The sequence below is a fragment of the Carassius auratus genome, chromosome 28 (genome assembly GCF_003368295.1).
Source record: "Carassius auratus strain Wakin chromosome 28, ASM336829v1, whole genome shotgun sequence".
NCBI classification, from domain to species: domain Eukaryota; kingdom Metazoa; phylum Chordata; class Actinopteri; order Cypriniformes; family Cyprinidae; genus Carassius; species Carassius auratus.
The window spans coordinates 3,890,498-4,018,103 of record NC_039270.1 but is presented as its reverse complement, the minus strand read 5'-3'; the positions used below and the strand labels follow the sequence as shown (position 1 = coordinate 4,018,103).

General features: G+C 39.2%; 2 protein-coding genes and 1 long non-coding RNA gene across 10 annotated transcripts; 2 read left to right on the top strand and 1 right to left on the bottom strand.

The window, feature by feature from the left end:
- Window positions 1–37,633: 37,633 nt before the first annotated feature.
- LOC113047445 (zinc finger protein 658B-like) lies at window positions 37,634–55,847 on the top strand. The gene is made up of 2 exons (XM_026208817.1): window positions 37,634–37,689; window positions 53,101–55,847. Exon 2 carries the CDS (start codon window positions 53,295–53,297, stop codon window positions 54,870–54,872), a length of 1,578 nt encoding a protein of 525 aa, XP_026064602.1. The 5' UTR covers window positions 37,634–37,689; window positions 53,101–53,294; the 3' UTR covers window positions 54,873–55,847.
- A 14,657-nt stretch (window positions 55,848–70,504) lies between these two features.
- On the top strand, window positions 70,505–127,250 carry LOC113047434 (zinc finger protein 271-like). Of its 6 annotated transcripts, none has more exons than XM_026208797.1 (3): window positions 70,633–71,419; window positions 102,200–102,210; window positions 125,443–127,250. In XM_026208797.1, the coding sequence occupies exons 1-3, from the start codon at window positions 70,695–70,697 to the stop codon at window positions 126,771–126,773; spliced, it is 2,067 nt and encodes a 688-aa protein (XP_026064582.1). In that variant the 5' UTR covers window positions 70,633–70,694; the 3' UTR covers window positions 126,774–127,250. The 6 variants fall into 6 exon arrangements, with proteins under 6 accessions (XP_026064585.1, XP_026064582.1, XP_026064583.1 ...); XM_026208798.1 differs by lacking the exon at window positions 102,200–102,210 and adding an exon at window positions 108,237–108,250 and having other exon boundaries at window positions 70,633–71,423; window positions 125,450–127,250; XM_026208800.1 differs by lacking the exon at window positions 102,200–102,210 and having other exon boundaries at window positions 70,505–71,448; window positions 125,458–127,250.
- Window positions 98,968–101,375, bottom strand: LOC113047518 (uncharacterized). 3 transcript variants are annotated; one of them, XR_003276275.1, is made up of 5 exons: window positions 100,941–101,375; window positions 100,486–100,855; window positions 100,029–100,307; window positions 99,753–99,825; window positions 98,968–99,494 (listed from the first exon to the last, which is right to left on the bottom strand). It is a non-coding gene; the product is annotated as an uncharacterized LOC113047518 (long non-coding RNA). The 3 variants fall into 3 exon arrangements; XR_003276276.1 differs by lacking the exon at window positions 98,968–99,494 and adding an exon at window positions 99,504–99,639; XR_003276274.1 differs by lacking the exon at window positions 98,968–99,494 and having other exon boundaries at window positions 99,659–99,825.
- Window positions 127,251–127,606: the final 356 nt, after the last annotated feature.

Here is a 127,606-nt window from a genome sequence, read left to right as displayed (position 1 = left end):
ATAGTATGATGATACTAACTCTAGTTTCTCCAGCTTGAATTGTGTGTTCATCAGTAGATCACTGAGGTTTTTCACTCCAGAGTCTATTAGTAGTTTATTCCCACTCAGGTTCAGTTCTCTCAGGTGTAATGGGTTTGATTTCAGAGCTGAAGTCACAGCAGAACAACCATCATCTGTTATACAACAGCTGCTTAACCTACATTGAGAGAAAGAGAGAAGACAGAAAAAAACTATTTAATAGAGTCACAGTCTCAATAAAACAAAAACAGAGAAAGAGTGTCTGAATACCTTTGGATAATTTTCTCAAATTGGTCTTCAAAACAGAAAAGAAAATAAATTGTTCATTTAATCAAATTATTTACACTTTTCATGATTTATTTACAATTTGTCCTGATTCTTGATAGAAATACAACAACCTTTTAATTCTTAACAACGTTCTTTTTTTTATTCCTAAAAACGTTCTGATTGCTGTTTATTTCTGTTTAAATTGATTCTAAGCAAGCCAGAGGTGACAGCGGCAAGGAACCGAAACTCCATCGGTGACAGAATGGAGAAAAAAACCTTGGGAGAAACCAGGCTCAGTTGGGGGGCCAGTTTCCTCTGACCAGATGAAACCAGCAGTTCAATTCCAGGGTGCAGCAAAGTCAGATTGTGCTAAGAATCATCTGTTTCCTGTGGTCTTGTCCTGGTGGTCGTCTGAGACAAGGTCTTTACAGGGGATCTGTATCTGGGGCTCTAGTTGTCCTGGTCTCCGCTGTCTTTCATAATAATAATAATAATTCCTTACATTTATATAGCACTTTTCTAGACACTCAAAGCGCTTACATAGTCAGGGGGTATCTCCTCATCCACCACCAGTGTGCAGCATCCACATGGATGATGCGACGGCAGCCATATTGCGCCAGAACGCTCACCACACACCAGCTTACTGGTGGAGAGGAGACAGAGTGATGAAGCCAATCAGCAGATATGGGGATTTTTAGGAGGCCATGATGGTCAGAGGCCAATGGGCAAATTGAGCCAGGATGCTGAGGTCACACCTCTACTCTTTTCGAAAGACATCCTGGGATTTTTAATGACGACAGAGTATCAGGACCTCGGTTTACCATCTCATCTGAAGGATGGTGCTTGTTGACAGTATAGTGTCCCCATCACTACACTGGGGTGCTAGGACCCACACAGACCACAGGGTGAGCACCTCTTCCAGCAGCAACCTAGTTTTCTCAGGAGGTCTCCCATCCAGGTACTGACCAGGCTCAGCCCTGCTTAGCTTCAGTGGGCAAACGGTCTTGGGCTCCAGGGTGATATGGCTGCCGGCAGGGCAGAAGCGGCCTGACCCGCAGCTCTGTAAGCCTTGGCTACAAGCGTGGCCACAAGCTCTATGAGCAGCTTGGCCTTGTAGACTTGAAGGGGGCCATGGCGTGCAGGGCAGAAGCAGCCCGACCCACAGCTCTGTAAGCCTTGGCCACAAGCGTGGATGAGAACTTACAGGCCTTGGAGGGAAGCTTAGGACCACCATGCCATGCGGAGGTTCTCTGAGGACACAGTTGCATCGCAACAGAACACTCCACTGGGGGAATCCCAGCATACCCCTTGGCCACTCCGCCATCAAGGGCAGTGGATGTAGAGGTCCTTTCTAGGAGAGTGAGCTAGAATCAGCCAGTCATCGAGGTAGTTGAGGATACAGACACCTAGTTCCCTGAGAGGAGCCAGGGCTCCCTCCATGACTTTCATAAAGACACGAATGGGAGAACCCAATTAGGAGAACCCAGGTGGGAGAACCTTCACAACGAAAAGGCTGAGGAGACTGCTTCAGTGGGCAGCAGCAGGCTGCCAGGGCAGGATGGGTCCAATCAGACTCCCTCATGTCTGCCAGGGTCAGCCATAGGTGGCACTCTTGGACCACCAAAGTGGACATCACCTGACCCAAGGAGCATGCAGTAACCTTCATTGCCCGGAGAGCCAGGGCGGTAGTGGTGCACGCCTCCTGCAAATCCCCTTGTATCCCGTGCAGATCTTTGAGCAGCTTGGCCTGTTAGACTTGAAGGGGGGCCATGGCATGCAGGGCAGAAGCGGCCTGACCCACAGCTCTGTAAGCCTTGGCTACAAGCGTGGCCACAAGCTCTTTGAGCAGCTTGACCTTGTAGACTTGAAGGGGGTCATGGCGTGCAGGGTAGAAGCGTGGATGAGAACTTACAGGCCTTGGAGGGAAGCTTAGGACCACCATGCCATGCGGATGTGCTCTGAGGACACAGTTGCATCGCAACAGAACACTCCACTGGGGGAATCCCAGCATACCCCTTGGCCACTCCGCCATCGAGGGCAGTGAAGACAGAGGAAGCACCAGACGATTTCGGGCAGTAAAAGGTGCCCTCCATGCAGTGTTAATTTCGTTGACTAAATATTTTCGTCATTATTTTCGTCACGAATATATTTTTGCGGACGAAAACTAAACGAAAACTAAAAAAGAAGGCACTGATGGAGACTAAATCTATGACTAAATTGATTGACATTATCATCAACGAATAAAGGACGATAATATACTGTGAAAATATACTGAATATAAATATAGGAAATATAGGAAAATATATTGTGACGAAAATCAAATCAGCAGGAGAGATGCGAGGAATGAACAAAAGAACCGGCAAAACGGAACAGGCGAGACTGCATGAGAGAAGAGAACCAATCCGAGCCTGACTTATTGAGACGTGAAGCGTAGGTTTTCAGTTTTTAAATGAGCTCCCGGGAAGTCGGCATTCGAAGAGGTGATGTCTAAAAGAGCGACAAAATGTCCACAGCTCACAACGATGTTCTTTTGTTTATTGAGCTAAGCAAAATTGGAAGACTGCAGTGCGTAGATGTTGTAGCATTAAATATTATGAACTGAAAAGTACTGTAAAATAGCCCCTTCTTCAAGTTAGATGAGAGCACAATACTAATACGTAATATTATGATACATACATTTGATTAATACTTATTAATGTTTAGTATATTTTATAATGTTCTACTTGTTGACAATATCACAAATATTTCTATATTAGTCATGTGAAACGTGAATGTTCACATCCTATCATTATACATACTAATCTAGCAATATTGTAGTATTTAAAACATACAATATTGCTAGACAAATGAATACCTTAAATCTTGTTACTTTTTTTAAGATACTCACATCAGCGTGTTGAGTGTACAGTGTTTATCCTGCAGTAGAGCAGAGATCTGATTCACTCGTGTGTCTCCTAGTTCATGTCCACTCAGATTCAGCTCACTCAGGAGTAACGGGTTTTTATTCACAATTCCAGACACATACTGACAGCCTTCGTCTGCAGCAGGACCCAAAAAACTGCAGAAGAGAAGATGATGCTGGAATCAGTTTAATGTGCATTGCATCACAGAACATTTAAATATTATCAAACTTCAAAAGAGATAACTAGCCTGTGACAGCTAAGCATTCATAGCAAGAACTTCAGTTGGTCTTTTGATGCGACTCTTCCTATTATTATGTAGCAGAATTCACCTAACACTGGATTGCTGATCCACTAACAGAGAACATGATCTGGGTTCAGACCATCTCTAGAATTTTTTTTAACTGATGTCTGTGTTGATGCAACAGTAATTCTGCTCATTATGAGAGGAACTGCAGGTTCAGACATTTGTGTGTGTGCTCTATTATCACTGATCATCTCCTGACATACATCACATGTTTGTGGCCTGTGATAGATCTGCTGTAGTAGATCTACAGTGCTGTGAATCTGAGCTTGATAGAAATTAATGTACAGTGCATTCAATAACATTTAAATAATCAGGATGATTAGTCATATTGAATATTTTTCATTAGATATGTCTTCAATAACACAATTATAAATGTTAACTATTGAAGCACCAAACTACTGAACACAAGCACATCTAATGTCCCAAAATACCTGATTAACCTGTTAACTTTTAAAACAACTAAACTGTGGTGACATTTATCAAAAAAAAAAAAAAAAAAAACCAGCAACTGCAGCATCTGATCTTTCATGTTGGATAATTTTCAACAAAAAAATTGTGTGCCTTACTGAATTAGTGCATTAAAATATTAATATAATATAATTCACATCACATGCATATAATTTATTTTGCATTTTTTCACCTCAGTGTCTTGAGTTGACAGTCTGGATCCTGTAGTACAGTAGGTGGCCAGCCTTTCTGGGGCTTACGGCCGCGCGTACCGCGGTGGTAACTGTAATTCAGTCGCGTGTTAAAATCATTCGCAAAACTACCGCCAGGTGGCGCAAAGGGACGCATTGCGAAATGAATGTAATTGTAAAATGAGATAAAAGAAGGAAGTAAAACAACAATAACATTGATATAACATTGTAACATTTAAAAAAAAAAATGTTTTTTTTTTACAATTTGTTAATTTTTAAAATGTAGGATAGTCTTAGACCATAGTCTACTAAACAAAAATTAAAAGAAGACCTTAACACAAAGGATCATATGCATGCTATTTTTATTAAACAGTAAATAAATATAAGGCCTATATATAAGCTAAATGTTTTAATTTCATTTTCATTTCGATTCATTCAGACATTCGGCGTGAGCACTTTGACATTTTGTTAATTATGATTTTTTTTTTCATCAATACTGAAACGCACACAGCCTATTTACCTCATTAATAATAGCCTAGTTAAGCTTCAAATGGGCAACATCACAAATATGGAAACGTTTGATTTCTCCCGATTGAGCCTATAGCCTATTTTTTTCCTCTCACAAACTCTGGTTTATTTTTTTGCGTGTTTAAAAAATTTAAAATAAAGAAAACATTCAGCAAATGAAAATAGATTAATCCGTTAAAATGTGTTACTCTTGGTTAACAGTACTAATTATAATTATTTTGCACTAATCTAGGTTATCCATGTGTTTGTTTTTTTGTTTTTTCTTTCTTTGCATCTGAAAACGACTTTGTTCATTACATTCACTTCACGTGATCTGGCGCAGATCAGCCTCCCGCAAAGCTCAGCTGTGGACGATTTAAAAATGTTTGAAAGCAGTGGTTCTCAATCCGCGCCCCGTCACGAATTCTAATGCGGTCTGCACAACATGCTGAAAAAAAAACATTTATCAGTTTGTACAATTTTATTGTTTACATCATTTAAAAAAAAATGCTACTAATGAAATATAAGCTATATCCTAATGTTTTTAAGTGTTTTTTTCTTCTTCATATATTATTTTCAGACATGAGCACTGGCATAAGCATTTAACGAACACATACAAGCGCGCACTTTGGCAGAATTCAATTCAAATAGTCATCAACAGCCATTAGGTAAATTGCCTGTAAGGTAAAATTGTGCATCAGAATGGATGGACACATTTGTTTTTTAAGGGAGAAAAAAAAAAGAAATTCAAAAAATGCCAGCGAATGAACATGTACAAACTGTCAACAGTCGCAGTATCAGTATTGAAGGAGAAGTGCTGGATTTTCGTTGTTTTTTGTGTGTTTTTTTTTTTTTTGTTTTTTTTTTTTTTGCCCTGCAACTCACTTGAAGAAGTTCAGATAAATGGAAACACCATACACTATATAACAATCCTTAATTGAAGAAATGTGGCAAATATCTCAAGAGAGAACCTCATATTATTAAATTCAATAGTGCTTTCCATATTTGAGTCAAAATAGGCTACATTTGTGAACGCACATTTTCTGAAATGTTGCGCGTCAGGCCATGCAAGCCTGCATCTTAAACCCGCTGTCAAACTTTCTACGTCTGCGAGTCTTTTTTTTTTTTTTTTTTTTTTTTTTTCCATTATTATACATCAAGTAGTACAATGAATACAAATATTTAACAAATAATATTCTATATGATTACAAAGCATCATAGGACAAAAACAAAAAACAAAAAAAGACAACAAACATATACAAAAACATAACGAAAAAGGGGTGTACATATATAATTAAAATAAAGAAGAGAAATGTAATTCTTTGATAATGTCCATAGTTCTTATTGCTTTGCGGTTTGAAAGTCCTTTCAGTGTTTCAAAGTAAATCTTCATGTCAGCCTTAAAATGGTAGATGTTGGGTATCCTTTCAGACCATTTACATTTATGTATGTAAAACTTACCAAGTAATAAAATAAGATTTAACACAAAACTGTGATTTTTATCTGTCTCTTTTTTGTCATAATAAAAAAAAACATCCTTTTTCTCTATGTAAATTTTAATTCCACTCAACATATTAAATAAATATTCCACATCAATCCAAAAAAACTTCACATACAAGCATTCAAAGAAAAGATGTAAGACAGTTTCAGTATCCTTTTTACAAAATGTACAGGATTCAGAAAGGTCATTTTTATATCGTTTTAGGAACTCATTTGTTGGGTAAATTTTATGTATAATTTTAAAGTATATTTCAAAAACTTTATTATTAATACAGTATTTATTATTATAAGTCCAAATCAATCTCCAATTAATATTTCCAAAGTGTTCATTCCAAAAATATTTATTTCGGGGCGTAGCAGGGAAGTGAACCAAGCATCTAAAGAACTTATTATTACATTTACTATCTTTTATATCAACTCCGTTTAACAAGACCTGTTTTTTATTTATTGATTGCTTATGAGGTTCACTACTACCTCTCAAGAGTCTCAATAAACCTTCTGGAATTGCATCAAAGACAATACTATACTCCCTTGGAGTTATTGGAATCCTAAATATGTTTAAAAATTCAGTATATGTTAGTAAGTAACCCTCATTATTCATCAGTTGTGAGACCATTAGAATATCGTTTTTAATCCAATTGTCATAGAAGATTGATTTATTCTTATATTTAACAATTTTATTATTCCAAATTAACTGTTTGTGAGGGGAGAAGTTATGTTTGTATATAAGAAGCCAACATAAAAGAGCCTGTCTATGAAAATTGGATAGCTGAATGGGGAGCTTGTTAACCTCAAAGTCGCATTTTAAGAGGAACTCTATACCACCAACTTTTTCAAAAATAAGATTCGGAATGATATACCATAGTTTATCAGTATGCTTAATATAGTGTTTAATCCAGTTCAATTTGAAGATTGTATTAGAAGTATCAAAATCAAGCACATTTAAACCTCCTTGATTATAAGAATTACATAAAATATTTTTATTTAAATAGTGTGACTTGTTTTTCCATATAAAGTTGAATAATGTTGAATCAATTTTTTTTAATACAAGATTTTGGTACATCTAACACCTTTGCAGGATAGACTAAACGAGACAGCCCCTCAGTTTTGGACAGAAGAACTCTACCTTTGAGTGATAAATCCCTCATGAGCCACATATCAAATCTCTTTTTGGTTTTCACTATAAGGGGTTGGAAATTAGATTGCACTCTGTCTGATTGATTTTTACAGATATTAATACCAAGGTACGTAACTTCTCTAACTGGAATACCTTCAAATTCAGTTAAAGGAGTATCATTGTCTTTAAGTGGAAAAAGAGTACATTTTTTTACATTTAAAGATAATCCTGAAGCTTTAGAAAATATATTGAGACACTCTATAACTTTTTTAACCTGTGAAATGTCTTTTAAAAACATAGCAGTATCATCAGCTAGCTGACAACATTTAATTTCTTTTTCCATAATTTTGATACCTTGAAACGAGTCATTATTTATATATAAAGCCATAGTTTGCATGACCAGAAGAAACAAGAAAGGAGCCGCCGGATCTCCTTGTTTTATGCCCCGGGAGATGCTAAATCTACGAGTAGTTCCCCATGGAAGTTTAACTGAACTATTGCAGTCACTATATAAAGTTAGTATTGCCCTTTTAAAGTATTGACCAAAACCAAAAAAATCTAAAACATCAAATAAAAAATCATGTGTCACAGTATCAAAGGCTTTGTATATATCTATAAATAGAATGTAACTATTATCAGTTATTAAATCCTTATAATCGATTAGATCTAAGATTAATCGAATATTGTTACTAATATGCCGTCCTTGCATAAAACCAGACTGACTGTCATCTATTATTGTATCTAAGCATAACTTTATTCTTTGCGCGAAAATATGAGCCAGCAATTTTGCATCATTATTAATTAAAGTTATAGGCCTCCAATTGTCAAGAAGCAAACGATCCTTATTGGGTTTAGGTAACAATGTAATTAAGCCTTGACACATAGTTGGGGGAAGTCTACAGGTTTCTATAGCCTCCTTAAAAACTAATAATAAGAATTCAGAGATGTAATCTTGAAATGCTTTATAAAATTCACCTGTTAGGCCATCATTCCCTGGGGATTTATTCTCTTTTAATTTACTAATGTTCTTTTTAAGTTCTTCTAGGGATATGTCTTGATCACAAATGTCCTTCTGAGTTTTATCAATACCTTGAGCCACACTTTTTATACATGAGAGGAAATATGAGCTCTGACAACTGTTATGTTTGGAATATAGTTTTACATAAAAATCTTCCACAAAATTAGAAATTTTTGAGGGGTCTTCAGAGATCTGATCATTAATTTTAAGTTTATATATACTGTTAACACTAACATTTCTTTTTTCTAAATTATGAAAATACTTTGTATTCCTTTCACCATGCTCTATCCATTTCCGCCTAGATCGAATAAAGGCTCCCTGTGCCAAATTTTGATAGATACTGTCCAATTCAGCTTGTAATTCAAATAAAATATTAATGTCAGCTTGTGATTGCTCGTTTTTTTCAAAAATAGAAATGATTCCCTTGAGTATTCTATCTTCCTTAGATAATTCTTTTGCCCTTTCAATGGCCATAATGCTCGTTTTTTTCAAAAATAGAAATGATTCCCTTGAGTATTCTTTTTTCCTTAGATAATTCTTTTGCCCTTTCAATGGCCATATTACGAATTTGAAATTTTGTATACTCCCAATATTTTCCATATATTCTGTATTTTTTTGCTTCTATCAAATTTTCATTTATGATTGTTTTGGCTTTTTCAATGAAGCTTTTATCACTCAAAAGTATATTATTTAATTTCCAATAGTTTGGTTTATATTTTATTGATTGACCCCTTATACATATTACTAAAGTGATCATATTATGATCCGAAAATACTGAGGGCTGTATTTTGGTTTCTTCCACATTGTCTGACAACTCATTTGAAATAAGCCAGAAGTCAATCCTGGATCTCTTAGATAAATCTTTGTTAGTCCAAGTGAACTGGATTTGCTGTGGATATTTTAGTCTCCATATGTCACAACAGTTTAAATGCATGCATAGATTACTAAACTCTCCATAATTGCCTCTTAAGGATCTTTGAGGTTGGCAGTCTTTGATGGGGTCACTTATGCAGTTCCAGTCACCCCCCAAAATTAATTTAGCGTTGCTGAAAGAAATCAATAAGTCATTTATTTGTTCATCAAATTCTGCAAAAAGATGTGTATTTCTAAGACTATTATTATGACCATATATATTACCCAAAATGAAAATATTTTCCATAAATTCGATAACTAAAATAACCCATCTTCCTAAATCATGAACAACATTTTTAAGGATTTCTACTTCTGCGAGTCCGCTATGGACCGTTAGGTAGGCGTGAAGTAAAAATCGTCATTGGAGAGTGTGTGCAGAGGCTCAGACGACCTCGCGGACAGGTGCGCCTGGTCAGTTGGCTTCAAAAGCAAAATTGCACATGTGCAGCCAGGCAGAGTGAAGAAGCTCATTGCTACTCAAACCTGTGCAATCCGTCAGTAAAAGAATATAAAGACAGTGAGATGTGCAATAATTCTGGGCAGTTGCAGAGCTGGCCATCAGCCTGCGCATTCAGAAGTATACATATTGAAGAAGTCTGCGTCCGCGCTGGCCGTGTCCGCGTCTGGATTGCTCATGCGGAAAGTAGAACACAGGCGTTACAATCGCAACTTCTTTGTGTTACTCCTTTCAAGCTGAATCTCACAAAATTGGTCAGCTCCCGACAGCATCAGGTGTTTTATTTATGGTGAGTAGAATTGTTTATTTCAATGAATGTAATAGATTATATCATAATAGTTAGGCTATAATATTATAAATCAGGTTGGTTTGTATTGCTGACGTAATATTGCGTAAACTTGCACTTAGACCATAGTGCGGCTCGCTGGAAAAAAAGGTCGAGAACCACTGATATAAAGGTTGCTGTCCCGTTTTATACAGGAATTGTTCATTTAAAAAAATCGAATTATATTGTTAGTTCTAATTATATTGTTAACACAAGTTCATTTAGAACTTTTTTTACTTATAAACTCTTTGAGAATTTAAAGTTAGTTTAATAGTATTTAAATTCAAGTTTTAAAAAAAGGTTTTAATTGCTTAAATGATTTTTATTAATTAATAATATGTTATCATGTTTATTCTTGTAAAAAATACGTGTTTATTCTTTAGGAAAACAAGGGGGAAAATAAGGGACAATCCGAATATTTGTTTTGCTTTACCTATTTATGTAAGCTACAATTATATAATAATAATAGTAATAAAATAATGTCATTAAAAAATACCATTGGCCTGAGTAATTTTGACCATTATAGAATTGTGACTTTAAAGATTAGTCAGTTTCTGCTGTTTGGATATTTACTTCAATATAATGAGCTCCAAGATTAGGGAATAGTCCTAGACTTCTCTCTCTCTTTAACAGCATTAGCTCAATGATATATGATGAATGATTTGACAGCGAATAACTTTACATCTGAGGCGTTTAAAGACTCCGTTTGTCCATTATTTATTTCTAAAGATACACAACAATGTATAAAGGGCTCCATTACCTTTTATGTTACATTATGGCCCTGTATAAACAGTTTTTGTAAAAAACAGGCTAACGATTGCGTCATAACCACTCGTCTCTCTGTCGTATTACCGTACAGAAAGGAGGAGAAGCTCGCAGGCAATTAACTTAATATGGCGTACTGGCGTTACATTTTAAAATACTATACAAAATAATTATTCAGAATACTTACTCCTGCTCACTCACGACAAAGAACTCCCCGCTCAAGCTCGCCGTCTCTGCAAGATTAACATGGCAGTTTGCTAAAACTGGGCTTCACTTGTCTCAATTGAGTTCCAATGGGGTCGCTGTGTCCATTTCTTTTACTGTCTATGCTCGCTGCAGCCTGCGGTTGGCATCCAACCCCGCCCACATCCAAGCGTGACGTCAGAAACCACACCCACATCCAAAGACGTCACACATCCAACCCTGCCCACCCGGATGTATCATCATAAGCCGCGCCTATATCCGTCTACGTCACGTTCTCATTAAATTTCAAACAGGAAGAAGCGTCAAGGAGACTGAAGTGAAGAAGTTTGTGTTGTTTTTAAATTGGTAAAAGAAGGAAATATTGTTTTGCGATCGCCAGAAAGAAGAAGAAGTTGTTTTTTGTATTTGCCAGTTGCCCAGAAGAGGAAGAAGTTATCTGCCATGGCTGTAAGTAATTTAAAATTCAGTTCTTAGCCCAAATGTGGCGTGGCACAAAGGGGGATGGTTCAAGGGCTGTTCTTATAATACTTACTAGCACCAACACTGTTGGTATTAAACCCCACTTACATAAGTAGCCGACTACGCCACCTAGGTTGTTTACAAAAACCTAGGACCCAATTCAAGCTCACCTAATTCAATTATTGACTGAGGGCTGGGCACGATTGACACTAAACAGTAGTAGATTGAATAACAAATTTTATTACCATAAAATCAGGATGAGAGAGATATTAAAACAAATATTAAAAAGATGCAGTCCTCAGTACAGTCCGATATGATGTCCTTATGGTCAACCAAATGAATGTTCTGGGTTGGTCCCACCACGCATAGGTCTCCACAGATCCAGCCAGTTGTATACTAAAGAGAAATAAGAAACAACTACCAGTATCTCCAGTCCAATGTTAGCAAAAGCTAACGTAGCCTACTACCACTCTCACTTGTGCACACACAAATACCCACACCAACCAATATACACTGCAACCAAATAAGTCACACAACTACAAAAAGAGGAAAACTAAGAGCTATGGCTAGTACACTGGCAATTAGTTCTTAGTCTCTATTAATTAGGAATTAGATGCCGGAAATGGTCACCATAACATCCATCAAACGATCTTCAAACTGGGGTTGTACTCACAGTATGACTGGGTAGCAGTGCCCACTACCCAGTCTAGTCAATTTCCAGCGTTGCACAAGCCCTCCATCACAGTCTCACTCGTCTCCAACGCGGTTGTCCAAACGTGGTTACTCTGCTAGTCAACTGCTGATACACTCGACTCCAAACACACGCCGACTCACTTGTCTCCAAAAGCTGCATCTGTGATTGCTCTTAGTCTTCACAACACTTCAAATCACCGTTTTCTGCACAGCCGTAAAATGTTCAGTTATCACTGCTCTTGTGTTCCTTCTCAGATAACAGCAACGAACCCTTCATCTATACCGCAGAGGACGTTGCCCTAAATTCGGACGTACAGAACGTCTAACTTGATTCTCTGCATCCACATGATCAGGCTCTGAGGCAACCCACATGCTATAAGGCATGGGATCCAACTGTTGCCTTGTCTCTTCAGGCACTACAGGTTGCGGGTATCTTATTTCCGGAGCAGAACACAGCTTAAGGGCATTTCGATGCAAACTTCTCGCTTTTCCCCCTTGTTCTGGTCTCACCTGATACACCAGTCCCGTATTTCCCAGAGTCCCTAGTACAACATAAGGTGTAGGATCCCACCAACTGCACAACTTCCCACGTCCCTGTCTATTTCGGTCCCGAACCCAAACACGCTGACCTGCCAACAATGGGGTAGCTTTGGCACCACGATCATAGATCCGTTTTGATATTTTTGCAGTCTTATCCATGGCTCTTTTTGCTACTGCATAAGCCCAACTCATTTTTTCATGGTGCTCTTCTACCCACCCAGTCAAATCCTTTCTAGTTTGTCCTACTCCCACTCCTAGGGTCATATCTACAGGGGTCCGCAAGGAACGACCAAACATCAAATACGAAGGTGTAAACCCCGTAGCCCCATGTATGGTATTATTATACGCCTGCATCAACTCTGGGAGAAATTCTGGCCAACTTTCCTGCTTATCTCTTTAACGTACGCAGCATTCCCAACAATGTCTCGTTCACCCTCTCTACTCTTCCATTCCCAGCCGGGTGGTAAGGAGTTGTTCGGCTCTTAACTGTACCATACAGATAGCAAAATTCTTTCATCAATGCGGATTCAAAATTTGGGCCCATATCAGAATGGAATCTTAAGGGACACCCGAAAGTCTGGACAACCTGTTCCCACAAAGCCCTGACTGTCACCTTAGCAGTTTGATTGCTCGTAGGGATAGCCCATGCATAACGAGTAAACAAATCAACAATGACTAAAATGTTTTGACATGAATCTGCTGAAGAAGTCTAATGACACCACAGCTAGGCCCAAGAATGCCCTCACCTCTCGAATGGTGGTTGGAACAGGCCACTCTTGTACCGCCACGGTTTTACCAGGATCTGGGCTGATGCCGGTCTTGTCTACTACATGCCCTAAGAATTTCACTTGTTGCTGAAGGAACTGACACTTGTCCAGCCTCAGCTTCAGTCCATACTGTGCCAGCCGCTGGAATACCCGCTCCAAATGATGAAGATGGGTGTCAAAATCTATGGAATATACAATGACATCATCCAAATAGACCAACAGAAAGTCTACAATATAGTCACTCAAACAATGCTGCATTAATCGCTGGAACGTAGCTGGTCCATTGCAAAGGCCAAACGGCATACGTTGGAATTCAAAAAGCCCCAGCGGAGTTGTAAAAGCGGTCTTTTGGCGATCGTCCACATGCACCCCCACTTGCCAATAGCCACTCGCCAAGTCAATCAATCAATCACCTTTATTTATATAGTGCTTTAAACAAAATACATTGGGCCAAAGCACTGAACAACATTCATTTGGAAAACAGTGTCTCAATAATGCAAAATGATAGTTAAAGGCAGTTCATCATTGAATTCAGTTATGTCATCTCTGTTCAGTTGAAATAGTGTCTGTTTTAATTTGAAATCAAGTCAATGATATCGCTGTAGATGGAATGACCCCAACTAAGCAAGCCAGAGGCGACAGCGGCAAGGAACCGAAACTCCATCGGTGACAGAATGGAGAAAAAAACCTTGGGAGAAACCAGGCTCAGTTGGGGGGTCAGTTCTCCTCTGACCAGACGAAACCAGTAGTTCAATTCCAGGCTGCTGCAAAGTCAGATTGTGCAGAAGAATCATCTGTTTCCTGTGGTCTTGTCCTGGTGCTCCTCTGAGACAAGGTCTTTACAGGGGATCTGTATCTGGGGCTCTAGTTGTCCTGGTCTCCGCTGTCTTTCAGGGCAGTAGAGGTCCTTTCTAGGTGCTGATCCACCATCTGGTCTGGATACGTACTGTATCCGGGTGACTGCAGTGACCCTCTGATCTGGACACAGACTGGATCTGGTGGCCACGGTGACCTCGGAACAAGAGAGAAACAGACAAATATTAGCGTAGATGCCATTCTTCTAATGATGTAGAAAGTACGGTGTTATGTGAAGTGTTCCGGTTCCAGTTTACCTAATTAATGCAGCCTAAAAATCCATTAACGGATTTGGATATTAAAAGCATATTAGTATGTTATGTGTATGCCAGGTTAAAGAGATGGGTCTTTAATCTAGATTTAAACTGCAAGAGTGTGTCTGCCTCCCGAACAATGTTAGGTAGGTTATTCCAGAGTTTAGGCGCCAAATAGGAAAAGGATCTGCCGCCCGCAGTTGATTTTGATATTCTAGGTATTATCAAATTGCCTGAGTTTTGAGAACGTAGCGGACGTAGAGGAGTATAATGTAAAAGGAGCTCATTCAAATACTGAGGTGCTAAACCATTCAGGGCTTTATAAGTAATAAGCAATATTTTAAAATCTATACGATGTTTGATAGGGAGCCAGTGCAGTGTGGACAGGACCGGGCTAATATGGTCATACTTCCTGGTTCTAGTAAGAACTCTTGCTGCTGCATTTTGGACTAGCTGTAGTTTGTTTACCAAGCATGCAGAACAACCACCCAATAAAGCATTACAATAGTCTAACCTTGAAGTCATAAATGCATGGATTAACATTTCTGCATTTGACATTGAGAGCATAGGCCGTAATTTAGATATATTTTTGAGATGGAAAAATGCAGTTTTACAAATGCTAGAAACGTGGCTTTCTAAGGAAAGTCAAGTCAAGGGTACTAAACCATTCAGCTTGAGTTAAGGTGGTCTAGGTTTCTTCTATCCGGGGAAGAGGGAATGCATCCTTATGGGTAATGGCATTCAACTTTCTATAGTCAACACAGAGCTAACTTCCATCCTTCTTCTTGACCATAACTATTGGGGCTGCCCATGGACTCTTACTCTCAGAAATTACACCTCTTTCCAACATACCTGCCAGCAGTAGTTTCATCTCCTTATACATCATTGGGGGAAGAGGGCGAAACTTTTCTCAGACAGGAGGTGCAGTGCCAGTATAGATCCTATGCTGGACAGTCTCATTAAACCCCAGATCATACTCATTCTTAGAAAACCCTCCACTCCACTTCCTCACAAGTGCATCAAAAACTTGACGCTGTTGATCAGTTAATTCAGATCCAAGCATCAATGGACTCACCCCATCAACAGTTACCTCCTCTTCCGGGATTCCAGCTTCCACCACACGAACATCGACGACCCCAGCTGTGCTCGAAGTCAACTCAAGATCTCTTTGGCCATAAATGTCCACGCCAGACGTTTCATACAGCCGACCAAGCTTCTGGTACCGGCCTACGGACACTTTATAAGGCTGCAAATTACACAATCTGATAGGAATCCTACCATCCTTAACGATAGCCACAGTCCGGGCAGCAGCCAACCCGTCCAGCTCTAACAGGGGCTCCACCAATCCACAGTAACTACGGTTCTGTCGGCCCATCCGGACTCGGCCCCACACAATGACCTCGCTCTGGGGTGGGATCCATCTTCGGCGACGACTAGCTGGCCACACATAGCCCAGGAACCCATCATCTTGAGCCCAAGCAGCAACACGTTGACATGTTGCCATGGCCTGTTTCCACACCTGCTGTTCTGTAGGGTTCTGAAGTGACAAAGACTGGGCAGAGCCCTGGAAAAGAGCATTCCAACATGAGGAGATAACATTCATTCCAATAATTAAGGGATTAGTGGAAAATTCGTCCTTCACAATCACAACACCCCTTCCCTGAAGTTGGATGCCTGCCACTTCGAAGTCCAATAATGCGTACCCCACATAAGGTATTTCTAGACCATTTGCCGCTCTCAGTGTCAACAGAGGGGTATCACCCAATCTATAGTTAGGAAAAGTCTCTTCTAGCATGCTCTGCCGCATTAAAGTTACCTGCGACCCAGTGTCTAACAGGCCTTTACAAGGAACGTTCTGAATCACAACATTCACTATAGGACAATTAACAATAAAGGAGTGGTTATCAATTAAGGAATAGGCCTCTTGATTGTCGATTGGAGCACGTAACCCTGTTGTCTGGACCTCTACAACAGGGCATTCTCGTTTAAAGCTTGTCTGGGCTCTCTGTTCTCTCTGCAATGACGGGCCACATGGCCTGGTTGCTGGCAGCGTCGACAAATGGGTCTACCATCAGGGTCCCATCGGTTAAGCGACTGATATTCTCTCCTTCTAGGCACAGAAAAAGCCGGCTGTTGCACGGATGCAGGATTTACAGGGGCTGCACGATTAGAAGTCCTCAACTCTCTTACCACCTCCTGAGTCAACTCTTGAATCTGGCCCTTGACTTCCTCCAAAATTTCCCTCTTTAACTCCGCTTTCCAGTCAGGCCTATATGGACGTGGATTCGGTTTATCAAGCTGACTTATGGCAGCACATGCAGTCTCATACCTCCCATGGCCATACTCAACCTCCAGCAATAACGCCTCTTGGTGCAGCTCAGCAAAGGTCCCTTCTGCGTAATGGCGGGCATACGTCTTCAAGGCTCTCTGCATTGGCCCGTCCTCCATCCCCAGCAATACCGGTTCCTTCAGCTGGTCTTCCACCAGGGCTCCCTCTGGGCTGCGTCGCTGTAACCTCCGAAAGAGTTCTCGCAATCTTAAAACAAAAGCTTTAAAAGGCTCATCTGACTTCTGTCTGCAGCTAAAAAATTGTGACCGAAGAACAGGTAAGGGGGTTTCTTCAACATACAGAGCATCTAACTGGTCAAAAACCTTGGTCAACTTATCACGTTCTTCCTCTGCTAAAACGCTTCTCTCGTTTTGCATTCCCACCCAAAGCACCTAATAAAATCTTTACTTTCTTCGCTTCGTTCATTTCTTGAGCCTCTAAAAGTCCTTGCATTTGTTCCTTCCAATCCCCGTAACTCAAACCATCACCTGTCCCACTAAATTTGGGAACCCAAGGAGCCCCAGGGAAAACGGGCATCAACATTTTTACCCTAGTTCAATCTACCACGTGAGTGTCAAAACGTCCTCAGTCCCTCACACAGGTTCACAGATAACCATGCCGACTACGCCAGATGTGGCGTGGCACAAAGGGGGATGGTTCAAGGGCTGTTCTTATAATACTTACTAGCACCAACACTGTTGGTATTAAACCCCACTTACATAAGTAGCCGACTACGCCACCTAGGTTGTTTACAAAAACCTAGGACCCAATTCAAGCTCACCTAATTCAATTATTGACTGAGGCCTGGACACGATTGACACTCAACAGTAGTAGATTGAATAACAAATTTTATTACCATAAAATCAGGATGAGAGATATTAAAACAAATATTAAAAAGATGCAGTCCTCAGTACAGTCCGATATGATGTCCTTATGGTCAACCAAATGAATGTTCTGGGTTGGTCCCACCACGCATAGGTCTCTACAGATCCAGCCAGTTGTATATTAAAGAGAAATAAGAAACAACTACCAGTATCTCCAGTCCAATGTTAGCAAAAGCTAACGTAGCCTACTACCACTCTCACTTGTGCACACACAAATACCCACACCAACCAATATACACTGCAACCAAATAAGTCACACAACTACACAGAGGTGTAGTAGCTATGGCTAGTACACTGGCAATTAGTTCTTAGTCTCTATTAATTAGGAATTAAATGCCGGAAATGCCCTTACGAAAAATAACCATGGTTTTATTATAGTAAAACTGTAGTAACCGATGGTTTTTTGGCGTATTGACTGCCATTTGTAAAACCACAGATTTACTACAAATACCATGGTTAAACTATGGTTAATATAGCAAAACCATGGTTAATTTGTGGTTACCATAGTTTAACTACAGTAACCATGGTTTTTTGGTTTTATTTGTAGTAAAACCATGGTTAATTTTCGTAAGGGTGGTCACCATAACATCCATCAAACGATCTTCAAACTGGGGTTGTACTCACAGTATGACTGGGTAGCAGTGCCCACTACCCAGTCTAGTCAATTTCCAGCGTTGCACAAGCCCTCCGTCACAGTCTCACTCGTCTCCAACGCGGTTGTCCAAACGTGGTTACTCTGCTAGTCAACTGCTGATACACTTGACTCCAAACACACGCCGACTCACTTGTCTCCAAAAGCTGCATCTGTGATTGCTCTAAGTCTTCACAACACTTCAAATCACCGTTTTCTGCACAGCCGTAAAATGTTCAGTTATCACTGCTCTTGTGTTCCTTCTCAGATAACAGCAACGGCACACACCACTTGACAGGGCGTTGTCTTCCACATAGTGAAGCAATCCAAACGAGACACCTGTCAATCTCTCAAGCACAGTCTGAAAGGGCAACAGTCTCCACCTCTTTTTGTAACCAACCTATGACACTAGGTCACTGATTAGTCTATCAACAGACGTGTTAAAAGAACAAGGAGAATACAAAAATCACATGATCAAATGGACCAATCATATACATTAAAATGTAGATCAAAAGTGCATTAATCTCAATAGTTCACTCCCATCACACAAAAGTGTTTGTCACACTCACTGTATGTCTCTGCTTAACGTTAATAGTTAAAATGGTAAAATGTACACGTTAAATTATCAATGAATATTTTGTTAGACATGAAGTGAAACGATAGCACAACGATAACTGTTTTGTTATGAGCCTTAGTAAAGTTACAAAGACACGATGCTGACTTCACACAGGCACGTTATAAGGCTACCAACACTGCTGTGTTTACTTTCATAATGTCTATAATGCTCCTAACTGTATCCTGATAAAACGTATGTGCATTGATTCATCCTTCATGGTTTTTTTATATCCCTGACACACAATACTGATCTCTCTCTCTCTCTCTCACACACACACATTCACACTTCTCCTCTCTCACATACATGTACTCCACTGGCCCCACACAAAACACATGGAATATACTTTTAATAAACTTAGGACCGGTAGCTTGCACAGTCAGAAGGGTCTTTGTCAGTTTGGGGATAACTGAAATAAGAGCAGTGTTAAGGTCATTGTGGAAATGCCATTGTTCAATAGCAAAGTTTATAGAATCCAGCCAGGACCTAAAGTCTCCCACAAAACTGAATAAAGCTCAACCGGCAAACCATCTAGGCCTGGGGATCGCCCTCTCTTCATACTTTTTAGCGCTAGTTGTAATTCCTCCAGTGAGATAGGCAAGTCAAGATGTTCTGCATCCTCTATGGAGAGAGTAGGAAGATTCAGGTTGTTGCTAGTGTAAAATATTGAGATAAACTTTATAAAGTATCATCTATTTATATTAAATTGGTATCTTCTCCGATATCCATTTTGTGACCATTGAGCCGATTGTCTTCAATCAGCTGGAATGATTCGGGACATTCTACATTTAATGTGGCATTAAAACTGTGTTTTTAAAAGACCAAACTCAGTAAACAAATTAATAATAAAGCATTCTATTCACTGACAGTTCGATGAGTCCAGAATAAGAATGTAATGTGTTTAATTACGTGTTAAGCGTTTTCCTCCCATTAGACTAAAAGCAAAATGCGTAACATGGCGTAATGCATTAAAACGTGTTTTAAAAAGACCAAACTCAGTAAACATTTTTAATAACACATTTTATTTACAGACAAGCAGGTTATGGGTGGAAATTAAATGCTTTGTGTTTGTATTCTGCTTGTCTGTGAATAGAATGCTTTATTAATAATTTGTTAACTGAGTTTGGTCTTTTTAAAACACTGTTTTAATGCTTAAAGCCACGTACTTTCACGTTAAGCGTGCTTTTATAATGACCCAATTATTCATTTGTGAATTAATCTGGTCAAGAAGAGTAAACTTGCAGCAGCTAACATCTCTTGATTCAATAAATCAGACATAGTAAATCGTTAACAATAAAAAAAACTGCATTATAGTAAAGGCTTTGTAAAACTGTACAGCGTTTTTAGCTTTTTAAACAGCATTCTCCATCCTACACCAACTACGCACACAATTCCTATCATGTGTGTCTTTGAAAGACGATCGAACCAATCAGAGGAGGTATGGGGCGGGGCTCGATCTGCAGGCTGCAGCCGGGTGTACTTGGATGTGTTAGATTTGATGGCTTCAGTAAGGGAAAATTAAAGAAAAACACTGTAGTTAAAATATTTAATATTTAATATCCACAGACAAAAGTTTGCTACTTATGAAGTTATGTGCATTTCTTAGAACGAATTCAAGTAGGATAAATGTCAAGCCTGTGCCTGAACCTGTGATTATATTTTCTCTAATCTACATGGTATTAAACCATATGTTAGATTTGACATATTTAAAATGTGTGCAGTTATTATTTATATTATATTAATTATGCGTTATATTATTCAAAAGAAATTGTGGTTTACTTTGCATCGGAGCATTAAAAGTGGTAGCCTATTTTAGGGGGGTAGGCTACATGGATTAATATGCAAAATGTCAATATTTTCATATATTATGCCTATATTTTAAATTTTATTTTCAATATAAATATATATTTTTCCTTTAATAAAACAACATGCATTTTTGTTATTCATTACCTGTCCTTTAACTTACTGGGGAAAGACATTTGTCTGTAAACTGATTAAGAAATTGTTGCATGTTTAAACATGAAGCGCTGTATAATTTCGTCCGTGAGGGAGCGGAGGAGTCGGCGCCGTTCGCCAGGGGGCCGGAGCCTGCTGGCTCCGTGAAGGAATCCGGAGAGGCATGGGAACGAGGAGTGAGGCCAGGTGTAGTGATTGGAGATGAGCTGCACATGCGCCCCACCGCCGGTCTCGAGTCCCACGTAGGAGATGGAAGAGTATAAAACTGGAGCGATGATAGTGAAGGACGAGAGAGGACCAGGCCTGGGATCTTAGTTTATGTTTTGGTTTTTATTTATGCACACCAGTCGTCCGTGAGGGGCTGGTGTGCTGTTTTGTGTTTATTTTGAATATTAAAGTGATGTTTGATTGTGCGCCGGTTCCCCCTCCTTCTTCCGGATGAATATGAAGGTTATATCATTAAACAAGCTTCAGTGGATATTGTGCATGTTCATATCTCTGTGCAGTAAGTGAAACAGGGCAGGTCAGTTGCTCACTCATTATGGGGAAAGCGAGAGTAGCCCCTACCAAGTTAACGACTATCCCAAGGCTTGAACTGTCATCAGCTGTGACTTCGGTCCGTAATGGTGATTTCATCAGAAGGAAACTTGAAGTTGAAAACCTGCAAGAATATTACTGGACTGATTCGATGGTGGTTCTTGGCTATGTGAATAACGATGCCAAGAGACTTCACACATTTGTAGCCAACCGAATGCTGACCATGCCTAACGAGGGCTAAGTGCCATTCAGCTAAAAGAGTCTAACTGGCTAAAGGGAACCGATTTTCTGTGGCAGAGAAATCTCCCACACAAAGAGGAAACGGTGGGAGAAATAGAAACCAGAGCTTAGGAAAGTACACGTTTGCATAGTTAAGACGAAGGAGGTGAATTCAATGGTGAACCACTTTACAAAATTTTCAGATTGGTCCAGGGCAGTGAAGGCTGTCGCCAGGCTTAAGAGATTCATCAGAGAATTCAAGAAATTTCAGCCAAGAACGAATGAAGCAACTAGTCTTGAAGAAATAAAAGAATCTGAAATAGGCATTATCAAACTGGTGCAAGAAGACGCCTTTGCTGAAGATATCCAAAAGATCAAACTCCAGAAAGAAGGTATTCTGAACAAGCACAACAGTTTGCGTAAGTTAAATGCCTTCTTGGACAAGAATAATGTCCTCAGGGTGGGAGGACGACTATCTCAATCAACATTGCATCATGATGTTAAGCATCCCATAATGCTTCCAAAGAAATCTCATGTGTCAGCCTTGCTCGTTAAACATCATCATGAACGTGTACATCACCAAGGAAGAGGCATAACCATGAATGAGTTGCGTGCAAATGGGGTATGGATCTTGGGATGTGGAAACGTGGTCTCTTCACACATCTACAAGTGTGTAAAATGTAGAAGATACAGAAGAGCTACTGAGGTTCAGCGGATGACAATGCTCGAAGAAATGAATGGAAGCTTGCAAGAGTGATCGAAGCTTACCCTAGTTCGGATGGCATTGTGCGAAAGGTGAAGCTACTAGTCAGTGACACTACATTTGTTAAGGGAAAACCACAAACTAGATCAGTTTACCTAGAAAGGCCTATTCACAAGGTAGTTACTTTACTTGAAGCCAATTAAGTCACATACACATCACAACTAAACTCATTTAGGACTAAAGGGCATGAATCTAATTCTTTTCATATACTGTATTCTAAGAAAATTCTCACATTTCGAGTAAATTAGTGCTTTTGGTGGGAGTGTAATTGCTGTTAAGCAGATTTTCTGTGCAGTTGTTTAATAATTCATTTATAATTAAATCCATGATTTCATACATTCATCTGTTAGAGGTACCATGTGGTAAAATGTGTATTTGATGTAATTTTATGTAAATTCATTTATGTATCTTTAAATGTAAGGCGCCCTGTAATGGTCCCTGACACTTCACTTACCCCTCCACATGTCATCTTTCGACGTAACCTACGCACACTTTCACCCTCACGGCTTTCTTCACTTCCTTCCCCTAAACTGTTTACATCTTTGGATGTTAACAGTGCTACTGATACTTTCTGCTCCACTCTTACATCTTGTTTAGACACTGTTTGCCCCTTATCTTCCAGGCCAGCCCGTAACACCCCTTCTGCCCCTTGGTTATCTGATGTTCTATGCGAACACCGTTCTAAGCTTAGAGCTGTTGAAAGGGTGTGGCGCGAATCCAGAAATTCTACTGACCTTAATATGTATCAGTCACTCCTATCTTCTTTCTCTGCTAATGTCTCCACTGCTAAAATTACATACTACCATAACAAAATTAACAATTTGTCTAACTCTCACATGCTTTTTAAAACATTTTCCTCACTTCTTTGTCCTCCTCCTCCCCCTCCTGCTTCATCTCTAATAGCTGACAAATTTGCAACGTTTTTCATTAATGAAATTAAACACATTAGTGCACAACTTTCCACACCACAATCAGTCAAGCTCATATCACCAGCAAACTTACACTCATTTACATCCTTCTCTTCACTCTCTGAGGCAGAAGTCTCAAAACTCATCCTTTCTAATCACCCTACAACTTGCCCGTTTGATCCTATTCCATCTCATCTCCTTCAAGCCATTTCTCCTGCAGTTGTACCTGCACTCACTCACATCATCAACACATCCCTCCACACTGGTCTTTTTCCCTCATCATTTAGTCAGGTACGTATAACTCCACTACTTAAAAACCCAACCTCAATCCATCTCTTTTAGAGAACTACAGCCCAGTTTCCCTTCTTCCTTTCATTGCAACTGTGTTGTTTCATTGCAACCAAGTCTCTACATTTCTCACACACAACAACCTCTTTGACAACAACCAATCTGGCTTCAGAAGTGGACATTCAACTGAGACTGCCTTGCTCTCAGTTGTTGAAGCTCTAAGACTAGCAAGAGCGGAATCCAAATCTTCAGTACTTATCCTGCTTGATCTGTCCACTGCTTTTGACACGGTTAACCACCAGATCAACCCTACTGGCAAAAGGCATCTCAGGAACCACACTTCAATTGTTTGAGTCTTACCTATCAGATAGTTCCTTCAAAGTATCTTGGAGAGGTGAGGTGTCCAATTCACAACATCTAACTACTGAGGTGCCTCAGGGCTCAGTTCTTGGACCACTCCTCTTCTCTGTCTACATGGCATCATTAGGTTCTGTCATTCAGAAACATGGCTTTTCATACCACTGCTATGCTGATGACACTCAACTCTACCTCTCATTCCATCCTGACGATCCGACGGTAGCTATTCACATCTCAGCTTGTCTAACAGACATTTCTTCCTGGATGATGGACCTTCAACTCAACCTTGCCAAGACAGAACTGCTTGTGATTCCAGCAAACCCATCGTTTCATCACAATTTCACCATCAAGTTAGGCACATCAACCATAACTCCTTCAAAAACAGCCAGAAGCCTTGGAGTTATGATTGATGATCAGCTGACTTTCGCAGACCACATTGCTAAAACTGTCCGATCCTGCAGATTTGCTTTATTCAACATCAAGAAGATCAAGCCCTTTCTTTTGGAACATGCTGCACAACTCCTTGTTCAAGCTCTTGTTCTGTCCAGGCTGGACTATTGCAATGCCCTCTTGGCAGGTGTTCCAGCCAATTCTATCAAACCTTTACAATTAATTCAGAACGCGGCAGTAAGATTAATTTTTAATGAGCCAAAAAGAATACATGTCACACCTCTGTTTATCAATTTGCACTGGCTTCCAATAGCTGCTCGTATAAAATCAAGGCATTGATTTTTGCCTACAAACTACCACTGGCTCTGCACCCATTTACCTAAATTTGTTACTTCAGACTTATGTGCACTCTAGAAGCTTGTGTTCTGCAAGTGAACGTCGCTTGATTGTGCCATCCCAAAGAAGCACAAAGTCACTTTTACAGACTTTTAAATTAAATGTTCCCTCCTGGTGGAATGACCTCCCCAACTCAATGTCACGGGCCGGGCTAGAACTTGGGTCTCTGGTGAGGTGGGTGAGAGATCTGCCACTAGGCCACAGAGGCTGAGGTGTTGGACCCAATTGAAATACTCAAGGCAGTACTCCAAGCAATTTTGGTTTATATAAAAAAAAGGACTTTGCAAGCCAAAAAATCCAACAAAAGTTCTTCTCAGACAGAGGAATTAATAACAAGAGAGATAATGGGGAAACAAAACCACAAGGGAAAATAAAAACTCCACAAGGGGAGAAAACAGATCAAGAGCGTGTGAACAAACAAATAACTAGGAACACCTTACTTGAGGTAGCATGGGAGGACTTGGAAGAACTAGTAAATACAGAGCTGGTATCATGCAGCCTGAACTCAAAAACCAAGTGTCAAACAAGGGAAAGACTCAGCTAAAATACTCTAACAGAAACAAGGCACAGGTGACCTGGATAACGCTAACAAGAGTAGACAAAGAAGAACAAAGACAGAAGGGAACACAGGGGACCTCTATGAGGCACGGAGACAAACTACAGGAGGTCAAATGCTGACAGGACCCCCTCCTCTAGGAACGGCTCCTGACGTTCCTTCCAGAACACCCAGGCCTCCGGGTGTGAAACTCCCGGATTAAACTTGGGTCAAGGATGTCTTTGGCTGGAACCCAGGGGCGCTCCTCTGGCCCATAGCCCTCCCAGTCCACCAGATATTGTAATGAGTTCTGGACCCTCTGGGAGTCCAGTATCCGGCGCACTGTGTAGGCTGGCTGGCCGCTGATGATCCTGGGAGGTGGAGGGGGCCTGTGCGGGGGAGCAAACGGAGAAGACAAGACAGGTTTTAGTAAAGAGATATGAAATGTGGGGTTAATTGTAAGGGAACGAGGGAGAAATAAACGATAAGAAACAGGGTTAACTTTCCTTGCTATGCGAAAAGGGCCGATGTATTTCTGGGAGAGTTTCTTGGATTCGACCCGGAGGGGCAGGTGCTTAGTAGATAGCCAAACACTTTGACCAGCTCAAAAGTTGGGGGCTGTCCGACGGCGACGATTAGCCTGAACCTGGTACCTCTGGGAAGTCCGAAGGAGGGTACGTCTGGCCTTCCTCCATGTAAGCCGACAGCGTTGGACAAAGCGTTGGGCCGAGGGAACACCAACTTGTGCCTCTTCCTCTGGGAATAATGGAGGGGTATATCCAAACTGGCATTCAAAGGGGGATAGTCCAGTGGCCGAGGACTGGAGGGTGTTATGGGCATATTCAGCCCAAATAATATAGGTGGCCCAAGACGTGGGATTGTTAGCCGCCATACACCGTAGGGTGGTCTCCAGGTCCTGATAAATACGTTCCGTCTGGCCTTTAGACTCCGGATGGAACCCAGACGATAGGCTGGCCGTTGCCCCAATAAGCCTGCAGAAGGCTCCCCAGGACCGTGGCGAGAACTGGGGACCTCGGTCAGAGACAATGTCCAGGGGAATACCAAATATGCGGAAGACATGGTTCATGAGGAGCTCCGCAGTCTCCTTGGCTGAAGGCAGCTTGGGCAGGGGAATGAACCGGGCCGCTTTGGAGAACCGGTCTACAACCACCAGGATGACTGTATTGCCCTTGGATGGCGGAAGCCCGGTAACAAAGTCCAGAGAGAGATGGGACCATGGCCTGCGGGGAATAGGTAAGGGACGGAGCAGTCCCTGAGGTCGCTGATGTGCAGACTTCCCTTGGTTGCATACGGAGCAGGCCTCCACATAGACTTTAACGTCCCACTTGATGGATGGCCACCAAAACCGCCGCTGGAGAAAGTCAAGGGTGCGGGCACTTCCTGGATGGCAAGTCAAGGGAGACTCATGAGCCCACTGCAAGACCCGGGATCGGGCCGCTAGAGGAACGAACAGGCGTCCAGGGGGACCACCACCTGGATCAGGCTCATGGGCAAGGGCCTCTCGCACCATTCTTTCCAGTTCCCACTGAAGGGGCGCGACAATACTAGACCTCTGAATTATTGGGGTCAAAGGCTTCTCTTGTGTCTCAGGGGAGTAGGCTCGAGACAGGGCATCTGGCTTGACGTTCTTGGTGCCAGGTCTGTAAGATAGGAGAAACTGGAATCGATTAAAAAACAGTGACCACCTAGCTTGCCGAGGATTCAACCACTTAGCCTGCTGGAGATACTCCAGGTTTTTGTGGTCCGTGAGAACCTGGAAAGGGTGCTGGGCCCCCTCGAGCCAGTGGCGCCACTCCTCCAAGGCCAGTTTAACTGCGAGCAACTCACGATCCCCCATGTGGTAGTTGCGCTCGGCATCCGACAGGCGACGAGACATGAAGGCGCAAGGGTGTAACTTTCCATCTGTACCTCTCTGCGACAGGATGGCCCCCACCCCCACCTCTGAGGCATCCACCTCCACCACAAAAGGTCTGTCTGGGTCAGGAATCAGAAGAATAGGAGCGGAAGTGAAACGGCGCTTGAGATCTTCGAAGGCCCCCGCTGCCTCCGGACTCCACTGAACCTTGGTACCTCCTCCCTTAGTAAGTGCTGTCAAAGGGGCAACAACAGAGCTGAAATTCTTAATGAACTTCCTGTAGAAGTTTGCAAAGCAAATGAAACGTTGTACCTCCTTCACATTAGTAGGTATGGGCCAGTTGTGGATCGCCTCTACCTTCTTAGGGTCCATCTCCAGGTGGCCAGGAGTGACAATGAATCTGAGAAACTGAGCCTGGGTAACATGAAATTCACACTTCTCTGGCTTTACGTAGAGGTGATTATCAAGGAGTCTCTGGAGAACCCTGCTTACATGCCCCTCATGCTCCTCCAGTGACTTTGAGAAAATGAGAATATCGTTAAGGTATACAAAGACGAATTGATTAAGAAGGTCCCGGAGGACATCATTAATTAGTGCTTGGAACACTGCGGGGGCATTGGTGAGTCCGAACGGCATTACGAGATACTCATAGTGGCCTGTGGGGGTGTTGAAGGCAGTCTTCCATTCGTCTCCCTGCCGGATCCGCACAAGATGGTAAGCATTGCGGAGATCCAGTTTAGTGAAAACAGAGGCTCCTTGAAGCAGTTCAAAGGCAGTGGCCATGAGCGGTAGAGGGTATCGATTACGAACCGTGATCTTGTTGAGGCCCCGGTAATCAATACAAGGCCTAAGACCCCCGTCTTTCTTCTGAACAAAGAAGAAACCTGCCCCAGCTGGGGAGGTTGAGGCACGGATGATACCGGCTGCCAAGGACTCCTTAGCTGAGCGCTCTGGGGGAGACATGGAGAAGATCTGACCCCTGGGAGGGCAAGCCAGGGAGTAATTCAATAGCACAGTCATAAGCGCGGTGAGGTGGTAAGGAGGTGGCCCGGGACTTGCTGAACACTGCCTTAAACTTATGATAAACTCTGGGGACTCGAGACAGGTCGATAGACTCTTGAAACTCCAAACAAGGGGCTGGGGAACTCTGAAGTTGGCAGGAGAGTTGGCAAGTAGAGCCCCAGCTTAGGATAGTGCCAGTGGGCCAGTCGATATGGGGATTGTGTCTGCACAGCCAAGGGTGACCCAGGATAACAGGGTACTCAGGGGAGTCAATAAGATAGAGGGTCTATCTTATTGACCCAATTTCAATTGGACCCAATTGAAATACTCAAGGCAGTACTCCAAGCAATTTTGGTTTATTAAAAAAAGGACTTTGCAAGCCAAAAACTCCAACAAAAGTTATTCTCAGACAGAGGAATTAATAACAAGAGAGATAATGGGAAAACAAAACCACAAGGGAAAATAAAAACTCCACAAGGGGAGAAAACAGATCAAGAGCGTGTGAACAAACAAATAACTAGGAACACCTTACTTGAGGTAGCATGGGAGGACTTGGAAGAAATAGTAAATACAGAGCTGGTATCATGCAGCCTGAACTCAAAAACCAGGTGTCAAACAAGGGAAAGACTCAGCTAAAATACTCTAACAGAAACAAGGCACAGGTGACCTGGATAACGCTAACAAGAGTAGACAAAGAAGAACAAAGACAGAAGGGAACACAGGGGACCTCTAGAGGCACGGAGACAAACTACAGGAGGTCAAATGCTGACACTCAATCCAGACAGCTTAGTCTCTTCCATCTTTATTTGACCCTCTAACTTTAACACTCACTATTCTAATTCTATGCTTTAAAAAAATTCTAACTACCTTTCTAATCTTTTTATATTCTATTTTCTTTCATTAATTATGCAATTGTATTTGTGTGTGTGTATGTGTACAGACCTCTAACACTAGCTTGCACTTTTTAACACTTTTTTTTTTGTTTAAATTAGATTAAAATACATAGTTTAGTATTCACACAACACATGTAATGACCATCCACTCCAGTTATATGTGATGAAATAAATAATCTTTTGTCTGAAATAATATGAACAGCAGCAGCTATGCTAAACTTTCTTCTTTTGATTTCCCTGTCATCTCAGGATGGCCATCCCAAGGTTTCTAGAGATTACAGCAGCTCCAGACTGAATCCAAACTCACTTGTGAAGACTTCAGATGATGCCAACGCTCACAAAGACTACAGACGACAACAACTGTACATGAACACACAAAATATTGAACAAACAAAACAGATATTTTCCTTATTTTGCCTATAAGAGTAAATTTAATGATTTTCAACCTGCTTTATTGCAACATCTCTAATATCTGTAAATGAACAGTATTTACGCTCTCTGAGTTATGTGAACCTACATGTCCAATTTTATTTGTAAGCAGCACTCTACAGGATGAGGAGTTTTAACAAAATGACACAATGCAGCATCTAAATGAAAACATGTTGTTTTGCATCAGTTTTGCTGACAAATAAACGGTATCTTGGAGAAAGAATAAACATTGTTCTTTTACAAATGTTACCAACAATATAACAATACAAAATGGATTGAACATTTTTTAACTTACCCTTTAAAAATGTTGAAAGATAATGTTAATGTGAACTGAACACAAAAAAAGAGACTTGTTTAGTAAGATTTTATCAGAAAATATTTTAGAATTTGTATCATGCAATTTAAAACATTTTAATTACTTATTTATAATATATATATATGTGTGTGTAAATAAATATGTATAAACTATGTATATATTTTAATTGCTTTAATTATTATTTATGTGTTTATGTAACTCTTTATAAAAAGTTTTTGCCATAAAGTTAGCCTGCGATGTTGACAGCACTGAACACATGACTTTTTATTATGAACTAGTAGATGGTCTTTCCCAATGAGTCTGTCACCTCTGGCTTTTTAAACTGCAACCTTGAAACATGCATTTTATGTAAACCTACTTTCATACCACTGCTATGCTGATGACACTCAACTCTACCTCTCATTCCATCCTGACGATCCGACGGTAGCTATTCACATCTCAGCTTGTCTAACAGACATTTCTTCCTGGATGATGGACCTTCAACTCAACCTTGCCAAGACAGAACTGCTTGTGATTCCAGCAAACCCATCGTTTCATCACAATTTCACCATCAAGTTAGGCACATCAACCATAACTCCTTCAAAAACAGCCAGAAGCCTTGGAGTTATGATTGATGATCAGCTGACTTTCGCAGACCACATTGCTAAAACTGTCCGATCCTGCAGATTTGCTTTATTCAACATCAAGAAGATCAAGCCCTTTCTTTTGGAACATGCTGCACAACTCCTTGTTCAAGCTCTTGTTCTGTCCAGGCTGGACTATTGCAATGCCCTCTTGGCAGGTGTTCCAGCCAATTCTATCAAACCTTTACAATTAATTCAGAACGCGGCAGTAAGATTAATTTTTAATGAGCCAAAAAGAATACATGTCACACCTCTGTTTATCAATTTGCACTGGCTTCCAATAGCTGCTCGTATAAAATCAAGGCATTGATTTTTGCCTACAAACTACCACTGGCTCTGCACCCATTTACCTAAATTTGTTACTTCAGACTTATGTGCACTCTAGAAGCTTGTGTTCTGCAAGTGAACGTCGCTTGATTGTGCCATCCCAAAGAAGCACAAAGTCACTTTTACAGACTTTTAAATTAAATGTTCCCTCCTGGTGGAATGACCTCCCCAACTCAATGTCACGGGCCGGGCTAGAACTTGGGTCTCTGGTGAGGTGGGTGAGAGATCTGCCACTAGGCCACAGAGGCTGAGGTGTTGGACCCAATTGAAATACTCAAGGCAGTACTCCAAGCAATTTTGGTTTATATAAAAAAAAGGACTTTGCAAGCCAAAAAATCCAACAAAAGTTCTTCTCAGACAGAGGAATTAATAACAAGAGAGATAATGGGGAAACAAAACCACAAGGGAAAATAAAAACTCCACAAGGGGAGAAAACAGATCAAGAGCGTGTGAACAAACAAATAACTAGGAACACCTTACTTGAGGTAGCATGGGAGGACTTGGAAGAACTAGTAAATACAGAGCTGGTATCATGCAGCCTGAACTCAAAAACCAAGTGTCAAACAAGGGAAAGACTCAGCTAAAATACTCTAACAGAAACAAGGCACAGGTGACCTGGATAACGCTAACAAGAGTAGACAAAGAAGAACAAAGACAGAAGGGAACACAGGGGACCTCTATGAGGCACGGAGACAAACTACAGGAGGTCAAATGCTGACAGGACCCCCTCCTCTAGGAACGGCTCCTGACGTTCCTTCCAGAACACCCAGGCCTCCGGGTGTGAAACTCCCGGATTAAACTTGGGTCAAGGATGTCTTTGGCTGGAACCCAGGGGCGCTCCTCTGGCCCATAGCCCTCCCAGTCCACCAGATATTGTAATGAGTTCTGGACCCTCTGGGAGTCCAGTATCCGGCGCACTGTGTAGGCTGGCTGGCCGCTGATGATCCTGGGAGGTGGAGGGGGCCTGTGCGGGGGAGCAAACGGAGAAGACAAGACAGGTTTTAGTAAAGAGATATGAAATGTGGGGTTAATTGTAAGGGAACGAGGGAGAAATAAACGATAAGAAACAGGGTTAACTTTCCTTGCTATGCGAAAAGGGCCGATGTATTTCTGGGAGAGTTTCTTGGATTCGACCCGGAGGGGCAGGTGCTTAGTAGATAGCCAAACACTTTGACCAGCTCAAAAGTTGGGGGCTGTCCGACGGCGACGATTAGCCTGAACCTGGTACCTCTGGGAAGTCCGAAGGAGGGTACGTCTGGCCTTCCTCCATGTAAGCCGACAGCGTTGGACAAAGCGTTGGGCCGAGGGAACACCAACTTGTGCCTCTTCCTCTGGGAATAATGGAGGGGTATATCCAAACTGGCATTCAAAGGGGGATAGTCCAGTGGCCGAGGACTGGAGGGTGTTATGGGCATATTCAGCCCAAATAATATAGGTGGCCCAAGACGTGGGATTGTTAGCCGCCATACACCGTAGGGTGGTCTCCAGGTCCTGATAAATACGTTCCGTCTGGCCTTTAGACTCCGGATGGAACCCAGACGATAGGCTGGCCGTTGCCCCAATAAGCCTGCAGAAGGCTCCCCAGGACCGTGGCGAGAACTGGGGACCTCGGTCAGAGACAATGTCCAGGGGAATACCAAATATGCGGAAGACATGGTTCATGAGGAGCTCCGCAGTCTCCTTGGCTGAAGGCAGCTTGGGCAGGGGAATGAACCGGGCCGCTTTGGAGAACCGGTCTACAACCACCAGGATGACTGTATTGCCCTTGGATGGCGGAAGCCCGGTAACAAAGTCCAGAGAGAGATGGGACCATGGCCTGCGGGGAATAGGTAAGGGACGGAGCAGTCCCTGAGGTCGCTGATGTGCAGACTTCCCTTGGTTGCATACGGAGCAGGCCTCCACATAGACTTTAACGTCCCACTTGATGGATGGCCACCAAAACCGCCGCTGGAGAAAGTCAAGGGTGCGGGCACTTCCTGGATGGCAAGTCAAGGGAGACTCATGAGCCCACTGCAAGACCCGGGATCGGGCCGCTAGAGGAACGAACAGGCGTCCAGGGGGACCACCACCTGGATCAGGCTCATGGGCAAGGGCCTCTCGCACCATTCTTTCCAGTTCCCACTGAAGGGGCGCGACAATACTAGACCTCTGAATTATTGGGGTCAAAGGCTTCTCTTGTGTCTCAGGGGAGTAGGCTCGAGACAGGGCATCTGGCTTGACGTTCTTGGTGCCAGGTCTGTAAGATAGGAGAAACTGGAATCGATTAAAAAACAGTGACCACCTAGCTTGCCGAGGATTCAACCACTTAGCCTGCTGGAGATACTCCAGGTTTTTGTGGTCCGTGAGAACCTGGAAAGGGTGCTGGGCCCCCTCGAGCCAGTGGCGCCACTCCTCCAAGGCCAGTTTAACTGCGAGCAACTCACGATCCCCCATGTGGTAGTTGCGCTCGGCATCCGACAGGCGACGAGACATGAAGGCGCAAGGGTGTAACTTTCCATCTGTACCTCTCTGCGACAGGATGGCCCCCACCCCCACCTCTGAGGCATCCACCTCCACCACAAAAGGTCTGTCTGGGTCAGGAATCAGAAGAATAGGAGCGGAAGTGAAACGGCGCTTGAGATCTTCGAAGGCCCCCGCTGCCTCCGGACTCCACTGAACCTTGGTACCTCCTCCCTTAGTAAGTGCTGTCAAAGGGGCAACAACAGAGCTGAAATTCTTAATGAACTTCCTGTAGAAGTTTGCAAAGCAAATGAAACGTTGTACCTCCTTCACATTAGTAGGTATGGGCCAGTTGTGGATCGCCTCTACCTTCTTAGGGTCCATCTCCAGGTGGCCAGGAGTGACAATGAATCTGAGAAACTGAGCCTGGGTAACATGAAATTCACACTTCTCTGGCTTTACGTAGAGGTGATTATCAAGGAGTCTCTGGAGAACCCTGCTTACATGCCCCTCATGCTCCTCCAGTGACTTTGAGAAAATGAGAATATCGTTAAGGTATACAAAGACGAATTGATTAAGAAGGTCCCGGAGGACATCATTAATTAGTGCTTGGAACACTGCGGGGGCATTGGTGAGTCCGAACGGCATTACGAGATACTCATAGTGGCCTGTGGGGGTGTTGAAGGCAGTCTTCCATTCGTCTCCCTGCCGGATCCGCACAAGATGGTAAGCATTGCGGAGATCCAGTTTAGTGAAAACAGAGGCTCCTTGAAGCAGTTCAAAGGCAGTGGCCATGAGCGGTAGAGGGTATCGATTACGAACCGTGATCTTGTTGAGGCCCCGGTAATCAATACAAGGCCTAAGACCCCCGTCTTTCTTCTGAACAAAGAAGAAACCTGCCCCAGCTGGGGAGGTTGAGGCACGGATGATACCGGCTGCCAAGGACTCCTTAGCTGAGCGCTCTGGGGGAGACATGGAGAAGATCTGACCCCTGGGAGGGCAAGCCAGGGAGTAATTCAATAGCACAGTCATAAGCGCGGTGAGGTGGTAAGGAGGTGGCCCGGGACTTGCTGAACACTGCCTTAAACTTATGATAAACTCTGGGGACTCGAGACAGGTCGATAGACTCTTGAAACTCCAAACAAGGGGCTGGGGAACTCTGAAGTTGGCAGGAGAGTTGGCAAGTAGAGCCCCAGCTTAGGATAGTGCCAGTGGGCCAGTCGATATGGGGATTGTGTCTGCACAGCCAAGGGTGACCCAGGATAACAGGGTACTCAGGGGAGTCAATAAGATAGAGGGTCTATCTTATTGACCCAATTTCAATTGGACCCAATTGAAATACTCAAGGCAGTACTCCAAGCAATTTTGGTTTATTAAAAAAAGGACTTTGCAAGCCAAAAACTCCAACAAAAGTTATTCTCAGACAGAGGAATTAATAACAAGAGAGATAATGGGAAAACAAAACCACAAGGGAAAATAAAAACTCCACAAGGGGAGAAAACAGATCAAGAGCGTGTGAACAAACAAATAACTAGGAACACCTTACTTGAGGTAGCATGGGAGGACTTGGAAGAAATAGTAAATACAGAGCTGGTATCATGCAGCCTGAACTCAAAAACCAGGTGTCAAACAAGGGAAAGACTCAGCTAAAATACTCTAACAGAAACAAGGCACAGGTGACCTGGATAACGCTAACAAGAGTAGACAAAGAAGAACAAAGACAGAAGGGAACACAGGGGACCTCTAGAGGCACGGAGACAAACTACAGGAGGTCAAATGCTGACACTCAATCCAGACAGCTTAGTCTCTTCCATCTTTATTTGACCCTCTAACTTTAACACTCACTATTCTAATTCTATGCTTTAAAAAAATTCTAACTACCTTTCTAATCTTTTTATATTCTATTTTCTTTCATTAATTATGCAATTGTATTTGTGTGTGTGTATGTGTACAGACCTCTAACACTAGCTTGCACTTTTTAACACTTTTTTTTTTGTTTAAATTAGATTAAAATACATAGTTTAGTATTCACACAACACATGTAATGACCATCCACTCCAGTTATATGTGATGAAATAAATAATCTTTTGTCTGAAATAATATGAACAGCAGCAGCTATGCTAAACTTTCTTCTTTTGATTTCCCTGTCATCTCAGGATGGCCATCCCAAGGTTTCTAGAGATTACAGCAGCTCCAGACTGAATCCAAACTCACTTGTGAAGACTTCAGATGATGCCAACGCTCACAAAGACTACAGACGACAACAACTGTACATGAACACACAAAATATTGAACAAACAAAACAGATATTTTCCTTATTTTGCCTATAAGAGTAAATTTAATGATTTTCAACCTGCTTTATTGCAACATCTCTAATATCTGTAAATGAACAGTATTTACGCTCTCTGAGTTATGTGAACCTACATGTCCAATTTTATTTGTAAGCAGCACTCTACAGGATGAGGAGTTTTAACAAAATGACACAATGCAGCATCTAAATGAAAACATGTTGTTTTGCATCAGTTTTGCTGACAAATAAACGGTATCTTGGAGAAAGAATAAACATTGTTCTTTTACAAATGTTACCAACAATATAACAATACAAAATGGATTGAACATTTTTTAACTTACCCTTTAAAAATGTTGAAAGATAATGTTAATGTGAACTGAACACAAAAAAAGAGACTTGTTTAGTAAGATTTTATCAGAAAATATTTTAGAATTTGTATCATGCAATTTAAAACATTTTAATTACTTATTTATAATATATATATATGTGTGTGTAAATAAATATGTATAAACTATGTATATATTTTAATTGCTTTAATTATTATTTATGTGTTTATGTAACTCTTTATAAAAAGTTTTTGCCATAAAGTTAGCCTGCGATGTTGACAGCACTGAACACATGACTTTTTATTATGAACTAGTAGATGGTCTTTCCCAATGAGTCTGTCACCTCTGGCTTTTTAAACTGCAACCTTGAAACATGCATTTTATGTAAACCTACTTTTAAATAAGTATTGTAAAAAAGTGCTATACTCATACAACATATAACCATGCAAGTAATCTAGTCGTGGTTATTTTGGTAGATACTAATGTTTTACTGCAACAGTCATAGTTAAACCATGGTGATTGTAGTAAAACTATGGTTGATTTTGTTTTTACTATGGTTTTACTGCAAAAGCTGTAGTAAAATCATGGTTGAATTTCAAAAGACTACAAATAATCCCGAATTATCCACTTTTGATCAAAGCATCGGGTAAATGTTAATGTATTTGTACATGTAATATGAAATAAATGAAAATATTAATAAAGTTGCATCTGTTCTTGAAAGAGGTGTGTATTGTTTTGTTATATATGGTCCATAACGATGATCAAAACGCCGGTGAACCGCATCCACGCAGAGCGGCCGGGATGCATCGTCCCATCATCGGCCGGAGAGCATTTCCGATCAGAGGCCGACCTTGCGGCGAAATCTTTCCTATCAAACGCTCCCTGACCGATACCGTGCCGACATCAGCACAACGTATGTGTGCTGTCTGGGGTGTTTTTGTTCTGCACCTCGCACTCTCCAGTCCAGCGGGAGGCGCTACACACATTCGTTTGTTTTACAAACACCAGTAAACCTCAGAGGAGGAAGAATTATTTTCGCCGTGCTCTCTGTTGTTGTTTTGTCGGCATGCTCCCTTAATACAAACAGTTAGAAACGTTTCTTTTAAGATAAAAATACAGTTTCTTGATCAGTTCAGTAAATAGGCGTACCTGTAATATTTTCATCTTCACAGTCGTCTAAGTTTTGAAACATGCAGGAATATCTGGAGGAGTATCAGCTGAACTAAGATCTGCTGCTGTGAAAATGATGTTTGTTAAAGAGGAGAGTGAACACGAGGAACCAGAAACCTGGAGAATAAAACACGAGGATCAAGAAACATGGGGAATAAAATATGAGGAACCAGAAAAATGCGGAATAAAACACGAGGAACCAGAAACCTGGAGAATAAATCAAGAGGAACCAGAAACCTGGAGAATAAAACATGAGGAACTAGATACCTGGAGAATAAAACACATGGAACCAGAAACCTGTAGAATAAAACACGAGGAGCCAGAAACCTGGATAATAGAACACAAGGAACCAGAAACCTGGAGAATAAAACACGAGGAACCAGAAACCTGGAGAATAAAACAGGAGGAACTAGAAACCGTGAGAATAAAACAGGAGGAACCAGAAACCTGGATAATAGAACACAAGGAACCAGAAACCTGGAGAATAAAACACGAGGAACCAGAAACCTTGAGAATAAAACAAGAGGAACCAGAAACCTGGAGAATAAAACAAGAGGAACCAGAAACCTGGAGAATAAAACACGAGGAACTGGAAACCGTGAGAATAAAACACGAGGAACCAGAATCCTGCAGAATAAAACACGAGGAATCAGAAAACGGGAGAATAAAACATGAGGAACCAGAAAGAGGTTGGTGTGTATTCTTCATTTATCTTTAATGTCTGTTTGTGGTAATGTTACATTTAGGCTCACAAAGTTTTACTTATCTGGTGTTTTGGGGCCCTGCCGTGTGTGTGTGTGTGTGTGTGTGTCTGTCTATCTATCTATCTATCTATATATGAAGAGTTTGGTTCCAAAACGCTATAAATCCAAAATTGTTAAATTGAGAAAAAAGGCATTTTCTTTCCCAAAAGACTGTTTGTATGAAAACTGTTATTTTCTGTTTCCAACTGTAATATATCATTATGAGTTTGTAATAACATAGAAAAATCAAATCCATATTTTGATTTTAAACATTTATTAAACAAATAAATTTTTTTCTCTCCAAAATCCAATATATCCATGACACGTTTTTCCCCAAAATGCTACAAATCCATTTCATCAACAAAAACTCACTTTCTGTATGAAATTGAGCAAAGACATAACAATGAATAACAAGGAAAGGTTGTCTATACATATGACAAACCCCAAAACTTGAACAACATCACTTATATTAAACCATTAAACCAATTTTTAAAAGTACATTCATCTCGCTGCCTTTTTCAGATTGCATTCATTTCAGTCTGATATTAATGCTGTTAATAGCAACATTTCAAATTCATCCTGAACTCATACGTAACATTAGAGCAAAATTTTGTTTCTGTTGCATTCATCTTGTTATTCTGTTCACTACATTCATAAAATTTTCAAAACAATGTACAAAACTGTGCAATTATTAAGTTAAATAGTATTAAATAGTAAGTTATCTATACAAATCCCAAACGTGGACAACAGATTTTCTAAAAAATACATCCATCACAATGCTTCATAAAAACATGTTCATAAAAACAATATTTCTGTGTCATTAAAACATAACTGTGCAAAATATAACTTTAAATAAACAATACATCTGTGTGAGATTGTGCAACATAACTAGGCTATAAGCAACCATGACAGTCGATTTACATAACAATGCCAACTTGAACAAATTTCTTATAGTGGAACACAGATATATGAAATACATTAATCATGTTGTAGTGCATGTTATTTATCTATCTATCTATCTATGTATTTATTTATCTATCTATCTATTTATTATGGACAACTACAATTCAGTGCCATTGTGAAGTGCCATTATCTAGACACACCCAACTACACACAGACTTTCTCCGCACTCACTTAACTCCTCCTCCTGTTTGCTGAGGTATTTCTCACACACACGTGTTCACACACACTTATTATGCACTGAAACCATGAACTCAAAAGGCACAATCGGCAGAATTATTCTTCGGGGCTGTCACGGTCGGCATCATTTACAATGAGTGCTCCATCATAGAAGGCACGCACAGTGTCACTGGCACCAATTTCAGCAAGCAAGTTAAGCACATCCTTTCTTTTTGCATCCTTCACTGTGCTTACATTTGGGAGCTGACTCGGCTTGAAGTTTGCCCAGTTCTGTCGTCGCTTCAAAACCGAGTGATAGCAGAAGTCACTGTTGTACACAGTCTTGAATCCAAGTTTGTCATTCCTAAGTTCCAGCATTCTAGCATCACTGAGCTTGAATGACTTCTGTGGCTTTACAAAAACCTGTGTTGCCTTCTTGAAATCATAAGCTTGTCAGTCCTGGCCGTAGACATGGACATGTCCATGGTTCCTCAAAATGTCATAGTACTCTTCTGGCATGAGGTTGGTATTGTGCTTTCGAATCTGCTGCTCAATCCTCTCAAAAACGCGGTCAACAGGAAGGAAACTGTGTCCCCTGATGGGAAACACATATTCCGTGATCATATTAGGACAATTCTGCTTTGTTAAAGCAAACAGCATTGACAGAACATTCACATTTTTGTTTTGTCCAAAACAGGAATCACTGAATAATCTCAACTTCTGAACATTGCAAAGTGCAACATTCAATGGCTGTCGAAAACAAAACAGTGGTTCAGAGCAGAAGCAGTCAAATTACTGTCTTTTCTGTTCTTGTGTACCATCCATGTGTAAAGATGGATGTCATCCTTGCTTTGCTTGCTGCCTTTCCCAGCATGGACAACAACACCAAAGATGTACATGTAGAGCTGGCGGGAGTAGTACGCCTGACCAATGGGGGTTTTTGGGAGTACCAGATTCTCCATCATGTTGAAGCAGACTGTCAATGCTGCATTGTCACTTTGCCCAAGGAAATCATAAAACACCCTTGCTCGTCTGGGATGCAAAATGAAAGATGCTGATGCTGTACGCTTCTCCTCTTCGGGCAAGCTGGGGTTCTTTACTGTGAGATGAAACTTTGCACATGTAGAACACGCGTCGGTGGCTGGATGTCCAAATGCAAGGTTGAAATTGTATCGGAAAACACTGTAATAGAGAGAGTAGCTAACAGCATCATTATTTTGCTGCTTGAACAAATTATGCATTTTTTTTACGCTGAGGTCACTGGAAAGGTATTTTCCGCCCAGGTGCTCCTCTTCTGCCATAGTGGCTTGCCCTACAAGTGAATGTTTGAATGTGATCCATCACAAGTTTCTTCTTATTCTTTTCTTCATTTTCTGTAACTTTGCAAGCACCACCCCTATGTTCTGGTCTGGCCTCAGCATTCTCTGCATAATATCTTGCCACTCGAGCTACTCTATCTTTGCCAATACCTGCAATGACAAGTTAAACTAACAATTTATTTCTTTGTTAAGAGGAAACTGAGATAGCATAGGCTAGTGGCTCATCAGAATATACAGTGGCAGTCAACCACAAACCCATTTCAGCCTGAATTGGGGTTGGCCTACAAACCAATAACTTGAATAACTTTTTACATAATATCTCACTTTTAGCATGTTATTTATTTATATATTTGTGTATTTATCTATCTGTTTATTAATTTATCTATCTATTTATTTATTTATGAAATAAAACAAATAAACTCACCCAGCACTGCACAGAAAGTTGCCTTGCAGACAGGAACCTTCGTGGGATGATCCTTGGAGAGCAAGTAGAACTTGTTCGTGATCTCCCTCTCCTTCTGTGCATCTTCAATTGCCACCTTGGGACGTCTTCGCTGTACCCGTTTTACTGTTATCAGGCGTAAAATTGCTTGGTCTTGTTCGGCCTTTGTGGTATGACAGTAGAGAGTGTCGAAGTTTTTTACAAGATCGTCAGCTGTCAGTTTGTCGGCATGACAAAAGTTTTTTGATTCACTGTGAGAACAAGCAATCGTCGGTATTTTGCCACCGCCTGACTTTCTTTCTGACTTCCCTTGCATGGTTGTCTTTTGACCGCTTCCGCTTCTTTCCCACAGACGACACAACCATTGGCTCCTCAATACCATCAAAGTTATTCATTTTAGTAGCCTATATAAAAACTTAAAAGTCTGAGGCGAGTGTTTACCGGCGTCTACTGACAGGGTGCCGCCATGACAGTTTGCGTCATGGAATGGTGCACGGTGATTGGTCGAATGGAACTGTAGGGCTTTTTTCGGAAAAACAGGACTGGCGTTTGTCTCTGTTTGAGAAAAAAGGGAATAAACAGGGCAGCGAAACACGGCGGATATCGCGTTTTGTTAAAAACTGATTATCAAACTTTGAATAGAGAGTCAATGGGGAGCTTGTTTTGGCGGTAACTCGTTTTTTTCTAAATTGCCGTTTATCGCGTTTTGGAACCAAATTCTTCATATATATATATATATATATATATATATATATATATATATATACACACACACACACACACACACACGGCAAATGTTGGGTTTAAACTAACCCAACCTGTAACCCAACTATATAGCACCTTCCCATATGTGGGTTAAAATCCTGTTGGGTTAAAAGTCACCCAACAGTTAAGTTAATTATTCATATTAACATCAGTATTTTTATAAAGAAATTACTTAACACAACCATATTTTGAAACAACTTTGTTGTAAATTACAGATTTTATTTTAATATGCTTATAACACATTTACAAATATATTTTAATATACAGAATGTGTAAAAATACAACTGCCATTTTCAAGATGTACAAATTCATATTCATATCAAAACACACAAATGTGCAAATACAGTTCACAGCTATGGCCTAATGTTTAGAGAGTTGGACCTGTAACACGAAAGTCGCAGGTTTGAGTCTCGGTGCTGGCAGGAGTTGTAGGTGGGGGAGAGTGTATGAACAGTGCTCTCTTTCACCCTCAATACTCATGGCTGAAGTGCCCTTGAGCAAGGCACTGAACCCTCAGTTGCTCCCGGGGGGCGCTGGATCTATAGCTGCCCACTGCTCCGGGTGTGTGTTCACTTCTCACTGCTCTGTGTGTGCACTTGGATGGGTTAAATGCAGAGCACCAATTCCGAATATGGGTTACTATACTTGGCAAATATTACGACTTTCACATAAAATGAATATAAAATATAATAACCAAACAAAAAATAATAATAAAGTCAAGTAATAATAATAAAAAATATACTGCTGGGCCTACTGATGATAAAAAAGTTTTTTACTGATTAGGTAGTAGATGTCATATACAAAGAAAATTTTGAAGCACATATCGACTGCTTTTAGTATCGTCTTCTGGTCCATAGCCTCCCTGTTTAAAAATAATAAAAACTTTTAATAAAATAATATAAGTTTTCCTTTTTCACCAAGCACCAGGACATGTGGATTATGGCTTGTCTCATGATTCAAGTACAGCACTAATTAGTGCCAACCTTAAAAAAAAAAAAAAAAAAAAGTTCAGTTAACATGCATTGTGATGATATTTCATTGATACACTTACTTTACAAATGAGTGAATTTAAATGAGTTAAAAGCTATAGCGAATTTAAATTGGTTAAAGTGATAATACACCCAAAAAATAAAATTGTCATTTTTTTTTTCTAAATATCTTCTTGGAACCATTTTTATTTTTACAACTTGTCTTATACAAAAAAGGTGAAGGTAATCATACCACTGCATAGTTTTTTTTTTCAGTTATAAAACACTAGACAGAAACTTAGACATCATAAAAGTGATTTACTTGAGCACTAGAAAAATACAATAACAATAATTTGAGTGAGAAAAATAAGAATAATAAGAAAAATAAAAAAAAGATTTAACTTTGTTTGCCAATATAGAACATCCTGAGATTGCTAGAAATGCAGTATTTACAATGAATTACGATGCAAATAAGTGCTGATGTGCTGATGGCCACTTATACAGATGGTAATAACACAAATGTGCCATAAAGTAAATAATGCACTCTCTCTATTCATATAGACGCGTTCACTTTGATAGCCGTGATCATACAGTAATAGTGAGCTGATTTGGGCTGATTTGCACTCAAACAGATGGTAATCATGCAGATACATTCACATTCAACATAAAACACACTCTCACACATATAAAAACTGTTGAAAAATAAAAGAAAGAAAAAAGCGATCGCTATAAGTTCCGCCTCCATCAGCTGAGGGAGCGCCAAACTTCCAATATACTATCTTTCATTCATTCTTTTTTCCGGTGGATCGTCTCATTCTGTTTGTGACACTGTACACTGCTAAACCATGCCGTTTTTTTACTACCAAGACACAGTTTCTGACCGTGAGTTATTCCATAACGGACACAAGCAGTTCTGTCGCTGAAGAACTGAAACGTAAACAAAGTAATTATGATCCATATTACAACGTTATTGTTTCGTTGGACTAAACGTGCTTCATGAGATGTCGGTCAGTAGATTTCCCTCCAGAAAATTTGTGCCAATATTTGCGGCTAATGTGAGTAAATTTTACCACCCTTTACCCTTAAACTGATTGGGACTTGTAGGGAGGAACAAAAGTACACTGTAATTGAAGGAAAGCTTTGTTGGACGGAATCCGGCAATACACTTATTTCACCTCATTTTTGGAAGTCATAAGTCTAAGTAAAATTTAAAACTTGTATGTATGTATCATGGTATCATTAATTTAAATAGGTTACTTACCTTGAAATGTTCAGGCAGAAATTCTATTGTTGCAATTTTTTCTTCACAAAAAAAGTCCTTTGTATAAAACAGAAGTATAAACACATTTAGCAAAACACATAAAAAAACATGTCAATCAATCTAGCTTCATAAGAGAAATTGCTGTAATTATAGGGTATTCTAATAGATGCATAAGAATATTCAATATGAATAAACCATAAAAACACTTTTACTGTACAATTAATTAGTGCTGGTCCCCTAAAATGCATATGACTTAAAGGTTGGTTGTAGGAGTAATGTTAACGTTATGTAAATTTGGGGCACTAGTATAAATAAAGCTTTCTTGCTTAATTCTAATGATTTCGTCAAACTTTCACATTTCACCAGACAATTTTTATTAACTATAAGTAATGCTTGTCTAAACATTAAATCTTTTAATGTATTAATGCTGGCGAACAAACAGGAATAGCATTCATTTACAATCGATCTAATTCTCTGGGGGAAACAAACGGACTAAAGGGAACACAAACTTTTTAATGTATTAAAAAAAATTAACGTATCAGACACAAACTTTATGTTATAACAGTTATATACATCAAACTAATATTAAAATATTACTCTGGAGGATTTCAAAAATTTTCGACGTATCTCCAACCTTCCGTTCATGGCAAAAATACTTGAGCGTGTTGTTGCCTTTCATCTACGTAACCATCTCGCAATTAATAACCTGTTTGATCCTCTTCAGTCAGGTTTTCATAAATTCCACAGTACTGAAACGGCTTTGGTCAGAGTTACCAATGATTTGTTGATGGCTTCTGACTCTGGTGTAATTTCCATTTTCATCTTTCTTGATTTAAGAGCAGCTTTTGATACTGTTGATCATAGTCTATTACTCGCCCACCTTGAACAAGATTTTGGTGTGTCGGGGATAGCTTTGAAGTGGTTTAAATCCTATTTTACAGACCGTTCTCAGTTCGTTTCCATGGGTGGTTTCAGGTCTGAGATTAGCTCTGTTTTCACTGGGGTTCCTCAGGGCTCAGTCCTCTGCTTTTTAATATTTATCTGGCACCACTTGGACAGTTGTTGCGATCGCTTGGCCTCCATTAACACTTTTATGCTGATGATATGCAGATTTATATACACTCAGTCTGGTGAACATCTTAATGTTGATTTTCTGTCCGGCTGTGTTTCTGAGATAAAGGAATGGATGATTTGTTTGTGTCTGAATAGTGGTAAAACTTAAGTTATGCTTATTGGCTTCTGTCATCAAATTTCAAAAGCTGGTTCCTTATCTTTGACTATTGATGGCTCTGTCTTGGCTACTCAAGCTAAAGTAAGGAATCTTGGAGTTACTTTTCGATACCAGGCTTTCATTTGATTCTTTTGTCCAGAGTACATTTAAATCATCCTTCTTTCACCTCAGAAATATAGCTAGATTACATTCTATGCTAAATTTCTCAGTAGCTGTAAAGCTGATGAATTCCTTTGTCATCTCTAGGATAGATTACGATAACGCCCTTCTAGCCGGAGTCTCTAAATCCACACTTAACAAACTACAATATGTACAAAACTCGGCCGCCAGGATATTGACTGGGTCCAGGGTATGCAATCACATCACTCCAGTTTTGGAGTCCTTACACTGGCTCCCAGTCCGATTCAGAGTAGATTTTAAAATGATGATGCTGACATATAAAGCATTGCATAGCTTGGCCCCTTATAATTTATCTGAGTTGTTAACTTCCTATACCCCAACTCGGAGACTGCGTTCTTCTCAATCCAACTTGTTGGTTGTTCCTCAAACACGCTTACGTGACAGGGCCTTTTCTTCATATGCTCCTGTCGGAATTCTCTGCCTCCTGATCTTACGGAAGCACAGGGCTATGACATTTTTAAAGGTAGACTTAAGACTTATTTTTTTAAATTAGCATTTGATTGTTGATGTTACTTTTATTGTTTGAGCTTTGTATTGCTTGTTTGTGTACAGCGCTTTGAGAAGTAGCCTTTAAAGGCGCTTTATAAAATAAAGTTTATTATTATTATTATTATAAAAATTTGAAGCCAGAGACAGTTGGGTTATAACTAAAAATAACCCAACGACGAAAAAAAATGACCCAACAATTTTTAAGATAACCCAACACATTGACCCAATATGTGTAACCCAACGGTTAGGTTAAAAAAACAACCCAACCTTTTTTACTGTGTGTGTATATATATATATATATATATATATATATATATATATATATATATATATATATATATATATATAAAGTTTATGCTACAAAAATTATGTGAAATTCACCCTGTTCACTTATTCACACAAAAACAATATTCTGATGTTATGATAAATGTTATTTTGAATAATGTGTATAACCAAGCAGTTGAGCAGATGTTCATAGTATTTTTCTTACGATCAAATGTGCAACAACCAGTGGTGGAAAGAGTACTGAAAATGTGTACTTAAGTACAAGTACTGTTACATTGATGAAAAAATACTCAATTACAAGTAAAAGTACTGCTGTCAAAACAGTACTTAAGTAAAAGTAAAAAGTACTCCTCTCAAAAAATAATCAGAGCACAAGTTACTAGTTACTTTTTAGCTGGCGATATTTAGTTACCAAAAATATTCATATCAAAGATCTATGTGCATGGAAAATAGCAACTTTGATCAAAACCCACTTTTATCCTATTGACAAAGTATGTTAATTAGTGGTCAGGGATTTCTAAGTTCAATACCTGGTTGGATAGGAGTGGTTAAAGGGGTCCTATTATGCTCTTTTGGGGGTGTACTAGAAAATGCTCTCATGCTTGGTGGTTCGAAAAACATATTGTTTTTCACATAATTTACATTATTACAATACCTTTCTCCCCAGCTTGTCACAAATGTCTCGATTAGTTCAGGGTTTGATGAAGACCTGCCTTCCGAAAAACAAAATGTGTTGTGATTGGTTAGCTGTCCCAGTGTGTTGTGATTGGTGAACAGCTCAGATGGTTTTTCAGTACTGTTCACCCCTTGCCAAAACAGCAAGTTCCTTCTGATAAGGATGGCATCAATATTGCCATATCAATTTGATATTGTTTTGGAAAACAATGCTGTAGTCCAAACAAGCTGTTTATTGTAGTAAAAAGGGATTTTTTAAAAATGAAATGGTTCACTTTGTAGTGGACTTTGAGATTTGTAACATTGTAGATCTTAGTTATGCCCAAACATACACACTATACACTGACTAAAATTCAAAAAGTGAAAAAGCATAATAGGATGTTATCATATTTTGCATGCTTCACATTATAGTGCGGAGTGCATAAAAATAATAAGGCGGCAGAATGAATGCATAGTGGTTCTCACGAAGTACTTCTATGTCATCACCACACAGTGTGTGTTATAAGTTAAGACTACGTGAGAAACACTTTGGATGATAAGTTCACTCTGCCATCTTGTTATTATTTTCATACACACTGCACTATAATGTGATGCATGCAAAATACATAGTTTTGGCTGTTACAAAGTCTCCATCCACAAACAGACCTACATCGTCTGCAGATATAAGGTATGTCATTGCACTTTAACAAGTAATCTGAACGGCCTATATATGTGCAATATAATATAATTTTGTCTTTACTTTATTTGTAATGCCAAAAAAGAGTTACTCTCTCACGTATTAGAAGAGCACGTGGCCGTGTACCAGCCATTAAATGTGTGAGACACCAATTCCTCGTTTTCTATCTCTTTCATTTCATGGATTATACAGGATGTAATCTAATTTAACCCATCCAAAGTGCACACACACAAACACACTGTTAACACACACGGAGCAGTGGGCAGCCATTTATGCTGCGGCGCCCAGGGAGCAGTTGGGGGTTGCTCAAGGACACCTAAGTTGTGGTATTGCCGGCCCGAGACTCAAACCCACAACCCTAGGGTTAGGAGTCATATTCTCTAACCAGTAGGCCACAACTTCCCATTATGAAACTGCCTGGAAGAGGACATGTGTCTATATCGTCCTAATGTGCGGTGAGAAGGAAAGTTTGAGTAGCTGAAGAATTAAAAAAAAAAAAAAAAATTAATCTGGACTACAAATTAGAGGTCTTCACAGTGCACCCGAGACCCATCGATCCCGGACCCGACCCGGGACCCGTACGGTGTGTGTCTCAACCCGTCTATATTTTAAATCATCAGCCGGGTCCGGGTCGGGTCCGAATCTATTACCTCGGGTCCCGGGTCTGTTTAACATTGTGTGTAATACCCGTGCGATCGCCGATCGGAGTCATCGGACTCGGAGAACATCCGGCCGTTATCAAAGACTGCTTGTGTTTTTTGTAACTTGCAACTTGTAAAATTAGGAAAAGCAAAGAGTTGAGCCAAAAAAAGTGATCTCTCTCTCGCTCGCAGACTCAAGAGTTAATACAAGTGCACACACGGTAATGCTTGCAGACTTGACACACTCATGTTTAATATATTTCAAATCAGCAACACAATCTGAGGTGAACTGTCACATGAATGTTTTCTATTACGCTCAAATTGCGTTAAGGCATTTTAGGTTGATAAAGCTAGCACGCATGTGCAGTCATGTTTCTATGGCAAGCAGTGAGGGACACTTCGACCGCCAAACCGCATTTTACATTTTCTCCCATTTTTATAATATTATAAATGAACCGTTTAATCTTAAAGTTTTAGTGGTTCAGATTCAGACTCGATGCTGAGCAGAGAGCACAGACAGAGATCAGATGATAGTAAATAAATAATGTCAGCGGCCATGGCATTGCACGAGCGATCGTTATTATAGTTCAAAAGGCAAACAGTGTAAGTTATTATGCGAATTAACTCGAGTCAGAATGTACATGTGCACAGTAGCATTTGTCATCCGTCACCGTGACATCAAGTGGACTTTTGAAGCTGAAATAATGAGTGGATTCAGCTTGGACTTGGAATAACGAGAGGAATAACATGAATAACTTTCTTGACGGAGGATTGTAATGCATCACAGGCAGTCAGGTACAAGGAAGAGAGACCACGGCTCTTTAAATTAGGTAAGACAAAAAGCTGTATTCTTCGCAACAGGTTTATTGATTTGTAATAGCAATTTAAGGTGGAATATGTCAACGTCGGGTCCAGTCGGGTCTGTGTCTTCCCGGCGGGTTCGGGTCCAGATTTCAAGTAATATACGGGTCCGGGTCGGGTCCGGGTAGGCATTTCTCGGATCTACACGGGTCCGGGTCCAGCCTTTGAAATAATAGACGGGTCCGGGTCGGTTCGGTGTAGTACATTACGGGTCTCTGTCGGGTTCGGGCAAGAATTTTTGGACCCGTGAAGACCTCTACTACAAATGCCCTAGATGTTGTTTTGAAAGTGTTTTGATCTTTTATTGTTCATTCACACTTTACATTATTACTTTATTAGTTAACATATAATGCCAATGAAAAAATTATTCTTAACATTCATTAATCTTAGGTATTCCAATATTTAATAACACATTGTTAAAATTGAAAGTTGCAACTGTTATTTAATGAGCTAACATGAACTAAGATTTTTAAGATTTCTTTAACACAGAGTAATAACATCTATATCAAATGTAGCTATTGTTCATTGTTTAGCTGTGCATTTATTGAATGAGCACTATGCGATGTCCGAACTGATTACACTAAATTTTATGTATTGCACTGTATTGTATGTAAAATCATTATCTATTTTTAAACTGTCTTAAATTTATTTTAAGTCAATTTTTCTATATAACTTTTTCAAAACTTTTCCAGCTGCAGGGCGGGATTTGCGCTGAACGCGGAGACTTCCGCCACTTAATATGTTCGTTTGGAAACACGAAAATGTACCTATGTTCCACAAACAAAATATTGCATTCGGTCATTCGGTACACACGTGCTACGTACCGAAACGGTCCGGTACGAATACACTAACCGTTACACCCCTACCGTATACCGTGATAAAAGCATTATCAATTAACCGCAACAGGAAAATTTGATACCGGCATGGCCACAGTAAAAGGCCACTCTAAAGTGTGCAGTTTTATCACAATGCCACACATGTCGCAAGTTTTCCTGCTGGCTGCAGGAATGTCCACCAGAGCGGTTGTCCTTGAAATAAATGTTCGTATTTCCGGTCGTCTCCAAAGGCATTTCAGAGAATTTGGCAGTACATCCAACCAGCCTCACAACAAAGTTTGACTCCTAACCCTAGGCTTGTGTGTTCAAGTTTCGGGCTGGCCATACAACGACTTAAATGCCTTTGAGCAAGGCACCAAACCCCCAACTGATCACCGGGCGCCGCAGCTTAAATGGCTGCCCACTGCTCCGGGTGTGTGTTCACGGTTTGTGTGTGCACTTTGAATGGGCTAAATGCAGAGCACGAATTCTGAGTATGGGTCATCATACTTGGCTGTATGTCACTTCCAATTTTCACTTAAGACCAGCCATCCAAGAGCTGCTGCAACAATCAGTTTGCATAACCAAAGAATTTCTGCACAAACTCTCAAAAGCCATTTCAGGGTAGCTCATCTGCAGGTTCATCATCCTCATTGCGGTCTCGACCTGGCTGCAGTTCGTCATCGTAACTAACTTGAGTGGGCAAATGCTCACATTCGATGGCGTCTGGCACTTTGGAGAGGTGTTCTCTTCACGGATGAATCCCGATCTTCACTGAACAAGTGTAGCATATGAGCAGTTCATTAATGAATTGGTTCTGAATTAATGAATCATATCTCAAATCTAAAACAATGCACGTTCCTTATGAAATCCAAAGCTTTTAGCCTCTGAACTCCTGCATGTAAATCAAACTCTCTGCAAGCTGAATGACCGGCCTGGTCCCAGCTTTGCTGGGTTTAAATTTCTTATGACCCCCTGGAGTGTTAACAGACATTCCACACGAGTCACGTGAGCAGCTCCAGAGAAATTACGAACTATCTCTGCACCTTTATACACACACACACACACACACACACACACACACACACACACACACACACACACACACACACAAACGTTCCTTTACACTCATCATGTAAGTCATTACTAAGATGTATTTGATAGGTTTGTGCGTTGCATAACTGGTTAGCCCTGTTCTGCGATGGTTATGATTTTGTAACTTGGAAATGTTTCTCTTATTTAATGTTCTCAAATTGAGTCATGGTTTTGTAACCCTACCTCTCACCTAGGCCTGGGCGAAAAATCGATTGAATGAATTAATTTGTATTTTTTGTTACAGGCGATTTTAAAAATAATAAATCGAGTTTTTGTGTAATGGCGCATTTTTGGCTCCCCGGAGTTTCCGTAGCGTTAGTTTCACATGGCAGTATGGCAAGCGACAACAACAACATCATAGCACACACGAAACAGCAAGCGACAACATGGCTACCGGTGAGAGTTGGAAGTTTGTTCCCAAGAAAGGAATAAAATCATCTGATGTTTGGAAGTGGTATGGGTTTGCTGCGACAGACGTGGAGCAAGAGACCCCACGCTGGCTAAAGCCCATCGCAGTCAAAAGCAGCAGCACCAGCCGAATATGAAAATGGGGGTTACATTTGTCTTGCTTTTGATTAGGGCTACGATCGTCCGATCGTTAAAGGGCATCTTGTCAGTAAAGCCGGTTTTCTAATCAGCGGTAAATTCCCTCAGGTGTGTGATTTCACATCGAGCAGCTGTTACTACAAGGAGCCATAACTGAGAAGATGCACAAATCCACTTCATTTTCAGCGTTTATTTGCGCATCTTCTCAGTTAACAAACGGCTCTGTGTAGTAACAGCTGCTCGATGTGAAATCACGCACCTGATGGAATTTAAACCGCTGATTAGAAAACCGGCTTTACTGACGAGATGCTCATTAACGATCGGCCGATCGTGATCGGAGCAGCCCTACTTTTGATTAAATAAAAGCAAAATTTGCTTTAAGTTGTCTGCTGTTTGTACTTATTGCTTTCCTTAAGTAGGGGGGAAAATCGGGAAAAAATCTGAAATTGAATTAAAAAAATAAAATCGGAGATTTTATTTTTAGGCCATATCGCCCAGCCCTACTCTCACCAGGTCATAAAACTTTATGACCCAACTGGGAGAAACAGGAGAGCCCAGCTCTCTGGGAATTCTTGTAAGGAAAAAGGAAAGTACCTTTAAAATGTGTTAACTGTATTTGCTTTTTGTGCTTAGATGTCTTCCCCATATCAAATTGAAGTATCTGCAGTTTTATCGTGTGTTAATCAAACTTTAAATGTGTGTATTTCTGCATATGTATGTAACTTTACGTTTCTCCTACCTTTACCTGCCATTCTTGGTATCTGATTAACCGTCTTGTTTTGAATGAACCACTCATACATGTATGAAAATGTATTATTCTGGAATTACCATCTTGCTGAAATATAACTACTGAATTCTGATAACACCAAAACTTACTTGAGTAAGAGACAAAGGAACTTTTTCCTGCTTCAGATCTTTGGACGTTCATTGGTTGTTCGCGCGAACAGAGGCATGAACCAAGTCGCTCCATAAGAAGACTGACACAGAAAGTTCTCAGCGCACTTCATCTGAGAGAACGTCTTGTTTCATGGTTCCTTAGGGAGCTCTCATCTCCGTTTTTCTTTTCTTTCCTTTACTAAGTTTTATTCTCATATTCGCCTCTCCCTCCACGGGGGAGACAAATTCTGAATAATTTCTTTGGTAACTTCACGTTCGGTTAACCTTTAAAACTTCGCGCGAGTATGCTCGCCCCGGAAGACACAAGAGAACACGCCCAGCTCCAAAAGAACAGTCACAAACACAACCACATGCAAGTATTATTTTCTATAGAGATTTAAATACTGCTTAAGGTTGTCTATTCCCTTTTTTCAAGGTGATCTGATTCCTTGTTCTCTTTCAAAAGGTTACTGTCTGTGATTTTGCCATACTAGGCGATCATTTTGTGATCTCGCCTATTTCTCTTTCACTTTCTCTCGCTTACCCTTTCATCTTCTCTCTCTCTCATCTATTATCCGTTTTGTCTTGAATTGTTTTTACTGTTTGTATTGTTATACGCATATTTATTCTTTGTGAATCATAGTTCGGTGTATTATGTTCAACTTTTAAAATCCAATATATATTCCTGATTGCTTCTGTCTAAAATGCTAACATCACAAAGTCAATGAAATGTTTGATCTTAGCTACAAAGCTTATTTGTTACTTTTCAGTAACCTAAATTTTATAAGGACAGGAGAATAGTTTCATGGCCAGAAACAAAATTTCCTGGAATTATAAGAAGTGATAACATTATTGAAAGTTGATAAGTTAATCTTACGGCCGTTTGAAATTCACTCTAAAAAACAATGATGCTTCAAAATATGCAGAGGGCATTGAAAAAATAACATGTTAACATCATGTTTATGTTTCTCAAGTTGTCCCCATTCAATCTGAAGCAAAGAAAATTAATTGCAGATTTACAGATGTTAAACATTGAATGAGGTCACTTTTATGTTTACTTTTCTCAGTTTTTAACAAGTTACCAAAAATAAATAATTTTTACTTTTATTTCAGAGTTAATTGAAGAAAAAGAGGAGAAAGAAGAATCAAGTGAAGTTGAGGAGAAAAATCACGTCAAAACTGGAGGAAAACCTTTCAGTTTCTCTCAAAGCAAACAGAAAGATTTAAAGAAAAAAAGAGCAAAGAAGTCCTTCCGCTGCACTCACTGTGGAAAGAGATTCAGACTCAAAACAGGTTTTGAGCGTCACATGAGAATTCATACTGGAGAGAAACCATTCACTTGTGATCAGTGTGGGAAGAGTTTCACACAATCATCAAACCTTAATATACACATGAACATCCACACTGCAGAGAAGAAGCACGCATGTGATCAATGCGGTAAAATGTTTTTATGGGTTTCACTTCTGAAGAAACACTTGAAAGTTCATGCAAAGGAGAAACCACATCCATGTTATTTGTGTAGTAAGAATTTTTTGCCTCTACAAAGTTTGAAAGAACATCAGAAAATACACACTGGTGAAAGAGGGTACATGTGCTTTGAGTGTGAAAAGACTTTTAGTTCAGCAAGCAGTTTAAAACAGCACGAGAGGATTCACATTGGAAAGAAACCTTATAAGTGTTCACACTGTGACAAGAGATTCAGTGATTCATCAAATCTGAAAACGCATGAGAGGATTCACACTGGAGAGAAACCTTATAAGTGTTCACACTGTGACAAGAGATTCAATTATTCATCATATCTGAAGACGCATGAGAGGATTCACACTGGAGAGAAACCTTACAAGTGTTCACACTGTGACAAGAGATTCATTAAATCATCAGGTCAGAAATCACATGAGAGGATTCACACTGGAGAGAAACCTTACAAGTGTTCACACTGTGACAAGAGATTCATTCATCCATCACATCGGAAAACACATGAGAGGATTCACACTGGAGAGAAAATTTTTAAGTGTTCACACTGTGACAAGACATTCAATGATTCATCATCTCTGAAAATGCATGAGAGGATTCACACTGGAGAGAAACATTATAAGTGTGCACACTGTGACAAGACATTCAACGATTCATCATCTCTGAAAATGCATGAGAGGATTCACACTGGAGAGAAACTTTATAAGTGTGCACACTGTGACAAGACATTCAATGATTCATCATCTCTGAAAATGCATGAGAGGATTCACACTGGAGAGAAACATTATAAGTGTGCACACTGTGACAAGACATTCAATGATTCATCATCTCTGAAAACGCATGAGAGGATTCACACTGGAGAGAAACTTTATAAGTGTGCACACTGTGACAAGACATTCAATGATTCATCATCTCTGAAAATGCATGAGAGGATTCACACTGGAGAGAAACTTTATAAGTGTGCACACTGTGACAAGAGATTCAGTGATTCATCATCTCTGAAAACGCATGAGAGGATTCACACTGGAGAGAAACATTATAAGTGTGCACACTGTGACAAGACATTCAATGATTCATCATCTCTGATGACGCATGAGAGGATTCACATTGGAGAGAAACATTATAATTGTGCACACTGTGACAAGACATTCAATGATTCATCATTTCTGAAAATGCATGAGATGACTCACACTGGAGAGAAACATTATAAGTGTGCACACTGTGACAAGACATTCAATGATTCATCATCTCTGAAAATGCACAAGAGGGTTCACACTGGAGAGAAACTTTATGAGTGTGCACACTGTGACAAGGCATGCAATGATTCATCATCTCTGAAAATGCATGAGAGGATCCACACTGGAGAGAAACCTTATAAGTGTTCACACTGTGACAAGAGATTCATTAGATGATCAGGTCAGAAATCACATGAGAGGATTCACACTGGAGAGAAACCATATAAGTGTTCACACTGTGACAAGAGATTCCGTGATTCATCAACTCTAAAAACACATGAGAGGATTCACACTGGAGAGAAACCAAATAAGTAAATGGACTGCATTTATATAGTGCTTTCAACAGATCCCATGGCCATCCAAAGACTTTTGGCAAATGACTCTAAACTTTAATAGAGAATATCTTTGGATGAGAGACTTTAGTCTTTGCAACTTTACAGATCTTTTTTATTCACCAAGAGCTTGTAACACTAAAACAATACAAGTTCCATTATAACCAGTAAAACCATTAAAACCATTGGCATTTCCAGCAGGTTAGTATAAGCATGGAAATGGTCTGCCTGGATGCCTAATAATTATAATAAAAACATAGCTTGTTTTATCTACTGTTTAATTAATAAATAAAAAAATAGTCTGAGCACATCAACTGTCATGTGTAAAATGAAATAGGATTAACTCCATTTATGTAATTTTTGATTTTTCATTTTTTAAGCATTAAATATAAATGACTTTATCCTAAAGTTATTACTTCGAATTAGGTCTCTTAACTTCTTGTAAAATTGGAGGGGATCAAGCTAAATCCTCTTTATTCTCTTCATCACAGAATCTGATGTTAGACACTGCAAAATAAAAATTTTAATATCAAGTTTAATCCTCAAAAGCAGCTTTTCAGAAACATCTTCAAAATATCTTGTTTTATAATTCACATTACCTTTCATTCAACTGTTTGAGTTCCACATGCACACATAACACAAGGATGTAGTTTAGACACGTTAAACCTGTTTAATATGTTGTATTTGTTAATTCTTTCATTAGGCTACATCTTATCATTATCATGTGTTTTCATTTATCTTAATTTCCATAATTTACATGCTGCTGTGTGATTTTCAATGAAATATCTGACTAATAAAATCGATTGTTTTTCTCCTCTAATCTTCACACATGAAGAATGTTGATGCTTTCAAACATGAGTCTATAATTTTAAGTTCTTTTTAATGTATGTGTGCAGATCGGCTTAAAAAAAAACCTGCGCACTAGAGATCTTTGATATTTAGGGCTGATATCTTGAAGTTTTCCCCTTCATTTGTAAATGTCACACTAAAATGTCACACTAATAATAAGTGGATGCACAACATTTCTAAACTTATCATTTATTTAACACTGACTTGAATCATCTCTCAAATCTTAATTTTGTTCACTGCATGGTATTAAAATAAAAAAAATTATCCAAAATTAACCAAACAAATCAATAAACTGACCAAGTATTAAATATATAAAACAGGTAATGTATATATATATATATATATATATATATATATATATATATATATATATATATTACCTGTTTTACATTTTTTTACATAAAAAAGTCAATCATTTACATAAAAGTTTTAGAGCATTTATCAAGCAGTGTTTTTCAAGTTTGTTGGAACATAAATGTAAACTTAAATATACATTTAAATAAAATCAATACAATTGTATAAATAAAAATCAATTAAACTGAAAAAAAAAAAAAAAAAAAAATATATATATATATATATATATATATATATATATATATATATATATATATATATATATATAAAAATAGTGCTGCAAACACACTAGCAATCGGCAACATTTGTGTTTGATATAAATGACACAGAACATCTAAAGTGCATCCTAATTTCAAACTTCACATCGCAGTATGTTCATTATTAAAATAAAGTACAATCAAACAAGCATATAAAAGGTTACACTGGTAAGTTTAAATAGACCGTAGTATACCAGTCCACTATGCTTTTATGCCAAGGACGTTTTTGCTCATGTGAAAAGGATGATCTTTTCCATCTAGTTTACATAAAAAAAGAAAAAATATTATAGTTTAACATTCACAAACATTGGGAATATGTAAACATTTGGATATGTGCAGAACGAGACCTGAGCAATAACCTCCAAATACATCTAGTCAAACCCAAGATCGCTCGTACTCATATGCAAGCACTCATGCACTCGATCTAATGCACTGTAAATGCCAGATTTTTTTTAAACAAATAGGCCTAGCAGAATGCAAAAATTCAAAATTTTACATTTTGCAGAACAACATCCAATAAAGTACTGGTCATAATACTTGCATAAAATGTTTGATGTGAAAAAAGCAGTTCACTGACTGTAGAAAGCCTCCCTCCGGAACGTAGGTCTAATCTGAAAGTATTTCCCTGCACTTTCAAGAATGGAAAATCAAGGAGCTTCTCCTGTGTGGTATGGACAGTTTTCTTGGTTGGAGTCCCTTACGAAAATTAACCATGGTTTTACTACAAATAAAACCAAAAAACCATGGTTACTGTAGTTAAACCATGGTAACCACAAATTAACCATGGTTTAGCTATATTAACCATAGTTTAACCATGGTATTTGTAGTAAATCAACGGTTTTACAAATGGCAGTCAATACGCCAAAAAACCATGGGTTACTACAGTTTTACTATAATAAAACCTTGGTTATTTTTCGTAAGGGGTACAGTGTAATTAAGGACCTGATTTTCTGTAGGGAGTGTGTTGTTATTTATTTTAAACAATGCTCTGCTGAGTTTTAATTACTTTAATTTATTTTACTTTTAGCCTATATTTTCGGGTGAACTGTCTGCACTGCTGACTAACTTGAATAAATAGGCAGGTTATTGTCTATGCTGGGGGTTTGTCCAGCCTTTATTGAGCTCTGTTGGTTGAACATGATGATTAGACAGTGTTTTGTTATTGCCTTTGCCAAATATTGCAAAATAAAGGTGAAACTGTTTTTTGCAGTTTGTCTATTCTTTTTTCCACTCTCTAAGGTTTTATTATTTAAGTCATATTTTTTCTAGGAAAACCTATAGTCCCACTCACTTTTTTAATGGCCCGCCCAAAATACAATTTCTGCTTACTTCACTGCTGCTTGGAATCGTGTTCCTAAAGGTGATTATACACGGGGAAACTTTTTGAGATCCTCCGAACAGAAAGCTAGCCGTTGATCATGTGACTGGCTTGGAGATTTCAGAAAATTTTCAAACAAAATGGCAGCCTCTCAGCAGCAGTGGAGGGAAGAAAAAGAGCGTCAACTAATATCTTTTTATGCTGGTAAGTTGTCATGTGTAAACCCAAATCTGAAAATATGCTTAATTTAATGCTTAAAATACCAATAAATATCTAATTTAATGTGCCCAGGCTGTAATTTAGACATTAAATGTTTTCGGTTTTGATAACTGCCATTAGCCCCAGCTCCATAGACTTTCTATGGGATTTAGCTGACTTGAGGTGAATTGTTATTTATTTGCTACATAGTTACCTGAAAGTTAACTAGATACCATGCATTATGATTGATTTAAGATTCAAACTCTCTTCGATATAAAAACGTACCTTGTGTGAGTCCTTTTTTTTTATGTTGGTCATATATTATACGAGCAAGAATACAATGTTTCCCAAATATCCACACGATTGCAAGTGTGACATTGCTTTTAATAAATCAGTTTATTAACTGAAAATGTTCAACAAATGATAGGGTAATATTAAGTGATGCTCATTTTGAACAGTAGGCTATTGTCAGTATTTTTTACTCTATTTTGCAACTAAATAATTGTTCCAACAAAAGCCACAGCAGAACTATTGTGCATCTCCAACACAGCTCTGTTTCATGAACGAATTGTGAGAGTCAATGATTCATTCATAAATACAATTAGTTTCTAATGAATGAATCGATGGCTCACTCATAAAGACATTAAAACAGCCAGTAGGTGGCAGTAATTAGTCAATTTAATATTTAAAAGAATTACTCTCTATTTAACATTTTTTAATTAAAAGCATTATTTATTTAAAAAATGCACTTGATTTAAGGGGCAAATTTTGTCCCTTAATGGAGAAGGGTCACCTGCAGTCCAAGTGGACGAGAGGGGGTATGCAGAAGAATGTTAAATGCCTCGGGCGGACGCCACTCTAAGGCCCCATCCACACGGAGATGCGTTTCTGTGAATACGCACAATTTTTTTATCGGATAGGCGTTTCGTCCACACGGATACGGCGTTTTCATGAGGTGAAACCGCTATTTTTTGAAACTGGGTCCCAGAGCGGATAAATTTGAAAACGCCGTCTTTGCGTTTTCGTCTGGACGGCTAATCCGTATATTTTCTGAAACGATGACATCATCAGCCCACGTCTCCCCCCTAGTCAGACACCTCTACGTCACGTAACAGCAACAAAAAAATGAACAAACACTGAACGATTGTCTTTTTATTAACTAACATTAACACTGATTAATAAATGTATTGTTCCATGTTCGTTTGTGTACCACGCGCAAGGTTTATGAGCATAGTCTAAGTTCTCTGTTTTTAGTGTATCTCTGTGGCAGAATTACAGCGCCACATACTGGTCTGGCATGTATAATACATCATTATGCGGGTTCGTGTGCACGCGGATATTTCTTGAGACGAGGAAAAAAAAGATTGGATTGGGGTAAGCTCCGTCTCCGTGTGGACTGGGCCTAAAAAGTTTGAGATCCACTGACTTGTCAGAAATGAAGGGCCGCTCACCGATAATTTTTTTTTATTTGTTTGTTTTATTAAGTTGGAACAGTGTTTGTCTAACATCACCATCTCATATTGTGTGTCCTTTTATATACAGAGCATGACGGCAAAGCTGTATAAACACCAGGACCTTAAAACAGATGAGCAACAAGTTATAACCTGTACATCCTGTTGTGAAAATTTCTTTATGCATATTTTTTAAACTTGTAATGGCTATTGCAATAATGTTGTTGTAGTATTTATCGACAACATGGTTCTGGGTTCTTACAGCATTACAGTCATGGACAAAGGTTAAAGAACAGTCTTAACTTTTGTCCATGACTGTAATTTCTACAGTTGATTCCACATTGCTTCATAATATAAACTGTGTGTAAACACAGTTACAAAAAAGTGATATCACCTATAGATCACCTGTAGAGTATTTATGTTACAGTATTATGTTCCTTTTTTTCTCAGAGGAAGATATCAAGAGGAAATTTAAAAACTTGCATACTGTATTTTTGCGGGAGTACAGTATTGTTCAAAATAATAGCAGTACAATGTGACTAACCAGAATAATCAAGGTTTTTAGTATATTTTTTATTGCTACGTGGCAAACAAGTTACCAGTAGGTTCAGTAGATTGTCAGAAAACAAACAAGACCCAGCATTCATGATATGCACGCTCTTAAGGCTGTGCAATTGGGCAATTAGTTGAAAGGGGTGTGTTCAAAAAAATAGCAGTGTCTACCTTTGACTGTACAAACTCAAAACTATTTTGTACAAACATTTTTTTTTTCTGGGATTTAGCAATCCTGTGAATCACTAAACTAATATTTAGTTGTATGACCACAGTTTTTTAAAACTGCTTGACATCTGTGTGGCATGGAGTCAACCAACTTGTGGCACCTCTCAGCTGTTATTCCACTCCATGATTCTTTAACAACATTCCACAATTCATTCACATTTCTTGGTTTTGCTTCAGAAACAGCATTTTTGATATCACCCCACAAGTTCTCAATTGGATTAAGGTCTGGAGATTGGGCTGGCCACTCCATAACATTAATTTTGTTGGTTTGGAACCAAGACTTTGCCCGTTTACTAGTGTGTTTTGGGTCATTGTCTTGTTGAAACAACCATTTCAAGGGCATGTCCTCTTCAGCATAGGGCAACATGACCTCTTCAAGTATTTTAACATATGCAAACTGATCCATGATCCCTGGTATGCGATAAATAGGCCCAACACCATAGTAGGAGAAACATGCCCATATCGTGATGCTTGCACCTCCGTGCTTCACTGTCTTCACGGTGTACTGTGGCTTGAATTCAGAGTTTGGGGGTCGTCTCACAAACTGCCTGTGGCCCTTGGACCCAAAAAGAACAATTTTACTCTCATCAGTCCACAAAATGTTCCTCCATTTCTCTTTAGGCCAGTTGATGTGTTCTTTGGCAAATTGTAACCTCTTCTGCACATGCCTTTTTTTTAACAGAGGGACTTTGCGGGGGATTCTTGAAAATAGATTAGCTTCACACAGACGTCTTCTAACTGTCACAGTACTTACAGGTAACTCCAGACTGTCTTTGATCATCCTGGAGGTGATCATTGGCTGAGCCTTTGCCATTCTGGTTATTCTTCTATCCATTTTGATGGTTGTCTTCCGTTTTCTTCCACGTCTCTCTGGTTTTGCTCTCCATTTTAAGGCATTGGAGATCATTTTAGCTGAACAGCCTATCATTTTTTGCACCTCTTTATAGGTTTTCCCCTCTCTAATCAACTTTTTAATCAAAGTACGCTGTTCTTCTGAACAATGTCTTGAACGACCCATTTTCCTCAGCTTTCAAATGCATGTTCAACAAGTGTTGGCTTCATCCTTAAATAGGGGCCACCTGATTCACACCTGTTTCTTCACAAAATTGATGACCTCAGTGATTGAATGCCACACTGCTATTTTTTTGAACACACCCCTTTCAACTAATTCAACTAATTGCCCAATTGCACAGCCTTAAGAGCGTGCATATCATGAATGCTGGGTCTCATTTGTTTTCTGAGAATCTACTGAACCTACTGGTAACTTGTTTGCCACGTAGCAATAAAAAAATATACGAAAAACCTTGATTATTCTGGTTAGTCACATTGTACTGCTATTATTTTGAACAATACTGTATATAATCATCTCTGAAGAGCAGTAAATCGGGGGCAGGAGCTGAAGAGGTTTACAACCCCAAGTGGAAGTATTATTACATCATGTCTTATCTCTGTGACCACTGCACCCCTGAAGAAAGTTTTGGCTGATCCCTCAACATCCCAGTTCCCAGAGAACATCACATCTTCTCCTTCCACTTCTACAACTCCACCTCAACCCCAACCCCACAAGGCTGTGTCTGAGCCCAAAAAGAAAAAAAATGTATAAATCTACAGAGGCCATGCAGTATGCTATGGGTTTCCTGAAAAGAAAGGCCTCCTCACCACACACTGGCTTTTTACAGTACTTAGAAAGTTGCCTAAAAAGCCTGGCAGACAACAAGGCGAAGAAGCTGAAAAGGCAGATAATTGAGTTTAATTTAATTCAACAGTAATTTATCTTATTTAATCGTGTATTTTATATTTTGCATTTGCATTATTTCATTTATTGTGTTTTTGTATTCTGATTTTAAACAAATGGAGTATGTATAGTTATCTGTAATTTAACTTATTTCATAGTAATTTAACTTATTTCATTGTGTATTTTATATTTAGCATTTGCCAGGGTGGCTGAACTGAAAATAAAAACAAACAGAATTTATTTGTAGCATTTCATTCGTTGTCGTCTTTTTGTATCCTGCATAATGTATCAAATAGATGGGTAGAGGTTATGGCAGTGTGGAAGAAGAATAAGTAATCAAGACAATGCATTCTCTTACCAGCTTACTGCTCCGTTTGTGTTGAAGTAGCTGCAGTACTCCTCTCTCAATTGTTTTGCCTGCAAAGATGAATTTCTATCTGAGGAAGCTGCAATAGGGCACATACGTTCTGGTTCTTCCCTCCAAGCTCCCTGAAATAATCGACCCATTTCTGTGTCCTCCTGACCCACCAGACTGGGTAGTGTGTAGGTGTAACAGGTAAGGGATTCTGTTCTTAGGTAATTGTGAAGAACACATGCTGCCTTTATGCTGTTATTATTACAGCCTTGGAAGGCTCCAGAGCAATTACTTTGCGAAAAACTCTGAATCTGTTTGCCAAGATTCCAAAAACATTCTCAACACAATGAAGTGCACGAGAGAGCCTATAGTTAAAGTTTTGCTTGTTATTATCTAGTTTTGTCCTTGGGTATGGTCTCATCATCCATGGCTTCAAACCAAAGACCTCATTTGCCACGACAACAAAAGGGACGGGTTTGACGTCCAGGCAGGTCTTCTGGTGGTGGTATGTTCAGTGTGTTGTCTTCCAATGACCGGCTCAGCCCACACTTGGCCCAAACTCCCCGTCGCTAACTGCCATTTGTCCCTGCATCAATATAAATGTATTTCAGGTCTGCGTCTACTAGAGCCATGATAACTATTCAATTGAAACTTTCGTAGTTCTAGTAATGAGATCCTGAATTTGGTGGCAGAAGGATGTTGACCTGCTTGCCATCTAAGGCACCAATGCAATGTGGAAAGTTCCACCTCTCCTCAAATCTGGTGGAGATGTGTTTCCACTCCCCTTCTGTGGATGGCACTTTGAGGTAGTCCTGTTGTAATGCCTTGTAAAGAGTCTCACAGGTCTCAACTAAAATCCTGGAAATGCTGTGCCTACTAACCCAGAATGTTTATTCCAGAGAGGAGAAGGTCTGTCTCGTGGCCAAGTACCTCAGTTTTATTGCCAGTCTCTCCCCAACAGGTATTGCCTCCATCATCACTGTGTCTTGCCCTCTTAATGATGGTTCCACGCATAGTTTCAGCTTTAATCACCTTTTTTAGTAATTCCATGAATTAACTGAACATGACACTGCTTGCACATAGTTTATTTCGCAGTTTGATATGAAAGTATACGCAAAAAGGAAGCGCGCACCGGCGCCCTTGAACGCACGACCGTCCGTTCTCGCTTAACTTGAACCTGATATTAAAGTGAGTGGAGCGCGTGTCTGAAACATCTCCTGTTCAGTCATTCTGAGTCATTCATGTCGCCTTCGTTAACAAGCAACTTTTGACACTATTATTTAATTATTTATTTATTTATAATATTATTATTATTATTTTATTTTTTTATCAACACCGCGCCACCGGCGGTTGTTGGTCCATGATTACCGCGGTGGTAAAAATCACCCACCGTCACAGCCCTAACCTGAGCCATCTGGCAGTTGACAAATGGGATGTTTTCTGTTCCAACAGCATCATAGAAACGGCATGTGGATTTTTCTGCGGATGCAACAGCCCTTAGACATTGTGGCAAACCTGCTGCTACTGGATCGAGTTTACTCGAGAAATAGGCCACAGGTCTCAACTTTCCTCCATGATCCTGTAACAAAACAGAAGTCTTAAACCCATTTTTCTCATCAACAGTGTGTACAAAATTTCTTTCTGGGTCTGGGAGGCCCAGGGTTGGTGACGATTGTAACAATATTTGTAAGTTTTCGAAAGCTTTTTCTGCTTCTGGGGTCCATGTCATTTTTTCATGTGGTTGCAGACCCTTCCTATGTGCCAAAGCACTCAGGGGCGATTCTTCAACTGCATAATTTGGAATGAATGTTCTGCAATATGAACACATGCCCCAAAATTTTTTGTGATAGGCTTTGGAATCTTTTGAATTGCCCCTTTCCGTTTCTCAGAGAGAGATTTGATGTCTTTGGTGATGATATGCCCCAAAAATGTCACCTCCCTTTTTACAAATTGTAGTTTTGATAAACAAGCTTTGTGACCCTCAGAAGCCAAATGTTTTAGCAGTTTTACAGTATCTTTCTCACATGTTTACCTGTCTTTTGCTGCGAGCAAAATATCATCCACATACTGAAGCAATGCTGTACCTTGTGTCAGCTACAGTGGTTCCAAGCTCCTCCTCAGTGTCTCATTAAAAATGGTTGGAGATTCCGAAAAGCCCCTGACAAAGCCTGGTGAATGTGTAGGCCTTACCATTAAAATTGAAAGCGAACCAAAATTGGCTGTCTTTATGAACTGGCACTGAGAAGAAGGCATTAGAAAGATCAACAACTGAAAGCCATTCTGCATCAATTGGCACTTGTGAAAAATTTTTATGGATTTGGAACGTTTGGAGCTCGAGCCTGAATTGCTTCATTCACAGCCTGCAGATCTTGCACAAAACACCACTCTGTTGGCTGGCCTTTATCTATTATATTTTTGACAGGAAAAATAGGCGTACGCACAGGAGAATTCTCACAGGGCACAATTATCCCAGCAGCTCTTAATGATTCAAAAACTGGTGTTATACCTTCAATAGCCTCTCTTTTTAGAGGATATTGAGGTCTACAAGACCTGTAATCAGATTTTGGAGTGATTTGAACTCATTCACAATTTTTAATTAGCCCAACATCAAATTTAGACAAAGTCCAGAGTGTCTTAGGGACTTCTCCCAGTGCTGGGTGAGACTCTGCTTCTTCTACTGAGAGAAGACAGTGACTTGTCTCTGTGTCATCAATCATGCAGACTGTGCATGCAGCATTAACAGCAGGTCCGTGCAAACACATTCGGTATGCAGACAACGTTGGATTGTATTCAACGTTTTCCACTGCTGTCTCCACCCAGTTTACATGAAAAATACATGTTTTACAAATAAACCAATGTCTTACCAATGACCATTGTTCTCTTTGGACAATGAGACATGTGGAAGAGAACCAACAACATCAAAAAACATTTGCTGTTCATTACTCAAATCAACAGTAGCAGCACATCTGGTCTCAGTCCAGACTAACCATTTCATGTCTACTGTGTCCATACATGAAAACCACTTTTAGTGATACATGAGCTGAGCAATGTAATTCAGAGAATGGCATGATTTCAGAATTAGGTGAAACTCTGTCCTTTGCTGCATTTACAAGTTTCTCACATAATTAATCATCTTTCAATTTCCAGTGATAAAAATACAACAGGGATTGCTGAATTGTAGGTAAAGTTTGAGTTTGGTACTGGGTCACTTGAAATCCGTCTGGACTAGACAATAGAGAAATACCCAGCTTGCACATTAAATCTTTCCCTAATAAATTTTGAGGGCAGCTTTTTGACAGTAGAAAACAGTGCTTGAAACTTCCATTCTCATCCTCACATCTTAATGTAACAGTGAAATTTTCTCGGACAGTGTGACCAGATGCAGAGGTAGACCAGACAAAATTCCCACTTAATTTTGGAACTGAACCTAGTTCATCTATTCTAATTAATGAGTTGCAAGCTCTGCTGTCCAATCATTTCAACTCCTTTCAACCATTATTTGACCTGGGGCATTTGTTTATAAGCTAAACCATTCAGCTGGCTATATGTGCCTATGTTCTTGTTTGGGGAAGATCTATCATTTTCTAATCTTTCAATATGATTATGTATTAAAGCAAGCATATTTTCTTCATTGCAGTGAGCACAGACATGAGCAAGCATAGTTTCTTCAGAGCTTTATAGAAAATGTGTGTGTTTTCAGACTTATCTGTTTGTGCTGCTTGGCCTTGGTTGACTTTGCTTCCGACTCCCCCCCTCCTTCTCTGACTTCTGCTGCGAAAGTCTCTGTTGTCAATCTGCCTTTTTCTTTGCCGGTCCAGCCGCTGCTTGATCCAACAAAGCTGGGCACTCCACCTTCCAGTGCCCTCTCTCACCACAGAAAAAGCTAATATCTTGGTCGGTCTGAGACTGCCTCTGTCCTTTACCTCTCCCGCGCCCCCGTCCTCGGCCTGTGTAATTCATACCTTTTCTCGGTGGGCCATTATACATTGTGAGAACTGGCTGAGGTTCTTTCTCCTTTCCCTTTCCAGCTCTCTCTTCCAACAGTTTTTCAGCGTGAAGAGCATGTTGCCTTATCCTTTCCAGTTTCTTGTCCTCCAACCCAATGCAAGTTTGTTTAATGATTGCAGCAATCTCAGGTTTCAGTCCACTCATGAGACTGCTTCGTAGATGAGATTCCCACATCTGTGGAATTTCTCCACGTTCAACCGGTTCTGGTATTCCGCTGTAGTTGTTGAATGTCTCATATAATCTTACATAATAGTCATCGACAGATTCATTTCTCTGTTGTAGTTGTTGATCTTGGAGGTGTTTACTCTGACCGGGAAGTCAGTCTTGACCCGTTGACCTGTTGACCCGTGTGTCCACTGCCTGACGTTATGGCTCATTGTCTTCATGGTTCAAGTCTGCATTCTTCCTTTGAACGTTGCTCGTAGGGAAATGTGGTCGTATCTTGTGCCAGTCTGTTGCCCCCAGTTTGAGCATAAGCAAACGTTTCAGTTCTTGCATGGTGGGGCTGAATTCCTGACAGAACATGTCCAAATCATTTGAAAATCTTACCCGTGTCTTTGGGGTGAGGCAGGTGTGTCATAGACTCTTTTAAGTCTTTCTCACTCCATGGTCGAAAAACCATCACAGTTCCATTCGGCCCAGCCACTTGTATCATGCGGAAAGCTCCCACATGCTCCCCTCCCTCCTCCAGTTCATCTTTGTCCGGCTGCAGTGTCACTCTCTCATGAGCTTTAGATCTGGTGCTGATTCCAGTCGTGGAGTATTTCATTGCTCTCATGCTATCGCTAATGGAAGACAGTCTGGATGATGTAAATGCCATTGAAGTTGTCGCAGGGGCGGGCGCTAGGGCTGTAACGGTGGCTGATTTTTACCACCGCGGTAGTCATGGACCAACAACCGCGGGTGGCGCTGTGTTGATAAAAAAAAAAAAAAAAACACAACAAAACAAATATATATATTAGTGTCAAAATGTGCTTGTTAACGAAGGCGATAATTTTTTCTCAGTTTAATATATTCAAAATATTTAACGTAGGGGCGTGGATGGCCACCCACTCACAACTGCTTCTTCTGTCACTTTTTCTCATGACAAGAAGTTAATTTATTCAGTCGCAGAATGACTCAACAGGAGACGTTTCAGACACGCGGTCCTCTTCACTTTATTATCAGGTGCAAGTAAAGCGAGTTCTGAAATGGTCCTGTGCTCAAAGGCGCCATTGCGCGCTTCCTTTGTGCGTATCCTTTCATATCAAACTGCGATATAAACTATGTGCAAGCAGTGTCGTGGTCAGTTAATTCATGGAATTACCTAAAAAGGTGATTAAAGCTGACTTAAACTGTACATGCTTGTAATATATTTTATATACAGGATATATTTATATATATGTATGCACATGTCTATGAAATCAGCCCAGCACTATCTCACTCATCTAACACATCCTATTTAACTCGTCAGTTTGTGTTCATTTGAGAACTTCTGTCAGTTAACCCCGCCTGCAAAACACTAAAACAAATATCCAAAAAATAATGCAGTTAAACAAGAAAGACGCCTAAATAAGAAAGTTAAATACACCGTGTCTAATGGACGCGAGCGACGCAGCTTGACAAAATACTCATTATAATCAGTAACTCTACACTGGATGCAGCACAACTCGACATGATAAATCCCCATCCGGTCTGTGCGGTACTGACACAGATTTCAAATGTCCTGTGTAGACACTAAACCTGTTGCGTCACGGTGGTGTTGCGTCCGGTTTACTTTTCTGCCACCAAGCGAGCTCAATAACTCCTCATCTGCACGCGCTTTCTTTGAAATAGGAATCGTTGCCAGCCAGCGTTTGCGATCACAAGAACTTGTGCAAACGCGGATGGGTGACATGAATGCAGATGGCTCAACACTAAATTAATTTGCTGAATGCATAAACTATTTTCCTGCGCTCAAATCTGCCAATCTAAAGGAAACACTGTGTTTGAGGTAATTTGTTAATTACCATAGACTTAGAATTTGCAACTATTACAGAATAATAGTATTAATAATAGTAATAATAATAGTAACTATTACAGGCTGAATCTGAGCCTGCTGTGGCATTTGTTGGTGGGGGTGAGGCCAGGAGTCCAGATCAAAGTCCACCTTGGCACATTGCAACTCTCTAAGGGGATAAAGAGGAGAGTTCTGAACAGTATGATCTGTTCTCTTGTCAGCATTTTCTACAGTACTATCATTTTCCCCTTCTTTCTTAAATGGCAGCTCCTTTGATTTTTTCTCTGCGTTCTGCTTCTTCAAACCAGTAATGTAAATATTTTCTTTGTTTTTGAAACTTGTCTTTTTGTTTATTTTTCTGCTTTTTCTTATCCCTTAATTTTTCACATTTTTCCAAATTCTCTTTTAACCTATTCAGCGCTGTTATACTAAATGTGCCCCTTTTTGGAAAACCATGATTCTCAACCCACTCGGGTATGACTTCCATAATTATTTTCCCATATTTCTTTTTCATTTCATTATAGATTGGACTATCCAAATCATCAAGATCGATCTTAGATTTGACATTCCCAGACCCCATATTCACAATCCAAGACTTTCTGGAACGCGTCCACTTTTCCTCACACTTGTCACCCCCTGTCTTGCTTCCTTGCAAGATGGTCCTGCTTACTCGCAGACCTATTTTTGCTTACCTGCGAAACTTGGTTTCACTTACTCGTGAAACAATGTGGCTTGGACTTGCAGCAATGGAGGTTTTAGGCCAGTAAAGTCTGGGAATACCAGATCTTAATTTGCCAATTTAAAATACCAATTTGTAAATTTTAAGGTTATTGGTAATTTCAAAATCAGTCTCACCGTTTGTAGCACGCGTTTTCTGATCAGTTGAGAAACCAGCAGTGAAGGTCCTCAAGCCCTCAGTCCCCCCTTCCCTGAAACCTTTTTGGGGTTTAGGGCTAAACCCTTTGTGGGTTTAGGGTGATCAGCCAACTAACGTACTCATATCCCGGATGAACAGCTGTGGAATCCCGTCACTCGTCGCCAAGTTTGTTTTTGAAATTCTAATTCAATAAAGTAATAAAATATTTGTGAAGACTGAGAATGAAAAACCAAACAGGGTTTTGTCTTTGTAATGTTTAATTTCTGCAAAAATGATCAGTCTACAAACAAAGGAGAAAGAAGTAAGCAGAGTGATACCAGTGTTGCCAACTTCTTTCAATGGAAAGTAGCTAAACCCTGCCTGAAAAGTCGCTAAATGTCGCTAGATAACGTCATGTGCTAATTAGCATATTCGTGACGTAAGTGCGTCATATTATCTTGCCCTTTCTGTGCTCATGTACTGCATTTTAAGGCAGCCAAAATTCTCAATAAAAGTTTTTTATTATTATATTTGAATGTTTCTGTTGTCCGACAATGGAATTAATATTATAATGACTGAAATGCGCCTATTAAGAATACATAACCAGCTCTCAAAGATGTTAATCTCTCCACTAAAATCCTATTCACGACATTGTCTAATGAAATCACATACACATAAGATTAAGATAATGATTGTACTGTGATTTCGGCTATACTTGTATGTAAAATAGAGTTAGAAGCAACAGAATATATTTTTTTAACTGAAAGTGCTGCTCCTCTCTGCTCGTTGAACATAGCAGATGCAGAGAGAGTGAGGCGTGTGCGCACGCTGGGAGAAATAGAGAGAGAGAGAGAGCTCGTGCGGCAGTACCGGAGAGTCTCAGAGACTAAATAAGGTCTGTCAAAAAAGTCGCTAGATTTGTCGCTAGTCGCTTTTTTGGAAAAAAGTCGCTATGGGGGTCTGAAAAGTCGCTAAATCTAGCGACAAAGTCGCTAAGTTGGCAACACTGAGTGATACTCTCACACCCTTACAGTCAGATTTTATAACATGTAAAAAGATACATTGAAGGACAAATTAGGACCTTTGAGCCAATCATGATGCTCAGTGCACATTACCCCATAGCACATGCACGTCCATGGTATGGAATGTCAGAACTACCTGTTCTTGGTACATGGTTGTAGAAGCTGTTTATCAACCTAAAACAGACATGTACACAGATTACAAAAAGAACTCAGTGCCCCTATGGATTATATACCACCCTAATTAATGTATATTTTAGGTTAGAAAATTTCCATAACATTACCAAAAATAAATAATTTTTACTTTTGTTTCAGAGTTAATTGAAGAAAAAGAGGAGAATGAAGAATCAAGTGAAGTTGAGGAGAAAAATCACGTCAAAACTGGAGGAAAACCTTTCAGTTTCTCTCAAAGCAAACAGAAAGATTTAAAGAAAAAAAGAGCAAAGAAGTCCTTCAGCTGCACTCACTGTGGAAAGAGATTCAGACTCAAAACAGGTTTTGAGCGTCACATGAGAATTCATACTGGAGAGAAACCATTCACTTGTGATCAGTGTGGGAAGAGTGTCAAACTATCAGCAAACCTTAAGATACACATGAAAATCCACACAGCAGAGAAGAAGCACACATGTGATCAATGCGGTAAAATGTTGTTATGGGTTTCACTTCTGAAGAAACACTTGAAAGTTCATGCAAAGGAGAAACCACATCCATCTAATTTGTGTGGTAAGAGTTTTTTGCATCTAAAAAGTTTGAAAGTACATCAGAAAATACATACTGGTGAAAGAGAGTACATGTGCTTTGAGTGTGAGAAGACTTTAAGTTCAGCAAGAGGTTTAAAACAGCACGAGAGGATCCACACTGGAGAGAAAATGTATAAGTGTTTACACTGTGACAAGAGATTCAGTCAGTCAGTATATCTAAAAAAACATGAAAGGATCCACACTGGAGAGAACCCTTACAAGTGTTCACACTGTGATAAGAGATTCAGTCAGTCAGTATATCTAAAAAGACATGAAAGGATCCACACTGGAGAGAAACCTTACAAGTGTTCACACTGTGACAAGAGATTCATTAGATCATCAGGTCAGAAAACACATGAGAGGATTCACACTGGAGAGAAACCTTATAAGTGTACACACTGTGACAAGAGATTCATTAGATCATCAGGTCAGAAAACACATGAGAGGATTCACACTGGAGAGAAACCTTATAAGTGTACACACTGTGACAAGAGATTCATTAAATCATCAACTCTGAAAACACATGAGAGGATCCACACTCGAGATAAAAAAAATTTCACACTGTGACGAGATTCAGGGACTAAAAACACATGAGAGGCTTGCGTGAATTTCTGACATCTACAGATAAGGATATGTAAATGAGTTTTTTGCACTGAGCATGCACACAAATCTGTAAAAGTGCTGAACAGGCAAGCCATTATGCTGATACATTAGCTTGAAATAACGATTTATCATGTTATGGGCAGCTTGGATAACATACTTTTCCTGCAGGAGGTCATTCTGTTTCCTCCGATATTTGTAGATGCATTTTGTCCATGTGTTTATTCAGTTCTGTAATTTAACGCAACAGGATGAAGTTGGTCAGAATCAACTTTTTGTGCAGCTGCAACCACAGCCTCCCAGACACTGTTCAGAGAGGTGTACCTTCACTATAAATTTCCAGCTTAAGAAGGGCCCAAAAACTCTCAATAGGGTTTAATTCAGGTGAAAAAGGGGGCCATGTCATTAGTTTTTCATCTTTAAGGCCTTTACTGGCCAGCCACGCAGTGGAGTACTTTGATGCATGTGACGGAGTGTTGTCTTGCATAAAAATCAAAGTCTTCTTGAAAGATGCAGACTTTTTCCTGTACCACTGCTTGAAGAAAGTGTCTTCTAAAAATTGGCAGTAGGTCTGAGAGTTGATTTTGAGTCCATTTTCAACCTGAAAAGGTTGAACTAGCTCATCTTTAATAATACCTGCCCATACCAGTACCCCACCTCCACCTTGCTGGTGTCTGAGTCGAAGCGGAGCTATGTGTCCGTTACTGATCCAACCACGGGCCCATCCATCTGGTCCATCAAGAGTCACTCTCATCTTATTGGTCCACAAAACCTTTGAAAAAGCGGTCTACAGATATTTCTTGGCCCATTCTTGACGATTCAACTTATGTGTCTTGTTCAGAGGTGGTAGGGTTTCAGACTTTCTCATCATGGCCATGTCTCTGAGAACTAAACACCTTGTATTTCTTGACACTCCCGGTTGGTTGCAGTTGTGGAATATGGCAGCACTGGAGGATAATGGGTTCCTGGTAGCTTCATGTTTGATTCTTCTCAAATCTTTGGCGGTTCATTTGCGTCGTTTCTTCTCGACACGTTTCTTGCAACCTTGTTGACTATTTGTTTACAAAACATTTGATGTTTCTGTGATGACGCCCCAATATCTTGGATATTTAAAAAGTGCTGCATCCCAGTGAAAAACTTTTTACAATTTTTGACTTTTCAGAGTCAGTTAAATCTTTTTTTTTTGGCCCATTTTTTCTGAGGAGAAGAATCTGCCTAATAATTATGCACACCTTGATATCAGTGGCGGCTACTGGTCTGTCAGAGAGGGGAAGGTCATTTTCGGCCTACATCATAAAATTGTCTATTTATTTAAAAGTAAATTCTGCCCTACGTTCATTTTCAAGAAAATGGTCTGTGACCCTGTCGTACCAACTAGGAGTCTTTTCAAGTGACTTGACCAGTGTCCTCTCAATGGCCAGCAGAGCTAGGCTGCTTAAACGGCCTTGGCCCATTGTGTTTCGGGTGTAGGACTTGAGTCGCTTTAAACAGGAGAAGCTCCTTTCTACACCTGCAGATGTAGCTCCAATTGTTGCCACTAATGAGAACAGTTTGTAAAGCTGAGGCATTGCACTGTCCAACTTCATGTCTTTAAGGAACACCAAGTACCTCACACAGCTTTCCCCTGTTACCCTGCAAGTCCTGATCTGAATACAGGACTCGAAGTTCTGACCTCAGTCTTCCTGAATCAAAGTGATGGCCATAACTTTTCAGGACACTTTGGAAGGCCTCCTCTGGAAATACCTGTCTCATGTCATCAAATTTCCCTGGATTGACTAATTCTAAGAAGAGCATGCTTTCCAAATTTGAAAAACGTCGAGGAATCTGCTCCAAGATGTTATCAAGGATGGCCATGTACAGATTTCTGTATCGCACTTGGGGATCCTGCAATTGGGTCAGACGGCGCTTTCTCATGGGCTCATCTCGTGGGTCTGATGTGAGATCTGCTGTTTTGGCATAAATGGCTTAGGAAGCCCCCTCTGACCTCTTCTCTTCTCTTCTCTTCTTTGACAAATGCAAGAAGAGATTCAATTCTGTTCTTGCAGTAGAAACATCCATCTCCCTCTGCTGGACAATATCAAAGACCACATCAGTCTCAGAGAAGATTTGTTCATATGTGTACAACATGAACACAAACTCAAAATCCACAATCCAGTGTATCATCATCCATTGTTGTATCTGCAATGATGTTCTCAAATGTCTGCAGGAGGCCATCATAATTGTTTGCCACAGTGCTCACTATCCGTGATGTGAAATTCCATCGAGTAGGAGCATTTCTGGGCAACCTTGAACAGCCTGCAGACTCCAGAAAAGATGTCCTCTTTGTGGATTTTGAAAAAAATGTGGCAAATCCAGAGAGTGATGCAAAAAAAATTCTGCACTCAGGCAAACATTTAGCCCCCTGTGACAGCACCAGATTCAGTCGGTGTGCATAGCAATGCACAAACATTGCACTGGGGGCTATTGCTTTCACTTTGGCCTGCAGACCATTGAGATCTGAAGCCATGACAGCAGCCCCATTATAGGTCTGTGCCACAAGCTTGTCCTTAAAATTGTAGCCCTGCATGTTCTCATTTAATATTTCAAAAACGGACTGGGCATCTCGCCCCCCTGAAACATCAAAAAATCCAATAAAGTGCTCCTGAATTTTACCTGCACTATCCACATAGCGAACAATGACAGAGAGTTGGGCACGGCAGGATATATCAGTTGTTTCATCCACCTGCCATCCAAAAAAGGGAGCATCCTGAATTTCATCTCTGATCTGATCAGAAATGGTGGCTGCAAGAGCAGAGATCAAATCATTTTGAATAGTATGGGACATACCAGAAAACACAGTTGAGGACTCGAATTGTGTGGTCAGGACAGAGTCATATTTAGCTAATGTTTCTGTGAACTCCCTGTAAATCCCCTTGTTGGATGATTCACTACTCTAATCATGTCCCCTAAATGACAGCTCCTGCCGGCCAAGCAAGGATGTCACATCAATAAGGCGGTTTAGGAAGGCCCTGTTTTGTTTGACTATTTCATTATGTTTAGCCACTTGAATGCGAGCACCTTCATTTATTGCATGCTCAACCCTGATCCTGCCCATGCAACTTAATCTTGCACATGCACTCACATGTTCATTGCTCTTTTCATGTCTTTTATATGCCCTGTCAAAGTTAGACAGATCTCCAAACCCCACCTTTGACCAAACAACACATCTGTGAGATGGTTTCATCAAGAGGCATGGCCAGCAGTACATTTTATTTGTAACAGCACTTCCAGTCAACCAGCTAACTTTGTCATACCAGGAGAGCTGAAAAGACCTGTTATTTTTCCCTATCTTTTGGACTAAATCAATCTTAGGTGTTGATCTGCCCTGCTGTTTAATTCTAAGTTTTTCCTCGTAAGGAACACTTTCAAATGGCTTCTCCAAAATCAGGTCGACAATATTAGCACCGTCTGCCATCGTGCGCAGTTTCACCCACGACGCTAGCCTAGCCTACTAACGTTATATGAATGAATGAATGAATGAACGATCTAAAAAAAAATATTAAACTCTGTAAAACTGAAACAAGGAATGTGGTGTATAATTGTGTGAAATGTATGATGAAAATCAAGCAATTTCGCCCAGCAAATATCAAAGAAATAGGTTGCAGCAGTTTTTATTTCGACTGAACTTGAGAAATCCGCGATGGGACTGAGCGCGAATAGCTTCAGTGATTCCTTATAGAATGGAATCGCTGTCAGTCAAAAGGAGATGCAGTCTTTCGACAGACCCTCCAATCATCACGCAGAAGCTTGGAGTCCGGGCCAGCCCACTCCCCATTCACCCCCAGAGACGCTGAGCGTCCGTGGGCGGGACATAATCGCATCGTATATCCAATGACCGTCTAGTTTCGAAGTGCTGAAAAAAAATGCATTTTTAGTAAATAAAATGTTAATACAATAGTACATATTTGACCATTAATTTTGTGACATTATAAGGGAAGCCGAGCGAAATCGAAACTGCTTGATATAGGATGTTGATCTCCTTAGGCCACACCCTCCCTCATTACACAAATACACATCATCTGATATGCATTAAATCCAATAAGCATTCAAGTTTATACAGCTTGGACTTGGAAATTGGGTAAAATGATGATATAGTCAAAATAATCACTTGCCTAATAATTGTGCACAGTGTATTTTCACAGACTTATTTGTTCATATCTACCAAGGGTGCCAGTGATTTTGATAAATAAAGACTGGAAACACAAGGTTAATCTAATGTTAATCCTGAAGTAATTCTAGTATTTCTCCAAGAAAATAAGCCTATTCATTTCTGGAATAGACCAAGACCGTTTCTTAAATGGAAGGCTGCATCCTCCGGAGATTGCATTTGCAGACTGCATACGTCATCAAGTCTGTTTTTTTTTTTGGTAACTGAGCATTACATTCGTGAGTCATAAGCATATTACAACAATTCAGGCTTAACTAAGAATAATGGCCAAATTTATAACTGTTAATATTGCAAAATAAGGATGCAGGCTAACATTTGAGAAACAGCCTTCTGAAATAGGGCTGGAGGAAACAGACAAAATTTATTTCACAATATATTTGTTAATTCTTTTCTCTTTTTTTGCTTCCGAATTTGCTACCGTTTGGATGTTCTAGTTTACGGCTCTGCGCTTTGCTTCTTATTTCTGTACTTTTCTCAGATTCTTCTAAGATTTTTACTTCAGCAGATCAGCACAGTTCTCAAACAACAGATTCTTGGCACAAACGCTAAAACTAAAAACTCTGGGACTGGAATAATACTACAAAAAGAAAACTTTGCCTCCCACTGCCAGCAGCTTACATTCCGGAGACGGGATAACAACTGCCTGCATACAAACAGAAGAGAGAGAAAATGCCTTCTGTTGGATCTACTTGTTGCAAGAACTGCTGCAAATTCTACAAAGGATTGTGATTCTTGAAACAAAGTTACTTGTTGGACTTCCAAAACAGGCAGAACACTCAACAGACCATCATCATGGACCCTCTCAGCATAAAGCCGGTGAGTCCCATGAATCTTCTGAATCTCAACAGTTTATACCAAGTGTAGAGGAACAAGCCGAAACTGATCGCCACACTAATTGAGACACAAAGGAACACGAGACCCCAGATTGTCACAAGTTTCTCGTATTGCTGTCGTAGCTTCCTCTAGCCCAGATACGACTATGACAAGGCTTATAAATACTGTACATCTTGAGAACAGATTTGAAGCCTTAATGAATGTGGGTGAGGAATCCCCAAATGTGATTAAACATGGTTCGGATCATCCAGCAGCTAACACCGCTACTAACAGGCACTCAAGGACTAGCAGACAGCGGCATTCAGCTCAGAGTGCAGCCGAGCCCAGGACTCTGATAGTGGGTGACTCTATTATCAGAAACATCAGTAGCAGGACTACAACAACATGCTGCCTTCCTCAAGCAACGGTCTCTGATGTGAACAAGGAACTTCAGAATATTCTGATGAAGCAAAAGACTGCAAATCGAATCATCATCCACGTGGGAAAGAATTATTTTCGGAAAGAGCAGTCAGAACTCCATAAGAAGGAATTCAGTGGACTCTCTGAAACACTTCGAAGACTCAAAGTTCAGTCGTTCATCATTGGACCACTCCCAGCAAGGGGAAAAAATCTTTTCACGGTTGCTTGGGCTGAACACATGGCTACAAAGATCTTGAAATATAAAAGGAGTGAATTTCATCGACAACTTCAATCTTTTCTGGGGCCATAGACAATTGCTTAAACAGGTGGCCTCCACCCAAATAGACTTGGTGTTAGAGTTTTTGAGGACAATATCTACTTTTCCCTCTGTCATCCTTCAGCAGGTTGTGTCAATCCATTCAGCGCACATACACTGGGTCTGAGTCATCATGTGGTTGACATATCCTACAAGGACACTATAACAATGTTCGTTGTGTAGGAAGGAAGACGGCAGGGTCGGCTGTTACTACTAACTGCTTTTATTTCAACAAAAATAATAACAAAACAAAAGGGCACGGAAAATAATAACTGACAACATAAATTCCGTGGTCCAGGAGTGTAGCAGCCAGCAGTCCTTCTCTCTCTCCCCCGCTCCTGTTTCTCCTGGTGTTTTATATTCTCCACGCCAATAACTGCAAGCAGAGACAGGTGTTCCTTATTTGCACTTAACCCACTCACTCACCGCGCATCTCCTGAAGCTGTCCCCCGCTGCAGGGTTGCTAAACCACCCCCCCCCCCCCCCCCCCCCGCCAAAGACACTGATAACTCCATGCAGCCAAAACAAGCACTGCTGAAAGACACTATCCCGGCTGTGCCCTGCCCACAGAGCTCCTCACACACAGACTGTGATGTATCAAAACAGCTACAAGACTCAGCACCCAAGAACGGCTTTCTGGAAAACAGCCAGGGAAGCCAGGACAACATATCACAATCACCAGAGACACAGCCCCGCTCACCGGACACATTATCAATCTCTCCAGCATCTCCACTTCTGTGCTTTTCACAGAAAATGGAGGAATTAGTGTATGCTGGGACTAAACTCTCACTCATTTGCTGCAAGCCCGCAGATATCAACAAAAAAACGGCGAGCCCCCCAACCACCAAAGCCTGTAGGCCCTGTTCCTGTGAGCGCTCTCGGACCACTGCCACAACGCTAGGGCCCAAACTCTCTATATGCTGAAGGCGAACCAAAAACAACTGATAGCAGCTCTCAGTGATATGTGTCGGGTCCCCGTTATAATAACAGCAACATTTACAACTGTCTACAGAACAAGCGGGAACCCAGTGTGCCTGTAGTTTTCTCTATTTCAGTTTTATCACATGATAGAAAGTCTAAGGGCAAACTCATCTTATCTGTGGCCTATTATGCATCAAACTAAGATTGATGTAAAGACACAAAGCACTGTCATCAAGCTAGCACTTTTAAACATTCGCTCACTAAAAAATAAATCATTTCTAATCAATGACTTTATAACCACAAACAATTTGGATGATATGTTTCTAAACGAAACTTGGCTAGAAGACAGCTGCAGAGCAACAGTCCTCAATGAAGCAGCTCCTCCTAACTTTACTTTCATGAGTGTCTGCAGGACTGTTAGGAAAGGTGGAGGTGTAGCTGCTCTATTTAAAGATGGCTATCAGTGCAAGCAAGTATCATTTGGTCAGTACTTGTCTTCTGAATATCTAGGGATTGTGCTGAAAGGTGCTCCATGCATTCTGTTTATCATTATTTACAGGCCTCCAAAATACTCTCTAGCCTTTGTTGAAGAGTTCACAGAAATGTTATCAATGATTTTCTCAGAGTTTGACTGTTTTGCTATTGCAGGGGATTTTAAAATTCACAGACAATGCAGAAAACAAAACTACAAAAGAAAAGATAACAGTTCTAAACACTTTGGACGTGATTCAACATGTGCATGGACCCACACACAAAGATGGACACACTAGATTTAATCATCAGTAGGGGTGTAAACATTTCATCCATTGTTATTAAGGATGTAGCACTATCTGATCACTTCTGTATTTTCTTTGATATTTTGATCTCTGCTACAACTGAATCTAGATCGGTGTCTGTCAGAAGGAGATGCATAAATGAGTACAAAAGTGTACTATTTATGGAGGCTATATCTTCAACACCAAACATTTCTGCAGACTCTGTTGATATTCTCCTTGATTCCTTCAGGATCAACAGCAGTTCAGACTATGAAAAGACAATGCAGAAAAGCCGAGCGGATGTGGTGGAATACAAAACTTGAAATTCACTATAACATCTATAAAGACATCCTTCATGCTTTTAATGTGAAACTAGCCACAGCTAGACATAATTTCTTCTCAAACCTTATAAACAGTAACTTAAACAACACTCATACTCTTTTTGCCACTGTTGAGAGACTGACAAATCCCCCAAGTCAGATTCCCAGTGAAATGCTCACAGACAGCAAACGCAACGATTTTGCTTCCTTCTTTTCTGAGAAGATCATCAATATCAGGAAGGCGATTAGCACATCCTCTCTCTTCCCTCTGGGACATTTCCAAACTCCTTAAAAACTGCAGTTGTTAAGCCCCTCCTGATGAAATTAATAGTTGGATGTGCCAGAACTTTCTTCAGTTAAACAAGGAAAAAACTGAAGTCATTGCATTTGGAAACGAAGATGAAGTTTTCAAGGTGAATGCATACCTTGACTCTAGAGGTCAAACAACTAAAAATCAAGTCAGGAATCTTGGTGTGATTCTGGAGACAGACCTTAGTATCAGTAGTCAAGTCAAAGCAGTAACTAAATCAGCATACTATCATTTAAAAAACATTGCAAGAATTATAGGTTTTGTTTGCAGCCAAGACTTGGAGAAACTTGTTCATGCCTTCATCACCAGCAGGGTGGACTATTGTAATGGGCTCCTCACCAACCTTCCCAAAAAGACCATTAGACAGCTTCCAGTTACATTTAGGATTGATCTTAAAGTACTTTTACTCATATATAAGTCACTAAATGACCTAGGACCAACATATATTTCAGATATGTTCACTGAATATAAACCTAACAGAGCACTCAGATCACTTGGATCAAGTCAGTTAGAAATACCAAGTGTTCACACAAAACAAGGGGAGTCCGCCTTTAGTTACTATGCCGCCCGCAGTTGGAATCGGCTTCCAGAAGAGATCAGATGTGCTAAAACACTAGTCACATCTAGACTTAAAACTCATCTGTTTAGCTTAAAATTGCTTGTTTTATTCTTGTTATTTTGTTTCTTCTTTTATGTAAAGCACTTTGAATTATCATTGTGTACGAAATGTGCTATATAAATAAACTTGCCTTGCCTTGCCTAATTCGGCCAACAAAATATCAACAATAATTATAACATAGGCTAATTATTGTTATAGATTGAAACAAAAGTGCTTCAGCCAGGATAAAGAATATGAGAAGTACGGAGCCCGGGACGTCACCTGTAGGAGAAAAAAAATAAATCCGTGGCGACTGTTTTGCAATCCGTCCCCTAAGTTTATAAACCATACTCACAAATTCATAAACTGTTCCCTCTGTTTAATAAATCGCGCCCACGGATTAACAAACTGTGCCCACAAATTTTTAATATGTGCGCTCAGATTTGGTAAACCGCACCCTCGGTTTTTGAAGGCAGAAATATTTATAAGCGATGCAAAAGGCATTAACATTACCATAGTAAACATGTTAAATATGACCACTTAAAGAAATCAGAAGTCAGCTTCTTATTTTCTATCACAATCGTGTATTTATTTAGTAACTTATATTATCTGTCATAAGTCTCGTCTCGAGAGTTTAGCTCCACGTAGCCTATCATAAAATATAATAATGGTTTTTGTTCGGAAGGTTTTATAAAAATAGAGATATTATTATTTATCCTAAATGTGACGTATGTGACTACAAATAAACAGAAACAGACTTGACTGAATAAGCAGGCTATTTTCATAAGGTATTAAAAATAAATAAATTAAATAGAAATACATTTATTTCTGTGTGACTAATTTTGAGTCCTGATAAATTAATTAATTATGATCAATGTATCACTTATTCTATAGGTTTCTGGTTCCACGCGTTTTATTCTCCAGGTTTCTGGTTCCTTGTGTTTACTTTTGCAGTTTTCTGGTTCCTTGTGTTTTATTCTCCAGGTTTCTGGTTCCTCAAGTTTTACTTTATAGGTTTCTGGTTCCTCATGTTTTATCGCCTGGTTTCTGGTTCCTCGTGTTTACTTTTGCAGTTTTCTGGTTCCTCGTGTGTTATTCTCACGGTTTCTGGTTCCTTTTGTTTTATTCTCCAGGTTTCTGGTTCCTCGTTTTTTAATCTCCACTCTTCTGGTTCGTTGTGTTCTCTTCACTGCTTCAGATCTTATTAATGACTGTGAGGATGAGAATATTACAGGTAGGCCTTTTAACTGACGTGACTCATAAACTGTATTTTTCTCTTAAAATAAAAATTTCTAACTGTTTGTATTAAGGCAGCATCCCGTCCTAACAACAACAGAGAGCGCGGTGAAACGAAACTTCCTCCTCTGAGGTTTAATGGTGTTTGGCAAATTAACAAATGTGTTTAGTGCCACCCGCTGGACTGGAGAGTGAACAGATGCAGCAAACACAGGACGTTGCCATTTGGGGCAAACGCTAAACGTAAGTGAGGATTCCTATGCCCTACTCCCTTTGAAGAGCCCTTTAAGTGAGAGGGAAATAATATGATGGATATTACTTAATGTGTCTAAAGGTGTGCAGTTTTTTTTTTTTAAAGCCGATCTGCACACATACATTAAAAATAACTTAAAATGATAGACTCATATTTGATAAGCATCAACATTCTTTATGTTGTGAGGATTAGAGGAGAAAAACAATTGATTTTATTAGTCAATCAATCAATCACCTTTATTTATATAGTGCTTTAAACAAAATACATTGCGCCAAAGCACTGAACAACATTCATTTGGAAAACAGTGTCTCAATAATGCAAAATGATAGTTAAAGGCAGTTCATCATTGAATTCATTGATGTCATCTCTGTTCAGTTGAAATAGTGTCTGTTTTAATTTGCAATCAAGTCAACGATATCGCTGTAGATGAAGTGACCCCAACTAAGCAAGCCAGAGGCGACAGCGGCAAGGAACCGAAACTCCATCGGTGACAGAATGGAGAAAAAAACCTTGGGAGAAACCAGGCTCAGTTGGGGGGCCAGTTCTCCTCTGACCAGACGAAACCAGTAGTTCAATTCCAGGCTGCAGCAAAGTCAGATTGTGCAGAAGAATCATCTGTTTCCTGTGGTCTTGTCCTGGTGCTCCTCTGAGACAAGGTCTTTACAGGGGATCTGTATCTGGGGCTCTAGTTGTCCTGGTCTCCGCTGTCTTTCAGGGCAGTAGAGGTCCTTTCTAGGTGCTGATCCACCATCTGGTCTGGATACGTACTGGATCCGGGTGACTGCAGTGACCCTCTGATCTGGACACAGACTGGATCTGGTGGCCACGGTGACCTCGGAACAAGAGAGAAACAGACAAATATTAGCGTAGATGCCATTCTTCTAATGATGTAGAAAGTACGGTGTTATGTGAAGTGTTCCGGTTCCAGTTTACCTAATTAATGCAGCCTAAAAATCCTTTAACGGATTTGGATATTAAAAGCATATTAGTATGTTATGTGTATGCCAGGTTAAAGAGATGGGTCTTTAATCTAGATTTAAACTGCAAGAGTGTGTCTGCCTCCCGAACAATGTTAGGTAGGTTATTCCAGAGTTTAGGCGCCAAATAGGAAAAGGATCTGCCGCCCGCAGTTGATTTTGATATTCTAGGTATTATCAAATTGCCTGAGTTTTGAGAACGTAGCGGACGTAGAGGAGTATAATGTAAAAGGAGCTCATTCAAATACTGAGGTGCTAAACCATTCAGGGCTTTATAAGTAATAAGCAATATTTTAAAATCTATACGATATTTGATAGGGAGCCAGTGCAGTGTGGACAGGACCGGGCTAATATGGTCATACTTCCTGGTTCTAGTAAGAACTCTTGCTGCTGCATTTTGGACTAGCTGTAGTTTGTTTACCAAGCGTGCAGAACAACCACCCAATAAAGCATTACAGTAGTCTAACCTTGAAGTCATAAATGCATGGATTAACATTTCTGCATTTGACATTGAGAGCATAGGCCGTAATTTAGATATATTTTTGAGATGGAAAAATGCAGTTTTACAAATGCTAGAAACGTGGCTTTCTAAGGAAAGATTGCGATCAAGTAGCACACCTAGGTTCCTAACTGATGACGAAGAATTGACAGAGCAACCATCAAGTCTTAGACAGTGTTCTAGGTTATTACAAGTAGAGTTTTTAGGCCCTATGATTAACACCTCTGTTTTTTCTGAATTTAGCAGTAAGAAATTACTCGCCATCCAATTTTTTATATCGACTATGCATTCCATTAGTTTTTCAAATTGGTGTGTTTCACCGGGCTGCGAGGAAATATAGAGCTGCGTATCATCAGCATAACAGTGAAAGCTAACACCATGTTTCCTGATGATATCTCCCAAGGGTAACATATAAAGCGTGAAGAGTAGCGGCCCTAGAACTGAGCCTTGAGGTACTCCATACTGCACTTGTGATCGATATGATACATCTTCATTCACTGCTACGAACTGATGGCGGTCATATAAGTACGATTTAAACCATGCTAATGCACTTCCACTGATGCCAACAAAGTGTTCAAGTCTATGCAAAAGAATGTTGTGGTCAATTGTGTCAAACGCAGCACTAAGATCCAATAAAACTAATAGAGAGATACACCCACGATCAGATGATAAGAGCAGATCATTTGTAACTCTAAGGAGAGCAGTTTCAGTACTATGATACGGTCTAAATCCTGACTGGAAATCCTCACATATACCATTTTTCTCTAAGAAGGAATATAATTGTGAGGATACCACCTTTTCTAGTATCTTGGACAGAAAAGGGAGATTCGAGATTGGTCTATAATTAACTAGTTCTCTGGGGTCAAGTTGTGGCTTTTTTATGAGAGGCTTAATAACAGCCAGTTTGAAGGTTTTGGGGACATGTCCTAATAACAATGAGGAATTAATAATAGTCAGAAGAGGACCTATGACTTCTGGAAGCACCTCTTTTAAGAGCTTAGATGGTATAGGGTCTAACATACATGTTGTAAGTTTAGATGATTTAACAAGTTTATACAATTCTTCCTCTCCTATAGTAGAGAATGAGTGGAACTGTTCCTCAGGGGGTCTATAGTGCACTGTCTGATGCGAAACTGTAGCTGACGGCTGAATGGTTGCAATTTTATCTCTAATAGTATCGATTTTAGAAGTAAAGTAGTTCATAAAGTCATTACTGCTGTGGTGTTGGGAAATGTCAACACTTGTTGAGGCTTTATTTTTCGTTAATTTAGCCACTGTATTGAATAAATACCTGGGGTTATGTTTGTTTTCTTCTAAAAGAGAAGAAAAGTAATCAGATCTAGCAGTTTTTAATGCTTTTCGGTAGGATATGCTACTTTCCCGCCAAGCAATACGAAATACCTCTAGTTTTGTTTTCCTCCAGCTGCGCTCCATTTTTCGGGCTGCTCTCTTTAGGGTGCGAGTATGCTCATTATACCATGGTGTCAAACTGTTTTCCTTAACCTTTCTTAAGCGTAAAGGAGCAACTGTATTTAAAGTGCTAGAAAAGAGAGAGTCCATAGTTTCTGTTACATCATCAAGTTGTTCTGAGGTTTTGGATATGCTAAGGAATTCGGATACATCAGGAAGATAACTTAAAAAGCTGTCTTTTGTGGTAGAAGTGATGGTTCTTCGATAGTTGTAACAAGAAGTAGAATTTACAATTTTGGCTATATGAAGTTTACACAGAACTAAATAATGATCTGAGATATCATCACTTGGCTGAATAATTTCAACACTATCAACATCAATTCCATGTGACAGTATTAAATCTAGAGTATGATTTCGACAATGAGTAGGTCCTGAAACGTGTTGTCTAACACCAATAGAGTTCAGAATGTCTATAAATGCTGATCCCAATACATCTTTTTCATTATCGACATGGATATTAAAATCACCAACTATTAAGACTTTATCTGCAGCCAGAACTAACTCGGATGTAAAATCACCAAACTCTTTAATAAAGTCTGTATGGTGCCCTGGTGGCCTGTATACAGTAGCCAGCACAAACATAACAGGGGATTTATCATTAACATTGGTTTCTCTGGATAATGTTATATGAAGCACCATTACTTCAAACGAGTTATACTTGAAGCCTGCACTCTGAGAAATCCTGAAAACGTTATTATAAATTGAAGCAACACCTCCCCCTTTGCCTTTTAGACGCGGCTCGTGTTTATAACAATAATCTTCGGAGGTGGACTCATTTAAAATAATGTAATCATCAGGTTTTAGCCAGGTTTCTGTCAAGCAGAGCACATCTATATTATGATCAGTTATCATATTATTTACAAAAAGTGTTTTCGTAGAAATGGATCTGATATTCAATAAGCCAATCTTTATCATTTGTTTATCCATATTGCATTTGTTTTTTATTTGTTGAACCTCAATTAAATTGTTAACCTTAACTTGGTTTGGACGTTTTTTGTATTTTCTAGTTCGTGGAACAGACACAGTCTCTATAGTGTGATATCTAGGTGAAAGAGTCTCTATGTGCTGAGAATTATCTGACCTCTGTGACGGGAGGCAGCTAGCAGACGGTCGGTTTAGCCAGTCTGTCTGCTTCCTGACCTGGGCCCCAGTTAGTCAAGTATAAACACTAAGACTATTTGCCATATTTCTAGACAGAAGAGTGGCGCCACCCCAGGAGGGATGAAGACCATCTCTTTTAAACAGGTCAGGTCTGCCCCAAAAGCTCGTCCAATTGTCTATATAACCTATGTTATTCTGTGGGCACCACTTAGACATCCAGCCATTGAGTGATGACAATCTGCTATGCATCTCATCACCACGGTAAGCAGGGAGGGGACCAGAGCATATTACAGTGTCTGACATCATGCTTGCAAGTTCACACACCTCTTTAAAGTTATTTTTAGTGATCTCCGACTGGCGAAGTCGAACATCATTAGCGCCGGCATGAATAACAATCTTACTGTATTTACGTTTAGCATTAGCCAGCACTTTTAAATTTGCCAAGATGTCAGGCGCTCTGGCTCCCGGTAAACATTTGACTATGGTGGCTGGTGTCTCTATATTCACGTTCCATACAATAGAATCGCCAATAACTAGAGCACTTTCATCAGGTTTCTCAGTGGGTGCATCACTGAGTGGGGAGAACCTGTTTAATGTTTTGATCGGAACAGAAGAGCGGTGTTTTGACCCACGACTATGCTGCCTCACCGTCACCCAGTTGCCCTGCTGCAGGGGCTCTGCTGGAACCGGACAATGTACAGGAATCCCTGAGCTAGACGCATCCAAAGCCATATCTAGAGCCCTAACATTCTTACTGTCCTCAATTAAAGTTTGGATGCGTGTCTCTAATTCTGAAATCTTCTCTGTCAGCCTAACTGTTTCCCTGCATTTATCACATGTGAATCCCTCTTCTTCTTCTTCTTCTTCTTTTGAATTTGCGGCAGCATAGACGCATCACCGGCGTATTACTGCCCTCCTCAGGTCATTTGAGGCCTCGGTTTATTCTTTAAATCCTTGCGTAAAGTCCAGTCTTGTGCAAAAACTTCATAAAAATCTTTGTAGACTCATAGTCCTTTGGGTTAAGAATAGTCTGAACAGATATATTAGAGACTCCACATTCTAATAACTCTGAAATCATGTGACATCTTGCTGTATGATGGTTGGAACACTCCATTATTACATGATTCACCGTTTCTTCTTGTCCACATCTACATCTGCCATCTAGATGTTTTCCAACCTTTGCTAACCCAAAGTTTAGTGCACAATGGCCCAACCTTAATCTAGTTAGAATGACACTCTCTTTCCTTTCTAATGTTGTATTTAGGTTACGTCCTACTGTTGGCTGAACAGAATAATAATGTCTGCCTTTATGTCCCTCATTCCATTCTTTTTGCCATAATTTCAATGTTCTTTCTTGGATAATACTTTTACATTCTACCCTACCGAACATAACCTCCAACTCTACTTCACTTTTATTTACTGCACTTCTTGCCATTTCATCTGCCTCTTCATTTCCCTGAACACCAATGTGAGCAGGTACCCAAATAAATCCAACTGTACTCCCCATTTTATTAACTCTATTAAGTGTTACTAAGACTTCTACAACTAAATCTGCCCTGGCTTCACTTTTCCTTCCCTTTAATGCCATTAAAGCAGCACTTGAGTCTGAACAAATTATTCTTTTCCCTGGTCCATTTTCCTCCACCCACTCCAAGGCCAATAAAATAGCCACCAGCTCTGCAGTAATGGCTGACATACTATCTGTTAACCGCTTTCCATTCATTAACTTCAGCTGAGGAATACTTACTCCTATTGCGGTTTTCCTACTTCTTAACTTCATTGAACCATCCGTAAATATCTGCACATACTCGGGCCAGATTTTCTTTAAATGATTATAAACCATATCCACAGGATTACCTTCATATTTCTTTATTTGATCTAAAATACTTAGGTCCACTTTAGGGACTGGCAGTAACCATGGAGGTACTGGAGGCCAAATAATTACTGGCGCGATCATGATATCATTCACTCCTATATCCTGAGCTTCCTTACCTATTGACATCTTCCCACACTCTTTTTTATTTCCATCCCTTTTCTGGAGTTCCCAGTGTTCCTCTAATAAAATCCTAGCCGGGTTAGAACAATTATGACTTCGTAGCTTTGTCCAATAAAACAGAAACAATTTATTCCGTCTGAGCTCTAATGTAGTCTCCCCCATTTCAATTAACAAAGCATTAAGTGGAGTAGATCTCATTATGTGAATCCCTCATCAGCGACAGAGATAGATAAACTGTACATGTGGCAAGAGGTGCAAATAACAATTGTAGGAGAAGCCATTACTCACCGTGCTTGATGAAATATTCTTACTGCGGTTGTTTGATGAACTTGTGGAAAACTGCAGCGTGAGAGAGGAGAGGAGAGGAGAAAAGAAAAGAAAACGCTAATGACAAGCTAACGAGTGCTAACGCTTTGCAGGTGTGCTGCAGTCACGGAAGAGTGAACGATCAAAGTTAATCTGATAAGATTGATCGGTAATATCAGAAATATGGTGTGAATTAAGTTATATTTTACAATTAAAAAAACAAACAAACAGACAGTGATAGTAAGAAAGATTATAGAGAAAAAATATAAACTAAAAACAGCTACATGGAGCTATGATTAGCTACAGAAGGCCAACAGGAAGTAGAGAGTATTAGTCAGATATTTGATTGAAAATGGAAATTTTCCAATGGAAAATGGAAATTAAGATAAATGAAAACACATGATAATGATAAGATGTAACCTTATGAAAGAATTAACAAAATCCAAAATATTAAACAGGTTTACCGTGTCTAAACTACAGCCTTGTGTTATGTGTCCACCAGGAACTCAAACAGTTGAATGAAAGGTAATGTGAATTACAAAATTGCTATTTTTGCAGTGTCTAACATCAGATTCTGTGATGAAGAGAATAAAGAGGATTTTGCTTGATCCCCTCCAATTTTACAAGAAGCTGTGTGACCTAATTCAAAGCAATAACTTTATGATAAAGATATTTTTATTTAATGCTTGAAGAAATGTAAAATCCAAAATTATATTAATGCACAGAGTTAATCCTTTTTCATCTTACATATGATTGCTATTTTTTTTTTATTAATTAAACAGTAGATAAAACAAGCTATGTTTTTATAATAATGATTAGGCATCCAGGCAGATAATTTAAGTAATTTTCAGTTATTTCGGTGGAAACGCGGCATTTGTTATCCATCATGATAAATCGTTATTTTAAGCTTGAAGCTGATGCATTATCATAATGGCTTGCCTGTGAGATGATTTTACAGATATGTGTGTGCGTCCTCAGTGCAAAAAACACATTTACATATCATTATCTGTAGATGTCACAAATTCACGCAAGCCTCTCATGTGTTTTTAGTCCCCTGAATCTCTTGTCACAGTGTGAACACAAAGTTTCTCTCCAGTGTGGATCCTCTCATGTGTTTTCAGATGTGTCGAATCACTGAATCTACCCAGCTGGCAACGTTGAAACAACATCAGGTACCATGGTTGAATCAACGTTGAATTACCTTTCGATTTTGCAAATTGGATCAACGTTGAAATCACGACGTGGATTCACCGTTGAAATCGCAACGCTGTTTCACCGTCTTACCTGCATTATGGGTGAATTAGGGTCGTGCTGCAGACCTGGGATGAAAGCTGAATGAGGTGTTGATTTTTAAAAGTTAATCAGCGTTGATAACACGACGTTGTTTCCCCGTCGTACCTTGCACCGTGTATAAATACACCTAGATCCTAGTTTGCATTTAGATCAACACGGTACATGCAAGGCTAAAAATCTAATGACTAGCAGCAATGGCTTTACAATCAACTTCAATAAACTACCACATGCTCAAAATTGTCAAACAGCAGTTTAATTTTGGAAACACACAATATGACTTGTTATGTGCTGCTATCTTCTGGGCCTGCAGGCTGTCAGTGTTGTCTGCTGCCTTTTCTACTCTCTCCCTTCCACGCTCATGGGTTTGGTACTCTGTTTAAGTTGTTTCTGCAACTTGGATGGATGATACTTAGCTTCCATTACAAATAGGTCATTGCCCTGCACCTTGCGATAAAGAGCCTCTTTCTTTAATTCCTGTGCCCTTGGTTCATTAACTTTTTAGCCTGGTTCCTTGTGTTTCCAACTCTGAAACTTTGTAAGCTCTTCAGTCTTGCCCTTGAACTTGGATTTTGCTTTGTCACAGAAAACACTGATTGTGAAACAAGAAGGAACATCTTCTTGGAGCTCCTTCAGATTGAAATAACAGTGATTTGACATGGAGGAGAGAGTCCCTTTTCAATGATAATGATTCACCAGATGTAGAAGCCTTTGACACTTGTAAACTATCTACACTCACCTAAAGGATTATTAGGTTCACCTGTTCAATTTCTCATTAATGCAATTATCTAATCAACTAATCAGTTGCTTCAATGTATTTATGGGTGTGGTCCTGGTCAAGACAATCTCCTGAACTCCAAACTGAACGTCTGAATAGGAAAGAAAGGTGATTTAAGCAATTTTGAGCATGGCATGGTTGTTGGTGCCAGACAGGCCGGTCTAAATATTTCACAATCTGCTCAGTTACTTGGATTTTCATGGGCAACCATTTCTAGGGTTTACAAAGAATGGTGTGAAAAGGGAAAAACATCCTGTATGTGGCAGTCCTGTGGATGAAAATGCAATGTTGATGCTAGAGGTCAGAGGAAAATGGGCCAACTGATTCAAGCTGATAGAAGAGCAACTTTGACTGAAATAACCACTCGTTACAACCGAGGTATGCAGCAAAGCATTTGTGAAGCCACAGCATGCACAACCTTGAGGCGGATGGGCTACAACAGCAGAAGACCCCACCGGGTACCACTCATCTCCACTACAAATAGGAAAAAGAGACTACAATTTGCATGAGCTCACCAAAATTGGACCGTTGAAGACTGGAAAAAGGTTGCCTGGTCTGATGAGTCTCGATTTCTGTTGAGACATTCAGATTGTAGAGTCAGAATTTGGTGTAAACCGAATGAGAACATGGATCCATCATGCCTTGTTACCACTAGGCTGGCTGGTGGTGGTGGTGTAATAGTGTGGGGGGATGTTTTCTTGGCACACTTTTTAGGTCCCTTAGTGCTAATTGGGCATTGTTTAAATGCCACGGCCTACTTGAGCATTGTTTCTGACCATGTCCATCCCTTTATGACCACCATGTACCCATCCTCCGATGGCTACTTCCAGCAGGATAATGCACCATGTCACAAAGCTCGAATCATTTCAAATTGGTTTCTTGAACATGACAATGAGTTCACTGTACTAAAATGGCCCCCACAGTCACCAGATCTCAACCCAATAGAGCATCTTTGGAATGTGGTGGAACGGGAGCTTTGTTCCCTGGATGTGCATCCCACAAATCTCCATCAACTGCAAGATGCTATCCTATCAATATGGGCCAACATTTCTAAAGAATGCTTTCAGCACCTTGTTGAATCAATGCCACGTATAATTAAGGCAGTTTTGAACGCGAAAATGGGGTCAAACACAGTGTTAATATCGTGTTCCTAATAATCCTTTAGGTGAGTGTATTTTCCCTGTAAAGCTTTTATAGCAGTATTGGTGATAGCCAATTGTATCCAAAGACAAGTTCTCAAATTTCAATGGAACCTGTTGACAAATATCCCTCATGTGGTATGGTGATCTGATGTCTTTACAGAGTCTCATATCTCATATACTGTGTAGATATGCTCACTTCTTGCTTGCCCTCCCCACCTGCATGTGTTGAGTGTTGTAAAATTACCATACTCAGAAAAGAGTTGAGACATGTAAAATACTTGTTAGGGAACGAATCCTCTTTGGAGGCACTTCAGCTGTGTTACAATGTTTAATTTTCCCCTTGGTAATGAAGGAGTGGATGCCGAGTTGCAATATCCTTCATACTGATATTCTGTATTTGTTTTCCTCAAGAGTAATGTCCACATATTATGTGTGTGTATCCAACCGTAATGATAAGACACTTGCCAGTGCTAGAAAGCCTTGAATTTTAGATAAGTTCTCTATGTATTTGTGTTAGTATCTTTCTGTACAGGGAGAAGCTCAGACAGTCCCAGGACAAACGATCAACTGCCAGTGTCCAGCATATCAGATATACGTCTTTGGTTCCAAAACCTAGATAAAACTCTCCAATCAGAATTTTGTTGACTCATGTATTGACGCAATTAGTATCCTCTGTCAGGGTATAACTGTGGTTGATTATGAGTTGTACGGGGGCGGCCTGCGAACTCCTTCGAGAGTGTTGAAGCTGACTTCTGCTGATGAAATTGCAAACTATTTTCTTCAAGTAAAATTATTATTATTAATTGAACTCATCTCTGACTCCTGGTCTTCATTGCGACATATCTGGTCCTTGGGTTTTAACTGTAAATTCCCCTACAGTAAGTATGTATGAAGTATTGAGCCTGAAAAAAAAAAAAAAAAAACTTTAGCTAGTAGATACCAACTAAGCTACCAACACTGCTAGTCAAGAATACAGATTTGATTTCCGAAAGCCTGTGATTATAGTAAAAACTGTTGAAAAATCACTTTAAGTTACGACTACAAAGGTATATCTTAATTATAGTTTCAAATACTTACTGAAATTTTTCCAAAAGAGAGAGCAGTGGGAGATGGCGATCTGCCGGTATGAACCGACGACCACCAACTTCAAAGCCCCAAAAATCTAAAACTTGCAGTTTATGCTCAGTCAGCTTTTTGGACCATATTGGATTTTTTTCTGTAGTTTTTTTTATTTATTTTATTTATTTAAGCTAATTTGCTTTGTTTTGTTAACTTCATAATTGTATAATTCATTGTAATATATTAAAATCCATTTCTGATACTAATACGTTCGTTTAATAATTCCTGAATAACTTTGTTCATAAAGAAATAAGCCATTTTTGTGTTTGATCAGTTACCTGTGTTGTCAGTGCGCAGCAGACACACCCACCAACACAATTTAAATATATCGCTTATCCTGTCCCAAAAGACCGTAAACACTGCAGATAACATCTGAAGTAAACATTACTTTATTACACATAACATAAAAACGAGTCCCGTTTGACTGATCAGCTTCTAATCGAGTTATTTTAGGACAGCGGTTTGAGGGCAATTCTTAGACTATGGGCACTTTCATGTCCTTTGATCATATTTTATAAAAAACATTTAATTTTGAAAAATTCACACTTGCCTAGTTAAATTTACAATGAAAGTACTTTAGGAACTTTTTACCAGTAGTCTGTAATTATTTTTTCACCTTTTTAAACATCATTATACATGCAAATATTGCTGTTTTGTGCTTGTCCCACATCCAGACTTCTGATCTTCAATAATGAAAAAGAAGTGTAAAAAAATGATTCATCCATTTTTTTTTATATGATTGAATAAAGTATTAGTAAAATAATCAAAACATAATTGAGGATTTTAAGGTCAGACTATGGAAGCATATGGGTAGCATTATTCAATTTGGGGTGTAATATGCAAAATGAAAATGCAATATGTAAAATGGCAATGCATTTCTGTATTTTCATTTACATTTTCCAATACATTTGTGCAACGTTTGGTGCAAAATGAAAATGAAAATTAAATTACATTACAGAATTTTCGTTTGCCATTTCCTACACCAGTTTTAATATGTAAAATGAATATTAATTTTAACGCTTTATAAGTTGCAAAATTAAAATGAAAATGTATTACAGAAATGATTAGATATGTCTAACATGTTCAAGCAAAAACTGTGGCAAAATGATCATTTAAATGCTATTTTTCTTAAATGCATTAACACTCACAGTCAAGACACTTGCGATTGCATTTTCATTCAATGAATGTAGCAAAATTCAATGTGCACATTGAAAATGCATTCCGAGCCGATCACGTCTCCGCCCCCTCCAGCCATGTCAATCACTGCGTGAACAAGGCGGGGCTTACAGAAGGTCAGAGACTCACATCTCAAGAAGATGATTCAAGTGAGAGAACATGGACAAGACAATGGTCCTTGTACGTTTTGATCATTTCGGTTTATGGCTTCAATATTTCATTCGCACTTGTGGGCGGAGCTGAAACGCTGCTTTCATCCTATTGGTCGATTCGCTCTGCTTTCAGCTCGGTCTTTTTATTCTTTCAGGCAAAATAAGAGTCAGTGTGAGTGAAGCACTGTAATGTCTGAAACCACCGCTCACTGTTAATTAGCATAATATTTGAATCAGATATAGCTGGGCACATAATTCGTGCTGCTGAGACCTGCAAATTATTTCTAGGTTGTAGTATTGTATGAATATTGTCCCACTGATAAATACAGTGCAAATAGTTCTGTCTCTTTGGATAAAAGTGAAGTGGAAATAAAAATCAATAATAGACTGAACAGTTCCATGTTTTAAGTCATAAGGCACTATGTGTGTGTGTGACATTAATAAATAATTGTAAATAATATAATATAGTTAAATTTCTAAATAAAAATAGTAAAATTAGCTCTATGCTGCTCAGTGCTCCTGTAGCCTACCTCAGAGCGCCCTCTCGCGGCTGTAGTCGGTAATGTTTTCTCTTGGTCCTGAATAAATGCGACTTATAGTCCAGTGTGACTTATATATGTTTTTTTCCTCGTCATGACGTATTTTTGGACTGATGCAACTAGTTAACATTATTATTATTATTTATTATGAGAGTAGGCTTAATGACACAGACTAGAACTTAAATGTTTCACCCAATTCAGCTCAGATCTTCAGACTCGTCCGACTCGTGTTGCTTGTATAACTGGCCAGACTTACCTTCCCAAAAAATCCTATTTCATTTTATTTCATAAATTTAACTATATTTATTTCCACTTCACTGTTATCCAAGGAGACAGAACTATTTGCACTGTATTTATCAGTGGGACAATATTCACACAGTAATTTAGCGGGTTCTCTTGCAGGTCTCAGCAGCACAAATTATGTGCCCAGCTACTATATCTGATTCAAATAGTATGCTAATTAACAGTGAGCGGTGGTTTCAGACATTACAGTGCTTCACTCGCACTGACTCTTATTCTGCCTTAAAGAATAAAAAGACCTAGCTGAAAGCGGAGCGATTCGACCAATCAGATGAAAGCAGCGTTTCAGCTCCGCCCACAAGTGCGAATGACATATTGAAGCCATAAACCGAAATGATCAAAACGTACACAGGCCACTGTCTTGTCCGTGTTCTCTCACTTGAGTCTCTTGACCTTCTGTAAGCCCCGCCTTGTTCACGCAGTGATTGACATGGCGCAAGGAGGCGGAGACGTGATTGGTTCGGAATGCATTTTCAATGTGCACATTGAATTTTGCTACATTCATTGCGGGACATTGAATGAAAATGCAATCGTAAGTGTCTTGACTGTGAGTGTTAATGCATTTAAGAAAAACAGCATTTAAATTATCATTTTGCCACAGTTTTTGCTTGAACGTGTTAGACATATCTAATCATATCTGTAATACATTTTAATTTTAATTTTGCAACTTATAAAGCGTTAAAATTAGTATTTATTTTACATATTAAAACTGGTGTATGAAATGGCAAATTAAACTTATGTAATTTAATTTTCATTTTGCACCAAACGTTGCACAAATGTATTGGAAAATGTAAATGTAAATACAGAAATGCATTGCCATTTTACATATTGCATTGTCATTTTGCATATTACATTCCAAATTGAATAATGCTACCCATATTCAGCCAACTATTAATGTGATTTTATATACAAAATGTAGTTGTCCCACAGTATTGCCGTCATTTCCACCACAATGCTGTAATGTCCTTTTAAAAAGTTTTTTTGAAAGATTGTTTGGGTAGTTTCTATGGATATTGACAATGACATCACAGCACATGTCTGACATGGAGGAGATTTTAAATTTCTTTAGCAACTTGGAGAAGAAAATTCAAGGTAAATATTGCTTGAAATGAAAATATTTTTATTGTATGTAATTTCCAAACATGGCGGAACATCAAATGAGTCTGTCAATAAATTGATTTTTTTAACACAAATATATTTATTTTGCATGCATGGAATGCTTGCTACCAATTCATAGCTAATCTGTAATACTAGCTTGGATTTTTTTACAAAATACTGTAGAATTGTCATTTCCACCACCGTCATTTCCACCACATTACCATCTTGGGTGGAAATGACATTAATGCTTACAAGGTGTAATTCATAGAATGAGTGGCTACATATGAATATTTTTTTATTGAAATGTACAACGCTTACGTTTTTATTCAAATATATATTTGTTGAAATTTCATTTTATCTATTTTTAAGATGCCGCAGAAGTCAACTGGAGAAAGGTCTCAGTGGTGCTGGGATCAATAGTTTTATTAGCCACTGAGAGATGATGTCATCTGGTACCAACCCATGGATATAATAGGCCTCATCCCTGAGCCCGTACAAGTGATAAAACGGCACAAGGAGATTATGGCCCAATCCCAATTCTATTTTATACCCCTTCCCTTATGGTTTAGTGATTTCTAATTATTGGGGGGATTAGTCCCCATCAATGTCTACGGCAGTTATTGCCCCTGATCAGACATATGCTGTGCCACTATCATGCAGTCTGTAATGATATGACCTTAGCAAATATTAGCAATTTTTTTGCAAACATTTCTTTGAGTAACATGATTGTTAATATGAACTCACAATTGAATGTAGCATAAATAAAATGATTATTCTTCATTATAATCTTTATTTATGCCAAAAAAGCTTACATTTATGTGTCTTTTGTTCGCTGTAGCAGCCATGTTGATGAGATAATTCATACCCCTTCGTTTGAAGTGTGGTCCCGAAAAATCTTCGTTTGAAGGGCTATCTGGCCCTTCCCCTTACCCCTACCCCTACCCCTCCAACCAAAAGAGAATCAAGACACCCCTACCCCTTCACGTGAACGTGCGTTAGCTGGGGTAGGAGAAAGGGGAAGGGCTAAGGGCAGGGATAGGCAACTCTGGTCCTGGAGGGCCACTGCAGATAGTGCTAGCTTCAGCCCTCATAAAAACTCACCTTGACTGTATCTATCTAGTAATCCAGAAAACACTAATTGCCTTGTTCAGGTGTGTTTAATTAGGGTTGGAGCTAAACTCTGCAGGACATTGGCCCTCCAGGACCGGAGTTCCCTATCCCTGGCTAAGGGGTAGAATTTGGATTGGGCCTAAGATGGAAGTTTGGAAAGAAATATGCAAGATTTGGATCACATCTCTCTCTCTCTCTCTCTCTCTCTCTCTCTCTCACACACACACACACACACACACACACACACACACACACACTCCCTCTCTCATAAACTCTTTAACACATACTACCTCACTTTCATGCACATTATCTCTCACACACATACAGTCTGGTCACCATAATTGCCATAATAAAGCCTCCATTTTACTCTCTCTCTCTCTCTCTCATACACGCACAGCCCTCGTGAACTAGGTGCTTTACAGTTCATGTTATATGATAATTTATATGTTATAGTTTAAGGTATCTTTTAAATGTTCTCTTCAGAACAGTGTTCATCTAAGAGACCGATTAGAATTGTACAATACCAAACTAACTCACATACAACGTGTGCATGCTCAAGATGCTTATTAGTTCATTTTACAATGCATTGACATGACTAATAGACGGTGGGCCGAGGGGAGATTTCGTGTTTTCAAATGATCTGTGGCGAGGGATAACCCGGTTTTTTAGATATAACCGATACGCTTTTCAACAAAGCAAATAAAAATTGTTGCCACTCAAACACTTTGCACATTACTATAATATCGGTAATTTTCTCCAGGTTATTTTCCCGGCGAATAGAGCAAGCAGCTACGCGCGGGGTCCGACCTGCATGACGTATTTGTTGCCTTCAGCCAATAGCGTGCGTGGAAAGTGTCGGTGATGCGTTTGTGAACGCACTGGCGCGCTTCGCGCCCAGGATTTAAGATTGTACTATTTAAGATAAGAACTATTTTACCTAATTTTGTTACATATTCAGTTTGACACAAAATAATAATGTAGAGGTTACGTTATACATTTATATTTGTTTTTATTTTATGTAAACACCTTTTGTCATACGATATCCTGTCATTTCTTTGTAATCTTTAATAAATACACCCTTCTGATTTAACACATTTGACATAATGGTATTGCTTGGAAACAGCGTCATGAAAAAAATGAGACAGACAATACTTTTTTTCCCGCCCATGTTTACTTACTTTAAAAAAAAAAACATGAAGTGCTGTATGCATATATTTGAGGGAAGTGGTGGACCCACCAAGTTGGGAGAAATTTATTAAATCAGTGTTTCTGTGGAAAGACCTTGAGGGCATAGAAAGTATCATTGCAGAAGAGGCAGTACAGGCATACAAGTTGCAAAGCCAGGAACCTACAAACCAGTTAGTCAAACCAGCTAACACTGGCTACCACAGGGAGTGCTACAGTCATTTCACAAATATAACAAAGATAAAACGAGCACAAAGGAGAAGAGAGAAGGCAGTATCAGTTGAAGAAACTGCAAAGGAAGGTTGGTATTATATTGTATAGACGGGCAGTGCAGTATTGGACATACAGTACAGGTCAAAAGTTTGGAAACAGTACTATTTTTCATGTTTTTTTTTTTTTTTTATGAGTTTCTTCCGCTCATCAAGCCTGCATTTACTTTATCTAAAATACAGAGAAAAAAAAATGTAAGATTGTGATTATATTATTACAATTAAAATAATTGATTTTCAATTTATTATACTTTAAATTATCATTTATTTTTGTGATGCAAAGCTGAATTTTTAGGATAATTATCACACAATCGTTTAGAAATCATTCTAATGATGTTTCATTATCAAAGTTGGAAACAGTTCTGCTTAATATTTTTTCAGAAAATGTGATACTTTTTTAGGATACTTTGAGGAATAAAAAGTAAAACAAAACAAAAAAACATAACTGCTACTGCTTTTTTTTTTAAATAAAAATATTTTGTAACAACAATATACACTACTGGACAGTAATTTTTTTTCTTTTTTAAATAAAATCAATACTTTTATTCAGCAAGGATATGTTAAATTGATAAAAAGTGATAGTAAATAATTTTTTTTAATCTTTTATTCATCAAATATATTAGACAGCAGAACTGTTTGCAACACTAAAAAAAAAATCAGAATATTAGAATCATTTCTAAATGATCATGTGATAGACTGGATGTCACATGTGACACTGAAGAATGGAGTAATGATGCCATTTTTATTTTTATTTAATCACTAATATAATAAAAATAAATAAAAAACACCCTGCAAAAATTAACCCTTCCTATTATGGCCTCATTAACATCAAGGACGGACACCTGAAAGCTGTGAAACAGGTTTATTACCCGTGTTAAGGGAACAGGTGGAACCAATATACCCTGCTGAAAGTTACAAACCATTTTTCTTTAATAGGTGATGTGGGGAAGGGTGCAGAACCTAAATCAATTGTTTTGCACTTTTAGTGGTAGAGGCAGAGGATGGGGAGGCAACTCCAGTTAAAACACGGGCTCTGAGATCTTACGCCTGTGATTCCTGCACGTCCAAGCGGGCCCCACACCTGCTTCCAGTACAATGCATTATATGCAAACATGAGAAGTACAAGGTTCAGTCACACAGCAGGAAAAGGGTAAAAGAAAAGCTAACAGTGTGAAACACTCCATGCCGGGAAATTGCTACTCGCCGCTGAAGAGAAAAGGGACGAGTCTCTCCTTCTCCAGATCCAAGACAGGGACTTGGTGGCTAGTGAAGCACGGTATCACTTCACTTGCTATCGAGATTATACCCGGTATCTGACCACACACAAAATTGAGAGAACAGAAACAAACATATATGAAAATGGATACAAGCACTTCTGCAAAACAGTCATTGAGGAGAAGCTGTTAAAACAACGCGAAGTACTTCGACTGTCAAAGCTGAATTTGCTTTTCAAAAAATCTGTGGAAGAAACAGAGGGAGTGAACATTGCAGCTTATAAGTCACACTCACTAAAGTCAAGACTTCACAAGTCTTATCCCTTCTTGAAGTTCCTGAAGGCATCCACAACCTACCTTGTATATGTGGACAATCTGTCAGCTGACGAGATTGTGCATGAAGTTGCCTTCTCCTCTGCTTCCTCCTCATCTGAAGAAAGTGAAGGAGAAATGACAAGTCAAGGAAATATAGAAAACGCCACCAACACCACGGATGATTCTCGGGAGTTATATCACGCAGCAATGAGACTTAAAGAAATAATTCAAAATACATCAAAAATATACCCAAAGCTACCATGCCCTCCAACAGCAAGTGATCTCACACTGGAAAATGGCATGAGTGTAGTGCCTCACCAACTTTTTAACTTCATTGCATGGATATCAGGAATGTCATCACAACCGTCAGATGAACGTGTTGATGTCACTTCAGGGGACAACAGAAAGATAGTGTCCACTTGTCAGGACATTATTACCCTGGCAACCAGAGGAAGGTGGCTCATGCCTAAACAGTGCTCACTTGCAATGGCAGTTCGGCATATGACTGGCTCTGCACAGCTTATAGGGCTGTTAAATGGTCTGGGTCACTGCTCATCTAATTCCCAGGTCCTTGAGCATGATACTGCCCTTGCTCATCTACAAATGGAGAGGGGAGAAATATACATCCCTGAAAAAATCAGTGATGAAGTGCCTGTGACTCTTGTCTGGGACAATAATGACTTTGGAGAGGAGACTCTTTCAGGTAAAGGGACAACACATAACACCAATGGTATAATAATTCAGAGGGCCATAAATAGTTATACAGCATCCTTACCAGACACATTACCCAGACAGAGAACACGAGAGCGGTCGGTTCATCCTCCTCCACTGAATCTTTCAACATACACAAGAGGAAAGCGGTCTGGTCCACAGAACTTTGCATTGAAGATTGATCTCCATCAGGACCAATACAGATATGCCCAAACTACCGGTAGAAGAATTGATGCTGCATTCTTTTTACTGAAAGTACCTGAGGCCCAGCACAAAATCCTTTCTGGATGGACAGGGTATAATATAATGTTGAAGGAAGACACAGTACTACCACCATCTACACATATTGGCTACCTCCCAGTGATTGACGCCAGTCCGACTGATCTCAACACTGTCCACACCATCCTGAGCCGCTCCATTGCCATTGCTGACAGCTTGAAACAAAAAGAAGTTGTTTTAGTTATGGATCAAGCCATATACGACAAGGCCCAAGAGATCCGTTGGCAAACAGATTCTTACTCTGAGAGAATCGTAGTGAGGATGGGAGAATTCCACACAGCAATGGCGTATCTGTCATGCATAGGAAAGTTGTATGGTGATGCAGGCTTTCAGGACATCTTGATTGAGTCTGACCTGGTGGCCACAGGCTCAATCAATGGAGTGATCTCCGGCCATCACTACAACAGGAGCATACGGGCTCACAAACTCCTGATGGAAGCACTCCAGAAACTGCGATGGTGGGCATACTTGGACACACTCACACAAGAACAAAATGCAGTTGCTTTAAAAGTGGCAACAGATCTGCAGGAGTGTTTTCCCTCTGAAGAGTTCAAGGGCATGCTAACATCAGACACATTTCAGCAGTTACTGCAAGGTTATGAAGAATTTGTGGTGAAAAACAACTGTAACCACACATTTGCATTTTGGAGCACATACCTTGACATGATGGAAGATTTGCTTGTTTTCATCAGGGCAACAAGAGAGGGGAACTGGGCTCTCCATTTGTCCACTGTGCAAAGTATGCTGCCCTGGTTTTTTGCCTGTGACAAAGTAAATTATGCAAGGTATTTGACGGCATATTGGGCTGAAATGACCAACCTGGAAGACACACACCCTTCAGCACACCAGCAGCTTCTTTCAGGTGACTTTGTGGCACAAAGACATCAAAGTCATGGTTTTGCCGGCACAGCATGTGATCAAGTCATTGAGCAAACAGCCAATCGTGACTCCAAGACAAAGGGAGGCATCAGTGGGTTCTCTCTGAACAAGGGTGCAGTTCACCGCTGGACCCTAACACAACATGAGCGGGCAGCAATCACTTTTGAATGCAAAACAATGGCATGAAAGTGCCCGGTAGGACATCTTAATTGTGAGCTAGACAACACCAGAATGCAGAGAGATCAGGCTGATGTGATGAACATTGTGGCCACTATCCAAAATATGGTTAACCCTTTTGACCCATTGCTGGATGGAGATTCTCTTTGTCACATCTCTTCTGGCCAACAGGCATCAGAAAATGTTGCCACAGACTTACTAGGGGCTAAACAAAGAGGTGTTAAGGCACTCACTGAATTCTGTGAAAAAAGGATAGTCCATGGCCAAGCATCATTTCATGACCCTATAAAGAAAATGAAAATAAAAACATTTAAAGACAATGGACAAAGCACAGTCACAAAAATTAGAGGAAAAGAAATTACCCTGACATCACATCGCAACTTGTTTGCAAGGCTAATTGTTGTGGGCGGGGTTAGGCAAATTAACATCAATGAAATGCTCACTTACAGTTTGGGTCCTTTTCCACAGTCAATTTCCAACTTTGATGGCTCTCTGGTCAAAACCAACAAAGCTAAGCTGATGCACATCTTGCTAGATCAGATCAACCCGCCTGCAACAGTGAGTGACATTCCTGATGGCTCAGTTTGGATTTGGGATGCTATGGCTCTGGTGCAACAACTAAAGCCACAGCCAACATTTGGGTTGTATGCTGATCATGTACTGAACACATTAGTTCACTCAGCTAAGGCAACAAGGTCAACAGAGCTTCATTTTGTATGTGACACATACAGCGACCTGAGCATCAAAAATGCTGAGCGTAGTCGGCGCGCAGAACAGGGCTACCAAAAAATCAAAATCTATGGAGATGACCAAAAAACCCCAAAGCAGTGGAAAAAATTTCTGGCATGTGGCCAAAATAAAGAAAACTTACTGGAGTATTTCTTCCAACATTGGAGCTTAACTGCAAAGAATATAATTGGCAATATAACCATCATTGTTGCACATGGAAGCAAGTGTGACGCCATTAAGATGAATGTGAGCAATACTGACCTTGAGATACTGGAACTCAAAGACCTAGAGACAAGTCAAGAGGAGGCAGACACCAGAATGATTCTGCATGCAGCCCATGCAGCCAAACACAGCCATGACCTGGTAATCAAGAGCCCAGACACCGATGTATTTGTGCTGGCTCTAGCTTTCTGCAGCCACATTGATGGCCACCTCCATTTCCATACAGCCAAGGGGAGAGACACACACATTACTGATATTACCAAGCTACATGCCCATCTTGGCGAAGACAAATGTGATGCCCTTGTAGGTCTGCATGCCTTTTCTGGATGTGACACAGTGAGCGCTCTGCATAAGGTTGGAAAAGAAAAAGCATACAAAAAACTAAGTTCAAAAACAGAATACATCACCATGTTTAGAGAACTAGGAACAAGTTTCACCCCATCACCAGAACTATTTGAGGCTCTGGAAGCTTACACGTGTGATCTATATGATCAGAAGGACTGCCAAGATGTCAATATTGCAAGGGCCAACCTGTTCAAATCAGGTAAATGTTCTGAGAGAGACTTGCCTCCAAACAAAGACTCCTTGCATAAACACATCCAGCGGGCAAGCTATCAGGCTGCAGTACACAGGAGGTGTCTTGAGTGCATGCCAGACATTCCTCCTCCTGTAAATCATGGCTGGAAGATGGTAGGAGATTTCTACGGAGTAGACTGGATGACTCTTCCGCCAGCTCCAGAGGCCATACTGGAACTTGTGCACTGCTCATGTAAAAAAACTAATTGTGTTAAAGGTAGATGCACATGTAAACTGCATGAGCTGCCATGTACAAACCTCTGTCAGTGTTTAAACTGTGACAATAAGTCACTTGAAGATGACTTGGGCACATGTGTGTATGCATGTACACATGTGGGGAGATGTGTGTTTGCTACTCTTGCAGAAGTAAATCTGTATGACAGGTTTATGTACATTATAACTCTGCTTTGTTTGATAGTCTTATGTTTTTTTGATAGTTATACTTATCTTGTTTGTTTTAAAATTAAAAATAAATGCAGTTTATGTTCTTTGATAGTGATAATCTTATTTCTAATACATACAGTTCTAACTAACGTTAGAGTTCTTAGCTCTCCGGTTTGAATATTGATTCGAATATTATGATACTGACTCTATAACCTTATGTCAGATGTAACTGGTAATTAAATGTCTTAAACATCAACAGGTTCATGTTCGCCTTGAGTTTTTGGAGAACGTTTGCAAAACGATCTGAGATAATTATCCACAAACATACAGTGGAGCTGTAGTCTATGCGAGTTGGACGAAGTGTCACCGTTAGAATGTAATGTTTACACCAAATCAAATATGTAATCGCATGATGCTAGTTACTGCCAGAACCGTTAAGTTAAATATGATAATCTCAACGGCTCTGGCTACTGCTAGTTCGCCAGCTGAAACGTTACCCTACTTAAAACGACACTAACGAGACGCTTACACACGTTTGAACAACACAGTGTACAAAACAAACATTTTATATAAATATATTCTAATTAAATTAATACTTACAATCACACAAAGAATCTCCTTGACGGTCAGTCACCGCTGGTGCTCGTGTCTGATAGCGGAATCATTCGTGTAACAGCTGTTCTAAATAAACTACATCTGATTGGATAGTAATATTCCCATGTCAGTATCTTGCCGCGCTATTGGCTCAACTAATATAGTAGGCAACCACGTTTGCCTGCATATTTACGGATCGTGCATTATGATTTCGGGGAAAATGTGCAATAAATTGGAGTGGCAACACTTTTCATATCGTTGAAAATAAAACAACCGTCCCAACTTTACAAATCCAGGTTCTCCCTCCATGGGGATCATTCATTTCGAAAAGTAAAGCAGATACGGACCCTCGGCCCACCGTCTATAACTTTTTAGGTGTTTTTTAAGTATTCCAAAATTCAAAACAGTGTTCATCTAACCAATTATAATGTTATAATTTTACAATTACAATTAATGCTTACAATTAATTGTCATTTCCACAACATCCAGTCATTTCCACCACCTCATAACTCTTTTAAAAAATATGTGCAAAATTCTAACCACTCATTAAAAATTTCTGCATAGTTTATGGGATAATGTTCCACTTAATGTAATAACGCAAGTAGTAATTTTCAGAAATGTATCTAACCAATGCAATATTATATTTCAGGTTGTGCTCATGACAATTAATTTACTTAATGCACAAATCTATCCCTTACGAAAAATAACCATGGTTTTATTATGGTAAAACTGTAGTAACCCATGGTTTTTTGGCGTGTTGACTACCATTTGTATAACCACAGATTTACTACAAATACCATGGTTAAACTATGGTTAATTTAGCAAAACCATGGTTAATTTGTGATTACCATGGTTTAACTATAGTAACCATGGTTTTTTGGTTTTATTTGTAGTAAAACCATGGTTAATTTTCATAAGGGATGGTAATTGTAATATAGGTATAAATTGGTAAAACTATGTGTAACAGTGGTCTTACACTGTTAAGAAATTATGTATATCATATTAATTTTAAATAATAATCAAATATTTACATGTGATGGAAATGACATTTATTTAGTGCGGATAGGAAAATCTGTCAAAAAACACCAATTTGTCTTATAATGTTAGTGTGTTCTCTTATGGATTATTAAACTAGACTAGTTGTATTTAACTATTAGATTGTGACAATTTTGATTTGAACACTTTTTTTCCCCTCAGGTTCACAAGGCCAAAAGTGCCTGTAGTTGAAGAACCACCCTTGAATGTAACTCAATGGTGATCTGCTGGTAGGGATTAGTAAAATGGCGGATCGAACACTTCCGGTGGCTTCACTGCCTGTTGGCAGTTTAGAATGCGATGAGCGATCCAGTTATAGATCAGTGATTTTAACTCTCCTCGGCGCTCTCAACGACCAAGTCGCTCCGCGCCGATCCTCGCCGCTGCTCGACGCCGGCTTACATTGAAAATGAATGACTAAAGGCCGCTTTGTCGATGTCGATGCCCCGTTTCCATGGCAACTCCTCTCCCCGCTCGCACAGAACTCAAGGCACACCATTTACACAAACATCTAAAACATTACATTTATAATGTACAGTTTCATTCAATAATCACTCAATAATTAATTTAAAAACCATTTTGTAGTTCAGAAAGCAACAGCAACAATAGCATAGAGATGTATCTGGCAACCTGTAAAAGAGTGGAAAATTCTTTAATAATCCGCTTTTACATTTTCCCTCTGAGAAATAGCTGGAAACGCATTGAGGCGTTAACATTAATTTTAAAAAAATCGCTATGTTGGCTAAACGTTAACATTATTTGAAAATGAGACTCAGTCTCTTCAGCTGCCCATAGACTGTTTAAAATCACAAAGAGTGTCTTAATACAACCTTTTCATTGTCACAGAATTAAAGAAGTATTTTTTTAGTATTTAAGTTAGCTGAAGTGAAGTACCTGAAAGCCACAGATGTCGCCAAGATGAGTGCCTTCTCTCTCTCTCTGGGTTGCTAAGAGACCAAAACTGTGCACACGCAGATAAGCGCGGCATCGGCCATCGGCCGGCGGTGGTGAACAGACTCGGAGCCGACGAATGATGAGCTGGAAAAACATAAGACTGAACGAATTATATCGGTCTCCGCCTTTCCGATGTTTTAGGTGATGAGGCCGACGTGTGCTGTCTGGGGGATTTTAAATGTTGTGACTGTGTTTATTTGTTCTGCGTCTCGCACTCTCCAGTCCAGCGGGAGGCGCTAAACACATTCGTTTGTTTGACAAACACCAGTAAACCTCAGAGGAAGAAGATTAGTTTGTCCGCGCTCTCTGTTGTTGTTATGTCGGCATGCTGCCTTAATAAAAACAGTTAGAAATGTTTCTTTTAAGAGAAAAATACAGTGTCTTAATCAGTTCAGTAGGCTATATAGGCCTACCTGTAATATTTTCACCTTCACAGTCGTCTAAGTTTTGAATCAAGCAGGAATATCTTGAGTATCAGCTGAACTGAGATCTGCTGCTGTGAAAATGATGTTTGTTAAAGAGGAGAGAGAAGAGGACACGAGTGAACCAGAAACCTGGAGAATAAAACCAGAAGAACCAGGAACATGGGGAATAAAACCAGAGGAACCAGAAACCGTGAGAATAAAACCAGATGAACCAGAAACCGTGAGAATAAAACAAGAGGAACCAGAAACCTGGAGAATAAAACCAGAGGAACCAGAAACCTGGAGAATAAAACCAGATGAACCAAAAACCTGGAGAATAAAACAAGAGGAACCAGAAACCGTGAGAATAAAACCAGAGGAACCAGAAACCTGGAGAATAAAACACGAGGAACCAGCAACCGTGAGAATAAAACCAGAGGAACCAGCAACCGTGAGAATAAAACCAGAGGAACCAGAAACCTGGAGAATAAAACCAGAGGAACCAGAAACCTGGAGAATAAAACCAGAGGAACCAGAAACCTGGAGAATAAAACCAGAGGAACCAGAAACCGTGAGAATAAAACCAGAGGAACCAGAAACCGTGAGAATAAAACCAGAGGAACCAGAAACCGTGAGAATAAAACCAGAGGAACCAGAAACCGTGAGAATAAAACCAGAGGAACCAGAAACCTGGAGAATAAAACAAGAGGAACCAGACAGAGGTTGGTGTTTATTCTTCATTTATCTTTAATGTCTGTTTGTGATAATGTTACATTAGGCTTACAAAGTTTTACTTACCTGGTGTTTTTGGGGCCCTGCCGTGTGTGTGTGTGTATATATATATATATATATATATATATATATATATATATATATATATATAGGTCATTACAGAATTGCGGGTACATTTCAAGTAGAGAAAGAAAACAAAAAATTTGGTTTATTTTTTTCTGTTAAACTTTTTTATTTTCATAGAATGAACTTTAAATTCATGATTTTCAATATTTGCTGATCTTAAACTTGTAAGATTCAAAATATTAATACTGAACATCGATGTACTAACAGAAAAACCTGTCAACTCTGTTATAGGCAAATTGGGTCAAATATATACAGTTAACAAATGTAACACAATTTTAAAACCTTTCATCCCTAAGATAACTTTTGTCTTTTCATCCATTAATGCAACTTTAAGCATAATAAGATAGAGACTTTTTGTTTTGGAGTAAAAATATCAACACATTTAACTGAAAAGTAGATTGCATTGCTCTAAGCATGGCTTTAAAAATGAATGAAATCCTTTAAAACTCCATGCAGTAAGAATACTAGTTATGCTAATAAGATTCTGATCAATTTGTTAACAATAAAACACATATGATGATATTTTTTTAAGTAAAACCTTAAACAAACAGAGTTGACATTGATCATAACAGAGTTGACATTAAAAACAGAGTTGACCACCCATAGTTAAAATATAAAAAACAACAACATTTTCTGCCAGTGTAATAAGATCCACTGAGTCGAGTTGCGATGAAAACAGTGCAGCTTTATTCAAATAAATGTAAACAATATAAACAAAGCTGACACTCCCAAACAGCAGTTTGAGGGAGAAAAGCTAGACTAAAATATAATGGGTGACATGGAGGCTATTTATACACAAAAGGCTTGCTCGACTTGAACCGGCGCTGCACAGACCGATCGGTTTATGACATCAAAGTACCAAGAGAGTGATTGAAAAGCATAAGAGCTGTCTGCTTTCTAATCTCTCTTGAGGTACTTTGAATTCATTCATCGATTGGTCTGTGCAACGTCGGTTCAAGTCGAGCAAGCCTAAAGACTAATGACTAACAAGAAACACCTGTGAACAAAACCACTGAACAAACAAAAAACAATAAGAATATAACACATGAACCAAAAGGAAGCACATGAAAAGATCTCATGACAGGATAACGGGAATCACAAGACAAACAGGAACCATGACCATGACTAAACTTCAAAAAGAAATGAAACCATACCAAACGTGACAGCCAGACTCTGAAACTTTTGAAACCATTTTAAATGGTAAAATCTTAACCATGTGTCTCATTGACCTCAGCGATGGTCCCAGGATAAATTTCATCATCATATTTGATGACACACCACTGTTCAATGAAATTTTTGATTTCCCAGTTGATTTCATGTGTTTTCTGTGATTGCTGATCTTCGGTGGTGTCAGAAAGTGTTGGTTGAACCTCAGATTCAGTGGTGGCATAAAGGATGGGCTGAACATCAAATTCAAATCTTCGTGTGTTGTGACATACACTCAATAATCTGCTTAGTAGAGCAGAGATAGCTGACATCTCTGTAGATTATCTTTCCTGGTGTGACAGTGATCATCTGATGAAGGCTCATTTTTGAAGGAACCACCGGGAGTCGTTTTGGCATCTTCTGTACAGCTTTCCCCACAGCTTCCTCATCAATGTAGAACAGCTGTATAGAGGTCTGGACATTCAGTAGACAATCATACAGTGTCTTGGCATTTTGAATGTCTTTTCCTTCACTGACCAGTCTGTCCGCTGTTCTTTTTAAAACTCCACCCACTCAATCTGGATCACCTTTTCTGTGGCTTGCTTCAAAGAAGCTCCATGTGCCTTTCTTGATGCCCTTCTTGAACAATTCTGTGCTAAACATATAGAAGTTGCCCTTCTGACGGTATTGGGTGCACGGTCCATCACTAAAAAAATTAACTAAACTTACCGATGGATGATGGGTTTTCACATGATCAAGCACAGGAGACAAGTGTGCCCTTTTAGCGGGTGGACTTTTCTCTTTTGATGTCGAGATGGTAGTAAAGCACAAATGTTTGTCCACTCCACCCACATGAATGATTCCTGTATGCAGAGTTGCCTGCTGCTGAGAGGATGCAAAATGAACTGCCTGAATTTCTGCTGATAATTTGCATGCATCATTTTCAGAAAAATCAATGTGAATCAAACACTCGTCAGATTTCATGTTTTTCTTGAGCTCCCGTTAGTGGTTGTACTGTGTTTTAATGTTGAAATGGTGCCTTGTTTAAACTCTCAGCTGGTTCTGAAATCTATCAGTCATATCTCCTAGTGAACACTCCATCTCCTTTTTCACAGTCATTCGGACTGGTTATGATTCTTTCACACTTTCTTTATTTTTCTTTCTCCTTTCTCCCATTTCAGTTGTCCACTGAAAAAATCTCACTGGAGCCTCAGCATCATTCTCACTGTTGAGCTGATAGATATTGCTTCTGCATTTGGCACATTCTCCATACATGCTTTCTTTGCTTGCAGGATCACAGCATATTGAGTTTGCAATTATTTCCAAGTTAGTCGTCCCAAGAAGTTTTAGTGTATGAAGCTTCTGCGCTAGGAAGGATAAGTTTTCATGAACTTTACAGAGACAGGTGTCTCTGTCAGATATGGATGGGTGGACAACCCAGAAAGGACGCATACAATAGAAAAGTGCATATGACAGCAGACTTGATAGATTCTCTAGAAGGAATTTGGGATGAAGATTTTGTATGGTATCATTTAGAAACCTTTTCTGAATTTTTGCATTTCCTCTTGTAATGGTTTGTTTTTTTCCTGCAGTCAAGCGGCTGGCATCGTCGCTCAAAAATAATTCCCGTACCTTCTTTTTGGAGCTTGTTTTGTGTTGATCGATACTTTCTTCTTTGAAAAATCGGTTCACTTTGGTTCCTGAAACGCTTTCTTGAAAAACCAAGTGAGTTCTGTGTTGTCTTCTGTAGTTTGTAATTTTTTATAATCTTTCCTGACACAATTCGTGATATAATCTGAAGCACTCCTTCTTTTTTAGTGTCTTGGTACTTTTGTCTGATATTATCTATCAGTGTGCATTATGAAACGATAGTTGTTTTAACCTCTGCAGAGAATTTATGTTTTCCTATTTGCTTCCGCGTTGAACGAGGGGATTCAGACACACGTGTCAGTCTCTGTAGGCGTTTCTGGTATTTTCGGAGAGAGGTTGTTTTCTTTTTCAGCAAAATCTTTAATTTTTCAATTTCTTTGTATAATTTGGAGTTTTGACGTTTTAATTTTCTGACCTTCTTTGTCTGAAAATATAAAAACAAATTTAAATTTAAATTGAATTTTAAGTAGTCTATATTCATATTTTGCTTGCATAGAAAAAATATCCAAATGTCACGTCGCCAATTATGGGCACATTTTGGCTTTGAACCTAATGAAAAAGGACTTCCGGGCAATTTTAATGAGCCCATTTCTAGAATTTGCTAAAAAAGATTCCAGTATCACGTTCAAATACGTCCAACCTGAAGACGCATCTTACAGTCTTTTTTTTTTTTTTTTACTTATAAATATTATTTTTATTTACTTATAAATATTATTTATATTTATCTTATTTGTAAGTAAAAAACAACAACAATATTGTGAGCAGCAACACTTTGTTAAATTAAATAGCATTCGTTAAATTATAACCTTGAACCACACTGAGACCAAAGCGCACACGAGATATAGGCTAAATAAATATAAATATGTAAAAATATATAATATAAATAATATTATAAATGTCTACATATTTATATTACTCTATATGCCTTCGTTAAATAGCCTTCAACCACTGAGACAAAAAAGCGCACACGTAATATCTATATAAATATTAAAATAGAAAGAAAAAATGTCTGCTGTTTTGATGGAAAAATACAGTGCACCCTCAACTCAACAGCTATTGGCAAAGACCGCGTTTGTTGACCCTAGGTGTAAGGATATTGACATTTCTGATGAGGTGAAGGATGAGCTCATGGAGGAGATGATGAATGTCCCCGCCCGAAAATATATTCATTTGCGCTGCATTCCCTCAGAACGTGTGTTCAGTGCTGCAGGTAACGTCGTTACGTCTTTCAGGGTCTCCCTTAAACCTGACAAAGTGAACATGCTGGTTTTTCTAGCAAAAAATATGAAGGCTGGGTGTGGCAAGTGGGGCGGGGCCGAGAGGCGTGGGAACGAGGAGTGAGGCCAGGTGTAGTGATTGGAGATGAGCTACACCTGCGCCCCACCGCCGGTATCGAGTCCCATGTAGGAGATGGAAGGATATAAAACTTGAGTGACTATAGTGAAGGACGAGAGAGGACCAGGCCTGGACCATATTTTATGTTTTGGCTTTTATTTGCGTGCACCAGTCGTCCGTGAGGGGCTGGTGCGCTATATTGTGTTTATTTTTGAATTATTAAAATGTTTTGATTGTCCGCCGGTTCCCGCCTCCTTCTTCCAGATGAATAGGAAGTTTTTATCATGTAAACCATAGCGCATTTCGTTTTGCCAGCACTTTTTTTCAGACATAATTTCTGTTCTAAATGTTCTTATTCTAAATGTGAAATAATAAATGTTAAATAAACGTGTTCCTTATGCTCAATTGCCTTAGCCTCTGTGTGCGCAAAAGTCGTTATAGTTTAAGTGATTGTTTGATGACGACGACTGTAGCCTAATCTGAAGGTAAAAATATGGAAAATAAACATGCAAATTAATATCTATTACTGATCAATACGATAAATAAAAATGTGTTTGGTTGTCTTTATGATGCTCTATCTTCAGATCTCTGTTATGAATTGCGATCAGATCTGATATCGCCCCCCAAAAATATGAAGGCTAGGGTAACCTCGCCTATTATTTCGTTTTGCAGAATTTTTATTTCAGACATCATTCCATTTCTTTTCTAAATGTTCATGTTCTAAATGTAAAAAAAAAAAGTGAAATAATATTTGTTTGCCTCCCGTGTGTGTGCGAAAGTGAAAGTCCATCGATCACTGTGGCGTGGGGTGGGGGGGGGTTTGTTGCGCTTTACCGCAATACCGCGGGAATTTATTGCTTTTCAACCGCGATAAGAAAAATTCAATACCGTCCCAGGCCTATGAGCGCCTACACTTCAGAATAGTTCAGAAGCTACAAGTCATTGAAGTCTCATGACAGTTCACAAATGGATAGGTTCAGGAGCTGCAAATCATAGAATCGGAACAGCGGCAAACAGTAATCCAGTAAACTACGCTCTACCTAGCTGCTAGTTTAGTAACCGTTAGTGCTAACAACCATTCACACATGGACTTTTAACAATTTGTTTCAAAAGTATAGTTAGTAGCTGTCCACCCTCCCGTTTTTTCCGGGGTTCCCACATATTTGAGCTGTTTTCCCGCTGTCTTCCCGTTTTAGTATTTTCCTGTAAAATAACTCGTTAAGCCCATCCATCAGACCTGTCAGGTCTGTGTTGTTGTCCTGTTGCTACTCCTTGCCCTTCTAGCGAAACAGATGTTTTCAAAGCATCGTTTTGCTTACTTGAAAGCAACCTTAGCATGACGTTGGGCTTTTTAAGATTGGTGGTTGTTGTGAGAGCACAATTTCACGCCAATCTGTAACTAAAGTCACGTTAGACCTAGCTTCACAAATCGCTTGAAGATGAATGTTGAAATTTCCCGTATTTTGGATGAATAACCCGAGAAATTTACTTGATTTTCAATGTTGACTTAAGCTATATAAATTAATATTCAGATGTTATGGTTTCCGTGGTCGCGCCTCCAAGCAGGATAGCGGTGTAAAGTTAATCCATTCTCATTTTATTTTCCCTATGGCGATTATGTGTTGCACTATTACACCCCACAATACAGCAACGGTTTACCATGGTTGAAATAGATTTTTAATTAATCAAATTAAGACACACGGATGAGAGGGAGTATGTCTAAACACTGCGCAGTAGTCAGAGTAGCAGTAAAGGACGCGTGGCGGCCACGCCAAGTAATGATGTCATGATGCCCAAGCCCGTTTTGCCAGATATGTATTACTGTTGTTCAGCAGAATGTACATATCCTACTACAAAAAAAAAAAAAAAAATCAAACATAATTTTTTTTAAGGTTTAATCACACAACATTTCTTCCATGTTTTATTTTAATAGTAAATCTCATTTGTTTACCAAAAAGTTACGTTTGCTTAATTTTCAAAAAGGTAAATTAAATTAATGTTTTGTGTGTTTAATGTTTAATGTGCATCTCAGAAAATGCTTTATTTAAAACCCCAACTGAATGGCACAATTCATCTGTCATCTTTATTGTCATTTTTCACAGTACAAGTACAGACAGAGAAACAGTGGGTAATAATTAAATGTTTATTTTTGATGTATGCATTGCATTCAATGTATTTAAAAAAATAAAAATATTTTTTTTCTAAAAAAGGAAACTTAGTTGTTCATTTTAAGAGACCCAGGAGTCTTATTATATCTCGCATAATTAATATTGCACTTTTTAATTAAGCAAAAACACATTTTATCCGATTAATAGATGGAATTTTTGGTAGAATACTTGATTACTAAAATATTCGATAGCTACGGCCCTATTACACACATAAATATTATGCCCCCGATTACCATTACAAAAATCTCAATCTTAAACATTTGCTCATTCTGGGTATTTGTGTCATTAAAATCGGGTAACTTACAGCACAAGGAAGTGGATTGAACTTACAAAAAAGTTCTAATAATATTATTAATAATTATGTTATTAATAACTCACCCTCATGTCGTTCCAAACCAGTAAGACCTCCATTTATCTTTGGAACACAGTTTAAGATATTTTAGATTTAGTCCGAGAGCTCTCAGTCCCTCCATTGAAGCTGTGTACGGTATACTGTCCATGTCTAGAAAGGTAAGAAAAACATCATCAGAGTAGTCCATGTGACATCAGAGGTTCAGTTAGAATATTTTGAAGCATCGAAAATACATTTTGGTCCAAAAATAGCAAAAACTACAACTTTATTCCGAATTGTCTTCTCTTCCGGGTCTGTTGTGAGAGAGTTAAAAACAAATCAGTTTGTGATATCCGATTTGCGAACGAATCATTCGATGTAACTGGATCTTTTTGAAACAGTTCACCAAATCAAACTGAATGGTTTTAAACGGTTCGCATCTCCAATACACATTAATCCACAAAATGACTTAAGCTGTTAACATTTTTAATGTGGCTGACACTCCCTCTGAGTTAAAACAAACCAATATCCCAGAGTAATTAATTTACTCAAACAGTACACTGACTGAACTGCTGTGAAGAAAGAACTGAAGATGAACACCGAGCCGAGCCAGATAATGACTCGTTCACGAGTCAAGAACCGGTTGCATCGGTTTTCGGATCACTAGTAGTTCTTTCGGACAGTTTGATTCAATTATTCGGTTGAAGAAAACTGTTCACCGGTTCTTTTGCGCTCGACGTTATGGCGTCATTGGCGATTGACGGTTCTTGACTAGAGAACGAGTCACTCTGTTGTTCGTTATCTGGCTCGGCTCAGTGTTCATCTTCAGTTCTAAGCGGAGGTCTTACTGGTTTGGAATGACATGAGGGTGAGTTATTAATAACATAATTATGATTTTTTGGTGAACTATCCCTTTAATTATGCAAGAGAAAATGCAAACATAAAAAAATTTATCCATTGTTTCTCTGTCTGTACTTGTACTGTGAACAATGACAATAAAGTTGACAGATGATTTAAGTGCATTTAAGTGCCATTCAGATGGGGTTTTAAATAAAGCATTTTCTAAGATGCACATTAAACACATTAAACATTAATTTATTTTACCTTTTAATTATTAAATATTAAGCAAACTTCACTTTTTGGTAAACAAAGGGGATTTACTATTAAAAATAAAAACATGGAAGAAATGTTGTGTGATTAAACCTTAAAAAAAAAGTTTTGATATTTTTTAGTAGTAGGCTATGTATATTCTGCTGAACAGTAGTAATACATCTCTGGCAAACACTTGTCTTTAAACTAAACAGGACTTATTTTGACGGGTTGATGTACTCACAGTTCTGTGTATGTGATGTGACGCTAGTTTTACTCAAATCAAACGGTCAAATGCTCATGAAGTGACTGTCAGAGCAGTTCTGGAGATGTTGTTCATGTTCACATCAAAAATATCAACATTTTAAGAGACGCTTACTCACCTTTGCACATGTTCTGGTGCTCCTTCAGGGTCTTCTTTTTGATACAATATTATGTCACATGACATACCACAATGCATTATGGTCTAAAATGGTCATTGGTGTCTGTTATCCAGGATTGACATTATAGAAATCACAATTTGGGGACAAAGGTCTTTCTGTCATTAAAATGTAATTAAGCTTAGTATTATAACCGTATTTGCAGGTATCGTTTAAAACATCAATACAATTATGCCCAAGTAGATATTAAATATTTTTATTTTTTACATTTTTATTGTATTTTTGTATTCAGATTTTAAGCCGGGACAGTTACCCGAAATGACATTTTGGAACTTTTGAGCTCAATAGTTCCTTTAAGATTAATTATTTATAATGAATTCTCACACGAGTAATTAAAGAGGGGAAAGTTAAGTCATTTAATGAAATGCATTTAAAAATTTATAAATTTTTAATATAATGAATATACTTTGGACACCAGAATTGACACGCCACGTCATTGACCCATGAGCAATCAGCTCAGAGCTTCAGCACACACTCTCCGATGGCGATTTTTACATCATGTCTAATTAGCGGTCCACAGCGGACTCATGGACGCAGAAAGTATAAGAGGCTTTAAGATGCAGTCTGTAAGACGTGCACGAAAGCATGACTTGACGCACGACATTGCAGAACATGTGCGTTCACAAATGTAGCCTGTGTTGATCCTACAGCGTCACAATGGTCAAACTGCATTATTGGAGGCTCTAAATTAGGTCAAATTAAATAAAAATGAATACTTGACAACAAAAATATTTGTCGACAATGTTGACTAATCGTTTCAGCTCTAGTGTTGGGTGATATGGTAATTTTTCAAATCGTCATAACGTCAGCCCGTGAGATCGACGATACACGATATTATCATGCATGGGTGGAGCAAGAGAGAGACCCTTTGTTCTTGTCATAGCATAACTATTTGGTGTTTGGCCTCATGACGAGACCGACGCACCGCCACAGAAACAAGAATGAGATGCATTCTAACATAACTGTGGCATTAAACTCAGTTAGTGAGGACACGTTATAATATTGCACATATATAGGCCGTTCAGATTATAAAGTGCAATGACCAGCGTTTGGAATAACTGCGTTTAAAAGAACGGCGTTAGGTAACAATGTTATTTTTTCAGTAACGGGGTAATCTAACTAATTACTTTTCCCGTCGTTACAACGCCGTTAACATTACTGAATGTTAAATGCAGTGTGTTACTATGCGTTGATTTAATAAACTATGCAATCCGAACTGCACCCCTTGCTCACACAGCTAGTCAGGAGGTGGGTTAATAACGAGATAAGCGATTATGATTAGCTAAGGCAGAGTCATGTGTTTCATGGTAGCCAATCAGAGCCAGTGTTTTTACACACATGCTGGCATACGCGCCAGCGGTGCCAAACAACCACACACACACACGCAACAGCTTAGTGGTGGAAATTATTATTCTTTCAAGAGATTCGTTCATTTTCAGTTCGTTCACCAAAATGATTCGTTCAGAATCGTTCACTGATTCGTTCAGTGATAATTTCTTCGTATTACACAAAATATGCCAGCAGGTGGCAAAAAAGAGTGTATAATGTGTTATGTCTTAAGTCAACGAACATATTCACTTGTTACAACAACAGATCTGGCTTTACTAAATGTGTGCATAAACGCATTCAATATATAAAGTCTAATTAAGTTGTTCAGATGAACAAAGCACTAGGTTTTCTTGCCTAATTAGCATTTTAATTGTTTTGTCAGACAGTTTGTATATTATATATTCACATTGATAAATCGGGGATTAAACGTGGAGTTCTGTATGCTAAATATGAAAACAAACGTATGTGCACAGTGCCTATAACTATGTACCAGTTAATTTCATTCACGAACGACATCTGTTCATTCAACTCTCTCACGAACGACATGTGTGCCAGTTCAGTCATTTCATTCACAAACGAGATTTACTAAATCATTGAACTCGTTCACGAACTACATGTGTACCAGTTCAGTCATTTCATTCACGAACGATAAGATCTCTAGATCTTGTTCAGACTCATATGAAACTCGTTCATTGAAGGGCGTATTCGTTCACTACATTCAACAAATCACATGCTCTGTCACATACTGTCTCATACACTAATGCTATTGGCTCGAAGTTGAGTAACTTTTTGACAGGATGAAACACTTCAGTTACCCGGTTCACTGACACGAGCATGCGCTGCTTATAGCGGGAGGAACTTCAGTGAGTGAACAAGAAATATGAGTCAGTGGATTGCATAAACGAGAACAATTCATTCACCTAAAAGATTCATTCAAAAAGAACGATTTGTTCACAAACGACACATCACTACAATAGATAAACAGAGATTCGCAGCAGAAATGGCGAGTCAGGAACTATCCTATGAAACGTTGGCATTTTCAAGGTGGAGATATAAGCACTAATTCAAATTCATTGTAGTCAAATGCAAGAACGTGCATGTAATGTGTGACACACGGATCTACAAAGCTAGTGGCCAAAAACACTTTTCTTACAAAGATAATACTTGAAGTGCAGGATAAAACTCTTGCTGTCTGTTGACATGCAATAAATATCAAAAGTTATGTACGAACACCTGTCTGTTCTACTCATTTCAACTGACTACAAATTATTTGACATATAGCAACTTTTTTTATTTTTTTTACAGTAACGCAAATAGTTACTTTCCCTGTTAACGAGTTACTTTTATTATAGAGTAAGTCAGTTACTAACTCGGTTACTTTTTGGAACAAGTAGTGAGTAACTATAACTAATTACTTTTTAAGTAACATTCCCAACATTGGCAATGACATACCTTAAATCTGCAGACAATGTACGTCTGTTTGTGGATGGAGACTTTCATGCACACCACACATTATAGTGCAGTGTGCATGAAAATAATAACAAGGCGGCAGAGCGAACTTAGTACTTCTACGTCATCACCACATAGTAGTGTGTTTTAAGTTATGGTCTACGTGAGAAACACTTTGGATGATAAATTAACTCTGCCGCTTTATTATTATATTACACACCGCACTATAATGTGATGCATGCAAAATACATAGTTTTGGCCGTTACAAAGTCGCCATCCACAAACAGACGTACATCAATGTTTTCTTGTTTTAAACCTAGCCAAAAACCCATGTGTTGTGTGTGAAACGCAATAGGCTTTAATTAGTATACATGTATTGTGAAATTACTGCATTTCCGTGTCAATCCATGTTCATTTTTACGGCGAACAATGCACTGTCACTTTAATTCAGCGCATGGAGCACAGCAAAAATAGACTCGGTACGTAAACGATCGCTGCACTGCTGCAGACGCACTGCTCCTGGAACACATTGACGGACCGCAACCGTGTGCAGTGTGAACGCTGGAATCCGTTTACATGGGTGCGTAAAAAAATATGCAACGCATACGCACTGCAGACGGAGTATCTGTGAAACAGGTGTGAGAGTGCAAGTGCAAGCCTGCAGCCAGACCCTTCTCGAATGGTTACCAAAAGCAGTTAATGTTCCAAATGGTTGCTGCTAGATTATAAACTAAACAGCCTGAGAAGACAGGGCTCATTTCCCCAAAGAGTGTTTTGTTTGTTTAGTTAGATTGCCATTTGTTTTATTAAAGAAAGTAATTTAATTTGTATTGTGTGAAGTTAAGTTATAGTGAAGTTATCTTTAAGTTCAAACTGCAATCCTGACTCCTGGTCTCTGGTTTCTGCAATGTTAAGGTGTTATCTTTCGATTTCAATCTTTGTTTCCATATAGTACAAGGTGCCATTTGAAATATTTCATTATTAGATGTATCTTATATGTGAATTTCTCAACATTCTTCTCACCACTGATAATGAATGGGCTTTGGACTAAATTATGTCAGTGTTCCATTTTCATTCATTTTGGACACTGCATATATTGAGTGACAAACACTCCTATTTGTCATGCTATATTAACATATTTGGTATTGTTGAATTCAGCACAACCCCACCTTTCCAACAAGCCATCATATTTGTTTCTATGATAATCACAGGCGAAGCAAGCACAAAGTAAATGAAAACATTCTGCATAGATATTAAATTTGTGCATGTCCGCTTATTTTAGGTATGTATTTACATGTCTCTATTTATTCCATACATCAAGATATTCACATACAGTCTTTTCTAGTAGTTGAATCAACTTCCTGACTACAAACATGTCGAGTTTCAAAGCTCTCAGAGCTTGTGTGATTGATCTACATTAGTTTATATGCCTTAACTCCCATACAGACAGGCTATATTTTAGTCCTATATTGGTTTTGGGGTGTATAACAATATCTGTTAATTTAACAATCTTAGCAGTAAAATATTTTTAGCCAAGAATCCATTTCATATATGGGAGACCTTAGAGATGAGGAAAAACATTGTTTGGTTTAGTTCTACCTCTGGTAGGGGTATCTCAAAAACTAAAGCACTTTTTGACCATTTGTCACTAGCCTATAATCTCTCATGTTTAAGAGGTGCGCGTGGCCGTGTACCAGCCATTAAATGTGTGAGACACCAACTCCTCGTGTTCTATCTCTTTCATTTCATGTATTTCAGTTATCCAAGTCAAAGCGTTACAACTTCTTCAGCGACTAAACAGGATTTTATCTAATTTAACCCATCCAAAGTGCACAACCACAGCAGTGAACACACATCCACACTGTGAACACACACCCAGAGCAGTGGGCAGCCAATTATGCTGCGGCGCCCAGGGAGCAGTTGGGGGTTGCTCAAGGACACTTAAGTTGTGGTATTGCCGGCCCGGGACTCGAACCCACAACCCTAGGGTTAGGAGTCATACTCTCTAACCACTTCCCATTATGAAAGTGCCTGGAAGAGGACATGTCTATATTGTCCTAATGTGCGGTGAGAAGCAGAGTTTAAGTAGCTAAAGACTCTCCAAGGGTCACAGCTGGAGAATTGCAGAAAATAGTTGAGTGTCTGGTTTAGAAAACCTTTTTTTTTTAAAAGTCAAACAGAACCTACATCACCACGTTGTTTGGGAGGTTTTCAGGAAAAAGCTCATCCAAAAACAAACTAAAGCATATTCAGTTATCAGCCATGACTGGAACTTTAATTGGGACTGGCTTCTATGGTGAGATGAAACTAAAAAATGAGCTTTTTAGCAGCAAACACTCAAGATGGGTTCGGTGAACACAGATAATAAGTACCCCACATGTACAATAGGGTTAAGATTGGCCGATCATTGATGTGCATCTCGTCAGTAAAGCCGGTTCTCTAATCAGCAGTGAAGATGAGCCAAATAGTCTGGTGATGTAGGTCTGCATGCATTTCTCAATACTGAGAACAAAAATTTTGGACTTGCATCCCCTGGGTAGTTTGGACTTTGCCTCTTTATTTTCATTTTAACATATAGATAAATGGAACACAGACCAAAGATTACCTGTTAGATTTACCTAAAACAAACTATATTTTGTTTAACAACTAAAGAGACATCAGAGTAAGTGGCACATATCAGAAGGTCTAGTCAGGTTCGAAACTGCTCTCGGCGGATATTATGAGCACTGAGCTCCTTCTGATCGAGTGGAGCAGACCGTCTCCGAAATCAGCAAAACATTTTTAAACAGATGCTGTCTTTATAAATAAACCACAGATTTGAGTTTTAAACAACTACATTCTCACCTGTAATACTTTTAAAATTACATTACATGACACAATAACATTAATATTTTGAAAATGATCCGAATAAATGGTGGTTGAAATCACAATGCTGTATGTAACAATCAGCATGTTTAGTGCCCAAGTCCCATCCCCAAAAGTTCCAGAACTTTGAAAAAGTACTACCAGGGATTTTCCAAAGGGCATTTTTTACACTGAGGTTTATTAAGATCCTGTTTCCTCCGGTGGAAACACACAGACTAACAGCTCAAAGTCCTTGGTTCCTGGGTAAAGTTCCAGCGGTAGAAACACTGCATTAGAGTGGCCTTTTATTTTGGCCAGAATAAGGCACACCTGTGTAAATAATCATGCTGTCTAATCAGCATTTTTATATGCCACACCTATGAGGTGGCTGGATTATCTTGGTAAAGTAGAAGTGCTAATTAACACAGCCTTTTGTGTACATAGAAAAAGTCTTAGATCTTTGAATTCAGCTCATGAAAAATGGGGGCAAAAACAAAAGTGTTGCCTTTATAATTTTGTTCAGTATATATTACGGGTGTAACAGTACGTGTAGGGCTTTCGGTACGGTGCATGTGTGTACTGAATGACTGAATGCAATATTTTGTGCGCGGAACATAAGTATATTTTCGTTTTTCCAAACGAACATATTAAGTGGCGGAAGTCTCCTCGTTCAGCGCAAATCCCGCCCTGCAGCTGATTCTAAGGCCAGACGTATTTTATTTCTTATACTATTTTTCATTTTATATATATTTTATTAAAAAGTATTTTTTTTAAGTGTATAGTAATAAACAACCTGCAGTTTAATGTTTTCATTTCTTTCCCTTACTGTACCAAAAATGAACCGAACCGTGACTTTAAAACCGATGTACGTACTGAACCGTGATTTTTGCGTACAGTTACACCCCTAATATATATATATATGTGGTAAAAATCTTCCACTGTCACATCCCTAATAATTTTTTTTTATATTGTTTTATACAGCTCAAAGACCCTGGGGGGTCAAAATGACTCCAAAAAACAATGATGCTTCAAAATGTGCAGAGGGCATTGAAAAATAACATGTTAATTTTATGTTTATCCACATTCAATCTGAAGCTAAGAAAATTTATTGAGTATAGTATAGGGCTTGGGCGTCGTGACGTGATGTCATAACTTGGCGTGGCCGCCATGGTGATGGCCTCCTTTACTGCTACTCGGACTACTGCGCAGTGTTTAGAAGTACTCCCTCTCAGCCATGTGTCTTAATTTGATTAATTAAAAATCTGTTTCAACCATGGTAAACCGTTGCTGTATTGTGGGGTGTAATAGCGCACACATGGGGAAAACAAAATTAAATTGGATTCACTTTCCACCGCTTTCCTGCTGTGGAAAGGCGCGGCCACGGAGACCGTAACATCTGAATATTTACTTTATATTGCTTAAGTCGACATTGAACATAAGGGAAATTTCCCGGCTTACTAATCTAAAATATGGGAAAATTTCAACATTCATCTTTCAGTTGCTATCCCTCTGCTGACATTCGTAATGTTACTACAAAACTGCTTCATTAACTAAGCGAGTCGTGAAGCTAGGTCTAACATGATTTTGCTTATAGATTGGCATGAAATTGTGCTCCCACAACAACCGCGCTGCTATCTTAAAAAGCAACCAACATCACGCTAAGGTTGCTTTCAAGTAAGCAAAACGATGCTTTAAAAACATCCGTTTCGCTGCAAGGGGTAGCAACAGGACACACTAGTACAGAGACTCACAGGTCCAATGGAAGGGCTAACGGGATATTTTACAGGAAAATACTAAAACGGGAAGACAGCGGGAAAAGAGCTCAAATATTAGAGAACCCCGGAAAAAAAAACGGGAGGGTTGACCGATACTAACTACAGTTTTAAACACATAGTTAAAAGTACATGTGTGGATGGTTGTTAGCACTAGTGGTTACTAAACTAGCAGCTAGGTGGAGCGCAGCTTACCGTTGTCCGGATTACTGTATACTGTTTTCCGGCTTTATGATCTGCAGCTCCTAAACCCGTCCATTTGTAAACTGCACATGAAATTCCAATGACTTGTTGCTCCGGAACTTTTCTGAAGTGTAGGCGCTCACAAAACAAACAAGGTAGCCGATGATATCTGTAATGCAAAAGTGCGGCAGCAAGTCGTCGTCGGTGCTCCACTCTTTGTTGGGAATTTCATATGGATCCAAAGCGTTAATATTGCTGATTTTGTCCACTATTGGGAACTCCGAAACGAAGACCAGGAGACTCTTGGGTAATCTTCAGCAGAATTCTTTATCTTTATTGATAATTTAATATTGAGTGGCACAGTAGTCATCAAAAGTCTGACCAGTCATTGCGGCCCTTCACGAATTCAAATGCAAGCCACATATGCTGAATTAAAAAAATAAAAATTAAAAAATTAAGCTTTAGAATTAATTTATTTTTTAAATTAAAAATGTTTGGCTACTAATGAAATATACACTATATCCTAATGTTTTTGTGATTTTTTTTTTTTTTTTTCTTCATATATTATTTTCAGCCATGAGCAGACCTACTCACATAACATTACGCATTTGACAAACACATACAAGCATCCACTTTGGCAGAATTAGTTAAGGTAAAATTGTGCATCATTATGGACAAATTTGTTTTTAAGGGAGAAAAAGTAATGTGAAAATAGTCGCAGTATCAATAGTGAAGGAGAATTGATGGATTTTCGGTTTGCCCCGCAACTCACTTGAAAAAGTTCAGGCTAATAGAAACACCATATACTACGTAGCAATCCTTAGTTGAAGAAATGTGGCAAAACATCTCTGGAGAGAACCTCATATTATTAAATTCAAACGTGCTTTCCATATTTAGATCTAAATTTGTGAACGCACATTTTCTGCTATGTCGTGCGTCAAGTCATGCTCCCGTGCGCGTCTTAAAGTAGTAGTCTTCAGTAGTCGTCAGTAGTCTTCAAAAGCATAATTGCACATGTTCAGGCAGAGTGAAGAAGCCCATTGCTACTCGAAGCTGTGCAATCCGTCGATAAAGATATGCAATCATTCTGGGCAATTGTTTGTTCACATGTTTGTTGCAGAGCAGACCATCAGCGCACGCTTTTGTAAGTATAAATTGTAGAAGTCCTCGTCCGGGCTGGCTGTGTCCACATCCGGATTGCTCATGCGGAAAGTATAACACAGGCTTTACAATTGCAACTTCTTTGTGCTGTTACTCCTTTAGAGCTGAATCTCACATAATTGGTAAGCTCCCAACAGCATCAGGTGATTTATTTATGGGAAGTAGAATTATTATTTTTTTTTTCAATGAATGTAATAGATAAGATATCATAATATTTAGGCTATAATATTATAAATCAGGTTGATTTGTATTGGTGATGTAATATGTAAATTATATGCATGCGGCCCACGCGACTTGCTCTTGAACCATAGTGCAGCCCTCTGGAAAAAAGGTTGGGAACCATTGTTGTGGATTAGATACATTTCTAGGATGAGGGATACATGGAGGTGGAGACCATTTAAACAAAGCATGCAAATGGAAATCAGGAAAGTGCCTGACACTGGCATTTTCCCCAGCCTTGATCTAATCAGCACAACAGTGTCACTTAAATACAGAGGTGCCTGATAGTGTCACCCATACCCTTCACATTATCAAGAAAAACAAAGGCACAGCTGTGCCTTGAGTTTAGCAGGCACCTTTATGTTGGGACCATGCCCTATATTCAGGATGTGCATGAAGACAAAAGGTTGATCATATCAGAATGTCATAATCTCAACCCAAGAATATAAAAACTCAAAGTACATACTATTACATTGGAAACTAGATTTAACATAGTACAGATTTGTAATCCCACACCACATCCCTATTTAGTGTATCCCTTTAAATACTACAACCTTTTCGTGGTTTTAACATCTTTTCTCCTTCTCCCAACTCTGCTTCTTCTCGTTCAACTTGCTGTATGTTTACATTCGCGAGGCCGTCAACATGGCCACCACGTCCCAGAATGCAACGTGGTGCCCAAGCCCTATTTACAGATGTTAAACATTGAATGAGGTCACTTTTGTTTACTTTTCTCAGCTTTTAACAAGTTACCAAAAATTTATAATTTTTATTTTTGTTTCAGAGTTAATTGAAAAAAAAGATGAGAATGAAGAATCAAGTTTAAAACTGCACAAGAGGATTCACACGGGAGAGAAACCTTACAAGTGTTCACACTGTGACAAGAGATTCAGTCAGTCAGTATGTATGAAAAGACATGAAAGGATCCACACTGGAGAGAAACCTTATAAGTGTTCACACTGTGATAAGAGATTCAATGAGCCATCAACACAGAAAAGACATGAAAGGATCCACACTGGAGAGAAACCTTATAAGTGTTCACACTGTGACAAGAGATTCAGTGATTCATCAAATCTTAAAATGCATGAGAGGATTCACACTGGAGAGAAACCTTACAAGTGTGCACACTGTGACAAGAGATTCATTGACTCATCATCTCTGAAAACGCATGAGAGGGTTCACACTGGAGAGAAGCCTTACAAGTGTTCACACTGTGACAAGAGATTCATTAAATCATCAGGTCAGAAAACACATGAGAGGATTCACACTGGAGAGAAACCATATAAGTGTGCACACCGTGGCAATAGATTCAGTGATTCGTCAAGTCTGAAAGCACATGCGAGGATTCACACTGGAGAGAAACCGTACAAGTGTGCACACTGTGATAAGACATTCAAAGATTCATCATCTCTGAAAACGCATGAGAGGATTCACACTGCAGAGAAACATTACAAATGTGCACACTGTGATAAGAGATTCAGTGGTTTGACACATCTGAAAACACATGAGAGGATTCACACTGGAGAGAAACCGTACAAGTGTGCACACTGTGATAAGACATTCAAAGATTCATCATCTCTGAAAACGCATGAGAGGGTTCACACTGGAGAGAAACCTTACAAGTGTTCACACTGTGACAAGAGATTCATTAAATCATCAAGTCAGAAAACACATGAGAGGATCCACACTGGAGAGAAACCATATAAGTGTGCACACTGTGACAAGAGGTTTAGTGATTCGTCAAGACTGAAAGCACATGAGAGGATCCATACTGGAGAGAAACCTTACAAGTGTTTACACTGTGACAAGAGATTCAGTGTGTCATCAACTCTGAAAACACATGAGAGGATTCACACTGGAGAGAAACCTTATAAGTGTGCACACTGTGACAAGACATTCAAAGATTCATCATCTCTGAAAACGCATGAGAGGATTCACACTGGAGAGAAACCTTACAAATGTTCACACTGTGACAAGAGATTCAGTGTGTCATCAAGTCTGAAAACACATGAGAGGATTCACACTGGAGAGAAAACTAATGAGTGTTCACAGTGTGTCAAGAGATTCAGTGATTCATCAAGTCTCAAAACACTTGAGAGGGTTCATACTGGAGAGAAACTTTGTGTTCACACTGTGACAGATTGAGGGACTGAAAACACATGAGAGGCATGCATGAATTGTTTGACATCTACAGATAAGGATATGTAAATGAGATTTTTGCACTGTAAAATCATCTCACAAACAAGCCATTATGCTAATGCTTCAGCTTGAAGCTTCAAATGACGATTTATCATGTTATGGGCATCTTGTATAACATACTTTTCCTTCAGGAGGTCATTCTGTTTCGTCCGATATTTGTAGATGCATTTTGTCTATAAAAATGCTTTTATTGAGTTCTGTAATTTGACGCAACAGGATGAAGTTGGCTGTGCACTGTGGGTAGACTCGACTAAATATAATGAGAATCGTTAAGGATTTTCATCATCAATAATCATCGATTTTATCAATTAGTTTTTGCAGCCCTAACTGAAACCACAACCTCTTTGCTTGAAAATTTGAGAGGTTACGCATATATTTCCATATAGTGACGTAGACATGTGGGGGCGTGTTTAAACAAGGTGTTTTGGGGGGGGGGGGGGGGGGGGGGGCTTAACTTTAATAGAGAATATATCTTTGGATTTGAGACTTTAGTCTTTGCAACTTTATAGATCTTCTTTATTCACCAAGAGCTTGTAACACTCCAAAGAGAAAGGAAGAATTTGAATCGCATCATATGACTCCTTTAAACATTTGATAACCCATATGTTTTTCTCCAGTGTACAGCAATGTATAGGAATACCCCCAGAAAAGAAATATCTAAAGACATGGACCCCCTCCCACGCACACCTCTGCATCTGTGACGGTTAAGATGCATAATTCTGAATGTGAGGAATAATTGTCCGAAGACTTCATATCAAACATTTCCTTATTCCTAATAA

Excerpts from the sequence above, each read along its gene's own strand:
- LOC113047445 (XM_026208817.1), top strand. The coding sequence starts at position 53,295 with ATGAGAATTCATACTGGAGAGAAACCATTCACTTGTGATCAGTGTGGG.
- LOC113047434 (XM_026208800.1), top strand. The coding sequence starts at position 70,695 with ATGAGAATTCATACTGGAGAGAAACCATTCACTTGTGATCAGTGTGGG. Across the intron at positions 71,449-125,457 it reads ATCATCAACTCTGAAAACAC|TGCACAAGAGGATTCACACG; the intron begins ATGAGAGGATCC and ends CAAGTTTAAAAC.